We start from the raw sequence: 112,424 nt of genomic DNA, 5'->3' as shown, positions 1-112,424 counted from the left end.
AGAAGAGGGCCCTTCTTGCTGTGACTGATACATTGAAACCCTGTCCAAGCTTCCTCCTCTCATGTATGCCAGGGGCTGGAAACAATCTTTGGCACACCTCTCCCATCCCATGGCCACCTCTGCACTTACCCAGTCAGCCTGTGATAGCTCAGGCTCCCGGGAAGTGGCCATGTGGATTATTATGGCCAGTACCATTGGGGCAGGAGGGGCTTCAGCCAGAGCATCAGTTCTATTGGATGTGACATTTGCATTTGGAGGACTGAGGCAGGACGAGAGGGTTTCACTGGGGCCCCTTTCTTTCCAACTCTCTTTTTTGTAGGAGATGTCTGATTGCCCCTGACAACAGACTAGACTGGACAGAGAGGTCCCCTGACCCGAAAGGCCCTGGAGGCACAAGAGTGCCTAGTCTCCTCATTGTCCACCCTTTGCCCTCCCCCACTCCCACATCACAGGGCTCTGGACTCTGTCTCTCTTGCTTTACATGGCTGTTTTCCCTTTAATTCCAAATTGTTTTGTCTTGCCCTCAGCTTTTATCTAGTGCTTGTAAAAGAAATAGCCATGTTTAATCTGGTTCTGCAATTATTATAAAAATACTATTGAGGACCATGACTGGTACATCTGCAACAAGATGATGAGGGAGATTTATCTGGTGTCCCAGAATTGTGGCTAAGGTCCAAACCAAAGCAGTGGACAAGAGGCACTGAGGAACCTCTTTGGAATTAAAGAGGGCTGTCCAGGAGCAGAGCCAATGCAATATGACAATGTGGTCAGCAATCAGAGGTTTAGGAAACAGCCTGATACTTTCAACCCACCCCTGTTCCTGAGCCCTGTTCCTGCACTCTTGTTTACACAGGGAGAGGACCAGGGAATGTAGAGGGGTGGCGTCACAGCTGCCATCCTTCCAGTGTTCATGGTGACGGGTAATTCCCTTGTCTCCCCATTGGAAGACATGTTATCACAGAGACCATTGGTTACTCCTGGGCTAGAGATTTTTGTAAGAGGCCCGTGGAGGTGGTCCATGCCAGCAGAAGGAGAAGGGGGTGTAGAGGGACTACAGAAGGAGAAGGGGGTGTAGAGGGGCCAGAGGAACCCCCTCCCACTTTCACTCAGCCCTTGGAGAATACAGAGGAAGTCCATGGTATTTCCTGTGGCTACACCTGAAGGAGCATAGAATGAGGAGGGTCAGGAGCTGTGGGCTGCCCAGATGATTGTCATAACAAGTGAGGAGAGCCTTGATCCAGAAAGAGTTGAAGGCTATAGTCCCAACTGAAGGGGTACTTCCTCTCCAAGTGGGTCCTTGTATGAGAGGAGACCCAGCATTAATCCAAACCCCTACCCACCTTCCACATGGAGACCACAGCTTCAGTAGGTCCGCTAGCCTCACATGGGACCAGAACCAGGCCAAGATGGGAGATAGCTTCTCACCACCACCAGCCCTCGGCCATGCTGAGATGCCTCCTGCCTCCCCATGCCCCCTTCCTGCCCCTAAAGCCAAGAAAGCTGGACCCAAAAGAGGGAGGAGAAGGAGCAGAGGTGAAGGAAGACTCTCACGCCATTCATTCCACCTTGGGGTCCCTAGAGCCACAGCCTGCCTAGAGTTTAGGGGGCGGGGGAGGAAGGGCTTTGAATGGTTTTAAACAGACTAGACTGAGTTTTTTAATAACTGAAAGTGACAGAACATTCACTTTATGCCCAAAATATCATTAAGTGATGGGGAAAAGGGATTCGACAGTACACAGCAGAAAGCAGTGACTGGAAAAAATTAACTTGCGTGTTTATACCCCACTGAGTTGAGACTCTTCAATAACCCACTGCACATCATTCCAGTCAGTGCTCCCTGAATTAAGCCCTGCGCAGGGAAATTATTCTCAGAACTTTCGTCAAGGCTGTCCAGGGCACGAGGAAAAGCACACACATAACCTATGAAGTCAAGGTAAAATGGGAAGGTCTTTTGAAGGGGAAGTTTGGCAATAGGTGTCATAAGCTTTGAAAAGAGCATACTTCTGGCCCAGCCATTTTATTCTTCGGGATATATTTACTGATTGTTCAGTAACCTTTTATGGATACCAGTAATGAGCAGGGTGCTGTTCCAGATATGTTGAGCAAGACAGACTGGATCCCCTCCCTCACAGACATTACAACTTGGTGAAAGGGAGAGCTAGGAAACAGGTCTGGCTCCTGCTCTAGCAGAGGGAAGACAGTGGCAGCGGCCACCACAAGAGGGACAGCCAACCCAATCCGTGGTGGTGATGGGGATGGCGGGGTGTTGGGGGAAGTTCATCTGAAGAAGCGATGCCTGAAAGATGAACAGGGATTAGTGAGGCGAGGGCTTGCAGGGGGAGGAAAAATGTTCTAGGGAGTAAGAACGTGCAAGAGGCAGAGAGAGCAGGGGTGCTGAAAACCCAAAGAAGTTCAGTTTGGCCAGAAGAGAAACAGGAACAAGGGGATGATGAGCCCGGGAGGCTGGAAAGGGAGGCGAGGGACTCTAAGGACATAATGCAGGGTGATGACACAGACTCACCGAAGCACCAGCTACGATTATGAGCTCTGAGATCTGAAGCTCGGATGTCAAACAATAGCGCCCCGGCGACACCAGTATCCTAAAAACACTGCACAGCTGTAAAAGGGGTGTGGAGGAATATTTATTGGCATGAAAAGATGTTTATATTGTCAAATAAAATCAGGATGGGGCATGTTGGTGGCTCAGTCAGTTAAGCATCTAACTCTTGGTTTCAGCTCAGGTCATGATCTCGAGGTTCACGAGTTTGAGCCCCGCATCAGGCTCTGCACTGACAGTGTGGAGCCTGCTTGGGATTTATCTCTCCCTCTCTCTCTGCCCTTCCCCCAGCTCTCTCTCTCTCTCTTTCCTTCTCTCTCTAAAAATAAGCAAACATAAAAAAAAAAGTATATAAATTTTGTATAGTATGTGTAATATGGTCTTATTTTTATTTTAAAAATTATACAAACATTCTGTGAAACGTGTATTAACAGTTACTGGGATTGTAGGTGAATTTCATTCTTCTCTTTTTGCTCAATTGTAGTTTCTCCTATAGTTTATCTGTGTGCAGGAACTGCTACGTGGTAAAGAAGTGAAAGTTATAAGACAGAATCACTTATATGTAAGCTTAAAACATTGAGTGCCAGGAAAATCCTAGTCTCCATGTTTAAAGCATGAAGAAATTATTCCCCAGCCATGCGGCCCCTCCGTCTAAAGTAGACCCTTTCCTTTCTGTCCCTTGAATGCAGCCTGCTGTCTCCTTTCCATTGCCTTGTTCAGGTTGGCCCTTTCACCAAGAATTTCTTCTCCATACCACTTGTGGTCTATCCAAATGCTCCAGATCTGTCACAGCGCAGTTCAGGTGTCCCCTTGGCACAGGGCAACATGTGTACAGACTTTATAACATGTATATGGACTTCAGGTACTGCCCATGGAAACTTCAGGTACTGCCCAGTTGTGACTTCACCACTTCCTAGTTAAGTGATCTCAGAAAATTTACTTAACCTTTAAGAAATTAATTTTTCAGTGAGATGTTGTAAGGATTACAAAATATTATAATTCAAGTCCCTTAAATTACCAAGCACTACATGTATTCAGCAAGCAGTTATGAAGAACCAAGCGTGCCGTTGACATTAAATTAGACATTACCCAAATGCTAGTTTTATTATAACACTCAATTATCAATAATAATCTTCCACGGAACTTAGCAAATAACATTCTGCTTTGTGCTTCTCATGTTTCACCTGTGAGTGTCTTGTTAATTCTTTTTTATTCTGTAAGTTAATTCTTTTGCGTTACCAAATATTTATCAAATTCCCACTACAAGCCTGGTGGCGATTAAAATGATGAGCAGGAACCTGACCTCCTACAGTTTGATGGATGCAACGGGGACCTTTTGAAGGCTTTAAGGAAGGCAGTGATTTGATGGGATTTGTGTCTTTAAACATACCATGTTTTTTCCAATTAGTTGAAACTTTCTTCCCTCCTTTACCTCACTGAGTCTTGCCATTCTTTGTCTCGAATTGGATGTCACCTCCTCCAGGGACACTTTCCTGACCTCCAACTCTGGGCTTTGTGCCCTCAACATGCACCCTCTGTGCCCCAACCACTTTCATCACACTGGGTTGTAATTGTCTGGTTTCCGGTCCATATGCCCCTAGACCATGAGCTTCATGAGGCCGACAGAGCCCATCCCCACCTTTTCATACTTATATCCACCATGTCCAGCCAGAGAACAGGGTAAGTGCTGAGTAAGGGTTGGAAACATGGCAACCCTGGAAGAGGGATTCAGGGAGGTCATGGGAACAAGCCAGACTACAGTAGGAGCAATAGTACAAAGCAAGAACAAGGCATGTGTCCTGGAAACAGTAACGAGAGACACTTCCTTAGGGAATCTTACTTGAGAAGAGTAGAACCTAGAAGGGCAATCACTAGAAGAGGACACAGGAGACTGAGGGTTTGTTTTGTTAGATGGGAGAGACTTAAGCGTGTTTAAACACTGATGGAAAGATCCGGAAGGAAGGAGATTAAGATACAGGAGATTGATTTAGTCAAGTATTGCTGCAATCATGCTGCATAATGAACAACCCCCACTCTCCCTGGCTTATGGTGAGAATAAGCATTTGTTTGACTCACTCGTGTCTGCATCCCGTTGTAGGTCTGCATATTCGGGTCCACTCCATGTTCTTCCCATCCTCCTTGGGCCATGAGCCGGCCAGAGCACGTTCTCCTCCTGGTGCTGGCAGAGGCAGAGGTGGGGGGTGGGGTGGGGACATGCATGATCTCTTAAAATCTTGGCTCAGAACAGGCATGTTACCACCTCTGCCCACAGTCCACTGTCCAAAGTCCACATGGCAACCTCGATCTCGCCATCAATAGGGCAGGTATAAACAGTCTATCCATAATGCACAGTGCAGGCTAGATTGTGAAAGGTGACAAGAAAGTGGAGGCTGAGAGGGCGAGTGTGTTGGCAGCCAGAGGTGCTGATGGAGCCAAAGCTGGGAAGGGGCACAGGTGCAGAGATGAGAAGGCCAAGTCTGAGTGAATGTTTGCACAGTGGAGCCGTGCAAGCTGCTGACCAGCCCAGGCTGTGGCAGTGAAGGCTGTGGTTGAGAGGAGGTGACCGACACCAGCTATAGCTGAGCCATCCAAGCTCCGGGAGGCAGGTGATGAGAGCACCCAATGTCACGGGAAAACTAGAGACAGAAGGAACTGTGAGGCAGGATGTCTCAGGGTCCTGGAGAAGACAGGAGGACAATGGCGTGGGGACATGGGCTCCCAGATGACAGGCAGTGTCTGGGAGCATGGAGAATGCCATCCCCAGCTCCAGAGACATTTCTGGGTTGTGGAAGAAACAACAATTCCAAATGGAGGAGCCTGCAGGGAAAGCAGCATTTGGGGAAAGAGCCAAGTTTCTGTTAAGTAGGAAAGAGAAGGGGTGCCTGCGTGGCTCAGTCGGTTAAGTAGGAAAGAGAAGAGCCATTTGGATGACAAGTCTGAGGGAACAGGAAAGTTTGTTTACCATGGTAGCTTCTACAGGAAACTATAGGGATGACTTCGCTGCAGAGGAAGCCCAAGGTAGGGGAGAGGGGAGACCCACCAAGGGCAAAGACAGCATGGAAGTGAGGCATGTCTTTGTCTGTCTGCTGGGGAAAGAAGGTGCCACATGTTTCTGAAAAGAGGGCATCCAAAGCCAAGAGAATTTCTTCCTAGGACTCTCATTGTGTGGGAAAAACAATAGATGTCCCTGGAGGATGAGCAGCCCTAACTCATTAGAAAAGCACAAGGCCCTTAAGAAATGTTTAATAGGGGTGTCTGGGGGACTCAGTCAGTTAAGCATCTGACTTCAGCTCCGGTCGTGATCTCACAGTTCGTGGGTTCGAGCCCCACGTCTGGCTCTGTGCTGACAGGTTGGAGCCTAGAGCCTGCTTCGGATTCTGTGTCTCCCTCTCTCTGTGCCCCTCCCCCACTCATGCTCTTTCTCTCTCTGCCTCTGAAAAATAAATAAAACATTAAAAAAATTAAAAACAAAGAGAAATACTTAATAAAATGAATAAATGTCAAACAAACAAAGAAGCCAATACTGGATTCATAAGACATCTTCTCCTCTATTAGAAAGGGCAATGGCTCTAATCTTCTGCTCCAAGCGACAGAAAGGGTCCATAGCCTTCTGTGCCACAGCAAACTGACCCCTGTTGCTCCCAAAGTTTGGAAATTCTCTGCCCAGAAATGCCAAAACTTTTGGCTATGGGTTTTGATTTCTCATTAACCTTTACAGGGCCTACCTTAATGATTAAATTACACATTTTCTTCACCAGGTCATCTCCAATTAAGACAATAATTAGCTTCCATGTTTTATCAAGTATTTACCAGCCTCTCTATGAAAAAGAACTTAATGAAAACAATCAGGACATGTAATCACATTAACAAGGGGGAGCCCATGGGGAGGATTTGAAATATTTAACAGTAGACCAGAGAGGAATGGGACTTCACGGTAAACACAGACACAGTACTGACTGTCACAGATCCAATGGCACTTGAAGGAGAGTATGGGCCAACTGGGAGTTTTCTAAGACTTTGAGCAAACTGGGCGCTTTTTACCTTGGCCAGTGTGTGCACCAGTATGAGCAGTAGGTCTTGAGAGCATCATGACCAACAACAGTAACAACTTCCACAACTACTACTATTTGTTGGGTGCTTACTGTGTGTAAGGCATTGTACCAGGGGCTCTGTATGCATTATGCTAATTCATACTTCCTGACCCCTTGGAGGTAAGCATAATGCTCAGCTATATTTTACTGATGAAGCAACTGGAGCTCAAAGAGGGGCAGTGACTTGCCTAAGGTCACGTGGCTGGTCAGGAGCAAAGCTGAGACTTGGATCCCCAAGAAGAGGCGTGCTCCTTCACGTGGCAGAGAGGTTCTGGCTACAGGGGCACCTGCCACAAAAATGGCCTGGACCAAAGGCCACAGCTCCACAGCACATATACTGCCTGTCTCTCTCTCCAGTTCTCTCCATGCCAGACCTCTCCGATTTATCATGATACTCTCTCCCATGGAGTGTAGGTGTGGCCTCATCGTCTTCCTTCTCCATAGCACTCCAGGCAGCCACTAAATCAATCCCAAGTGGTAGGTGAGATGGAGTTTCTTTGCCACCCTTGGCATAGATGCTCCGTGAAAACATGAGTGACAAAGCACTGGGCATGGGTTTTGAGGGACCCAGCTTTGAATCCTGGTTCTCTCTATTCCAGCAATTCCAGAGCCCATTTCACCATCTGTGCAATCTGAGGATTGTGAAGATCAAATGAAACGTCAGCGTGTGAACTGCCATGTCTGTAGCGGGGCAAGGCCCCGGGGAAGAGTTTGCTTCCTTCTTTCACAAGTGGTGATTGACACATTTAGACTTGTATCGGGGCAAAGATGGGTACTTAAAGTCTTAGAAAACTCCCTGGTGGAGAAAGACAATGACAGAGTAACATGGATCCCAGGGAACATATGAAGAATCTCAAGGTCTAGAGGCAAGGTAACAAGTGACAGATATGTGGAAGGGCAGCCCAGTCAGGTGTGGAGAGACCCCATGGGATTCAGAGGCAAAGAAGCCAATCCTGGAGGCGACTGAGAGCCCCTGGGCCAGGCCCAGCCTAGATCCTATCCAAACCTATACCAGCCAAGGTGGCCTGAGGTGAGGCTTCAATAACCCTGGGATGAAGCATGTGTGCTAGACAAACAGGATGTGTCTTGCTTGGCCTTTTCATTATTTTCCATTTGGGCTGTGTTTGGTTTTCTTCTAGTTTTTTTAAGTTGCAAAATAGCAACTTACTCTGTATTGATCAGAGGAGAGAGGGGGCTGTCCATGCTGAAAAGGAAGGTAGTGGGCGATGAGTGGCCTGGATGCCAAGAGTCCTGAGGGTGATGACCATCTGGGGGGAGATCAGGGGAAAGCCATGGAGTTGGAGAAGCCAGAGAAGGGGCTGCCTCAAGGATGTGGAGGGGAGGTGATTGGGGAAACAGTGGTAGACTCCAAGGGCTTCTCCTGCCTTTAATTTCAGTCTCCTGTCAGATTTAAGTAGAGTGCTATATGTCCCTCTTGAGTCTCAGTGTCTTGGTATCTCCTTTACTCCCTCCAGGTCAGACCTTGAGTTGATGAAGGTGGAAGAGGTCTAGAACCCCCAGAGGGAGAGGTTGGCAAGGCAAGGATCCCAGCCCAGAGCACCAGAAAGAAGGAAACCGTGGTTCAGAACTAGGTCCCAGTTTAGGGTGAGTGTGTGAGGCTCTTCTGATGGAAAGGATTGGAGGCTTTCTTGGGCTACCTCAAGTCAGGGTGTACATGTGTGTTTGGGTTGAGGGAAGGAGCATTATAAAGAACACAGAAATAAAGCAATTAGAAATCTCAACCACATATCCAAGCCTCATGGATACCAAGGAGGGTGTAACAACCAGGCCTTGCATGAAGAGCAGCAGCTAAAGTCATGCTGGAGTTTGCGGAGCCGAGAATTACAAGACTGGGCCAAACCCAAGCAACTCCAGGGTTTTGGATCCTGCACGTCTGCTTCTTTGTGTTTATCTGCTTCTCAGGCTGTGGACCAACCCCCTCACTCTACTCTTATCTTTGGCTTACTTATAATTTAGTTCACTCATAGATGTCACTTACTCACGGTTGCTCGTGGTCCTTGCCTCTCCCAGTCTGCATCTGCATCAGTTTCTGCCTGCACTGCCAACTGAAAAATTCTCTCTAGACCATGTCCTAGTCTAAATTCCTAATAGAGACAATCTAATTTCTCTAGTGCATCCTAATGGTCTCAGGTGAGAAAGAACTTTTTGTCAGGCGATCTCATGTATTGGCTGCCCTGAGTTGTCCCACTATGAGACGAATAGTTTCCCATTGAAGGCAGCCTGTGACGGTATAACTATGCATCTGGTCTGTGTCCTCTTTGTCCATACTGGAAACTCCCAAAGGGCAAGGCCTGGACACTGAGTAGTGCTCCATCTTGAGACTTTGCTCCTCCCTCCTATGTCAGTAAGGATGGTCCCTGAGGACTGGTGGTGGGAGCTGAGTCTAACAGTGGGTATCCAATGGCCCCATGTATGGAGAACAAAGGGAGATAAAGCCCTAAGGCCAGGAAGTCTCAGGCAGCGCTAGTCAGCTGAGGTCCACTCCAGTCTTTATTTGTATCTAGGTGTCTAGATAGGGAGACTGGGTACTGGATGGCATCTTACCAAATTTCACTTTGTACATTGGCAGAAGGAGACTGTCCCTCATATAAATAATATCCTAGAGCCTTTAGGGAGGCAGGAAGCTTCTTCCCTCCACATTGGGTTATACTGCCTTTCAACTGTGCAACTGGTCTGGGTCTAATTTCTGTCCAGATTGCCATACTCTGGTCACCAAGCAGTGCTCAAGCTAAACCAGAATGGTTCCACGCCTCCAGTGTGCCCATCCAGTTCCCACAAAGTCTCTGTGAAGTCTGAGAGGGCTGGATAGCTGGTAATTGCAATGCTGTACCCTTGGCTTGGGAGGTTAATGCAACCAGAGAAAGTAACTAGGTGGACACACTGGCATGAGCCAGAAGGCACAGTACCTTAGGCTGTGGATTATCTGGGGCTGGTGTTGGAACCTGCAGACCCCTTTTGAGGCCAACCTCACCAAAGCTCAGGCCATCCCCTCTGAGGCCTTTTATGGGGCTCTAGGCCAGTTATGTGTCAGGGTCTTTAGTTGTGGGCAACAGAAACAGATCCTGGCTAGTTTAAACAGATCCTGGCTAGTGAGGAACTGAGTGGAGGAGAATGGGGGGCTCCCAGAACAAAGACTAAACTGAGAAGATGAGTGGTCACCAAGGCAGCTTCAGTGACAGAAAGGAGACACAAGTGTCTTTTAGCAGGAGCTGTCTGACCAAGGCACCCAAACAGCCACTGCAGGGCACACCGGTCACCCCATGAAGGACTCCTAGAGATCTTACACTGTGAAGTCACAACCCCAGGGCCAATGTTGAGATGAGAGCGTCCTGGTCACTTGCTCATGCCCTGCCTGCCAGGGGATGGGGAGAGGAAAGACCCCTCCTTCAGCCTAGGAGTGAGACCCACGGTTGGTTGGTGGTCACATGGGAGATTCTCTTAAAGGGGGAGCAGGATTAGATGGTGGATAGCCAAAAATGGAGCCAAATTCCTGCACTGCCTTGAAGCTATCCACTTGAATCAGTTTGAACTGCTTTTTCGTGTCCCGAGCACTCCAACCCGTGTAGCGTTGTTTGGTCCTCTGGCTGGGCAGGGGGCGGAGGGGTCTGCCCTTGGTTCTCACTCCTAACTATGACTGGGTTCACCTGTCCCATCTTGCTCTCCACAGCCCCTGCCCTGAAACTTGGATTTGTACTTTGGGTGCCCCTCCAGGCTGAGTCTCAGCAGGAGACAGGCTACACACTTGAATGGGTTAATTTGAGAAGAGTTTAGGAAAGGAGACTGTTACAAAAATGGAGGTGGGGCTAGAGAAAACAGGGAGGATAATAGAGCCTCTCAGAACTAGTGATAATGGGACTCCATTACCACTTGGAGGGACTGAAGGTGCCAAGGGAGGGGGCAGTTACCAGGAGGGAGACAGAGGCAGAGAAAGAGAGAGTTGGGTGACAGACCAGAACACAGATAGTTGAGCTGGGCCTGGAAAGAGCGGTGAGGGGGCAGTGCAGGTCTGTGGGTCAGGGAGCAGTGTGGTCATGGCCTTGGACATGAATGTGGGACGTGTGTCTAACGGGCAATTCCAATGTGTGAGGAAGATGCCTCTGCTTGAAAGTAATCAGCGAAAGGGGTTTCTTCAAATCCATCCCTCAGTTTGGTCCTGCAGCCGAAGGACTGACGTCTACGGTTGTTTCTCTTCCCTCTTCCCGTGATGCCTCCTTCTCTGGAAGAAGGGGAAGGGGCCATTTCATCTTTCTCCAGCCTTATCTAAGGGCTTGCCTTGAATCGCTTCCCAGCAACCCAGCTCTCCCCTGGCTTTCCAAATCTTTGGGCAGATCCACCTGCCATCAGATCTGCCAGAGCCCAGGTGACAGACTTGGGGACCCTCTATGAGACCTTAGAGAGGCACCCCAGTCTTTCCCAATAGCCCCTTTCCCTCCCCCCAGGTGGGCCCCCAAATACTTGGTTTCTATAACTGTAATAATAGTCCTCCCTCTGAAAAACTTACCCACTATTTATGCCTAATTATCACGCGGCACAATAATGATATATATAACACTTAATGTGTCAGGTTAACTGTGTTCAAAGTCTTGTTCCATTACAACAGCAAACTTGCTTGCTATATCGTTAGTATTTAACCTCTCTGGGCCTCGGCTCCCACGTATGTAAAATGAGGGCTATTGATTAGATGAGCGCCTCGCCACCCAGCTGGTGCTCAGAACTACTGGTTGGCGGTTTAGAAATACAGAACCCTAACCCCTGCCCCCTGAGTTCTGACCTAGTAGATCAAATCTGTATTTTTCTGTTTCCCAGGTGTTTCTATGGTATCCAATTCAAGGACTGACATTTGGGAAACTCTGAAGCAGATAATCTCTGTGACCCTCTCCAAAACTCATTTATTCATTCATTGCTCATAGACTTCAGAGGGGATGCTAGCAGAGATGAGGCAGGACAGAAGCAAGGGACAGATATGGCAGACTTCTAATCCACTCTAACAGAATTAGAATTCATCTCAGAGATGACGGGAAGGCTTCGAGGGGTCTTAAGCAGGAGTGACACAATCAGATCTATGTGTTAGAAACAGCATCTTTGTGCATTGTGAAAAATGGGCTGAAGGTGGGAGGCTGGGAAAGGGCTTTGGTCATAATCTGCCCGAGATGATGATGGTGACCTGGATCGGAATGGTGGCAGCAAGTGGACAGATTTGGGTGGCATTCAGAACGTGGGATGGACAGGACTCTGCTTTCTTTTTTCCTTCACATCTGGGATGTGGGGATTATTGCCTTTTGGCTCTGCAAGGCTTCGCCCTTTCCTAAGCTAGAGAACTCTTCAACCACACACTCTCATTGTGTGGTTCTTGGTCAGCTCAATGTCAAGCAGATGCCCCAGATTTTGACTCAAGAGCTGGTGACTCAGAGAAGCAGGGAGAGTGAGTGGAGCATCCATTCTAGAGGCTGCACAAGCTGCCACAACTTTCAGTTTCCAGAAGCAGTGTAACAGAGTGCCGGGGGGATGCCGGTGTCTGAGGCCCATAGTGGTGGCTATGCCATCTGGTGCCCTGTGTTTACCTGCAGTAACAGAGTTCTCACTGTACTGCTGTGTGGGCTTGATTTCAGCTAAAGACCTAACAGCATCTAGCTCTTTTGTTCCCACCTGCTTTACACGCCTGGTTCTCTCATCTCCCCCGTGATTCTGTGAGCTATTATAGTATTTTCGATGAACTCCTTTTCTACTTAAACTGCCCGAGTTGTTTGTTTCTTACATCCACGCTCCCTGCCTGGTACCCTAACTGTATCAGGAGCAGGGAGGGCACAAGCAGCTGGGTACAGTCCTCAGCCACAGGGAACATATGCAGAGGAGTGGGCTGTGAGCAAGAGAGTCCCAGATGCTGCTAGTTGGCTTAGAGACTAAAAATACCTCGGCTCCTGATTTGCTCACTCTCAACGCAGAAAGCTTGGATTGAGTTTTTCTTCACTATCGAGAGCTTTCTCTGGACTGCACAACTCCACTCAAAACCCGAGCGGTAGCATGGCCCTTGCATTTGCAAACTACTGGAAAACTATCATCCTGATTTCATTGTCTGCTCCCATCTTCTGGAAGGGAGGAGGCTTTAATGACACTCTCTGGGGGCTCTCCAAAATTAATGATATTCTCAACATCACAAGGTTATTGGAAGGTAAATGAGACTGCTGATGAGAAATATCTACAGAAAAGGCTGAAGAAATCGGAGGCAATACTGATCGTGTTACCCCTATACAACTTCAGAAGTGACACATAGATGGATTGTTTCCTAAGTTCCATCACTTTCCCACCAATCTACCTGGTAATTTCCAAGACGTTTGATTTTGTTTTCACACATATAGCAACTGCAGTAGCTACCGAAACACAAGGTTTCTAGATTTTTTATTGTAGTAAAATATACATCAAATAATTGACCATGTTAATCCTTATGTAGTGTAGTGTGTGTAGGTCAGTGACATTACGTGCATCTATTGTTGTGCAAGCATCTATCCACAGAAACTGTTTCACCTCCCCAGTCTGAAATTCTCTACTTCTTAAACACAAACTCCCTATTCACCTTTCCTTCCAACCCCTGGCAACCACCTTTCCACTCTGACTTCTTTAGGAACCTTATATAAGTGGACTGTGTTGTTTTACTTAGCCTAATGCCCTCAAGTTTCATGTTCTTGTAGCCTGTGCCAGGATTGTTCTTACTCTATTTGCAATGCCTCTGAGAACAATGAGGTGGCAATCCTCCTGAGTCAGAGGAGGGGTGGGGCAAAAAGAGAATCAACACACACTTTTTCTCTCCAAGTGCTGAAAACCTGTACTTTGTAGCCAGGCTTGTAAGTCCAGACCACGTTTTCGTTATCCAATTCCCCATTCAGTGGACACTTGGGTTGCTGTATCTTTTGCCCCCTGTGAATAATGCTATGATGAATATGGGTGTACAAATAAGTGTGTATTTATGACCTCTTCCCATCAAGCAATTAAATATATTTAGAAGATGGATATTTACACTCTAATTTATCTGTTTTGTAATTCTGAAGAATTATACAATAGGCTTTCTTTTTTTAAAATTATTTTTTAATGTTTATTTACTTTCGAGATTGAGAGTGAGTGAGACGGAGACCCATCGGGGGGAGGGGCAGAGAGTGAGGGAGACACAGAATCTGAAGCAGGCCCCAGGTTCTGGGCTGTTAGCCCAGAGCCCGACATGGGGCTCGAACTCATGAACCATGAGATCATGACCCGAGCCAAAGTTAGCCACTTAACTGACTGAGCCACTTGGGTGCCCCATATACAATAGGCTTTCTTAAAGAGGGTTGCACCTGTATTCTTTACTACTCCAAAATAGGAGGAGGCAAAGAATATCTATGAGCGTCCATTTTACGTGGATGTGGAAAAGTCCCATACAGTCTTTGAGTGAGGAGATCATCCTCTGAGGGTGAATACACATACAGATGTCAACACTCTTGAGTAATTCCCTCTGCTCTCCTGCCATGGTCAGAGAGAGTACCCTGAACCCCTGTCTTTTTAAAAGGGTCCTCTCCTGGGGTGCCTGGGTGGCTCAGTCAGTTAAGCACCTAGGTCTTGACTTCAGCTCAGGTTACCATCCCAGGGTCATGGGATCAAGCCTCATGGGATCAAGTTTCACACTGAGTGTGGAACCTGCTTGGGATTCATTCTCTCTCTCTCTGTCTCTCTCTCTCTCTGTCTGTCTCTCTCTCTCTCTCTCTCTCTCTCTCTCTCTCTCCTCCTCCCTGCTTGTGCTCTCTCTGTCTCTCTCTCTCTCAATGAATGAATGAATAAATAAATAAATAAATAAACAAATAAATAAAATTATAAAGAAAATAAAAGGATTGTCTCCTTCTTCACCCCTTCCTCAGAAACCCTGACCTCCCTTCACTAGATCACGCTGATATGGCACTATGGCTCTCTCACCAATATCAGTGACCAAGACTTCTGCACCTCTCTAAGGCTTTCAGCACTTCGAGAGAAATAATAAAGTATAAAAAGGATGTGTTTATTTTCTTTTTGCCCCACACCCCCTCTGACCCAGAGGACTGCCACCTTATTGTCCTCAGAGTCATTTGCAAATGGACTGGGATGTACATGACCAAAGAGGGGAGGATGAGAGAAGAAAAAATTATAGGAACTTGAAACAGGGCTCAGTTTTCATCTGTGAAATAGGTTAAGAAATCTAGAATTGGAACACTGGGTGTCTGCATTTCCTCCGGCGCTTCTCTAGCTGAAGTTTTCTGTAAGAGGAGAAAATGGGAAAATGTATCAAGCCCCAGTGTGAATTGGTTGTTATTCCTACTTAAACTTCATGATAACCCTGCAATACAGATCTCTATCCCCATTTTGCAGCTGAGGACCCTGAAGCTCAGAGATACACAGAACGTTCCCAAGGTTTGGGTGTTTGGACATGAGCCAAGTCCCATGTGACTCCAATTCTGCTTTGCTCCTGACCCCCTTCCTCCCTCCCAGTCCCATGACGGCATTTCCTTTATTTTCTGTGGAATAGTTTTCAGAAGAGGGGCTGTGACAGTCTGTGGGTACATCAGAGTTTGACAGAGACCAGTCAGAGACTATCCTTCTAAGTTCTAGCCATGCCTCATTCTCTACCTCAGAGGTAGCTCTTGGGGCACAGGAGAAAGTTCTAGATTTTCCTTATTCTCTGTCGGCTGGGTCCTTTGTTTCCTCGTTACCATGGGCCAACAAAACCACCACCATCTTCTACCCTAACACCCGTTAGTAACCATTTGCTTACCACTTTCAACAATAAAGAGGTACAAATAAAGGTTTAGGTAGCACATCAAAAAGAACTTCCTGACTCTGAGGCTCTGGGACATATAGATGGGAAAGTCAAAAAGGCTCTTGTGTCCCCCTTTCCAGGAAAGCTTTAAGGAAAAGGGCCACCCTGCCTGGCCTACTTGGGCCGGGTACAGTTCTGCCCGGAGGCAGGGGAGGCTCGCGATGACCTCCAGAGGGCCCTGGCAGCCTGGGAGGCAGGGGCCCACAGTAAGCTGCCTGCCGCTTGGCCGCAGATGTTCGCTGTCATAAATCAGTCAGTGCATCTGTTTGCTGTGCCGCTTGTTTAAAGAGCGAGCCGTTTGCTAATTGAAAACTAAAAGATCCATCCGTGTCACTCACAGCCAGCATGAAATCCACTCAGCCATGCAAGATTGGGGTAAAAGTGGCAGCACAGCACTATGGGGCCCTTGGGTTGGTGCTCCCCGTGGTGGTCATGTTGCTCCCCTTCTGCCTCCTGACTGAGCGAGGCTATTCTCCCCACAGCAGAACAGCCAGGGGGTATCCATATTACAGTTTGTCTCATACTTCCTCATCTATTATCCTCAATGCTGCCCACAAAGAATGGTATTCGTAGCCCCAATTTGAAGATGGAGAATCTGAGGCAAAGAGATAGCAAACTACATAGCCAAAGTCACACAACTGGTATGTGACAGAGGCAGGACACCAGTCTAGGTCCCCTGACTACTCAGGAGAGGGGTGGCTATCCACTGGGCGGCTCTATCCCTGGACCAATAGAGGTGCTGAGCTGGAAGGCACCAAGTCCTTCCTTAAGTGGATTAAACCTTGGAAAGAATGGCCTAGGGGTAGACCAGGGGGAACACTGAGATTTCAACAATATCTGCAATGTCTCGTTGCTTTAAAAGCAAATACAGCAAAATGTGGGGATTCCTGATGGCTAGACTATCTCCCTATGAAGACTGCAAAGGGATGGGGGCCAGACCAGATGCGCAAGGTAGTGCCAATGCCAAAGGCAGGGAGCAGGGGAGGAGGTGCCATGCGCCCACTTATAGCCTCTCCCCTTCCCCAGTTACCTCCAGAGATGGCTGTATTTGAGAAACGTGCTGGTGTGCACCTCTCAGGTGGGGGACTGGCCCAGCCCTGGTTCTCTGTGGTGGAATCTGCAAGGGCACTCCAATTCACTGAGCCTCACTCAGTTCCTCCTAGAGCGATGTAGGTGGGGGTGGGGGTGGGGGTTAGATGAGTGCTCAGGTCCTTCTGCGATCATGTGGGTCATTGGAGGAATACAGACTTAATCTTTGTGTGCCCAGAGTGGCTTGGCTCCAGCAGCAATGGACTCTATGCTATGCACAGTTCTGTACCCATGCTGTTCCTCCTGTGGCGTGCTGTGTGGCCTTCTCCCTGGCTGGAACGGGTATTGCTTCCTCAGTGCCAGTCCCCATGAAGTCTCCCTTGTTTGTGCTCCACGCACCTGGTTAAGCCACCGGTGCTGTAGTGCTATGCTATGTTACAGGTGTTTCCTAGAGGTCTCCACTACCCTGGCAGGATGTGACAACAGGGGCCAGTTTTGATTACTCTTGGAGACCCTGGAATCTGACACAGAGCCTGGCAAACGGAGGACAGTCAAACACTTAATTGCTGAAGACTCCACCTCTGTTTGTATTCAAGGGCAAGCGGAACCCGGAACCCGGAGGCCCCCTTTTGAATTTCCTGTTCAGGTCAACTCCAGGCAGGCTTTCCCCTGAAAGGGTCAAGCAACAGAACTGACTACAGGGCTTCCAAGACCAGAGGTCTGTAAACGGAACCTGGACGGCTTCTCCTTACGCGACTCCCTGGATGGGCTGTGCCTCCTCCAACCTTTATCCTCTGACTTCTCAGAGGGAAATAAGCAGACACTGAAGATGCCTGGTCACCGGCGGCCCTGAATATACAGGGTATCATTCACTTTGGGGGTATGGGGAGACCGCGATGGGCAGTCGATCGCTCAGTTCCCGCCTCAGCAACCACTTGCACCAAAGCCAGGGTGACTGCAACCTCTGCCGGCTCGCTGCTCACAGCAGGCTGGGTCGCACTGAGTCCGCACACCGGCGCGCAGAGTGGCGGGGCGGGGCCTGGCCCAGGGGCGGGGCCCAGGGGCGCCCCGTGGGCCAGGGCGGCCCCGCCCCCCGCCTCCCTCCCGCGCTCCGGTGCTCCCGCGCCGTGAAGCTGTCCAGTCTCAGTGCCGGAACCGGCCGCCTCCCGCGCGCACCGCGCCGCCTCCGCGCCTTGTCCCTGTGCTGCACGCCCGCCCGCGCCCGGCCCCGCCCCGCCCCGCCGCGGCCGGTCCACTGCTCCCCGCGGGCCGGAGCCGGCCAAGCGGCTGCCCGCCGGGGCTCTGAACGGCGCGGCGGGGCCGGGAGCCAGGGACCCGCCGAGGAGAGCGGCGGCCCGGACGGCTGCCGGAGGGGCGGCCGCGCTTGGATGCGGCGGGAGCCGGAAGCCTCGAGCAGCCGGCGCCGTCTCTGCCCCCGGGCGCCCTATGGCTTGAAGGTAAGCGCGCGCACGCTGGAGCGACGGGCGGCCGGGGGCCGAGGCGGGTCGCAGGGAGAGGACGGGGGAGCTCGGAGCGCGGCGCGACTGGGACTAGAAGTTTGTCAGGCCACTCTGGCGCCGTCTGCCTGGGACCGACCCGACTGCGGGCAGGCTCTCCACCGACTCTCCATCGGGCTGCTAGCCCAGGGGGGACAAGAACACAGCGGCTGTCATCCCCTCTGACTCCCTCTTGGCATCCCTTGCACGGCCCGGGCGGGAATCCTCGCTCCGGTCATTAGCGGGCGGTGCGGGGGCAGCCTCCCGCGGAGCGCGGTGAGCCACCCTTGTCGAGCCGGAGCTTCGCAGGGCGGCGGGCTCCCGACGATCTCGGGACGGCACTTTCTGCCCCGCACCCAAGTCCGGGACCCCAGGGCGCGCGGCCAGAGTTTCTGACCTCCAGGGAGAGAGAAGGGTTATTCTTGGCAAGTCTGGATTTGTGCGACCTGAGACTTTTCAGTTTCTAAGGACAAAAGCCAAGGCCGGTTCTGCCCCTCCCCTCCCGCCACCGGTTGTGCCTCTGTCCTTGGTTCTGAATTTACGTTCTTCGCCATCTCTCCGTTTGAGATCCGGTCAAGGAGGGAGGCTGAGCTTTCAGAATCATCTCGACCTGGGAATGGGAGTGACGGTTGGGGCAGTAGTGGAGGGTGACTGTTCGACTCTGGAATGGACCAAGAGCCTCGACAGAGCTGTGTGCGGAGACAAGAGGCAGCTCTAAGAGCCAGACAGAGCAGGTCCCCAACGCTGTCTGCGCGGGCAGCCTGTGAGTGGTTCCTCTTGAAGAGCAGAGGTAAGAGGGTGCGTGTGCGTCTACACAACAGGCTTCGCCATGGATGCAAGTCACAGCACCGCAGCTCTGTAGGGACAAGCCCTTGCTCTCAGCCACAGGGAAGCTGTTTGGGCGAGTGAAGTTTCCCCACCTGGCACCCCACTACTTTATGTGCTGGGGGCTCCCGAAGTTGGTGAGGTACAAGGCACTTTGTGGATCTCTCTCCAGTTCTTTCTGCAGATCCAATCATTTCTGGATTTTGACCAGGATGTAAACCTTTCAGATTAATCCTCACTCTTTCCCAGGAACTAGGTGATCAGTGATTCTTACCCTTCCCCCCCCCCCCCCGCCCCCCACCATGCAAATATTCTGCTTATCCCTGATTCATCCTGCAGCATTAGGACCACTTGAAAAAGAAATCATTCTTTTCATGTTTCTCTCTGTTGGTGCTGTGTTTGATGAGGGTGGGCAGAGAGAGAGAGGCCTTGGTGAATGTGACCAACTGCAAGAGAACTAGTAGGCTGGTTTTCTGGGTCCCAGCCCCCTGCCTTGGACTTCTTTGCTTAGTGTTCAAGATTCCTGGCATATCTGAGGGGGGTGAGTGGAAAGGATGCCACCTCTGAAATCAGACATCGGGTAGGGAAGATATCTGAGAGGGTTACACATAGATCAAGAGCCATGATAACCCCAGCCTTGGTCTCTTGGAGAACACTTTGAGTTCCTTCTACCTTCTTTGCACACCCTGGGGATGAAGGGTGCTTGGAAAATGGGAGATTCTGATTTGTTGTAGAGGTCTGGGGCAGCATTTCTCCAATGGTTGTTCTTTTTTAATGAAGTCCCTGCCTCTGAATCACCTGAAAGCCTAGTTAAAAATGGATTTTTTTTGTTCTTCTCTGAAGGGCTGCTGAATGAGAATCTCAAGCTGAGACCCAAGAATGTATATTTTAACAATATTTCTGGGTGATTCATATGTACGCAGGTTAATAAATCATCTCTCGTAAAAGTTCATACTTCTTTGGCTAGAGGGAGCATGATTAGGTCTTTAATTGACCTCTCTGCCTTCTTCAGTTTATCATGTTAAATTCTTCATGGGTGACACTGCTGATGGAGGGTCCATCCCCCAGATTCAATCCTTTTGCTGAAATAAAGGATGCAGCCCAATCTCCTCTCTGCCAAATCCTCCGGGTTTTTCTTTCTAAAACAGATTTTTGGCCTCTAAAAATCACTGATATGGCTTTAGGTTGACCTGTGTAAACAGTAACTGCCCCCTTCTAAGGGCCAACTCATTATGTTGTTCTTACTCTCCCCTTCTGGGGGAATTATTGTCTTTCATTATGCATGTGCTGTGGTCTGCTAACCCAACTGCTCCTGAAATGCCAAGGAGTGATTAGTTCAGCTTAGTAGCACGTCATGTTCCCCAAGGCTGGTAGCCACTCGTGCCCTGCTGGCAGTGACATATTGGCTCTATTGATTTGGTTCTTGTGCTCTATAAGCTAGCAGGCTTGTAGGGGTGAATAAGGCCAGTAGAGATGCTTGTGGGCTAGTCCATTTTCTACCTTCACCTGAAAGGTTGGATTATTTCTGTCTAGAACATGCAATGATGTAGGGGAATTTGAACTTGAGAGAAACCCTCTGTTCCTCCTCCTACCAGGGGAAACAAAGGGAGCTCATAATCTCATAAAAAAATTTTTTTGGCCTCATATTCACCTGGGATTGATGAAGCTAGACTGGTCTGAGGTCCCTGTTCCGTGGGTAAACATGTATAAGGGGAAAGTCATGTGGACTTGGCCTGGAAAGAGCTGTTTTCGTCTTCCCTGCAAGTGCAAGTCAGATATTGGTGTCGAGGAAGTAGCATGGCTGTGAAAATAACACAGTTTGTGTGGGGTGGGGTGGGGGTTAAGGATAATGAGACTTCCTTGAGCCAATGCTGCCCCTTCTACTGACTCATATTTTCTGACCTTCCAAATCCCATTTCTCCCTTCCTATGAATCTCCAGCAGTGAGGTGTTTTAGCCACTGGTAAAGGAGGGGAGAATCAACACTGAGGTTTTATAATGTCAGAATCCCAAGCCATATCTCCCAGAGTCGGGTTGTCACAGTAACCTGAGATTTGAGGTCTTGAAAATATCTTAGCATGGCTGCCTACTCAGTCCGATTTCTGTGAAGACATAGTTACCAGAACTTTAAACACTTAGGTTATTTGGGCTCCTCAGAGGTCATCCTGGCTGCTCTTGACCCCTAAGCAGGGTAGCTTTTCTCTTAGTCCAGAAGTATGGTGGGCTCTCTCCAGTTACCAAAGTGCTCCCAGAAGGAGTGGCATAAGCTTTCTAGTTCCAAGCCACCAGGACTGGGCTTGGTAACCAGAGCTTCTCCATTCTGCTAGGAGCCTTGCTTAGCAGGAGAGCATCCTGCATCTAGGAGATGCTTGGAAGCCACAGGCAGCAGGAGATGGCACAATGTGGTTCAGATCCTCGGTAGGTACCCTTCCGTGTACATAGCTTCTCTCTCAGCTGAACCCCAGCACCTCATTCCCTCTCACCCCCAGTAGGGACTCTCATGACCCTGAGAGGACTCCAAGATTTGGCTCTGGGGTTCTGTACAAGCTCCAGGATCTCCAGCTCTCCAGGATACTACATGGAACCACCAAAGGTTTGCAGTTTGCTGATTTGCCAGCTCTGGGTGATATTATCTGCAGCCTTTTAAATTACTCTAATAGTGCTAGAATCCAACATGAATACATCCCTGCCTCTCAACTGTCCCTACCACCATTGTCATTGAAGATTTCTTCTTATTTTTTTTTAAACAATAGAATCATATTATTTAAATGCATAGATGTGGAAAATAGCTTGATTATAGTGTCAGTGCATGTGGGTGGAGGAGTAAAACTACGAGATTCACCACTTGGTTTGTTCCCATTTGGGTCCAAAGAAAGGAGCACAACTTGCCCTTCTGGACTGTACATTTCCCCTCTTCTTGTCCTTTTCACCTCAATCTGATAAATGGGTTAAACCAACACCCTTGACAGCTGGGATGCCCCCTGGGAGGGTGCAGCCTCCTCTCTGCCTAGGAGACATGGGAATGTTTCTCTGCAGAGGAGCAGAGGCTCTTGCTGGCTCTGGCTCCAGTGTACAGGGAGGAGCCAGAGATGACGCACTGGGACCTGGGGACTCCCCCCTCCCCTGGGTGGAAGAGGCCATGGTGCTGCAATGTCCCAAATTCAGAGGCCTGGAGGCTGCAGGGGCATCTGAGAGAGTGTGGAGAGGTGTACAGGGATGGGAACCGAGAAGAAGTAAACTCTTCGGGGACCCCCCAGAAAAGGCTGATGTTCAATACGTATGTATTAGACATCAGCTTAGTGTGGTTTGCCCAATTTGTTGTAATCTCATGGCACCTGCAGGGGTTTTCATGTTTTCCAGGAGGAGACAGGGGAATTCTTTGCTGTCTACAGTGATGAGTAGGGGAAGAGGGGAGGACCCCTGGCTTTCCCTGGAGCACTCTGAGTGATGTCAGCCTGCTCCCAGACAGAGAATGATAAGTGAATCCAGGCAGACTCAGCCCCCAGGGGTCCATCAATAGGCCCATAGCCAGCCTGGGCAGACGGGCCTTCCAGGGCGCTGTAGGTCGGCACAGCACAGCAGCCACAGCCCCAAGGACACGCCCCTGCAGATGTCTGGGAGCCAAAATGAGTCCTGGGGCCCATCCATTTGTCACCAGCCTCCTTCAAAACGTGCCTGCCCTTCTCATTTCCACCCCTGCCTTGTTGTCATTGTTTGGATTCTAAGTGGCTCAGCAGGGGAAAGGCATTAGAAATGAAATTATTTTTGTTACACGCTGTATAATTGCCTTCTCTCCTTCCTGTTACCCCAGGCAGCAGCATCACTAGCAATTCCCCGGGAACCCTTGGTCTGGGAAAGTGGCTTACTCACAAGCGTCCTTAAAAGGGCTGCTTTTGACCAGTGGTCCTGCTCGCCAATCTCTCCGTTGCTGGCCCAATCAGCCTAATGGCTAACGTTTATTGTGCACTTGCTGTGTGCAGGGTACTGTGCTGAGCATTTGACATGTGTTTTTTATTTCTTCTCTTCATCTTGCAACAACTCTGGCCACTGTTATGATCCCCCTTTTTACGGAGGAAGAAGTGTGGGCTTAGAGAGATAAGTTGCTTGCACAAGATCACAGGGCTAATAATGTGCAGGGTGGAGATTCAAGGCCAGATTGTTTGATGCTAAAGTAATTGCCCTCTCTGACCTATGGTCATTGGCATACAGAATAAGGAAGGGAAAATAGGTCTAAGAAGGCACTTTCTTTGATAAATTGAAGTGACAGCAAGCTTTGCGTTGGAGACTAGGAAAAGAGGACGTTGCAGAGGGAGAAGAGTGGATAGAATAAGTTCTTGGGATTTTTAAAGTTGAGGACCGTCCAAGAAGTTGTTCTGTGCCTGGGTCTCGCTCCCTTGGGTCAGGTACACTGGGAATGAATCTCAGCAAGCAATGGGAGCAGAGGAGAGGGGGCAGGAGCAGAAAAAGGGAGAGACACCAGAGCCTTCTCACTCAAGGGAGGGCAGGAGAAGGTGTGGACTCATGGAAGGCCTGGCTTCCCTGGAGAAGCTAGGCTGAAACTGGGATGCCATCATTGCTCATCTGTTTGAGGCGTACCAAACTGTTGCCAGAGGATACAACTCAGGCTGCTGCCTCCCTTTAGCCTTTGGTGTTGTTTTCTCACCATATGGGATGAAAACTTGTCATATCTCCAAGACTAAGCTTGAGTTTAGGGCGAGTGGGGAGGAGAGGGATGGCCTGGGGTACTACACTCATGAGCGCTGTCGTAAGGACTAACTGCTCGGTGCTCTTCTGCTGGACAGAGGCCAAAGAGGCCTGGGTGTTCCTGGGCAGGGCAGTTAGTCTGCACATTGGTTTCTTCCCGGACAAAACAAAGGAACTTTTACATGCTGCCTGCTACCTTGGAATGCCTAATTTTCAACAGCACTCCAGGCTCTACTGAAATGACCAGATAATGGGGATCACCTCCCAATAAGCTAGAAGACTTCTAGCCTGTGTAGGTGAACCTCACCATGAATTTTATGAGTGCCACTTAGCAGCGTTTGGTCCTTACTTAAGCCCTTAAAACACAGCATGGTTAAGCCTGTGGGCTTAACCTGTGGATTAAGCCTGTGAGCGAGATTGCCAGAATTTGGATTCCGACTGCAATACTTACTAGCTGTGTTACCTTAGGCAAGTTGGCTGACTGCTGTCAGCTGGGGTTCTCATCTGTACGTGGGGATGTTCATGCTGAGATGGTTGCGTTGCTGTGATTACTTATGGCAGTAGATATAAGACATTGGGAAGAGTCCCTGGCAAAAGTAAGCACAGCGCTCCATAAACGTTAATTGTAATAAGTGTTATTGTAATTATTAAGGAACTGGAAGGGGAGAGTGGCACTGGGTGGCTCAGTTGATGCAGCCTCCAACTTCATTTCAGGTCATGATCTTGCAGTTCGTGGGTTCAAACCCCACGTCAGGCTCTGTGCTAACAGCTCAGAGCCTGGACCCTGCTTCAGATTCTGTGTCTCCCTCTCTCTTTGCCCTTCCCCACTCATGCCCCCCACCCTCTCAAAAATAAAATAAACATTAAAAAAAGTTTTTTAAATAAGAAAATTTAAAATGAAAAAAAGGAACTGGGCGGGGGGAGCATTTTCAGCTGCTTTCCTTTTGCACTCAGTGAGCACCTGGTTTTACATCTCTGAAATTAAGCATATTTCTAAAGCTTTCACAAAATTCAAGCCTATGTTTCTTTCTTACACTCTCCACTTACCTGCCCCACAGTCACTGGCTCTCCTCTGCCAGAAGTTTTTACTCATCTTGAGCAAGAGGAGCTGCACTCACTGGTCCATATGTTATGCTGCGCTCACCACAAGTGCAGCTGTCACCTGTCCTCAGACAACACTGTTACAATACCACTGACCATATTGCCTGTGCTGTACCCTTTGTCCCCACAACTTATTTGTTCCATTACTGGAGGCCTGTGCCTCCCACTCCCCTTCACCCATTCTGCCCATCCCTCCACCCACCTCCCCTCTGGCACCCATCAGTTTATACTTGGTTGGAGCCTTCTTGATTGGTACTGTGACATTGGATGGTGCACTCTGGCAAAGGCCACTTATTATAGAAAATCAAAAATAAGGAGAAAATACTGGTGCACAAGAACACGGAGACTTTTCTTTCTTCTACCCTTGGTTGAGAAGCCCAAAGAACCTCACATTAAGATCCTCAAAGCTACCACAAATACGTGGTGTCCATCTTTTGGGGGTCATTAATGGCAGAGGCAAATGTCACCCACGTTTTGGATGAAGGATGGTCCTGCCTGAGAAAGGGATGTAACTCAATAGCTCTGGCCCTAGGACTCCCTGATCCTGAAAGTTACTCCCTTTCTTTGGCTCTTTTCCTTTTCTGTGAATCCTTCACAGGAGAGGAGTCTTTCCTAATTGATGCATCTATTTCTGGCCAATTAAAAAGGCTTACTATTTAGGGCAGGTAGAGGATTTCAAGGACATCATGGGTGTTCCATTCCCTGGCCATCTTCCTCAGGTCATGGAGTCATTCCTTCTTGGACTCTGAGCTTCCTCAGCTCTTATGTTCATTTATGGCAGGAACAATATGAGAATTGTATTGACAAGCAGGAACTAGCATCTGGGGTCCCAAGCAGAGGATGTCAGGTCCCCTAAAGAAACAATGATATTTCCATACACGTCTTTCCTTGGGGAGTGTATATAACTGAAGGCCTGGATTGCTCTGGATGACTGATGGCACAAAGTCTGCCTTGTCGCCAGTCTTCTTTGGTGAGCTAGAGGGAGGGGGTAGGAAGTGATGAATGCTTTCCATAGATTTGTGTGGTCCTCCATACATTCTGGATCTTTCCTTAGTTACATTCCATCGTGGTCAACCTCCAAGATGGCCCTCAATACTCCCTGTTTTCTGGTATTCATGTTCTTATGTAATCTCCATCTACATTAAATAGGGAAGACCTGTATACCAATAGGATAATGCCTAAATGGCAGATTGTGACTTCTGAGAATATGTCATAATAGGTATTATGACTTCTACCTTATTCTTTCTTGGATCACTCATCCTGGGGAAAACTATCTGCCATGTCATGAGGACACTCAGTAGCCCTATGGAATGTTCTGCATGGCAAGGACCTGAGGCCTCCTACCAAGAGCCATGTGAATGAGCCATCTTGGAAGTAGATCTTTTCTCCCCAGATAAGCCTTCAAATAACTGTGGCCACTTCCAAGGTCTTAACTGCAACCTTCTGAGAGATCTGAGCTAGAACCACTGAATAGAGCTGCCTGAATTCCTGACCCACAGAAACTCATTCAGATAATCAGTTTTTGTTGTGTTAGGTTGCCAAGTTTGGAGATGATTTATTATATAATAGTAGAAAGCTAATAACACACAATGAAATTATTCTCTGTGAAGTTATTCACAATTTTCTTCCGCAGTGACACAGGAGTCCCTTCACTATCCACGTATAAGATGAATTCTTGTGTGGGAGTCAAACGGCTTCTAGTGACCTTCAAGGAGCACCTCTGGTTTTGTTCTGAGATTTCAAAGTCCTCGTGGTTCACACAATACAGTCATGGGCCTCTCAGCCCTCGTCTTACCAGACCAAGCTGTCGATTTCTGTTTTGTCTTCCTGTACTCACTCTTTCCTGAATGTCTTCTGCTGTGGCTGCCATTCCACATGGATTTCAACTTTTCATTCTGTCACTGAACCAAAATTACTGAGCACCTACCGTGTACTAGGCACTCATCTTGGTTGCAAATACATTAATGAAAAAAAAAATGAAAAAGATCCCTGCACTCCTGGAACTTATATTCTAGTGTGAGGAGAAAAATGATACACACTAAATATAAAAAATAAATGAGTGAGTGTGTTAGAAGGCAATAAGTACTTGAGAAAAGAAAAATAAATTGATTAGGGCTCTGGTATATGGCATGTTAAGGGTCTGGAGGAGAGGGAAGTTTGCATGGCCAAATAAGGTGATCGGGATGGATGTCACCGTGAATGTGATACTTGAGGGAAGACTTAAAGAATGTGAGGGAGTGCATTTTGCAGACACCAGAGGGATGAGCATTCAAGGCAGGGATTCATACAGTCTGCATGCATTTTAAAGCCCTTTTAATAGTTGTCTTGTCCCCTATGGAGCAATGGTAATACTTTGGATTTGGAACTCCCTTTTAATTTTCAAAGCCCACGAGGCAATAGTAATATCTTGTATTTGTAAATCACTTTCTCACACCCTATCCCTACTGATCCTTACAACAAGCTACTGAAGTAGCTGTTACAATCTCAATTTTGTAGATGTGGCCCCTGAGGCTCAGAGAGGCTAAGCAAAACGTACTCAGGTTCACAGAGTTAGGAAATACTGGAGTTACCGCCTTCGGAAAACTCTTGTGCTCTGTTCTTATGTTGCTGTCCAAATGCTTAATGCTAATCGTTCCATTGTGCATTTCTTTTTTTAATTTCTTTTTATTATTTATTTTTTGAGGGACAGAGAGAGACAAAGCATGAGCAGGGGAGGGGCAGAGAGAGAGGGAGACACAATCCGAAGCAGGCTTCAGGCCCTGAGCTGTCAGCACAGAGCCCAACACGGGGTTCGAACTCATGAACCGTGAAATGATGACCTGAGCTGAAGTCAGAAGCTCAACTGACTGAGCCACCCAGGCGCCCCTTGATTGTGCATTTCTTGTCTTCCCCACTAGCCTGAGAGCTCCTTGAAGCAGGGTCTGCCTCCTGCTTCTCCAGAACCTGTTATAACCCAAAGGGATGCTGAGCCCTTGGTAGCCACTTACTTAAATCGTGGTATGAGTGAGAGGGTGAGAGATGGCCTACTTCCAGGGCCGCACTTACTGGGAGCCCAGCAAGAGTGTCTGGCAGTGTTAACGGGTCAGCAAGATGCTTCACACCTTCTCTCTTCCGTCCTCAACCTGCATTCTCTGTTTACCTTCAGCCATGAGTACTTTATGCTCTGGCTGGAAATTGTTCAGAGTTGTTGCGGGGCACGGAAGTAGGGGGTTATTGACTGGTCGGAACCTGCTTCAGTCAGACACACACACAGAGAAAAAGGTACTGGGCGAGCTGTCAAGGAAACATGACACATATGTTGGTCCAGGTCTGCCCAGAGACCTGAAGACAAGGGAATGGAATAGTTGTTGAGCTCTGTCTTTGGAGCTCTGGACGGTTTGCTTTGACGCTGAGATTTCGAGTTTGGGGACAAGGTTGGTCCTTAGTTTAATTACCTGAGACCCTTCAAAAGCAGTAATGGTTTGAACATACATTTCCCCAATTCACGTGTAAAACGTGAGATACCCACCGCCTGCCCGTCTAGCTATTCAGTATAATGAAGTGATTCAGAGGTTAAACTTCGAAACCAGAATGATACAGGCTCAGATCTGTGTTCTGCTGGTAGCCAACTCTGTGACCTCAGTCAAGTTACTATAACCCCTTTGAGATTCAGGTTTTTCTTCCATGAAATAGGGGTGACTATGGCACTTCATAGGGTTTGTGGGAAGTAAATAAATCACGCATATAAAGTGCTTAGCCTGGTACCTCACACGTGGTAAGCTCTCAATAAACATTCACTTCATTCTCATTATAATAAGTAGGAGGCATTGAAGGGTCCACAGGATCCTTTCCAGTCCGTGCTCCAAATTTCATCTTCTCTCTTCTGGAAGGAAGAAGGACATCAGTGCAAGAAATCAGACAAGCTGGGACCTGACTCCTGGAATGTTATTTTTGGAAGAACCCTCAGTATCATGTAACAAGGGAGAATGGCACAGAGCCCCAGGGCCCCTTTGGTCACACTCTGTGGTCACGGACTTCAAGTTAGAGCATGCAGTAGTCAAGGAACCCAAAGAAACTATGGCTGAAGAGCTGGAGTTTGAGCTGAGGACAGTACAGGGTGATGCCAGAGGCATTGCAGAGACCAGACTGTGAACTCTGAAGCCTTGTGAAGACTCTGTCCTGAGGGGATGAAGAAGCCCTTGTGAAAGGTTGCCTTTAAGCTGGAGAATAACACAATTGATTCATTTACATTAAAAAAAAAATCAGAGGTTGCATCCTGCCCCCTCCCCCTGCCGCTGATGCTAGAGAAGCAAGATTGAAAGAAGGGTAACTGGGGTGCCTGGTGGCTCAGTCAGCTCAGGTTATGACCTCACAGTTTGTGAGTTTGAGTCCTGCATCAAGCCCTGCTTGGGATTCTCTGTTTCTCTGCCCCTCCCCCACTTGTGCGCATGAGTGTGCACTCCCTCCCTCCCTCCCTCCCTCTTTCTCTCTCTCTCTCTCTCTCTCAAAATAAATAAACTAAAAAAGAAGAAACAAAGAAAGAAATGAAGAAACAAAGAAAGAAAGGTAGCTAGCAGAGTTTTTGGCTGTCCAGGACAGCAATGCTGAAAGCCAAGGTGGGGCAGTGGAGACAAAGACAGGAGTGGTTTGCAAAGTTATTTAAATTTTAACGGAGCTTGGTGATTAACGGGCTATGGAGGATGAGGGGAAGGGAGTAGCCAAGGATGATTTAAAGACAATGAAGCAAGGCAGTTAAGGATATTGGTAAAATGTCTGAATATTGGGACAGAAATCTGAGCCAGGTAGAAAAGTAAGTGCAGACTGGAGGTGGATATGGGGGGGAGGAAGGGGAGGAGGGATTAAAATCAGCGAATTGGTGGTGTTGATGAGGTCAGAGAACTGGCATAGTTGGAGGAATTGAGTGCACGAGCTGGGTCACAGAGGGAGATAACTCAGTTTCTGATTAGAAAGAGGAACAGAGCAGTCCTGGGTGAGGAGAAAGACCAGGATGCAATCAGGGGAACGGGTGATTGAAGTGGTGAGTGTACTTGGGGATGCGGGCATCACGGAGCTGAGAGGCCAAGGTGCCAGAAGCTGATTCTACCCAGGTTAATGTCAGGACTGGGGCTGGAGTGCAGGATGGGGAGCTAGGTGCCAGAGTCTTCGTGAAGTAGGGAAGTGGCCAGAATTCCATCCATCCATGGATGGCCCTGACAGAGACAGGTGGAGGGGTTATAGGTGGGTGGCATGTACCTTAAAGGAGCAGGGTCTTCACAGCAGGGCAGAGTGGGGCTAAGGAGACAGGGAGGGGTCATGCTCTCCGTGGAGGCTGACACAGAACCAACTTTCCCATATCATCACACTGGTATTCTCTTCTGTTACCTCACTAGCTCTGAACTCACTAGATGACATTCCTCTCCTCATCTTCAGAGAATGGAAGAGAAAGAGGAGAAGAAAGGAGAACAGAGGGTGGCGAGTAGGTGTTAAGCTGTGGATAAGAGATGAAAAAGGTGGCCGTTAGGAGGAAGAGAAAAGAAAATGGATCTGTTGACATCTGTTCCTCTGTGCTCACTATACCCTATCCAGCCTTTGAGTATGTTTTCTCTGCCTGAATGCTCCAGCCCTTGACCTTAAATGCTAACTGCTAGTCAATCTTTAAAACTGAGCGCAGGCATCACTTCTTCCAGGGAGCCTTCCATGGTTTCCCCCCCCCAGAGTGTCCCATCAGCCTGAGCTAGGGACCCCTCTATATTTACATAGCAGGAAGTGTAAGGTTTATTACACCATATTGTAATGTTTATAATTGTCTGTTTACTGATCTGTTTCCCCGTTAGATGGTAAATTCCTTGAAGGGGGCAGCGAAGTCCTTACCTCTCCAGGCTTAGGTACCAGCCCATTGAACATAGTGGTACTGTGATCAGGGGAATCTCCTGCCCCTCCACCTACACACAGTAATAAGGCAGGAGACACACTGTCTTCTGCTCATCCTTGAAATCCCCTGTATTATTAACTCAGGCTAGACAGTTTCTCCAGCAATTGACATGGACTGGAGAGATCCCAGCATGCCAAGGCTGCCAAGAACATTGGGAGAGATCCCAGCATGCCAAGAACATTAGGGACCCAGACTAACTCTTGGTGTGTGGAGGAGAAAACTGTGCCCAGAGAGGTAAGCAGTGCAATCAGAGTCTGATGGTTGCTTAGCAGCAGACCAGACCAGACCCCGGGTCTGCCAATGACCCAGCCGATTGCCTGCCATAGCAAGCCACTGCCCTGCGCCGTGCCCAATAGCCAGAGATGATGTCTTCTGCTTTTCGTCCCTTGTCCTTTCCTCTCATTTCTGGGTCCCAAATGGCTGATTTGGTGGCCCTTAGTACTCAGCTCTACTCCATTGCCTGAGAAAAACAGATAAATGAATTGTAAAGCGGGACTGAGTTGGTACTTATATATTTTGAGGGGCTCACAGCTTTGAGGGATGGGGCTGCAGATCCATTAATGTTCCCGTTTCTCATGGAGAAGCAGATTGTAGGCAGGTGGGTTCTCAGTGTATCAAATGACATGCAAAAGCTTTTTGAATGCTATGTTATTGTCATTAAAAATAACAGAATAGGGTGGACGGATGGCTCCTTTGTCATCAGCGAGATCTTAGACTGGGCAGCAAGGAGGGGCTGGAGAAGGGGTAGTGTCCGTGCTCCACACTGAGCAGGTGCTTGGCAGGTGGTAAGCTGTCAGGAAATACAGGTTGCATGTGTGGATGCACGCATGCATGAACGAACGAATACTGCCCTCTTGCAGGGCAAGCTGTGATTTGCTCACATCACATCCCGCAGGAACTGGAGGAAAACCAGGCGGACAGCCTGGAGAAGCCAAATGTCCACAGCTTTTCTTTCTAAGCACTTTTGCTTGGCTCCCAAATGTGATAAGAAACGCGTGTGGTGGACGATGGCTGTAAGCCTGTGCAGGTTCCCTGAGCCCCAGGGCATGGAGAAGGTCTCCAGAGGGTGGTGGAAGGTGGGGAGAGAGCTCACAGCCTTGTGCCTTAAATATCATGGAGCCCAGGGGGGCCTGAAGAATGCATTCACTTCCTCAGTAACAAAGTACCACAAACTGGGTGTCCCAAACAACAGAGATTTATTCTTTTGTAGTCCTGGAGCCTGGAAGTCCCAGATCAAGATGCCGGCAGGGCCATGCTCCCTGTGAAGGCTCTTGGCTCTTCCTGGCCTCTTCCAGCTTCTAGTATTCCTGGTGTTTTGGCTTGTGGAAGCAGAATTCCAATCCCTTCCTCTTGTCTTCACATCATCCTTGTCTCCCCATGTCTCTCTGTGTCCTTGCCTCTTCTTGTAAGGACACAAGCTTTTGGATTTAGGGCCCCCCTATTCTGATATAATTCCATCGAGATCCTTAATTAGTTACCTTTGCAAAGACCCTGTTTCCAAATTAGGTCAGATTCTGGAGCGCTGGGTGGATGTGGATTTGGGGGGGACACTGTCCAGCTTGCTATGGGGAGCCTCCTGACCCGTGGGTCCATGGAGACATTCTTTGCCTCTTCTAGGCCAAGACCATTTCCCTTCCAGTCACCTGCTATTGGAACAGCTGCCTAACTGAAGCCTCATCTCCTGAGTTAGAAGGCAAGTAAGGACAAGAAAGAAAGCAATTAGTATGACTGGGATTTCAGGATTAACTGGGATTCGCTGGCCTCCTGGCACCATGGGTAGTAAGGGGGAAGCTAAGGGGAGTTTGGAGGAAGAGAAGGGAGGAAGGGGGCCGCTTCAGGGTTCTAGAAAGGGGAGGCCTGCAGCCTTGGGCTCAGGCCACAGAAGGAGGTGGCTGGGTGCGAATACAAGGTGCCTCGTATAGGGGCACCTGGGTGGCTCAGTCAGTTAAGCATGTGACTCTTAATTTCAGCTCAGGTCATGATCCCAGTGTTGTGAGATTGAACCCCATGTTGGGGCTGCGCTGGGCATGAAGCCTGCTTAAGATTCTTTCTCTCTCTCTCTCTCTGTCCCTCTGTCCCTCTCTCTTGTTTGTGTCCCCTCTCTCTAAAAAAAGAAAAAATAAATAATAAAATGAATAAAATAAAATAATATAAAAACAACAAAGTGCCATGTATGGTCGTAAGGAGCTCAGGGATTTGGAGTTGTTCACTCAACATTCGTCCCTCGAGCATTTATTAAATGCCTCCTATGTGCTAATGCTCTCATTTCACAAGTGAGAATACAGAGACTCCAGGAGGCCAAGTACTTTCTTCAAGGTTTCTTCGGGGCAGAGCAGGACCGAAATCCAAGTCTTCTCTCGCTCAGTGTACCTCCCACAAAATGGTGTTCTTTAGTCATTACATTCCCGTCCGCTACGGGGGTCCCATGTGAGTAGGAATAAAGTCAGCATCCTGTGTCTGGCCAGGACATCACCATGCACAGGGTGTGTCCCCAGAAGCTTCCTGATGGGTGGAGATGAAGCCCCTGAGTCCAGCTTTGCTGGGGGTGGAGGGAGGGAGGGAGCTCCCCGCAGAGAAGGAGAAGAGCTGGGGTCTCACAGAGCCTAGTGGAGACCTGCTCTGCATTACAAGCCAGAGCATCCCAGGGAACCCCATCACTGGATTTGCCCAGCTGGCCAGTCCTTAAGGACATGGAGATGATAATGGTGCTAGGGAACTTTCTGGGCCCTTCGTAAGGATTACAGGTCTGCAAATATGGAACCTGAAGCCTTGCAGATTCACCTTCTTGTGGTGAACTCACCTTCCTTCCATAGAAGCCAGTGTGACAACATCAGGAACTGCTTTACCATCTTCCAGTGGGACTGAGACACCTGAGCCTGCCCTTCTGGGCTTTCCAGTGTGGGTGTTGGTCTGTAATGATCTGATCCCCACTAGTCGCTCAGCAATTATGTAAGCCCTGAGAGGAAAGTGAACCCCTGCACTGTGACAGGTTGGGGTGGGGGTCAGGGAAGGAAGTACAGAGGATTTCCAAGGATCTGCTCTCAGCCTAGCTTTGGAACTCAATGCAGGGTTTGGCTTGGGGCCTGCTCCAGCTCCTTGGGCGCCTCGCATGCCAGTGCCTCCCAGCTTGTCTGGCTTTTGTCCGCCCTCCAGGGCATGTCTGTCTCCATGGTGATGTCATAGCCCCAGGAGTCCATGGTCCTGGTGGGGGAGAAGGGACAAGGGGAAGGACAGGAACACATGTGGCCCGCCACACATGCCTCTTCTGAGAAGCACAGCTCTGAAAGGCCAGGGAGAGTGCCCCCACCAAAGGCTGGCAGTGAGGAGGGGCCAGGGATGCAGGTCCCTAGACATTCTTTCATTTGGAGAAGGAGCCAGGAGCTCTGGCCTTGGAATATCTGTCTTCAGGGGGCTACTGGAGGCTGGCAGCTTGGGGGTCTCCTTAGGTGGAAACCACAGATAGCCCAGCTCGGGGCAGAGCCCAGGTACTCCATGGCCTGGAGAATCCCACCCAGATGGATGTCCCCTCAGTGCTCTCCTTCCTGTTTCAATAGACAGCAGACAGAGGACCTCTCTCCTCCCACTCAGGTGGTGGGAGATCTGACTCAGCCTTGGGGGGTAGGGTGGGGGGAGGCACCAGTGCCAGCTGGGTGTGGCAGGGTTCTCAGCAAATAGTACCAGCTGCTTCAGATGAGCCGGAATAATGGTCTGTCTTTGCATGCTCACAGTTGAGAGGATCTCTCTCCTCTGTTGGGACAGTCTATCACAACAATCCTGAATGAAGATGGTTAGTTTGAGCTGCCTGTGAGCAGAGTCTTTGAGTGTCGGTCCACCAGATACAGAGACCCAGGAAGACCAAGTAGAAGGGACACAAAAAAGCCAAGAAATAAAAGGCTGAGCCAGAATCCCATGTACTTTTGCCAGACCATGGCAACTGCTCCTTGGGCGTCTTGGAGATTTGGCTACCTGACAATTTTCTGGGCTTTTTTTTTTTCTTCCCCTTAGCAAACTAGACCCACACAGGCCTTTAGAGGGGCCGAGAGAGTCAGGAGTCCTAAGTTCTAGTCTCAGTACCATCACTCTGTGAAGGAAAAACATTATTTTGCCATTTGTTACAACAGTAAAGAAGACTTCGTTCAGGACTGTTGTGATAGACTATCCCAGTGGGGAAGAGAGATCTGTCTCATCTCCGAGGGTGCAAAGACAGCTGGGGGTTTATAACCCATGAGCAGGATGAGGGGTCAGTGGATGGAAAATTACAAGAGGAGACATCAAGGATGGGGGTTCTTGTTAAATCTACTTAATGGGATTCTTGCTGAGGGCAAACCACTGGATCAGGTGTCAAGGGCGGGTGATTCTTTATGACTCCGCAGAATTCCTCCTCAAACTGGGCAAGGCAGGTCCAAGACAGGCCCCAGGACGAGGTCTTATTGAAAGAAGGACTCACAGGAGCCTGACTACAGTTTGGTCAAGTCTAATGGGAGGCCTAGGGATAAGTGACTTCTCTTGCCCTCTGGCTCCTATCTCTAGAATACGGGGTTGGGTTAGGGGCACCTGGGTGGCTCAGTTGATTAAGCATCTGACTCTAGATCTCGGCCTCAGGTCATGATCTCATGGTTCTTGAGTTCGAGCCCTGCGTTGGGTTCTGAGCTGACAGGGCAGAGCCTGCTTGGGATCCTCTGTCTCCCTGTCTCTCTGCACCTCCCCCATGCTCTCTCTGTCTCCCTCTCTCAAAATAAATAAATAAACTTAAAAAAATATATGGGGTTGGGTTGGATGAAACCCCTTCTAGTGTGGACAGACCATGACTACCAACTGCCTGTCTAATCTAACTCCTTCACTCAGAACTTCTTTTGACAGTCACACGGGTTGCTTTCAAACACTTTACAATGAGATGTATTCTTGCAGTAATCCATTTACTCAAGTGAACAATACCTACCATTTAAAAATACTGGCAACACCTAGGGCCTCACATGTATCATCTTTAACGCTTGTGACAGCCATAAAAGGTAGGAATTATTTATTATTCGCATTTTACAGACGAGAAAACTGAGGATCAGAGAGGTTAGGTAAATGCACGCAGGGCCACACAGGTGGTAAGAACGGAAGCTGATATTTGAGCCCAGATGTGTCTGGTAAAACTACCCCCTCGCTGCCTCTGATCCTCATGAAACTCTCCTCCAGGCCGGGTTTACCGCCTTCCCCTTCATCACAGGTGTTAGGAGACAAAGTTCAACTGAGTATATTTTAAACATCTTATCGGCTTCATTCAGTGATTCATGAATGGGGCAGCGTCCCATCCAGCAGAGGAAAGGGGCTGGCTTTAAGGAGCTGTACAAAAATGAAAGACTTCTATAGGCGGAGGGGGCTAGACAAGGACGTTCTACTAGCAAAGAGCAGATCGGTTTTGGCAAGGTCACTTGTCTGTAGGGATGGCAAGGGTCTATCAGGCAGATACCTCGCTAGTGCTAATGAGGTGGTACCTGATTGAGTGCTTTCAGAGTCTATTTCTGGGAGAAGCCAAAACTGTAGTTGAGTCTAGATTTTATGACATGGGGCTTAGCATAAGTGACTCTTTTGGGACCTATTGTCTTTTAACACAGTGCATGCCACAGTGTGTGCTAATGACTTCCTCTTTTTCTCCTCCCACCCCACCCCATCCCTGTCCCCAGCATGAGAGGTCAATTAGGGCATCTTCCTGTCTGAGGTCTTTAAGTACACAGGAGACCCTGGACATCTGTGGAGTGAATGTACAAATGAAGGAATACGTATATGCCAAAAATTTGGCACTTGGGAAAATTAGAGATTCTATATATGGTCTACTGTGCTATGTACAATAATGGGCTTTCAGTTAATGCTAATTCAGATGCACGTGGACATACACACACACACATACAGATCATCAGTGCTTGTTTGTGGTGGTGTAAAACACAACACAGGTTGTGATGGACCAGCATTTTTTTTTTTTTTTTTTTTTTTTTTTTGCAGATCATAACTTATACATGTCCTTTCAAATTAGTGCGTTAATTTGGCTGGCACTTTTGAAGGGAACAGTAAAGCTGCATGCCAGTGCAAGGGTGATCCCTGCGGCATCTCCATCAAAACCCATAAAGGGCCGTGTTTCCATATTAATGAACACCGAGAAGCAGTAAACACAACCTTTTCCTCGTTTTTTTTTTCCTGGTGATATTCGGAGGCCTACACCTGGCATTCTGTGTCACCCGCGTGGGCCTGAGATTACACTTGATCTTAGCCAAAAGGCCGAGAAGCGATGGGCCTGAGATTACAGACTCGGGAAGGAGATCAAGATGTGGAATAAGGGAATTGGTGAGGGAAGCATATATCAAAATCGAAGGCCTGGAAAATCATTTTATAATGTAAGAAATAACACTCTGCGTGTGTTTCACAGGGATTTGTGTGTTTATGCACAAAGATTGCTAAATACTCAGGTTCAACACCATTTAACTAGCTGAGCCTTGGCTTCAAGCAGTTGTTTTTCTCATTGCAGGGCTGGGCTGTATCACCACCCAGCCAGGAGTCCCAAGGGGAGCTAAGAAAGTCTTGCTCTGCCCTTTTGATCCCTGTTAGGCGGTCCTGCCTTCCTCACTACCAGCCACCGCTGCCACTACTGGGCGTAGGAGGGCTCGCAGCTTGGGCGCCCCTCCCCAGCCAAAGCTGGTCCTGGCCCGCACGCCCCAGTGAGCAGCGCCCAGAACAAGAGGCTGCTGTTGGGTTCAGCTTCCAGGGCTGGGCAGTAATTGGCGCTGGCTCTAATGAGCGGGACCAAGGTGACTAAGCCTATCAGCAGCTTGGAACTGCTACCTTCAGAGGGACCAGGAGCAGCCTCAAACCAGCAGCCTGGAAAGCTGCTGCAGGGCCAGCACATAATTCCCAAATTAGGTGTTTCCGAGGTTTGGCTTTTATAGTGCAGACTGAGCTCAGAGGGGGATCTGGCAGAGGCTGCAGAAAGCAGCAAAAATCCAAGACTTACAGGGTAATTTCATTCCTAGTCAACACCCCTAGCTTCCCTCTTCCCCCTTTTCATTAAGATGTAAATGGCGCTTTTGACTGGGGAAAGGCCCCCTGTTGTTGTGATCCCGGTTCTGCGGGTGGTGGTGAGGAGTTGGGGGGTGGGCAGAGCAGCCTTGAGGACCCGCTTACTGAGTCTGGAGAAGGGGCTGGAGGCCTTGGAGCCAGGGAAGACACAGCTGGTGGAGGCAGGTAGGCTCTACTGTGTGCACGGGGCGACTCGGTAGAAGCAGAAATGCCATCAGTCCTGTAGATTAATCCTCAAGCCTCCTGCCTAGAAATATACAGAAACTCCCAGTCCACTAGACCACGGTCATTGTTTTTACTGCCGAGAACTCCCCTTCTTTCTGTGGCCCGGTAGCTTTTGATGATCAAATGAATGCTGATCGAATAAAGCAACCCACTGTGGCCGGCACACGTCCTTCAATCACCCAGACCCATGGGGGGAAGACACACCATCTCCACTTCTCCGACGTGGTGGCTGAGCCTCACAGAGGTGGAGGGAGTGGGCCAAGCAAGTGGCACAGTCAGGACGCAGAAGCAGCTCTGTCTCTTCTTTCCACAGCCCCCTGTTGCTGCCTGCCTCTCCCACTCACATAGAAGCTTCTCAGGAGGGAGCGTGTCCTCCTCACATCACCCCGCAGGGCCTGGCAAAGTGCTGGGCACACAGTAGTTACAGGTGTGTATTTGTTCATTAAAATGAATGCATTTGGGGTAGCTGGGTGGCTCAGTCCGTCAAGCCTCTGACTTGGGCTCAGGTCATGATCTCGGGGTTCATGAGTTCGAGCCCCGTGTCGGGCACTGTGCTGACAGCTCGCAGCCTGGAGCCTGCTTCGGATTCTGTGTCTCCCTCTCTCTCTCTGCCCCTCCCCTGCTCACACTCTCTCTCTCCTTCAAAAATAAATAAACATTTAAAAAAAATTTTTTTTAACTGGAAACGTCTCTGAAACATTCAACAAGTTAAACTGTACCTCAACCCAAAAAATATGTTGGGGTAGTCAGGTATTGGGGGGGAACAATCCTATATCAAATTCACTGTTTTAATAAAATCTCACCTGGGGCGCCTGGGTGGCTCAGTGGGTTAGGTGTTGGACTTAGACTCAGGTCATGATCTTGAGGTTCATGAGTTCGAGCCCTGTGTTGGGCACTGTGCTGACAGCTCGGAGCCTGGAGCCTGCTTCAGATTCTGTGTCTCCCTCTCTCTCTGCCCCTCCCCTGCTCACGCTCTCTCTCTCTCTCTCTCTCTCAAAAATAAACACTAAAAAAAATGAATGCATTCATTTTTAGAGTTCTTACAAAGCTAGTTACCTCCTGTCCTAATTAGCTATGGGTCTCAGTTTCCTCTTGAAAGAATCTTAGATGATGTTCACCTCCAGAGCTGGTTGGATCACATGAGGTCATCCTCTGAGCCAGTGGCTGCTATGGAGGTGGCAGCCTCTTAGGTGATCCTCGTGAAGGTCCATGGTGAGCCCTGTTGCTGTTTCATTCTTTTGTTGAGATGGGAAAGGTGAATTCCATTTGGAACTTCCATTAATTTCTTTTCCTTTTTTTTTTTATCGTGGTAAGAAACAACATAAAAGTTAGCATCTTAACCATTTTTAAGTGTACAGTTCAGTAATGTGAAGTATATTCACACTGCTGTGTAACACATTCCAGAACTTTCTCATTTTGCAACACTGAAGCTCCGTACTGATTACACACTGGTTCCCCATTTCCCCAGCGCCTGGCAAATTTCCGGTTCCACTTCCTGTTTCTATGAGTTTGACTACTTGTTATACCTCATGTAAGTGAATCATACAGTGCGTTTCTTTTTGTGCCTGGCTTATTTCACTTAAGGTTCATCCACGTTGTAGCATGGGTCAGAACTTCCTGCCTTTTTGAGGCTGAGTAATATTCCATTGTAATTATAGGTCATGTTTCAAAAATCCACTCATCTGCTGATGGACACCTCAGTTGCTTTCACCTCTTGGCTGTTGTGAATAATGTTGCTTATGAATATGAGCATGCAAATATCTCTGAGATCTGCTTTTTATTTTTATATTTTTAGAGAGAGAGAGAGAGAGAGAGAGAGAGCAAGGAAGGAGAGGGGTAGGGGAAGAGAGAGAATCTCAAGCAGGCTCCATGCTCAGTGCAGAGTCCAGTGCGGGGCTCGATCCCACGGCCCTGGGATCATGACTTGAGTCGAAATCAAGAGTCAGATGCTCAAGTGACTGAGCCACCCAGGCGCCCCTCTGAGCTCTGCTTTTAATTCTTCTGGATATAGACCCAAAGTAGGACTGCTGGATCATATGCTAGTTCTATTTTTAATTTTTTGAGGAACCTCCATACTGTTTTCCCACAGTGGTCCCACCCGCCCAGTATTGGGGATGTGTCATGTTCTCTGGTAATATTAGTTCCCTTCCTCTCCTCACCCCACCAAAGGGACTCGAGGTGATCTGGGTAATAAGAATGTTTACTCAATTCTCCATGTTTATTGAACGAATATATATTGAAATTCTATTAGACACAAAACACTGACCTGGCAACAGAGTATAAGGGCATGGAAGAGGGGGGCGGATTCCATGGGAATCCAGGGAGGGGATTTTTTTTTTAAGTTTATTTATTTATTTTGAGAGAGAGAGCATACTAGCAGGGGAGGGGCAGTGAGAGAGAGAGAGAGAGAGAGAGAGAGAGAGAGACAGAGAGAGAAGAGACTCCCAAGCAGTCTCCACACTGTTAGCACAGAGCCCATCTAGGGCCTTGAACTAATGAACTGTGAGATCATGACCTGAGCCAAAATCAAGAGCCAGACACTTAACTGACTGAGGCATCCAGGTGCCCCAGGGAGGGGATTTTTTTAGAGAGTGTGACCTAGCCTTGCCTCTAGAGACTCCAGCTTGGTTGGGTGACCCTCTCTTGTGCTGTTAATTCTAACGTGTGACATTTTAATCACCTTTGTACCTGTCTCTCCCACTGCTCTGTGATCTCCGTGAAGATAATGACTGTGTCTTATTTTGGTATCCATGTGGCCTAACACTTGGAAGGTATTCAGTAAATATTTGTTAAATGATTTCAGGAGCTTGAAATCTATCTGAGGAGGCAAAAGTAACGCACCTAAAATATTCAGAAAATAATATAATAATAGTCCATCATAATTACAAAACTTCTCATTTGAGGAGAATCCTGTAGCTGAAGACATGTTCAGTTACAAGTTAGCATTTATTGCGTGCTTCTGTTGTGCCAGTTTCTGTTAATTTTTGCAACAACCCAGTAGGGTAGATGCTGTTATTAGCATCATCCCCATTTCAAATGGGAGTAGAATGAGAATGGGTGTTAAGTAGGGTTCTGAATATGTTCTATTGATGATATAGTATGTGCAAGCCAGGACACAAACCTGAGACTTGATCCTCACTGTCCATAATGTAGCGAAAGCAGTTATTATTCATATCTTATAGGTGAGAAAACTAGCTGAGAGAGAGGTGGGGGGGTTAGGTGATGCCCAAAGTCACATAGCTAACAGGATGCAGAGTCAGAATGAAGACCCAGGACTTCTAATTCCTAATATAGTAACTAGCATTATAAGGTATAGTGTGTGGTACTACGCACAGCAAAGGCTCGTTCAGAAAAGGGCAGGTCCTGGGATGCCATGTAGTGGTGAGGGAACCTTCCAGAAGAAGTGTGGCTTGAGTTGATCCCTTGGGGAACCAGGATTGACCTGAATCAGCAGATGTCACACCCCCAATCTTGTCTTCCAACACACACACACACACACACACACACACACACACCCCAGTGGCTCTGCCCCCTGCTCCCCCACACGGATAGCAAGGGATGGCTTTTGGACAAACTCACCTCACCTCATGGAGACCACAGGAGAGTCACCTGGCATCAGCCCCTGTTTCTCCTATATATTTGTTAAGCTATTCACATAAAGGATCCACTGGACCCTGGGCTGCCCAGAAGGCATCAGCGTTTCCTCTGGGCTCCCTCTCTGACTCCTAGAGGGAATGTCCTGCCTCCCATCACTTGGAAGGTGCTGATCTCCCATGTAGAGTCTGGAGTCAGCTGCCTCGCACACTGAGGTTAGCGGTGCAGCCACAAGCAGCCAAGCCCGGAGCCGTGAATCACCATTAGAGGAGGAAGCACCTAGACGCTCCTCTAGGCAGGCTGGCCAGGAGCCAAGTGTGCTGGGCCAGCGGGGAGCTGGATGAGGGGAGAAGCAATGAGACAGCAGAGTTCACTCAGCCTCTTGACCCTTTCCCCTGCTGCTGAATTTTCCTGGGAGGGTTTATTTTTTGAGTCATGTACACCGTTAAGGTAATAATTTTCAAAAGGTTAAAAACATCGTTCTCAAACCATGACATGTCAAAGATTTATTTAAGTCATTAGTGAGGGAACCGGTGGGATGACAAAACCAGGTTCAAAAGAGAAAGGCAAGAAATAGGTAGATTATCGGTGGAAGGAAGAAAGCAGCTAGAATGATTGCTAAACTAGATACAAAGCTTATTCATGTCTTACAGGGCAATGAAGTCGTAAAGTTTGGGACTATCTTCCTTACTGGATGGAAGTCATTGTGTATTCTCAATTTTCTCCCCGTGACATCTCTCTCACAGGGCTGGCTCCCTTACGGACAGTAAACAGTAAATAAAATACACTCCCCTAGAGATTCAGCTGAGCCTTAGATGGCTTTGTGCCTTATTTCCAGGTTTGGGATATATTTTCTTAATAGCTCAAAGGAATCCAGCTCGTCCTGTGCTGTGGGGGTTTTGCCAGGTGCTGAGTATATCTACTCCAATCACACATTAGCCACAGGAGGGGTTCGGGGGACCCATCGGACCCTTTATGAGAAGGACGTGAGCTCAAAACCCCATTGGTCATCTGACTTCCACAGGCCCCTGCTAGGCCTGGTGGGGGCCACAGTAATGTGATGGGGCCCCTGGAACTGTGTCAGGTCAGAGCCCACGTCTGCTAATCCCTGAAAAATCTGATTATTTCCCTTACTTCAGTGCAGAGTCACCCTGGTAAAAGGCTGTAGATCCCTTTGGGGAAGGCTGGGAGAAAAGATTAACAGTATAAAATGTTGGCAGTGTAGCAAGGTTCTTCCCCAAGGGGACACAGCCTCCCCTTCCTTCAAGGCATCTGGGTCTGTAAATTGACTCAAGCCTTAGAACTAAGTGAGGGGTTATGACTCCATTTAAAAAATTTTTTTTTTTTTATTTTATTTTTGAGAGAGAGAGAGAGCGAGTCCATGAGCAGAAGCGCAGAGAGAGAGGGAGACAGAGAATCCCAAGCAGGCGCCAAGCCCAACACAGAGATCAAACTCATGAACTGTGAGATCATGACCTGAGCCGAAGTCAAGAGTCGGATGTTTAACTGATTGAGCCACCCAGGCACCCCGTGACTCTCCATTTTAATGTTTCAAGTTAGACTTCTGTTCACCTACCTAGAACAACTCTTCCATTTGTACAGATCAAGGAACAATCTGGTTGATGCCTGTGTATTTCTCTTCTAGCGGCACTGTGACCTGATGCCAAGGTCTGTGTGTCACATTTTTCTGACTGCTCCTTTCATTCCGCTGCCCATTAGGGCCGGGAGACATTGTGGGGTTTGAGGAAAGAACCTGTGAGAAAGTGTTGAGACATGAGTTCTGATCCTTCCTTGGCTACTAACTAGCTGAGGGACCTTGGGAAAATTGATAAAGCTCTCTGGGCCTGGGGAGTAATAACCCCACCTTGCTTGGTCAGAGGGCTGTCGGGAGGCCTTTTGAAAACTCTTTGAACTGTGGCTGTTTGTTTCACTTGGTGTCTTAGATGATGTGAGTGCAGGACACTAGCGGGGGCTGACTCACTGATGTGTTTCGGCTCAAACAGTGATGAATTGATTGCCTGCATTTTAAAATAAAGGGACTTCAAGTGAAAATTCAGATTTTAGTCTTGTTTTCAAACACTGGAAGTTCTGGGACATTCTGCACTGGCAACAATAGACTGGGGGGCTCCCTTAAGTGGGGCACGTTCTCCCCAGTGTACTAGCCCTGGACACCCCATCACCCATAAGCATTGCATTTATTGAGGGTGCCCCCGGGTGCTGGGGATACATGCATACATAGAAATGTGAACCATTCATTAACCACATAGTGTGAAGAGTGTACCGAGCAGGGCCAGTGACAGTCTAAGCCGTAGCTCCAGGAACACCTGATTCTCCCCACACTGGGATGTGCCTCTGCTCACTAACACTGACCCCAGATCCCTTCCTGGGCTCTCAGCTGTCTCCCTCTGACTGTGAGGTAACTTCACTTCTCTCTGGGTCTCTCCGGCTTCCGTGTTTGGAAGCTTAATGTGGCTTGTCTTAGTATATTCTCTTGCCAGATATTAAGGCTGGTCCTGCTTTCTTCAGCTACTCCTCCAGCTTAAAATCTCAACCTAACCTTCCCCTAGCTCACCCTGCAGACACCATCTTGGTGGGAACCATGCCATGTCCCAATGTCACTCTGCTAGCACAGTGTTTATTCATTCGGCCGGTGTTGCAGAGCACTGACTATGGATGTGCGTTCAGTGGGAGAAACATTATGCTTTTGAAACCCACCTTTGGCCCACTGTGATCTGTTCCTCTTGGAGGGACACCTGCAGTGTCCAGCTTATTTGCACAGCATAGATGCCCACACCCAGTGAGTGCTGAAAACTTCTGGTCTCACCTGTCTGCCTTCCCCAGGGATCTCCGACACTCCCTGCTCTATAATAAAAATGAGTTACGGATGTCATCTTGTCAGACTCTGTGGGAGTGCCAAGGAAAGAGGGCCCACAATCTCATGCAGTCAGGGACAGCCTCTTTTGGGAGGTAGACTGGCCCCATGCAGGGTTGGTAGGATGTGGACAGCAGGAAATGAGGGCAGGTGGAGAAATGGCGACATTCAAGGATGAGGGAATAGGGATGATAACATATGGTGGGAAGCTGGGGAAGTCCACAGGACAGATCAACTCCAGCTAGAGTGTAGCCTCCCCGTAGAAGAGTAGCAGGCGTGGTTTAAGAAGGTCAAAGGTAAAGGGCAAAGAGCCTAGGATTTATTCTTAAGGAAAGTCATTGAAGGAATCCTGAGCAAGGCCATGAGAGGAGCCTCAAGCCCTGGCTTTGGGGGATGGGCTTGGAAAGCAGGTGCAGATTGGTTAGGAAGGGGAGGAGAGAAGCCTGGGTTCCAGCTTCCCCCTGTCTCCTCCATCCAGGCTCTGGGCCCGTGGGCCTGTCTCTTTACACAGGGCGAGCTCAGCACAGTTCCCCTGTTGTGGCCAAAGGGAGCTACAGCCCCTGGTCAACGCTCCTCACTCAGGGACAACTCAAATGAAGTCCAAACCCAGGCATATCCAGGAAGCATGACTGGGCTTGAGGAAGGCACAGGACAGGCAGCTTTGCCTTTGCCCTTGGGTGGGGATATTTAGCAACACCAGGCCCCTCTGGTTCTGCCTGCCCACCCTGTTCCTTCTCTCTTGGCTGGGGCTGGTGCTGGAGGGGTGATTAATACTGCTGCAAGGGACATCACGTTACAATTACAGAGACACCAGTGCCTTCTGAGGGGAAGGTGTCGTGGCAGGGACTCCGGGGCTTATTAGAGAAGGGAGCAGCACTGAGGAGGTGCCAGGAGTCTCTGCATTTCCAAGAACAGCCAGGGAGCTCCCGCAGCACGTGGGGCACGGTTTCCAGCCCCAGCTCTTCTGGGCTGGGGTCGGGGCTGGAAACACAGTCACTAGCCAGTGGCCTCCAAGGCTGGGCTGCCCCAGGGTGAAGCTAGACCCCTTACCCATGGCTCTGGGCTACCCTCGGGGCCTGGGTGCATGACCGGTCTCATTAGGGCTTGGGAAGGGTGTCAGAAGACATCTGAGTGTTCCTGTCTCAAAGCTCATTATCCCTGGTGACTCACCCACAGCTGTGTCTCCGGGCTCCATCTCAGAGCAACGACATCTTCCCAGCCTGGAGGTCCTCGGATCATGTTCTCTGTCTCTAGTCTCCACCTCCAGAGACCCCTTGGGATCCTTCTGGGAGGTCTTACCGTCATCTCGACCATAGACATCTGCTTCAACATGCAGTAGCCATAGCAGATGATTGTCCCCAGCCTGACGCGGGGAGGACTCCCTGTGCTGTCCAAGCAAACTCCTTCCACCACTGGCCCCTCAGCATGGGCAGAACTGGAGATCACATCATCCGGGGTGGGGAGGGCAAAGCCTTGGTGGTCCTCTAGGGCGGCCATACGTATTTATCAGGAAAAGAAACCAAGGCCCAGAGGTGGGAAGTGACTTGCTTGAGGTTACACAGCTGTGAATGCGGGCAGAGCTGGGGACAGAGCTCCTTCCCTACAGGCCCTTGTGTGGTGGGTCACACTCAACCCCAGAGCTCTGCTTCATCCCTGTTGCCCACGGAGCCTGGAGCCCACGTGCTGGAAAGCAAGGTGGACGGTGAGGTCCCTGGCTGACTGGCTCACATGCTCTGAGTGCTGGGAACAGGCAACACCGTCTTTGCTTTGCTTTAATTCTTAGAGGATGGAATGGAAGCATGGAAAAGCAGTAAAGTTTTCTCCCTCTTGTTCTCACAGCTGCTTCCATCCCCCCATGCCGGGCACTCTGTGCAATGGGGATGTGCCAGAAATCGCGAAGTCAATAGGGAACCTGAGGGCACAGGGATGGGAAGGGATTTCATGATTAAAAAACAAAAAACAAAAAACAAAAAAAACACCCCAGCATCACAGTGCCTGTGGGATTGCCAGCGAGGCAGTGGTGGGACCATGGGGAGCAGAACAGGGAGGGGCGAGGTGGTGGGTCCCCTACCCTCAGCCCAAGCATTGGCCCAGGCACAGGTGGGCGGGGCCTGCTATCTTTGGAGGGTGGAGCACAATTGGGAGGGTTTGGACTTCCTTGGGCTCTGGAATACAGCAGGGTGTCCTGGGGACTCCTCCACAGATCTGTATTTGCTCAGCATTTGCACCTCGGTTTCTTGGGCCAGACCCAGCCTTGCTCCAGTCAAGGCTCCAGTCGAGAGTGGAGGTGGCCACTTAGGGCTTCTGTGATGCCAGCTGGTCTGCAAGTAGCAGGCAGGCAGGCAGGCAGATGGGGACATGCAGATGGTTCCCTGCGAACCCCTTTTACCTTGGAAACAGAGAAAATGCCTTCCTTCTGGAGACAGTGCCATTGTCATTGCCACAGACACCTGGTTCCTGAAAGGTGCAAGTGCGACTCCATATCCCAGTAGGGCTTCCTCCAGACTGTGCATTACCAGTGGGTGAGGCCAGCAGCACCTGCCTTTGGGGATGGCAGAAAGAGCGAGGGCTTTGGAAAGCCAGAGAGGCCTGGGTTCGAACCCCAGATCCTCCGTTGACTAGCTGTGTGGTCATGGGGTTTTCCAGCGGAATTACAGGAATTACAGCAACAGGCGGCCCTTTGTTCCAGGAGACGCAGCACAATGTCCGCACGCATTTGCATGATAGGCGCTAGGATTCTTCCTGTGTTCACAACTACCCGCATCTGCCTGCATTGTAAGTGGGGTCCCTGTGCCGTCACAAGGCTCGGCAGTGATGTGGGCAGTGGTGTGGGTCAAACGTCTAAGGGTGTCGTGAACGCGGGGGCCTCACAGCCCCGTGGGGAAGAGTGGCTCCGTGAGTAGACACAGCCAGGCTCGTGCCTGCTGTGCCACAGCCCCACTGGGTAATGAACCGCCCTCAGCCTCACCCATTCCATCTGCAGTGCAAGCATTAGTAATATTCACTGTTCACGGTTGTTCTAAGAATTAGAAGAAAGGTGTGTGAAGTGCACAACAGTATCCGGTACGCAGTGAACGGTCAATAAACAGCAATACCATTACTGTGAATGACGTTGTCATTGCTGCGGCTGTGAATGAGAGCAGTTCTCTCTGGCACTGGAAGGGGAGGACACAGGGGTGGGATCCAGGGCCCTTCAGCTCAGGAAGCAGCTCTGGGGTCTGCAGTCGGATCTGTCATCAGGGACACCTGGAAAGGGGCGAGTGGGCAGGTGGAGCCCAAGACCCCGCCCTTGCTGCCCACGCATGAAACGGAGTCTGTGTGTCCCAGCAGGACTCATGCAGAACCCCGTGGAGAGTAGGTCGGACACAGAAGAAAACTTGCTAGACCCGGAGAGTGGGCAGCTCACTGGAATCACAGACTCAGGCCTCTGGAGGTGCCTCCATGGCTGGCTTTTGCAGCACCTCCGTATCCAGCGCTGGCTCTGGGGAAGGGCTGCCCTTGCTTGGAGTCCTGCTTTGCCACCTACTAGCTGGGCCCCTTTCTGGGCCTCAGAGGAATGGGGATGGTATGCAAATTAAGGAACACAGTGGGTGACTAGGATACCAGAAGTAAACACTAATCGCTGAGCAGATACTAACCTGCCTCTCTTTCTCTGGTGCCTCCTGCCCCTTGCACCAGAAGCTTGAAACATACTGATGCTCTTTCACGCTCCATCCCTGGGTGAGTGGCCAGGGGAGCCTCCTCTTCACCTGGGAGGAGTTCCAGCATCCTTGCCTGCAGAGGGGAGCCGTGGCCCAGCCCCTTCGCACAGACACCTGGGTACCCTAGGGGCCTCCCACCTGACCATACGGGATGCCTATTTCCCTGGAGATCATTTTCAACTTACAGAAGATGTGCTAAATTAGCTCAGAGAGTCCTGTCTGCCCTTTGCCTGGCTTCCCCTGATGTTAACATCTCAGCTAACCAGAGTACAACTATCAACACTCAGGAAGTAACATTGCTCCAATACTATTAATTAAATAATAGGATTGATTTGCATTTTGCCAGTTCTCCTACTGATGTCCTTTATTTTGGGTCCAGGATCTAATCCAGGATTCCATGTTGAATTTAGTTAATCCTGTGTCCTTAGTCCCTTCCATTCCGGGGTACTTCCTTGCCTTTCTTGGCCTGGAGATTTTTGAAGGCTACTGGTCATGTATTTGTGGAATGCGTGACCCCTGTTTTAAACATTTGTGATGGAGTGGGAGCACAGGGTTCTATAGCTTTGCCTTCAAATGCTTTCACTTTCTTATGTTTCTCCAGACTGCCAGAGCCTTGCTTTTGCCAAAAATTCTGCTGAATTCAATGAAAGATCCCATTCAGCTACAAAAGTGGGAGGCAGTTAACTTGTTTCGTGTGTCACATTAGCCATGTCACCTCCCCTCTGCAAAAGTGTGTCCTCTTTCTGACTCCCACTGTCCAGCTTGTGCTCACCTCTGAGCCTCAGTTGTCGAGCCAGGTGCTTGATGGAGCTGGTCAACTGCACGAGAACTAGGGGCTTGCCCAGTGCCTGTCCCCAGGAACATGTCCTCAGTTCCTGATGGGTGCTGTGTATAAAAGGAGCTCAGCAAACATGCTGATAAGGGAGCAATCCCCATGAGCCCCCATTTGCAGGTGTCCCATGGAGTGCAAAGGGCAGCCGAGCACTTTATGGAAGGCCAAGGTGGGGCCACGTAGCCCTCCTGGTAGGATGACTAAAAACAGACAGGGGCACCTGGGTGGCTTCGTGGTTAAGCATCCGGCTTTGGCTCAGGTCACGATCTCACAGTTCGTGAGTTCCAGCCCTGCGTCAGGCTCTGTGCTGACAGCTCGGAACCTGGAGCCTGCTTAGGATTCTGTGTCTTCCTCTCTCTCTCTGTCCCTCCCCTGCTCGTGCACTGTCTCTCTCTCTTTCTCAAAAATAAATAAACATTAAAAAAATTAAAAAATAAAAACAGGCAGACAGAGCTAAGGTACTCACCAGACAATACAGTGGAGACCCTCTTGTCTGGTAGGGGTGGGTGACCAGTTGAAGAAATCCATTAAAGACAAGATTCATTTTAACAGTGATACTTCGAACGTTTCATTTCTTTAGAACATTCATATGCATTAATTTAACAAACGTTTGTGTGTATCTTGGGTCTTTTCTCTGCGTAGAATCCACCGATTACAGTCTGGCTGCTTCTTATTTGTCTAAGTATTGCCTTAACGTTTTATCCACAACTTCTAGTATTTTCACTTTTGCTTTTGAATGCAAAGATTTAACCTGTGAAACGATAGAAATGTAGACTTCTAGATTTTCAGAATTTTTAGAGTTATCTCATGCACATAGAACTAGTGAGGATTTTTTTTTTTCTAGTGATTTGTCTTTAGCAAAAAATTTCCCCAGTGCATTCCACTTAGTATGGAATCACTACTTTGGTTTTGTATTCATAGTTGCTGTTTGTGAAAGGGTGAGCCAGATGAACGACAATGAGAAGAGGTAGCACGAGCAGGTTTGGGAACAGATCTAACTGCCTGCTGGACATGTGGCTCCCCGGGTGTGCCGGGAGGATAGGCAGAGCCCAGCTCCTTGGACTGAGTGTGCTGTGTGCCATGGGCATCGGCAACATCCCTTCCTGAGAAGAGGATTAGACAGTGATGACTACTTCAGTGTCCCCCAGAGTGGGGGACATTGGAGAGCCTTTAGAGTGTGTGATCTTCCATTCCCTCCTACTTACCACTGGTTGAGCTCCTACTCATCCTACTTGCTCCTACTAGCTGCTGGAGGAGCAAAAGAGGAGTAAGACACACACCTTGCCCTAAAAGAGCACAGGGGAGGGGAAGAGACAGACACACCACAAGCACCAAGAAGAACGCATAGTGTGCTGTGAGACTGAAGAGGGATAAACAAGCAAGTCTCCCTGGAGGAAATCATGGGAGACTTCTTGGAGGACGTGGCCTCAGAGATCATAAGCAAGAAAGGAATTTGGAAGCAGAGACCACTGAGCATCATTCTCTTAAAGAAATCAAGATGTTGTTTTCTGAAATGGGAGCTGAAGTTACCAGAGGCAGCGGGGTCCACCTGTCTCCTGTCATCTCCATCCACTGTGGATGGGACAGGATCCTTGGGCCTCCCCTCCATCAATTCCAGTAAATCCCAGAATATTGTTAGAATCATAGATAAGGAAGGAGGGTGGGGATCTGGTCTTCCCCAGGGAGTCTGTCATCTGAAGAGTAAGGAAGGCAGCCAAGACCAGCAGGACACCTCTCCCAGATCCTCAGCAGCCCTGCCTACCAGGTTGGTGCATGCAGAAAATTCCAGACCTCGCTTTTTACGGGATGTTTTGTTTCATCCTGTGTTGTACGCTCTGGTTACTGAAGAGATTAGCACTTCCTGGGCCACAAATATAATTAGGAGATCAGTCATAGAAAGGCTGGAGCAAAGGCAACCTTTGGGGAGAGAGATTTGTTTTTATTTTATCACTTTAAACATCAGCTGGCAGAAAGGACCCCAAGGGAGGCTGTGCTTCAGAAACAGTATGACAGGGGCCTCCATAGAGAGGGCTGAAGTCTCCAGGCAGGGCTGGCGAGGGTTAGGAAAGAACTCTGCTTTGCTCAAAAGTTACCTGTGTCTCCAGAAGCCTCCCCAACCTTGATAGTGCCCATCTTCCCGCCACCACCAGCCTGGATGGTGAGAATCAAGTAAGAGGACACTGGAGCATCTTTCAGACACAGCCTTTGTAGTTCAGCAATATATTAGCAGCTTTGTTACCCTGGGAACTGTTATAAAACAGGTGACTCAAACTTAAATATATTCTGAGGCTTGGCAGGTAAATATAAATGGACTGAAACTAGCTGAGTGTGGGGCTATAAGGATTGGCGGGGACTGGGGCAAACTTGAGGGCACTGTGCCCCAGCTGGCTGGGGATGGACACAGTGATAGGAGGCAGGGGCCTCTGCCAGTGACTTGGGGCTTTGCCCCGTTCGTGCTGGAGCACTTGGGGTGCCCTCGGGGGTGGGAAAGCACAGGGTGGAGATGTAGCTTCCGTTCTTGGAGTACAGACACAGCCCCTTCCCCATGAGCCGAGCCCTCCTCTGATTGGGGAGGGCCTCTTCCTTCTTCAATCAGTGTGTGCCCCATGTAAAGAGAACTGCCTCCACTTGACCCCAGGCTTTTATTGCCTTGCAAGAATGCTAACTCAGTATTTCCAAAATCTTGTGATTCTTTTTTAAAGAGAAGCTAGAGACCTATTTTATTATAAAATCTCCAAATTTTAAATACTGGCAGTAGACTACAGTTTTTCAATAATGCTCTCTCCATGAGCCCAATGAAACCTATTTGCAGGCTAAATGTGGCCCACAGGCTGCCAGTTTGCAACTTCTGGTATGGAAGGGATTAGCTAACTAGTGCTGAGTCTTTGTTGCTGGGCCAGTGGGGACTTTAGCTAAGTAGCAGGCAGCCTTGCAAATGAGGATTTGCACCAGCCTGCCTTTCCCCCATGCAACAAAATGGATTGATTGCATGTTCTGACCCACCCCAAGCTGTTAACTGGCTTGGGGCTTATGGCATGTGGCTCCTTGTAGGAAGGTAGCGAACTCTGTTTCTCAGACACACGCTGGCTTACACTTCTTGGATGGTGACTCTGTGTGTGAGAGCACACGATGTGCGGGGGAAAGCCGAGGTGCCTTGGCATCGGCGGGTTATTTGCACGAACCTGGCAGCTCGAGCTGATCCTTGAGAAGAGCTCCCCCCCACCCCCCGCCCTCCTGCCTCAGTCATCAAAGCTCCCCGTCAGCCTGTGCCTCGGGAGCTGTCACAGCCTCATTACTGCTAATTCATCTTCACTTAGTGCATCAAAAGGCTGATTTATCAAATTGGGTGGGCGCACAGGAAGTTTGATTAGCGACATTATGTTGTTTGCCATGACGGGCTCAGAAAACTTAGCTCATCTGTGTCCCAGGAGTCCCAAGATAAGACTGAAGTGTTTATGTTCTGCCTCAGAAATTCTCAGGATTGGAAGCCAGGGTGGCGGCTCCAGCCAGAGGTATTCCCTTCGTTCCCAACGGCAACTCCTCCTTCCACAGGTGGGTGTCTGGGTCAGAGTTATCCAGAGACCATCTGGGGTGAGCAGGTGCTAGGCTCACCCATCAGTCCTCTGGCTGAGCAGTCCCCCTCTGCCGTCTTCGGGATGGGGGGAGCACTACTGAATTAGGGCCACTTGCCTCTGCTGTTGTCTCCATCGCTGCCCCCGTCAGGCTGCTGAGGCACAAATCCAGAGGATCGGACCTTTCCCACATTCCTGGAGAAGAATGGGACAGGAAGCCTCCCGAAAACATTGTTTCAGGAAGCAGCAGCCCCATAAAGAAAACTAACGGGTGCTTGGCTGCCTCCTGCATATCGCGCACCATCCGTGAGCACCTAGGTAACACGCGGTGTGCATGGCCTCACCGATATCCAGAGGACAGCAGGCGTCGGGCTGTGAAGGCAGCCCCTAGAAGGACAGGTTGAGAGAGAAGGGTTGAGTGGAGATTGCACGCGTACGTCTCTGCTGAGGACACAGATGGGAGAGATGTGCGCACACAAGTTGGGTGACTTCAGGTGAGACGCACATAAGTTGGGTGACTTCAGGTGAGACTCAGGGGAGATACCCTGAGGGCCCCTAGAATCACTCTCCTCCTCCAGCTGACTTCCTATCTTTGAAGATGCAGCTGCAGGTGATGGGGGAAGCTAGTACCTGCCTTTGTTGAGCGGGTTCCACGAAACAGACGGAGAGCCGCGTAAAGCAGGGGGCCTGTCTAGCGACCTTGAGGGTCTTGGCCATCTTGGTGAACTGGAGAACTAGCCCTGTGAACTTGCATGGGTCTTTTCACTTTTCTTAGTTTTTTATTCTGTGAAATAGATTAGATTTAAGGTTCCTTACAGGAGTAAAATTCAATTCTGTACATTTTTCCAGGTTGGCCAGCAAGAGAATAGGAACAACTGAGTGCCTCCTCTGGGCCAGAGGGTATGCTTGATGTATCTCACTTAACGTTCAAATAAGCCCACGGGAAAGGTAGTGTCGCCCTGTTTAGAGCTGTTCGCTGCTGCTCTCGGTGCCCACCTGCACCACAGACACTCCTTAACACCGATCAGGCCGGTAGGCTTCCCAGTAGAGGCTAAGGACATACTCAGGACTAAGACAACTTCTTCCCAGCAGGCCTCACGGACACATCAGAGAGATGGGGCAGACACAGAGCAAAGTAAGTACCAAGAACGCCTGCGAATAACAATCAAATGGTACCAACCACCATGGCTTTTTAATGAGATTGTAGGTGTGATCCATTTACAGATGGCCGGGGAAAGGTCTCCACTGATGTGATAATAACACACTAACATTTCTGTAGGACTCTAGAGTTTGCAAGACGCTTTGAAACATATCATTTTATTTGGTTCTTCCACCACTGGCTGAAATTAGCTACGACTGCCCTCGTGATTAAATTATTGCTGGTGATTAAATTGAGGATCAGAGAAGTGACTCATCGGAGGGAACTAGATTATCCTTCCGAATGCCAGATTAGACGAGAGGGTGCAGTGCTGATGGTTGCTCTGCAGTCTACCAGTTCTTATTGTAGGCTGGCCGACCCCCGCCTGCGAGAACAGAGGTGTCTGGTAGCTATTGTAGCCTTAGAATTTACCAGGAAGGTCAAGTAGGCATTGTCTTCTCAGAGGTTCAGAGGGGAGGGTCAAAGTTGCTGTAAACCCACATGGCACATGCTGAGAAGACTTTACCCAAAGTTGCCTGCCAGGCACCCCCGACATTTTATCTCAGGGCTGGTGGGTGGGTACTTCATGTTGGGTATGGCTGGAGTCTCCAGATTTTCAGAGTGTCGGGGGCCACAGAGAAATTGGGGTCTTTTCCCCCTGGGGCCCCTCATCACTGCCCTGGTGTGTGGTCTGGACCTTCACGTAGCTCAGCCCTCCCTCTTTGGCAACTGCAGCTGAATCCTAATGCTGCAGTCTATTTAAAAAAAAATTTTTTTTGGGGCGCCTGGGTGGCGCAGTCGGTTAAGCGTCCGACTTCAGCCAGGTCACGATCTCGCGGTCCGTGAGTTTGAGCCCCGCGTCAGGCTCTGGGCTGATGGCTCGGAGCCTGGAGCCTGTTTCCGATTCTGTGTCTCCCTCTCTCTGCACCTCCCCTGTTCATGCTCTGTCTCTCTCTGTCCCAAAAATAAATAAAAAACGTTGAAAAAAAATTTTTTTAAAAAAAAATTTTTTTTTAATGTTTAATTATTTTTGAGAGAGAGAGAGAGAGAGTGAGTGGGGTAGAGGCAGAGAGAGAGGGAGACACAGAATATAAAGCAGGCTCCTGGCTCTGAGCTGTCAGCACAGGGCCCAATGCAGGGCTCAAACTCATGAGCTGTGAGATCGTGACCTGGGCTGAAGTCGGATGCTTAACCAACTGAGCCACCGAAGCGCCCTGCCTAAGGCTGCAGTCTTAATGATATTAGCTGCCATTTATTAAGCATCTACCACTTACTGGCCCCTTCATTTGCATTTTCTTAATTAATTTCCCAGCCACTCTAGTGAGGCAGCAGTCATTGTGTCCATTTTGCAGGTGAGAAGACAAAGGTTCAGAATGATTGCATTATCAAGGCCACACTGCTAGCAAGTGTTGGGGGGGTCAGACTGAAAGCCAGATTTGTCTGCCTGTCTGATTAAAAAAAAAAATAGCAGGCTGCATTTGCTCCTTTTCTTTAATCCTGAGAGAGAAGGAAGCTATTCCTCCTTGTATTCTGGTCATTGCTGCTTGGAAAAGGCTCCAATGTGGGGATGGGGATGGGATGGGGGAAGGGTAGGCAGTGCCCACCGCTGTGGCTGTCCTTCCCGCCTACTTCCGTCGTGTGGGAGAGGAAGTTAGGGCCTCTGTCTGGGACAGCAGCCTGTCACTGTGGCAGGGAAGGTGCCTCTCTGCTCCTTTCTGTGTCTCTGCCCATGGTGCCCTTCCTCTGAGTGAGACGCCAGGAGTCCAAGCAGGGCAGGATGCTGTCCCCGTTGGTGGCTCCACACCCCATGGAATGAAAGGAAACACGAGCCGGAGGGGTGGGGTTGGACCGGCCTGAAGGCGTGAACCCAGAGGCAGCCCCTGAGCTGACCCCTGTTCTCAGCCACACTGCTCTGCTCTACCTGGAGTTTAGCACGTCCTGTCCCCCCTCAGGGCTCACTTCACTGAGCAGGCTGATGCCCTGGAGACTCACTCCCAGAGTGTCATTTTCTGGACGACGTCATTGACTGAGGGCACTCAGGACTCTGAGGAAACTTGCGTGTGGCCTGGACCTCCACCTCCCTGTTTATCAGGCTGTGAGTGGTTCGTGTGGGGCCCTGCAGACCCCAGTCTGAGACCTGACAGCCGGCTGGGGTGCGACCCTGGACATGCCCTTGAAGGAACCCTGTGTGCAGCTAAGATGAAGGTCCCCGTCCTATAGGTGCATCCGGGATCTCGAGCTGAAGATCTCCCCCCACCCCACTCTCAGGGCCACGCTGCTCCAGACTCAACTCATAGAAGGAAGAGTCTGGGTTCTGGAGTCTGTGTTCATGACCCACTTGCGTGAACTTGGGTCAGTTACTCACCCTCTCTGTGCCTGTTTCTTCATCCGAGACACGGAAATAATATCGAATCTCATGGGCTGTTGTGCAGATGAAGTGAAATGATAACGTGCACAGCGCTTCACACAGTGACTAGCATGGAATAATAGCTGTTCCATTTGTCATTCCCTCTTCTTTTCACATCAATCGTGGACATCATACACTTTCATCGGCGAATGTTTCAGTGTGTATCCCTATAGGATAAGGACTCTACAAAAACTAAGCAGAATGCTACTGCCACGCCTAGAAAGTGTTAGCAGTAATTCCCAAATAGCGTCCAAATCTACTCTTCAAATTTTCAATTGTCTCCTGAATGTCAAGGATCTTTAACAATTGGTTTCTTTGAATCAGGATGCACGTAAGTTCCCCACATTATAATTGGCCGATCCGGCTTTCGAGTTTCTTTTATCACATTTTCCACAAGCTGGATTTTGCTAATTGCATCCCTTCAATTTGCCTTTGAGGTACAGACACGAAGTAGGTATTTGTGCAAGTGAAATCTTGCTGCCCCCGCTCCTTCGCCCCCCATTTAGGAAAGGGCTCCTTTCTCCTTTGTGGAAAAGAAGTGTCCCCACTGTCCCCAGGGCCAGCCTGCTGTGGAAGGATGGGGGACACGGGGAGAGGGGCTTCCCCAGGCTTCCCAGCAGCGTGATGGTGGAGGTCAGCTGCTATTGGGATGCACCCACTCTTTGTTTTCATGAACAGGGGTGTCTTTTCATAAAGCAAAGCAATTTTCTGCCAAAGAGCAAGGACTGTTTTTCCTTCTTCCAGAGCAATAAGGGCCAGGATTTGTCTCCCTCTTGGCTTTCAAGAGCATGTTTTCTCAATTCTTTCCTGAAATTAAAGTAAAGGTCAAGAAGGCTGGTCTGAGACCTGCCCTCCCTCCTCTCAGGCTCCTGCTGGTGAGTCTGGCTAAGCGCGTACCTGCCCCCTGGGCTCTGTGACCCAGCCCTCAGGGCAAGCTCAACTTCCCAATTTGTGTCGTCTGGTGTTGGGGGCGGGGGCAGGAGGACTTGCAAAGGGAGGAAGAGAGAAAGAAGGGAAAAAAAAAAAAAAACCACAGTGCCAGCCTGTGGGCTCCCTTCTGAATTTAGATCTGAACAATTTCTAGAGGCTTCCTTCTCCACACTGTGTTCCCTCCCTCGGGGAGGGGGCCCCGGGCCCCATGCCCTCTGCCCTGCTTCCCACCTGCCAGTTTTCTGCTCGGCACGTGCGCGGCCCCAGTGAGCCGCCCCGGCCCTGGCGCAGCGTTGAGCTGCGAGGATTTTTAATCAAAAGGCAGGACACGCACGCACGCAGAGAACAGTACCACCACCACCCGCTTAGCATTACTGGAGTGTTCTCTCCCCACCCTCTCCCCACACTGAGTCACTCCCAGCTAACAGTTAATTAATTTGTGACACTTTGACAGTTTTTGAGGAGACATTTTTACGGAGCCTTCAAAATGCACAGGGATGGGACTGTCAGGCAGAAGCCCTTCCTGCATGCACTGGGTCTTTCTAGACCTTTGCCTGCCTCACCCTACCATAGACCTCGGGGCCCTGGGCCCAGCCCTGAGTGAACCTGGGAGAGGTCTCAAAGCCCTGATGTCCTCCTCTGTCCCAGCCTCTCAGGGCATTCCACACTCCCAGTGACCCTTGGGCAGACCCGGGGCACCTGGCCACCTTGGGAGGAAGAAGAAATGCAGAGTGGACATCCAGGATGAGAGCATGAGGGGTAGGGAGGCCCCAGTCGCGCTCAGCGCTGGTCTCTTTCTACTGTTGGAGAAGGTTCCCACGCGGGGGCCCCTTCCCACAGCTGAGGAGCTGTGTGTGCTCCAGCCTCTCCCTGGGACCCCCCTACAGCTCCTTGGGTGAGCTGTGAATCTCAGCTACACACAACGTGCTCTCTAGGGATGTTTTGTGGCCTCTGGTTAGTGCTGTGTGAGAAATGGCTCCGGTCACCTTGGCCTGCTGGGACTTCACCCCCACCGTGGGGTGCTAATATAGACACTGCAAACCCCTGCCCCGCCTCCCGCCAGGCCTTCTGGGAGCCCAGAAGTCACCCCACCAGCTGTGTGCATCCCTTCCCACAGAATTCGCGTTATCTCCCCACCTCCCTACACACCTACACTTGCCTTTACACACGTGCATTCTCTTTTTCTTTCAATGGCTTGTAACCCTCTGTGCCCCAGTGATGGCACACCTGGAGGATTCCCTGAACGGACCCCAGCCAGCTGGGCAACCAATGCCAGCTACCGCCGTGACCCAGACCCAAAGGGCCAGAGAAGGAGTCTAGGGGAGGCTACTGGTACTCCTCGAGAAGGATCCAGGGGAGAAACAACCATCAGGGACTAGAAAAAACTGGCTCCTTCACACTGGGGTGAGGTACCAGATCCCACGGATGCCTCTCAAACATTTACCGAGTGCTCAGTATGGCTGCCACCATGCTGGAAAGTGAGAAGACCGTGAAGAGACAAGATAAGTGTGATCCTTACACTGGTGGAGCTCACAGGCTGGCAAGAACAGACATTAAACAAATAATTAGATAAGTGACTTAATTATATGGTGATGAGTGCCACCAAGGAACACGTGTGCTGTGAGCGTCGTGTGCGAGAGGATGGCTCTGAGCTGGAGCCTCAGAGACGCTTCCCTGGAGAAGGGATTGTCCTGAAGGGGGAGGGGGAGGAGGGGGCCGGCTGGGACTCTGGGGTCTTGAGCCTCTGTGGAAGGACTGGGCCTGGTTAGGGGTTGGGACACTGAAAGCCGGGAGCGGGGAGCAGGTGGTACCTATGCTGCTGGTGGCTTTGTGGCCTTGGTGACGAGAAGTTGAGTGAGCACCAGAGACCAGCTTCTCTTTGCTGTGAGGTAGGAGGCAACAGGCTGCCTGGCCAGGTTCAGCTCTAGGGAGCAGTGGGGAGGTTCCTGGGTGCTGCTGGGACTTCACTCCCACTGATGATTCTTAGGACTGTGCCCCCCGCCTGGCTCCTGTGAGGCAGTTCCAGACACAGCCAGAGAACAAGAATGAAGAGATTCATCCAAGCTGTTGCACACTTTCTAAGGAGACCTGGGCAATTTTTTCCACAGATGAACAGATCGAAGCCCTATTGCCGAGTGGCTGCTTGGCCCATGCTTTGCTCCCTCACTGTCCCTGCAGAATTCTGGGTTGGACTAGGGAAGTTTCCAGATCTGGAGGGGGAACAGAGTGGGTGGTGTCAGTGTGTGGCCTACTCACCCTCTCAGGCCCCTGGAGGGCTGGTTTCCCAGATAATCTAGGTCACTTTGTCCAAACCTGGTCCCCTACAGCTGCCCCCAGGTCCTGAGCAGTGGAGGGAGTCCAGGAGGGAATAGGTACTCCGCCCCAGGCCTGAACCCTAGGAATTTATAGGTACAGGACCTTACCTGGGCCCAGGAGGGGAGGATGGGGCAAAACAATGGGCATTTCTTCCCTTGAGAATGACTCTTGGCAGCTGAGCCAGACCCAGCTCTCCCTTCAGATCTGGGCCTGCCTGGAGGTGACAGCATCCATCACTTTGCTGGCCCTCCCTCCTCATGCCTGGCCGTGGAAGGCCAGAGCCCAGAAGGCTCTCCTTGGGGCTGCCTGGCCTAGGGCCCTGGGAATCCAAGGCCCTGGTTCCTCTGCCGCCTGCTGAGACTGCCCTCCTGGGCCCAGTAAGTGAGGGCATTAGTTAAAGACTGTTCTGGTTTCCCTTTGGAGTAGGAGGAGCTGCAGGAGGCCCAGGGGACGTGCCCACCCCCAAGTCTTGGTCTGGACCTTCCTGCAGAGGAGCAGGGGGTGGCTGGAACTGCATCTGGAGGAGGAGGAACCCCTTACCCACTCACTCCCAATTCCCCTCCAGTTCCAGTCGCTCAGGCAAGCTGCTTTTGAAATGCAAATGCAAAGTACCCCCCCCCCCACCCCTCCTTTTTCATTGAAATGCTTCAAGTTTCAGAAAAGAGGGAAAATGATGTGTTTAAGACAGCAGTGTCTCACCCGCCATGGAGCCTGATAAGGGATTGTTAAATTTTAATTAGACAATTTGACGCCTTCAAATGCCAAACTTTCTGGGGAGGCAGCGCCCTGGAACCGGGTTGCTTGAGTTTATTCTGCACCAAAGTTTCCTTAGGCCTCATTTCTGGGCCCAGAGCCCCCAGGTTTTGCTGGTGAAAGGACTCAATCTAGAGAGAGGACAGAACCCTCTCCTCTCTCCTCCCAGACCAATCAACTTGCCCCCAGGGTCCCGGGTTACCCCACCAGGCTGAGGACCAAGGGCAACTGTAAGCCCCCAAGTTTTTCCTCAGACAAAAGGTCAGTTTGGGGGGTCAGCCTTGAACTGTGGAATTTTAAAGCAGTTTTCTTCTTCCAAAACGTACTTGCGAGAAGCAGTTTGTATCTGCAGGCTGTGGAGCCTCCCTTCCACAGCCTCCACTCTCTACTCTACTCCCCTGCCCCAGTGCAGCAGATGGTGGGAGTCCGTGGACTGCCAGGGGCAGACTCTTGGGCCAGCTCGGCCCCACCTTTCTGGGCTGTAACTACATTCCTCAACCAGACAGCTAGCTAATTTTCAAATGAAGGCACAAACAGACAATGGTAACATATGTAAAGCCCAAAGGGTAAGTGGCGGAGGCCCCGGAGGCTGGAAATGACCGCTTCATGGTCCTCTTGCCCTGATAACCCCATACACCTCGATTCACTCCAGATATCTCGTTAGGAAGGTCTGCTGTATAGGCTCTGAAGACAGTAACCATCACAGCAGTCTGGATGCTAAGGAGAACTGACCACCAGGGTGGGCGAATCTGGAAGATCTTCCAGTAGACCGTTGCCCTTCTGAGCTGAGGCAGGGCAATGGGGGCTAGAGACAGATGTGGGTCAGGCGTGGCCCGAGGCCTGCGGGCCGCCCACACTGTGGACTCCCCCATGCTCCGGGCTCCCTCCTCTTTCCCACACACCAGGGCAGCTGAGAACAGAAAGCCTAGGAGGCCCCAGAGCACACGGGCGCCTCGTCTGCCAGCATCTGCTGGGGAGGGCAGGGAGCTGCGGTCGTCCCCCCTTGCCGCACAGGGAAGATGAGGGTCACTCTCTGGGGGAGTGGCAGCCTCTCCTTCTGCAGGTGTCTTTGTCAGCTCAGGCTGCCTTAGCAAAGTACCGAAGACTGGGGCGTTTAAACAGCAGAAATTAATTTCCTCATAGTTCTGGAGCCTGGGAGCCTGAGATCAAGATGCCAGCTTGGGTTGGGTTCTGGTGAGAGCTCTCTTCCCGGCTTTACAGATGGCTGCCTTCTCGCTGAGTGTTCACACGGCATGAGGAGGGGCAGCCTGGGGTGTCTCTTCCGATAAGGACCCTATCCTCATGGTATTTAGACCCCATCTCCAAACACCAAGGCCCCATCTGCAAATGCCATCACCTTGGGGATTATGGCGTCCACATAGGCATCTGAGAGGCACACAACTCAGTCCGTAGCAGTAGGGTTAAGTCATCCATCCCTGCTCCAGGAGACAGGACTAAGTAGCTAAGTATTGACAGTGACCATGTATGTATTTGGTGCTCACTAAATGCTCCTTGATTGGGGACTGGTTTGGAGATCTTACACATGAGGCAGGAGCCTCCCAGAGGAGGATGGAGGCGGCGTTTGGAGGTTGGTGAGCGAGGTGATCATATTTTCATGACTCCAAATCGATATTCTTTTTCTGACAACAGAAAGTTTTAAACATAATATGGAACTTATTTACCTGGAAAGTCTTACAAGAATAATTTTCCTGGGGTTATACCTTTAGCCATCCCCTTTTTATTATTTTATTTTGTTTTATTTATTTTTTTATTAAAATTTTTTTCTTGTTTATTTATTTTTGAGAGAGAGAGACAGAACACAAGTTGGGGAGGGGCAGACACACACACACACACACACACACACACACACACACACAGAATCCAAGGCAGGCTCCAGGCTGTGAGCTGTCAGGACAGAACCCAACATGGGGCTCACACTCACAAACTGTGAGATCATGACCTGAGCTGAAGTCCTATGTTCAACCGACTGAGCCACCCAGGTGCTCCTGTTTTATTTTTATTTTTATTTTTATTTTTATTTTATTTTATTTTATTTTATTTTATTTTATTTTATTTTATTTTTTTATTTTGAGAGAGAGAGAGAGCATGAATGGGGGAGAAGGGCAAAGAGAGAGAGAGAAAAAGAGAATCTTAAACACATTCAGTGCAGAGCTAATGCATGGGGCTTGATCTTACAACCCCAGGATCATGACCTGAGCCGAAATTAAGAGTTGGACACTTGGGGCACCTGGATGGCTCAGTAGGTTAAGCACCTGACTTCACTCAGGTCATGATCTCACAGTGTGTGATTTTGAGCTCTGCATTGGGCTCCATGCTGACAGCTCGGAGCCTGGAACCTGCTTCAGATTCTGTGTCTCCCTGTCTCTCTGCCCCTCACCCGCTCACACACATTCTCTCTCTCTCTCTCTCTCTCTCTCTCTCTCTCTCTCTCAAAGATAAATAGATATTAAAAAAATTGTATATATATATATATATATATATATAAAAGAGTTGGACATTCAACCGATTAAGCCACCCAGGCATCCCCATCCCTTTTTTAAAGAAGAACAAGAAATTTGGACCACCCTGGAAAATCCTAGATGCCAACTGATATTGAGCTTGGCATTTCCCACCTCTGGGAGCCACAGAGTGGGCACAGACCTCACCTGGCTTCTCCGGAGCCAGGACCAGTCCAGAATACCTGGAGCCTCTTCTCCCCACAAAAGCAAAAACTCTGACTTGGATGGAGAGGCTTGAGCACAGGGCAAGGGCAGGCATTTGAGGTGCGCTCTGGGGGCCCCTGGAGTGAGAGAGACCACAGTCTAGCTCTTTGTGCCTTCCTCTGGGACACCACTTGAGCCCTGGGCAGAAGGAAAAGGACAAGGGAAGGGATGGGGCTGGCGCTGCTGCAGGCAGGCTGCCTGGGGACTGACGGGTTTCCGCAGGCATCCTGAGAATGTGCCAGCAGAGAGATGCCAGGGGGACCCTGTATTTTAACCTTGCTAAGATGCACACCTCCCACCTTCACTTACACCCATTTTAATGTTTCTGAACTCAGCATGCATTTTGCAGTTGGCCCTGTCTTAGAGCTGTATTGGAGTTTGATGGTATTTTTTTTCTTTCCTAGTGGTACGTAAAACAATGGCGCATGTTACATTCAATTCTATCTTAGAGCCTAGGAAATATGGCAGGTGGAATATCACGGGCGATAGCAGGTGGGCTGGGAGACCTGGATCTTCCAGGCCAGCTGCTATGTCATCCCCAGGCTTGCTCAGATTTGTCCTGCAACCGTGGCTCAGGAATACTTTGACTTTATTTTCCTTTACTCCCTTCCAGGGGTTGTTTGCTGCACCTTGGAACGCCTCTCCCTTCATCTAGACCCCCCACTTTGCAAGGAGGAGCCATAGGAGGCAGCACTGTGTAACAGCAGGAGCCCAGGGCATCCCCTGACCCTAATGGGCTGCATTTGGACAGTACGGTTGCTTCACCCCCAGGAGCCTCAGGCTCGTTGTCTGAGTGCTTGTTTCTTTTAATTCCTTTGGTTGGTTTGATTTATTTTTAATTATTGTTAATTTTTAATTTATTTGTTTTTAATTTACATCCAAGTTAGTTAGCATATAGTGCAGCAATGATTTCAGGAGTAGATTCCTTAATGCCCCTTACCCGTTTAGCCCATCCCTCCTCCCACAACCCCTCCAGCAACCCTCAGTTTGTTCTCTATATTTAAGAGTCTCTTGTATTTTGTCCTCCTCCCTGTTTTCATATTATTTTTGCTTCCCTTCCCTTGTGTTCATCTGTTTTGCATCTTAAATTTCTCATATGATTCAAGTCATATGATATTTGTCTTTCTCTGACTGACGAATTTCACTTAGCATAAGACCCTCCAGTTCCATCCACGTAGTTGCAAATGGCAAGATTTCATTCTTTTTGATTGTCAAATAATACTCCATTGTGTGTGTGTGTGTGTGTGTGTGTGTGTGTATACACACACCATATCTTCTTTATCCATTCATCCATCAATGGACATTTGGGCTCTTTCCATACTTTGGCTATTGTCTATAGGGCTGCTATAAACATGGGGGTGCACAAGCCCCTTAAAAACAGCATACCTGTATCCCTTGGATAAATACCTAGTAGTGCAATTGCTGGGTCATAAGGTAGTTCAATTTTCAATTTTTTGTGGAACCTCCATACTGTTTTCCAGAGAGGCTGTACCAGTTTGCATTCCCACCAGCAGTGCCAGAGAGATCCTCTTTCTCTACATCCCCGCCAACATCTGTTGTTGCCTGAGTTGTTCATGTTAGCCATTCTGACAGGTTTGAGGTGGTATCTCATTGTGGTTTTGATTTGTATTTCCCTGATGATGGGAGCATTTTTTCATGTGTTGGTTGGCCATCTGGATGTTGTCTTTGGAGAAGTGTCTATTCATGTCTTTTTGCCCATTTCTTCACTGGATTATTTGTTTTTTGGGTGTTGAGTTTGATAAATTCTTTATAGATTTTGGATACTAACCCTTTATCTGATATGTCATTTGCAAATATCTTCTCCCACTCTGTTGGTTGCCTTTTAGTTTTGCTGATTGTTTCCTTCACTGTGCAGAAGCTTTTTATTTTGATGATGTTCCCCAATAGTTCGTTTTGCTTTTGTTTCCCTTGCCTCCAGAGATGTGTTGAATAAGAAGTTGCTGTGACCAAGGTCAAAGAGCTTTTTCTTGCTTTCTCCTTGAGGATTTTGATGGCTTCCTGTCTCACATTTAGGTCTTTCATCCATTTTGAGTCTACTTTTGTGAATGGTGTAAGAAAGTGGTCCAGGTTCATTCTTCTGCACGTCGTTGTCGAGTTTTCCCAGCACCACTTGCTGAAGACACTGTCTTTATTCCATCGGATATTCTTTCCAGCTTTTGTCAAAGATTAGTTGGTCATGTATTTGTGGGTCCATTATTGCGTTCTCTATCCTGTACCATTGATCTGAGTGTTTTTGTGCCAGTACCATACTGTTTGATGATTACAGCTTTGTAATATGTCTTGAAGTCCAGGATTGTGATGCCTCCAGCTTAGTTTTCTTTTTCAAGATTGCTTTGGCTATTTGGGGTCTTTTCTGGTTCCATACAATTTTACGATTGTTTGTTCTAGCTCTGTGAAGAATGTTGGTGTTATTCTGATAGGGATTGCTCTTGGTTTGATTTTTAAAGCTCACATTCCTTGAGAGTTTACCTGTGCAGGCCACTTATGTATCATAGTACTTAATCCTCACAACAGTAATTGCTAATCCCCAGTTTGCAGATGGGAAAACTGAGGCTCAGGAGAGCCACGTAATCTGGCCGACACCTTGAAGCAAATAAAGGTGGAGTTGGGATTTGAACCCAGGTGTTTTGGTCCTCAGCCCTATCTTCTGCTAGTATCTCTCATGGTAGAGTGCATCATCAAAAGGGCTAGACTTGCTGATGTCTGAATTTCTGCTCTGCGTGGTGTGGTGTGAGAGTGATTCAGACAGCCCCTGCTTGTGAGAGATGTCGGTCCCAGGCAGGAAGGGTGCTGAGGACACGGCAGGGATGGAACTGGCTCCGGGGGTTGGAAGAAAATCCTGCTCCAAGATATTAATAGGGTCTACAGGCATCTAGGTATTTTCCAGGCTTTCCCATTCTTTCTGTAATGCACTTGTTTCAGCAAAAAAACAAGATATAGAATAAATGCTTGATTAGAAAATTAAATGCATGAAGCCTTCCCAGCTGTAGGTGAAGGGACTCACTCCTGTCCTGCAGAGTAACCAGCACACAGAGGAATGAGTGCTCACCTCCGACCCTGCCCTGACTGGAAATGCTCACGTTTGCCATCTTACTTGTTCTCATGATTTTGAGTCCTGAATGAAAGTCTTCCCCCTCCAGGAAGCCCTCCAGGAGCACCCCAGCCAGGCCCATGTACATATCCTCTGTGATTTCTGAGCATCCACTACAGCGCCTGGTGGTAGAGTGGGCCCCAGCACCTGTGCACGACCAACTCACTCCCCCAACTACTGGGCCTGCTGACAACGGACAGTTCCAGCTGGGTCCGCCCTCTTAGCAGATGCTCACTTGAAGAGAGATATCTCTCTCCAGGTCACACCTTCTCCCTGGGACAGTCCACGCCCTAGGACATTATGAGAGAGACAGCTCTGCAGGCTTCCTGAGGGCTCTCTGAGGTCACCTGAGACCTTTGATGTGACTGCAAGGCAGCCCAGCTTCTCTCCAGTCCAGCCCTGCCTCCTCCCTTCTCTGCAAGCCTCCATTCTGAGAACATTCCCCAGTAAATTTCCTGCACGCCAATGTCCTCCTCAGGGTCTTATTTCTTGGGATCCAACATGCAACACCCGTGGACCTCTTGGGTTGCCTCTCTCTTTTGTCACTTGTTAATGTGGTGGCCTCTCTTTATAGCTACATCTCAAGGGTGGAGGGCTTTTCTTCCCGGCTGGACTCATAGAGCCTTCGACTGAGTTCAGCAACCCAACGTATGACCTGCAGATCCCAGAGAACAAGAGAGTATGCTCTTTTATTTGTTTATTCCACGAAGATGAGGCATGACCAAGATGTGATGTAATGCTTAAGATGCTTACACTCCAGTGGGAGGCATTGGGGGGGAACAGATACACAGAGAGGGTGTGTTCCAGAATAGAACTCAGGAATGATGCTGTGGAACCCCCAAGGGTAAGTGGTCCAGCAGAGAGCAGGAAGCGGGAAGATTCTGAGCTAGCCTTTCTTTGGAGGCCGTGTCAGGTCTGGGCAAGCAGCGGGAGGGGAAGGGAAGTTTTCCAAAGACTTTTCTCATTTGTCAAGGGGGGATAATAGCTGCAGGCCTCGGAGGTTGTTTTGAGGACAAAACTATCAAACAAAACTATCAAATCCTCTACAAGCATATGAAGCCACATCACAGGCTTCATACAGGATTGTACAGAAACAGAAGTCTGGTTGGGTATAGAGAAGGGGTGGGGTGGGATAGAAGGGAAGCCGTACAGTCTCCATCAGAGGCCACTGGCCCTACAGAGAGGGACCAGGGAAGTAAGAGGTGGGGCAGAGAGAACCTTCAGGAGCCCTGGGGGAAGTGAGTGGATCTCCACATCTCCAGGCCCCCGAAAGTGCTTGGCACATTGCTTTATGCCTGACAAGCTCAACAGACTCCCAATCTTGTGTGAAAACAAGAGGCAGGAGCAGTTGCCGTTCCTGATGGATACGTGCATATAGCTGTCCCGGGGTGTGCTCCAAATGGGAAGAGGGGCCGATGCCTTTGCAGAGGGCAGCGTCAGTGTGACACAGGGCCTCGGCGCCTCTGAGTTGGAAGATTTTTGCACTGGTGTCATGTCATGTCCCCCTACATGGAATTAGGCATTTTGGCTTCCCCAGAGACTCCAGGCTGGTGTGGTGGTGCTGGGGCGGGGGGGGGGGGGGGGGGGGGGAGGGGTGGGAACATCATCCACACTCCTCTGCTGGGGGCCGGCAGAGCAAGTGTGTCAGATAAGGTTGAGGGGGTAGAGGGGGGCAGACCCTTCTCCAAAGTCCCTCCTGACCTGTTGTGGCTGGCGTGCCCTCCTCCCTGATCTGGACATGGTACCCCACTCAACCCAAGTGGCATAAACTAGTAGACTTCAAATCCCTTTGGGTAGCCCAGCAACTGGATGTCGTGGCACCTTGGGCAGAGTGCTTTGAGGTACTGATAAGCTTGATTCCATCGCGTAAAACAGGAACACTTCTGTTAGCAGGAGAGTCAGCTATATCATATGTGCATTATGTTCTAATCATGACCAAAACACAGGCTGTCAAGCTCGTCAATGCCTGATGCGTCTCGGGTCTGCCTCTCAGGCTCTCTGCTTCCTGCTCTCAGTGAGCAGCTCCTCAGCCTCCCCAAGCCCAAGGCAGAAATGCTGTTCCCTCTACCCCTTCTCTCTCTGCTTGTCCCGGCCCCTCTCCCATCCCACATCTATCCATTGGATACCGATGCACAGGTCAGCCACTGATTCTGAACACTTCTCTTCTCATCCCTGCCACCTTCATTCAGACAACCACCCTCCCTTCTCCAAATGACAGCCATAGCCTGGCCTCCTCCAAGGCCTCCCGATGCTGCAGCAGCCACTTTACTAAAACACCAGCCCGTGGTCCTTCCTCTGCACCCAACCCCTCAGGGGCTCCCAGTCTTATGAGACAGAATCTGGCCCATGACTGGCCCCCCGGTTTCATTGGCCCCTGCTTCACACCCTACGTTTTTAGCCAAACAGAACTGTTTGTTGTCTGGCACTGTGTTGTGTTCTCTCTAGCTGCAGGGTCTCCCAAACTCTGTTGCCTGGCTATTTCCTCCTTTGATCGCATCTCGGATGACACCTCCTTCAGGAAGTTCTCAGGCTCTTAGGGCAGGAATGCAGAAACTCCTCATCTCTTCCTCGGGTTCCTACAGCCTCCCAGCTGGTGTGCCGCCACCTGCTTGGCCACACACTTCCATCCTCTGAACAGCGGTTGGAACCTTCTCGCCGGAAGGCGCATCTGATCACGTGGTTCCCACTGCCCTTAGGCTCAAATGTAGCGTGACTTGGAAGGCCTTCTAGGATCTTGCTCTGGCCCCCTCCCCAGTTCAACTCACGGGCTTCAGCTGCCCCGAATGAATCTCTTCCAGCCCTCCACCGGGTGTCTGCTGTCTCGCTCTGTCATTTGCTTATGCTGTTTCTTGTGTCTAGACACTTCCCTGGGCTCCCAGCTCTTCACCTAATGACTTAGCACTTCCTCTGGAAAGTCTTATTTCAATGCTTAAACTAGCTTTTGTGGCCCGCCTGCATTCCATTTCCTAGTGCCCACTGCTTATACATTTAAGTGCTTGATTCATGGGCTGTTGTTTCTTTTAGAATGTGAGCTCGGTAAGGGCGCCCGGGTGGCTCAGTCGGTTAAGCTTCTGACTTCGGCTCAGGTCATGATCTCACGGTTCTTGAGTTCGAGCCCTGTGTCGGGCTTTGTACTGACAGCCCGGGGCCTGGAGCAAGGGCTTTAGATTCTGTGTCTCCCTTTCTCTCTCTGCTGCTCCCCGACTCATGCTCTGACTCTCTCTCTCTCTCTCTCTCTCTCAAAAACAAACATTAAATTTTTTTTAATTTAGAATGTGAGCTGGAGAACCATGTATATTTTGTTCCAGCCCATATTTCTAGCACCACATAGAACAATGCTCAATAAATATTTATAGAATCAAGAAGGAATGAATGTGTATTCCTGTTCCTGCCCCTAGAAGCTGGAACTCCTCACTAACTTGTCTCCAGGAGGTGGTACATGGGATGTGCTTACTAAGTGTTTGTTGAATAAATAGATGAATGAATGATCAGCTCTTTTCAAGTTCATTTATTTTATTATACTTTTTTAAAAAAAATTATAATTGCTCATTTGTCTTGCCATCTGCAAGAACTTGCCAGCAGAAGAGTGGCAGCAGGCCCCAGCGTTTTAAGAAAATCGTTAAAATACAGAACTGAAAATCCCGAGGCTGGAGAATTCTACTAACTGCCAGTGGTTGGCTGTAGCTTCGGAGCTTTCCGTGGGAGGCAGCACGCTCTGGGAGGTCCTCCTGCTCACCCGCCGTGTCCGTTTTTCCTGGCCAGAGCCTGGCCACCCAGTGGCCCTGTTGCCCCGATGGATCCACTGAACCTGTCCTGGTACGATGATGATCTGGAGAGCCAGAACTGGAGCCGGCCCTTCAACGGGTCCGAAGGAAGGACCGGAAAGCCTCACTACAACTACTACGCCACGCTTCTCACCTTGCTCATCTTCGTCATCGTCTTCGGCAACGTGCTGGTCTGCATGGCCGTGTCCCGCGAGAAGGCGCTGCAGACCACCACCAACTACCTGATCGTCAGCCTCGCCGTGGCCGACCTCCTGGTGGCCACGCTCGTCATGCCCTGGGTTGTCTACCTGGAGGTAGGTCTGCCCTCCCCTCCGCTGCAGGGGAGCCTGGAGTCCAGGCACTTCCCGACGAATTGCCTGGTGCCTTCTCAGCAGGCCTGGCCTCTCCCTCCACTCCGGGCTCAGTTTTTCCCTCTATGAAATGGGCTTAATGCCTCTTTCACAGTCCCAACTGCCCGTTGGAGAGTGCTTATTAAGGATCGAGTCCTCTATCCATGGCGTTTTCCCGTGTAGCCCTCAGGCCAGCCCTGCGAGGTCACCCCACGACTACCACCATCTCACAGGTGGTGAGCCAGGTGGTCAGAGAAATTCGGTGACTTCTCCAGCATCATGCAGCTGGCAGGTCCCAAGTGGAACTCGGCTTGGCCCCAGGTTGGTTGGTTAGATCATGCTGCAAATGGGAGTGATGGAGGAAGATCCTCAAGGAAGGGAGATGTTCATGCGTCCAGACCCGAAGCTTCCCATTCTTTCTTGTCACTTCGAAAGTGGGGGCTGCTACTCCGTGTGCTCCTTATGCCTCCCCTCTTCCCAGTTCGGTCTAGCACCAATGTCTGGGACCTCCAGGCAGGGTCTGCTGTGGGCTGGGCCACAGCCCCTTGGCTCAGGAAGGACCACATGGTCACCCAGGGCTCGGCCCAGGATGGGGCCCAGCTCTGCACTTCTGAATAGAGAGTGGGCAGCCCCTGCCGTGGTCCAGGCACCTCGCCAGGCATTTCTCAGACACAGACTCTGCAAACAGTCATGCTAATCCTGGGAGTTGATACTTTTCTTCTCAGTTTACAGAAGAGGAAACAGAAGCTTTGAGAAGCTGTCTGTCCTCAGATCGCACAGCAAGGGGAGTAATCAGGGAGCCACTTCCAACAGGCAGACGTGGGAGGGTCTAGGGGCTTGCGTCCTGGATCCTGCCCCTCTCTCGGCCTAGGATTCTGGGGTGGAGTCTGGGAACTGAGCAGCCAGTCAGGAAAGAGCCAACACTAAGGTCACTGCGATCATTGGGCACTTACCTTCCCATCCTGGGCAAGGTAGGGGGGATACACCTGTGCTATGGAGGCAAGTCCCTGGCTGGGAGGGTGGGCTTCCACTTTTAAAGGAAAACGTGACATTTTGTAGGCTTGAGCTGAGGTGACACCCAGAAGAGGGAGCTGAGGTGGGGGAGAGGAGGCTGGCCCAGCGTGGCCCCTCTCCTGGTCTCCGCACCCGGGGGCTCCCTGGGCTTCCTCATCATGCTCACAGGATCACACACCCCTGGTTTTCTGTAGCACAGCCCCAACAGGCTGGGACGTCCAAAATGAATGTTAAGGAAAAACCCCGAAGGAAACAAGCAAAATAACATGAAATCTACAGGTGCCACAGGCCAGGGGTCCACTTCCTCCACTACTCACACATCCGTGAGTCTGTCCAAGCACGTCTTGTCTGAGGGGCCTCTCCCTGAGGAACGCTTCTCAATCCTAAGGCCTCTTCCCTTCCTGCTCCCTCTCAAAGGAGGGTCCCAGGCCTCAGACCATCAGGGGAGAATGAGGGGCGAGTGGCAGAGCAAAGAACCTCTCTGTGCCTCACTTTCTTTATCCATATAAAGGAGATAATCACAGTATCTACCTCGTGGCATTGCTTTAGAATCTAATGAGTTAGTTAATGTATGTAAAGGGCTCAGAATGGTACGGCACACTGTAATGAGCAAGATGTAGAAATCAGCTGTGACAGTGGTGCTGAAGACGAACGTGACGGTGGTAGACATCCAGCCCCTGTCCTCATAGCGAGAGCCCTCCCCACGCCCAGGCAGCAAGGCGCCCTCTACCCATAGTGAAGCATGCTCTGCCCGCGGCTCCTCGCAAGGCTTCTGGGCTTCCAGATCTACAGCCTTTCCCCCGACACTCTAGGATAGAGCCACATCTATACACAGGCTGTACTGGGGGTTTCTGAGAATCGGTAAGTCCTGTGAACAGATATATTCAACATAACCAGTTCACCATTATTTTAAGGGGGAAGCGCAGTGGTTTGGGGGGCAGGGTGGAGAACGGTATCACGGAGGGTAGTGCTCTAACTTTCTCATTATTTCCCTTTAAAACAAGAGCTGGACAGTGAGCTCGACTTACAGGTTATTGTCCCAGCCATTTTTTGTCCTTAGAGACTGTCCCGAGGGGAGTCTCAGCCTATCCCAACATCCTGTCAGAGTGTTCTTGCAACCCATATGCTCTATCCTTTCTTTTTTTTTTTTTTTTTTTTTTTTTTTTTTTTTTTTTTTTTTTTTTTTTCAACGTTTTTTATTTATTTCTGGGACAGAGAGAGACAGAGCATGAACAGGGGAGGGGCAGAGAGAGAGGGAGACACAGAGTCGGAAACAGGCTCCAGGCTCCGAGCCATCAGCCCAGAGCCTGACGCGGGGCTCGAACTCACGGACCGCGAGATCGTGACCTGGCTGAAGTCGGACGCTTAACCGACTGCGCCACCCAGGCGCCCCTATGCTCTATCCTTTCTAAGAGATGCTCTTGTTGTCCAGAATTTTCCACCCTGTTCCCTTCCCAGCAATACTAGTGCCTCTCATAGCCTGCCGTGTCAGCACGTGTCTAGCATGCTAGATTGGATTGGATGTGCTTTACTCTTTTTAAAAAAAAATTTTTTTAATGTTTATTTATTTTTGAGAGAGACAGAGACAGAATGCGAGTGGGTTAGGGGCAGAGAAAGAGGGAGACACAGAAGCAGAAGCAGAAGCAGAAGCAGGCTCCAGGCTCTGAGCTGTCAGCACAGAGCTCCACACGGGGCTCGAACTCACGAGCTGTGAGATCATGACCTGAGCTGAAGTCGGACGCCCAACCAACTGAGCCACCCACTCACCCCCCGTCAATGTACATGGCTGCCAAAAATTTCTCTCGAGTCTTTGAGTCAGCTGCCCCCAGGCCTGTGGAGGAAAGCCCTCCCTTCTTCTGTGCTCCAGACAGGCCTTTAGGGGTAGGGATTGAGAGCTCCCTAAAGGCAAGGACTATGCCAATACTGTTTACCACTGTACCCCAGAGTCTAGGACAGAGTCTGGCCCATAGTAAGTTGCTCTTAAGTGTCTGTGGGAAAGATGGAAGGCAGGGGAGAGGGAAGGAGGGAGAGGAAGAGGGCCCTAGTAGCTCAGACCTGGATCCCTAGGGACATAGAAACAGCTCTGAAGTACTTGTCTGGGGTGGGCGGGCCTCAAGGTGGAGGGTGGACCAGGTGGGTCTGGGACCCTCCTAGCAGTGCCCTACAGGTAGACTCTATATACCCGGAGCTCCTCACCCCCCAATCCAGACCTGACCTGCCATCTTGGGGAGTCCTGTGCTGTGATGTGGGCTCACGTGAGCCTAGAGAAGGCAGCTTCCTTCCTGTCTTCTGGGACCAGCTGCTGTTTCTTCACATCCAACATCAGTGGCTATAGCTCCTGTCACCGAGCTTAGGTGCCAGCATTTGGTGTCATGCCTGAGAGCAGAAAAAAGGGGCAGCACTGGGAATGAGCATGTTCCAATTAGCCTGACGACTGACAGTGCTATGACAGCAGGATGGGAACTGCCCTGCCCCAGGCCCTGGGAGGGGGGGCTTTCCTGCTCCTTTTTCTCCTATTGGTAGAGGCCTAGGATGTGTCTCAGGGTCAGGGTCAGGGTGTTCCACACTTCCAAATTTGCCTGGGCCAGCTCGCTGCATGAGTGTGTGTGCCTGTGCGTTTAAGTGGGTGGTATGGATGTGCATGGGCGTACGGGAAAGTGAGTGTGTGTGCGTGTGTGTCTGTGTGTGTAAGGGGGAGGGGGTGCAGGAGCGGGCCTCCTCAGTTCCATCATACAAGGATATATGGGTACAGTCGCCCCTCCCCACCCCCTCCTGGTGTTTCCAGAGCTTGAGCCCAGGTTTTCCGTCCTGAATTCTCCAGGTGCGACAAAGAGCAGAACTGTCTTCTTTGTCTCAGAGCCATGGTCCTCACCGTTGTCCTTAACGGACACTCGCTGGGCCCCGACTGGGCCACACACCATGCTGGTCCCGAAGGAGCTGCCTGGCTCCCCCAGAAACCTGGGATCAGGGCAGGATCAGAAGCTGAGCGGAATGGCCTTGGGCAAGTCACTGCCCATTTTTGAGGCTCAGTTTCTCCATTGGCAGAATGGGATGCAAGTAGATCACACGGATGTTTTACAGACGAAGGCTCAAAGTTGAGGCACTAGGTGTAAATTGGTCATCATTCTTCTAGTCCGGTTTTTGGCACATAATGGCCCTATGTGTCTAGCAGGGGAGGGGAGCAGGGACAAGTGCCTCAGACAGCCAGGGGCACGGCTTCCCTTTGCTGCCCCACTTCTCTCCCGGGCCCCAACTGGAGACCCGCAAGACCCCCACAGCTGCCCTCTGGGCCTGTGGCCCAGTCTGCCCCAGGAGAGTCAAACTATGCGGCCTGAGCTCATCGTCCCTCTTCCGTCCCCCCTTATGGTGCTTTGTCCCCAGGTGGTGGGCGAGTGGAAATTCAGCAGGATTCACTGTGACATCTTTGTCACTCTGGACGTCATGATGTGCACAGCAAGCATCCTGAACCTATGTGCCATCAGCATCGACAGGTGAGCCCAGCCAAGGTGGGAGAGGGGACCCAAGCCATTGGCCTTTCGGGCTGAAGAGGCAGGCTGTGTGTCTGTGAGTCCATGTGTGTGTGCACATGTGTACGTGCACATGCATGTAGGTGCACGTGCATCTGGCTGGGAGAGTCCAGACCACCTCATGAGAGGCCATCGTACAGATGGAGATGCTACCAAGGATACCCAGCAGAGACTGGTAAAGAGGAGAAAGTTCCCAATGTTGACGGCAGCCCTAGGTCTATCGCTTCCTACTTAAGTGACCTTGGGCAGAATGTGCACATTCTCAGAACCCTACCTTGTCTAGAAATCAAGGATGATGACCCCTGTCCAGGTGGGGCCACAGTGTCCGGTTGTGCATTTCCTGTCCAGCACAGGGCAGGCACACGGCCAAGGGGGTCTGGGTTGTGCTCACTTTGTTAAACTATACCCTCGGAGCCTTTCGCTGATTTGCACACGCAGGCCACGCAGGCTCCCCTGGCTGGGCTCCCCTGGCAGGATTCTTGGAAGGTGAAATGAGCTACTATATGAGAAGTGCTGGGTCAAGGAGGCGAATGATTTCCACCGTTATTATTTTCTGCTGAATGGGGCTGAATTCTTTCTCTGAGGAGCCTGGCTACCAATCCGTCAACAAACGCTTCCACTTTCTGTGAGCACAGCATGGGTGCAGTTTCAAAGGTGCAAAGACCCAGACCCTGGTCCCTCAAAAACCTTAAAATCCAAGTAGGGACACTGGAGTAATAGATATGGCCCAGGATTACATGATAGCCGGTCAGTCACTAAAGTATCACCAACTACCCTTGCTGTCTGAGCTGGGGCAGGAGAAAGGAGTGATTTAGGGTAGACAGGGAGCCTTCAGGGAATTTCAGACAACTGGAACTCCCCAAGGTGTGGGGTGTCTCTGGTGTGTGCCTACTGTGGAATGAGTTCCTGGGCCTGCACCCCAGACTCAGGGTCCCCTGCCCCGTGACCTTGCAGGTACACAGCCGTGGCCATGCCCATGCTCTACAACACCCGCTACAGCTCCAAGCGCCGAGTCACTGTCATGATCGCCATCGTCTGGGTCCTGTCCTTTACCATCTCCTGCCCACTGCTCTTCGGACTCAACAACACAGGTGAGTCCTGTCTCTGTCTGCCTGGGGTTCTGCTGCCCCCCTTCGCTGCACGGGACCCCGAGAGAGCTGAGCCCCTGGTGCAGACTTAGGGGGATGACCTGTTTGACAGCCTAGGCTGAGACCAGGCTGGGTCTCCCCGGCCAAGCCTGACTCTCAGTTGTACCTGGATGGGCCGGAGAGGAACCATTATGCTTGAGGCATAATGGGGTTGCGTGAAGAGTGGGGGTAATGATTCAGGAGGATGTCTGGCCATTTTCAACTTTGTTTATTTAACCGAAACAGGCCAGACAGCCCCACCAACTGCATGTGTTTGTGTGTGTGTGTGCGTGTGCATATGCACACATGGGGGGGGGGTGACTACGGGGTCCCATCCCCACCCCACGGTGATGCTGTTTGTGGTGATGAGGCTGCAGTCCAAGCTGGCCCAGCTCTGCACAGACCTGAGTCCTTTGGAGCAAGAGAGGTAGAAATAATAGAAGCTAGCCCACTGCACCTGTCCTGTGTGTCCGACGTAGAGGAAATAGGTGTTGGCCTGCCTGCCTGCCGGCGTGGGCAGAGAGCTTTCTCTCATCAGGCAGGCTCCAGTGAGGCAGGTGCACCTCTGGAGACCCTTACAGGGCAGGACACCAAGAAGCCTTGCAAAGTACCTCTTGTAGGAATTCCAAGAAGTGGGGAATAGGCTTATTCCCTGAGCATATGCTCAGATCAATCTGGAAAGGCCCTGAGATAGAAGTCAGACATCTTCTAGACCAGGAAAGGAACTTGGAAACACATCAGAACACAGGGTTGAGCAAATAGGACCAAGTCACCTTGTCCCTAAAATTGAAAGGTGGTAGACCGCCCCCATGTATACAGCAAGGGTTAAAATAAGGGTTTACTCTTTGACAATAATTCCCTTCTGTTATTTTTTCCAAGCACACTGGCCCCACTCATGTGTTCACAGGCAATAAAACTAATAATGAAATAAGGAGGGAATGTTAATGGGAAAACTCAGAAATAGTCCATGAGAGCTTAGCTTTTTGCTGACAGTTGTGATTTGAAATCTCTGGTTTACGGTGCACGTTCATTTACATCTAGCATTTCCGGGTGGCCTTAGACACCTAGGCGTGCTCTCTGTGACCTCGCTGCTGGAGTCTGGCAGAGAAGGGAAAGGTCTCTTGTGGCGCTGTGGCCCCGTGGGATGCTGACGTCCCCTCTGGGCTCTCCTTCCCCCCACAGACCAGAACGAGTGCATAATCGCCAACCCCGCGTTCGTGGTGTACTCCTCCATCGTCTCCTTCTACGTGCCCTTCATCGTCACCCTGCTGGTCTACATCAAGATCTACATCGTCCTCCGCAGGCGCCGCAAACGGGTCAACACGAAGCGCAGCAGCCGGGCTTTTAGGGCCAACCTGAAGGCCCCGCTCAAGGTCCCCAGATCCCCCACCCCCTCCAATGCCCACACCTCACCATTATCAAGGGAGCTTGCCCAGGCGCAGGTGGAGGCCCAGGGCAGTGCAGTGGGGCGGGGCTTAGGCTGGAGGGGGCTCCACGGACCTGGACCTGGGCAGGGCACAGTGTGAAGGCGTGGACCTCCGTGGGATGACCGAATCTCCAGGAGCCGGATGGAGGCAGGGCAGGTGGTGGACACCATCTGGGAGAAGTCTTTGCTTGGAGATCCTTGTCTGAATGCACCCTCTCCTCTCCTTCCTTTCCCATCACTTGTCCTTCTTTGCTGTGGCCCCTCTCTCTGCCTTTCCTCCCTCTGTTCTTCCCTCCCTCCCCTGTACCTTCCATGCTCCCTGTGCTCCCCTCTGTGTGCACCTCCTCCTTCCTCCCCGCTCTTTCCTCCTCCTCTCCTCCACCTTGCTTCCACTGCCTCCCCCTTATGTCTTGTGAATTCTCCCCTCTGCTCAGCCCTCCCCGTATGGGAAGACAGTATGTGGGCCTGGAAGGAGCCAGGATCTTGGGGTTAGACACATCAGGTTCAAGGCCTGGCACTGCCACCTTTTTTGCTGAGTGACCTTGGGCAGGTTGCTTAACTTCTCTGAGCCTCGGTTTCCTCATCTGTTAAATGGGAATCATAATGCCAGCCTCTCAGCGTGGTCTTGAGGATTCAATGTGAGAGGGATAGGAATATGTCTAGCATGTGCCAGACCCTTAACAGGTACCCCATTAAAGTCAGGGTCCGTTTGTCCCTCGTCCTGCCCACCTTTTCCCCTCACAGGACCAACTCCTCCTCTGCCCTTCTCTGAGCCCCGGTGCCCAGCCTGACCACCCCACGTCGGGTGTCTGTCCCCAGCCGCCTGCCCGTCATGACCAGTGTACTGGCTCACTCCACAGGGCACCTGCACTCACCCCGAGGATATGAAACTCTGCACCGTTATCATCAAGTCCAATGGGAGTTTCCCAGTGAACAGGAGGAGAGTGGTAAGTGCTCAGGTCAGGGACCAGAGCCAGGTCCTTCCGCCCCTAGGGAAACCCAGCTGCCGTGATTCTCAGAAACCCCACCGGCAGCGCACATCCCAGCCTCCCCCACTTTGCCTCTGAGGCCAGACTCACCATGCACACCTCACAAGCAGGCATGCAGCAAGACGGCTCGATTCTGCAAGGCACAGATAGGCACCCCTAGCGCAAGAAAATGGTTGGGAGAGAGGACTTGGCCGTAATAACATAATTCAAATAAGAAGAGTGGCTGTTACCATTCACTGAACACCCACCGTGTTCCTACTGTCTCATCAAATCCTCACAGCGACCCTGAGAGGTAAGTTTTATTGAGCTTATTGATTTTAACGTTATGGAAGAGGAAACAGAGGCTCAGAGAGGGTAGGTAACTCACCCGAGGCGAAACAGTGAGATTGCGCATGTTTGAGCCCAAACCCACATGACTCCGAAGTCCACGCCTCTGCTGCTCTTCCCTCTTGCATGTGCTTCCTTACTACAGGCAGGTTCTGGGGCTGGAGGCTGGGCATGGAGGGGGTGAGTAGGGGAGCGAGCAGAGCAGCCTTGGGGCTGGTGGGGCAGTGCAGCCCGAAAGTAGAGCCTGGAGACGTGGAAGCACAGCAGACCCCAGGCTCTGCCCAGAGGAAGTAGCAGCAGGATCCCAGCAGCAGATGCCGCAGCCCCAGCTGAGCCAGGGAACCCACCCAGAGCCGCACATGAAGTTCAGGTCAGGTGTCCACAGGAAGCGGGGTCCCCACTGTTCACTTGCACGGCAAGGGTAGGACTCCCTTTATGAGATGGGTGCCAAACGGGCATTCAGGACTGGGATGGGGGCAGCAGCTGAGTTATATCACCACCCACCCCCCCCACCCCCCCACCCCCCCCACCCCCCCACCCCCACCGGGTGCAGAGCAAGGCTGCATTTGAGAAGTTCAAGCTGATACTCCACGGTCTGGGGAACCTGGGAGGCCATGAGTGGATCCCCCACCAAGGCCGCCAGGTCAGCTTGGCAGGAAGGATTGGGGGGAGACCTGGGGTTAGCCCTTTGGCACGGGGATCAGTCTACAAGGAGAATGTGGTGGGGTGTCTCAGGTCTGCCTTGCGGCCCCTCGATTCAGCCCAGCAGGAAGAACAGGGGTACCCTCTATGCAGTTAGAACATGAGCTCCTGCAGGCAGGCACTGAATGCCAAACCAGTAATGTATTCCCAGCAGCCAGCTCGGTGCCTGGCGCTCACTGGTACTCAGTAAGTGTTGCTCAGTCAATAAGAGAGAAATGCTGGGGGTAATAAGCCCTCACAGATGGTTGTGGGGTTATTGAGGCTGCATAAGTATTGCTCGGGGCCAAGTGCTGGGGATGACCCCACAGGCAGGGACTGCCCTGCAGCCCAGACCGTCCCGACCTCCCCATGTTCGGCAGAGTGACCCTGTGGTGTTTGCAGGAGTCTCTAAAGGAGGAGAGGGCAGGGCCGGGTGGGGCCAGGTGAGGCTGCGTGGCTAATGCCTGTGAACTGGCCTGGCTTTACCCAGAGTTCTCTGCCCCTGTGCAGGAGGCTGCCCGCCGAGCCCAGGAACTAGAGATGGAGATGCTGTCCAGCACCAGCCCCCCCGAGAGGACCCGGTACAGCCCCATACCGCCCAGCCACCACCAGCTGACCCTCCCCGACCCATCCCACCACGGCCTCCACAGCACGGCCGACAGCCCCGCCAAACCAGAGAAGAATGGGCATGCCAAAGACCACCCCAAGATTGCCAAGATCTTTGAGATCCAGTCCATGCCCAATGGCAAAACCCGGACCTCTCTCAAGACCATGAGCCGCAGGAAGCTCTCCCAGCAGAAGGAGAAGAAAGCCACCCAGATGCTCGCCATTGTTCTCGGTGAGTCAGGCTGGCCGACGGCCGCAGCCCGGCTCTGTCCAGCCATCACCGAGGAAAGGACCCATCACCATCACCATGGGTCCGCCCACCAGGATGGGTCCTGTTACCTGCCATCCCCTTCCTAACAACCATGGCTGGCGGGCCAGGGGACCAGCACTTTCTCAGGTGCAGGCCACTCCCACTGATGTACCCCATTAGGTAGATTCTATAATTATGCTCCTTTTACACATGGGGAAACTGAGGTCTGGAGTGGGTATATAACATGCCCAAGGAAGACCTATGATTTAAACTCAGGGAGTCTGACTTCAGAGTCAGTGAGCTTGGCCAGTCGACCATGGTGACCTCCAGAGCATCATGGTCCTGGGCCAGTCACCATCTCTCTCTGGAGTCCCCTCAGCAGGAGATTGCTTCTCGGGGCTGTTGTGGTGGTCAGATGGTACACAAAGGTGAAAGCATTTTGTAAAGTGCAAAGCAGTATACACAGGGATGTGTTATCAGTATGGTTTGGGTAATGTTGCTATTGTTGAGGAATTGGAAATTCAGTTCACTTCAGCTCAACCAAGACCCTGTGGGACCAGAGCTGTGAACAAGGAAAGGGGCCTGGAGGGGGGAGCCATCTGAATGAGGGCATGGCTCTGTCAGCCAGGCAAGGCTTTCAAATAAAAGTTTCCTAGAAAACCCCAGATGGCGAGTCAAAACACAAGACTGGACATGATGTGATGTGGCTGGTTGGGAACAGGAGGGGCCAATGTGACTGTGCCTTCCCTGCAGCACCCAGGCTATCACGGGGCACCCTTCCAGACCCACCATCCCCTCTGACCTCCGGCCAGTCCTGTGGCGTGAGCGGGACCAGAGTTACTACCCTGCTTTTATGAACGCATGCACAGGGTCACCGCAGGTTAAGGGACAGAGCCTTGATCATGTGGCTGGGGGTGACAGAGGAGGGTTGTCGCTGTGCCCTCTGCTCTGGTCCGTGGGGTCTCTCTTCAGTCCTGGGGACTCCCGGGGTGCTTGTGGGGCATTCTGGGCTCATGATGCCACCATGCCGAGAGTCCCGCCAGAGCACGAGGTCCTGAGTCAGATGGACAAAGCAGGCGGGAGGGAGGTTGGTCTAGGTCAGAGCGTCCCAAAGCAGCAGTTAGGAAGAGGTACCCCCCAAGGGCTGGGGAAGGCATAGGGAGAGGCTGGCCACTGGTGGGACAGACCTCAATAGACTGGAACTCAGCGGGTCTTGGCTTCATCCCTCATGAACGGGGTGGCCTTGTGTACATCACAGGGCCTGTGGGAGCCTCAGTTTCCCGTCCACCTCACAGGGATGCCAGGAGCCTAAGTGAGATGGGTATCTAGCTCTCCCTTTTGTCCCTCGGGCCCAAACGGTGCATCCCCAACCTGCAGTGACCAAATGTTCCACTTCCGGCCAGTAAGGAAGATGTGTTTCTCAGAGATGACCAGAAAGTAGAGTACATATCTCCGTCTGTACTGACTTGTGTCAGAATGTTAACCTCGTGGATTTGCCTTCAAGCCCACTATCCTTCCCTGTGGGGTAGGTGTTATTATACCCATTTGACAGGTGAGGAAAATGAGGCCGAGGGAAGGAAAGTGGCCTTCATTGCAAACGGGTGTCAGAGACGGCTCTAGAATCTGAGGCTGAGCCTCCTCCTGCAGGGCTCCTGGGCCGGGGTCTGTCTTCGTGTGGGCCTTCCCAGCCCAGCCTCTGCCTGCCTGATTGCCACCCTCTCCCCCAGGCGTGTTCATCATCTGCTGGCTGCCCTTCTTCATCACCCACATCCTGAATATACACTGTGATTGCAACATCCCGCCCGTCCTGTACAGCGCCTTCACGTGGCTGGGCTATGTCAACAGTGCCGTGAACCCCATCATCTACACGACCTTCAACATTGAGTTCCGCAAGGCCTTCATGAAGATCCTGCATTGCTGACCCGCTTCCCGCCTCCCTGCACAGGCCAGCCGGGTCTCCGTTTCTGGGAGCCGTGGATGGGGGTGGTGCAGGGCGGACTTGGCCTTCTCTTTGTCCCCGGCAGGCTCTAGCTTGACTCCACGCCCCTCAGAGCTCGCACACCCTCACTCCTCCAGGGTAGTGCTGGGGAGCCAGGCACGGTGCCAGCCGAAGGGCTGGACCCCTGGCTCAGGGGCGGCTCACAGAGCCCCCCTCCCACCTCTAGGCCATCTCCCCTTGGCACCAAAGACACACCCGCCTTCTCTGACCTTTCTCTGGGCTTCTGGGGTCACCAGGAACAGGGGCAGGGCTCAGAGGCCGTGCTTTCTGTGGGGTTTGGCCTGGTCTTCGTAGGCCTGTGCTGAAGCGGGCAGTGTGGAGGGATGGACGGTTCCCACCCCACAAGGCCCATGCCTGGGAAGCCAGAGCTCTTGCCAAGGCCCCAGGAAACTCAGTCCTGGGAGACCCATGTAAATACCAGACCACAGGGTGAGCATCAGAGAAGCCCAAGCCAAAAATCTTCATTCACTCCCTTTCCTGCCCGACGGGAGCCTCTGTTTCCACAGCAGTGGCTCCCACCCCACCCCACTGTGCCTCCAGCAACCCATGTGATTTCCACACCTGCTGAGGGCAGGAACCCTGGGCTTGAAAGGCCCCAGGAAGGTCTGCGGGGAGCGGAACGTCCCCCAAGCCCACGCTGCTGCCTCCTAACTGACTCGGTGCGTCCCTTCTCTAGCGACTGTTGGGCCAACCTGTGAGAGGGCAGGGAAGGTGGGCTTGTGGCCGCATCCGGGGTCCGGGGTGGATGTTGGTTCTCTGGGGGACTTCCTCCTGCCACACTCTGCCGCAAAACCACTCTCCTTTGCCTTTTGCCTCTCCTCTCTCCTGCCCCCTTCCCCTTCCACTTTCTCCGCCTTAGAGGAGCCCATGGTGAGGGGGCTGCTGAATACCACTTAGCCTGGGCTGGCCCTGCCCTGAGGGAGGAGGGAGGTTGCAGTTTGTGGGCGGGGCCCTGGGTCCCAGACTCTGTAACATCACTACACATGCTCCAAACTAATAAAACTTTGACAAGAGTCATATGCGAGGCCCCTCGGGTGGAAGGGAACCGGTACCGAACTTTGTCCTCCGCAGCAGGTGTCTGTGCTGGGATCAGAGTTGGGGGAGCCTTCCACAGCCCCCTCCACAAAGGGATGACCCTGGCCACAGCCACCAGGGTGGACGCCCGGTGGGGGGGGGGGTGCGGGGGGGAAAGGAGGTGCTCCAGGAGGACCGGGGAGAGGATATGTGCGCCTGTGTTTTCCCCTTCCCTGTCCCTTGAGCCCAGGAGACCTGAACGCTCTCAGCCCTGCTACTGGCTGGCCCTGAGCCTCAACTGTCAACCAAGATGGGACGGGAGAAAGTTCCCAGTGGGAATCCCAGAGCACACCCAGGGCTCTCCTGATCCCTCTTGTAGGAAGGCCAGGCTGTCCCCACTTCCCACCTCCTCCTTTCCAGGTCCTGGCACCTCTGAAGGACCTCAGCTCTTATGACCAACCACGCAGAGAAGCCTCCATGGAAAAGGTGCCCTTTGAGCTGCTGGCTGTGTCCGTGTTTGTGTCAGCCCCTTGCCCTGACTTCTGGCTCACATCAGGACCCCCTTCCTCTGCAGCAAGTTGGGGAGGCAGGGAGGGCCTGTGTGATATGACCTAGGTGGTCCCCCTCCTCTTGGCCTCCAGATCAGTCACAGCTCCAAGCTCTCTGGGGCCACAAATTGGCATTGCCCTGAAAACAGAAATTTGGCTTTAAGAAATGAAATATAAATCAACCTGGCAAAGGAGGAATATTCTTACTACCTTGAGAATAACAGCGATGATGACAAACAACGTGCCGGCTCCCACGGGCTCAGGCTCCGGGGAGCTGTCAGGGCATAATTTGCATGCTAAATACAATATTTTTAGCACCAAACTTTGGAGCACTTAACTTGCCCTGAACATTTAATTATGGACTTTGATCTTTTCCCTGAACCTGCTAAGCCCCAGGGGAGGCTCCTGTACCCGGGAGCACCCAGGTCCCAGAAGCTGGGCAAAATGGGCCCCTAGTCCAGCTCAGAGGGTGTCAGTAACCCAGTGACCACCTCCTGGGGAAGGCGTCGGACCCTCAGTGGGGTTAGAGACCCTAGAGACTTCTCTGCTGCCGATGCACACACAGGTATGCACACAGACACAGTGCACACTCAGCCTATGAAAGATCTTGCCCTGGACGGAAGCTTCAAATCTCATTGCATCATTAGAAACTGTAAGGTCACACAGGTTTCTCAGCTGTGGGAATTGGAAGAGATGACAGAGGAGAGAGTAAAAGAGGGTGGAAGGAGGGAGACAGGGAAGGAAGGAAGGAAGGAAGGCAGGGAGGGATGGAGGGAGGAAGGAAGGAAAGAAAGGAAGGAGGGAGGGAGGGAGGGGAGCAGAAGGGAAGGAAGGAAGGAAGGAAGGAAGGGAGGAAGGGAGGAAGAGGGGACAGCAGGTAGCTAGAGAGGGAGGGGAGCCAGGCTCCCAGCAGTCTGGAAAGGGCGCTGATGGGAGGAGAGGGCAAGAGGGCAGGCAGGGGCGGGAGGCGGGGCAGAGGAAAGTTGCCCACAGTTGTCATGAAGCTTCAAGTCTTTCTTCCAGACAGCAGATTGACAGCTGGAGTGGGCAGGGGGAGGGCCGGCTCCGCCCCCTCCCCCCTCCACTCTTCGGGGACAGAGGAATGGGCGTGGGGACCCGAGAGAACTCTGAGGTGGAAGGGGGCGGCCCAGGCTCTGCTTCTCTCCCAGGAGTCCCTGACTACTGCTGCAGTGCTCTGATTTCTCTCCTCCGCCTTCCCTGGGCTTCTGTCTCTATGACTGTCTTTCTCCGAAGCATGACTTTCAACCAAGGGGTCATTTATCTGCCTTTACAGCAGGTGGAGTCTGACCGCCCCCCCCCCCCCCCACCCCCGACACCCAGCACCGGGTCAGGCACAGCCGGGCACTTTGCGTGTATGTTCCCTCAGATGTCCCCGTGTGACTGCAAGTTTTCAAAGTTTCGGGCCCTCTCCCCTTACTCTTCCCCTAGTGGGTTCCGGAGGAGTCCCAGGTGGCCCCTGGCTGGGGAGATGGAAATTGGGAAGGCCGGTAGTGCAAGAGAAACTGCATTTCATCCATCCATCCATCCACCCAGCCGGTGACTTCCTCCGTGGATCTTTCTCGAGCAACCATTGTGCTCCAGGCCCTGAGCAAGGTGCTAGGTGTGCAACAGGAAAAAGGTGGATGTGACCCCTGTTCTTGCAGAGTCTGTGGCCCACAATCACGCAACAGCTGTTTAAGCTGTGTGTCACCCATGACAGAGCCCTGGCTGGGTGTGGAGGCACAGGTCCCATAGATGACAATGATGTGGGGTGCAGCAGCCCTGGTGAGAGTAGGAGGGCTGAGGGCATAGAGCACTGCCTGAATGGTGGGGCAAGAGGCCCTCGAAAGAAGTGACCATCTGTCCTGCTTCCCTGGTGGGCTCAGAACACGGGCAGTCAGTCATCTGCAACCAGGGACACTGATGACCAGCCCGCCTTGGGGGCAGTATGTCTACCTGCCCGGGATCCCTTCCCTGGCCTAGCCCTGTGCCCCACTGCCTCCCTGCCCTCCTGGGCCCCAGGACCCAGGCTATGTTTGTGGCCATTAGCCCCCATCCTATGCAGGGGCCGTGTGGGCTTTGTCCCACGTGCTCCTGTCTTCCTAACCCTGGGCCCCCACCCATGGGATCCCCTGTTAGGCCGCCTCTCTTAAGGAGACTCGTTGCCTTGATGACAGGCTGACTTTTGAATTCAGGGTTCCAAATTTATGTCTGACACTGTCCATTCTGCCTGTTTCCTGACCAGCCCTGAGCAAAGCTGGAGGAAGCTAGTGTGGGACGATTAAAAAAAAAAAAATTTAATGTTTATTTATTTTTGAAGGAGAGAGAGACAGAGTGTGAGTGGGGGAGGGGCAGAGAGAGAGACACAGAATCGGAAGCAGGCTCCAGGCTCGGAGCTGTCAGCACAGAGCCCGACGTGGGGCTCAAACTCACAAACCCTTGAGATCATGACCTGAGCCGAAGTCAGATGCTCAACCTACTAAGCCACCCAGGCACCCCGAGATGATTTTTTTTTTTAATTTTTTTTTTTAACGTTTATTTATTTTTAAGACAGAGAGAGACAGAGCATGAACGGGGGAGGGTCAGAGAGAGAGGGAGACACAGAATCGGAAGCAGGCTCCAGGCTCTGAGCCATCAGCCCAGAGCCCGACGCGGGGCTCGAACTCACGGACCGCGAGCTCGTGACCTGAGCCGAAGTCGGACGCTTAACCGACTGAGCCACCCAGGCGCCCCACCGAGATGATTTTTAAAAAGGTGGGGAGAGAGGGAAAGAAAAAGTATCTGGGCCCCTGTCTTTTAGGAGGTTGCCCTCCGGTGCCTGTGAACAGCCTGGTAGCCTTTTGGGCTGCAGAGCTAATGAGTGGGGCGGGGGTGGGAGGTGTGTGTGTGCAGGGCAAGGGAGTAGTTTTTATTTATTTTATTTATTTCTTAAAATCTTTATTTTTTTAATGTTTATTTATTTATTTTGAGGGAGGAAGAGAATCCCATGCGAGCTCCACACTTAACCCAGAACCCAATGTGGGGCTCAATCTCATGACAGTGAGATAATGACCTGAGGTGAAATCAAGAGTCAGATGCTTAACCACGTAACGGACTAAACCACCCAGGCACCCCAGGGAAGTAGTTTTTAGGGGGGCTGCAGGTCAGAGTCTTGTCATGCATGTGCCTGAGGGTCCTCTCCTGCCAACCCAGTGCCCCTGGCCCTGGGTCTGGAGAGTCCAGGGGAGCGGAAAGCTGGTGGGGACAGAGCAGACCATCTCTGGAAGAGGTGGCTTCCACCCTGGCTTTGTGGGGTTATGCGGTGCAGGGAGAAGAGGTACCTGGTAAGGACAGCTTCCCACCCCCTCTCCCACCCCAGCTCTGCTACTTGCCAAATAAAGCAGGGCTGCTGGGGGGAATCCCCATGCGGAGGCATCTGGAGAGGCCTTTTACTCCTGGTTGGAGCTATGGCAGCTCCAGATCCGCAGGAAGTGCCACACGGCCACTGCACTTGCTTGTGGCTTTCTTGCCTCCACCCCTGACTTCTGTCCTGAGACCCAGAGCCTCCCTGCTGCCTTGGATGCACAGTGGAAGTCAGATGCTGCAGGTGAATGAAGGATAGAGGTCAGGCAGGGAGGGAGGTAGACCACTCTGGGCATGGGGAGCGGTGGGGGACTTTGCAGGAGCAAAGTGCATGCACACCTCCCAGATTTTCCTGAGCAGGCCTGACAACACTGTCCTCTTGATCCCATGAGAGCAGTTTTCCCCCACCAGAGTGTCCCTTCCCCAACCCTATGCACGGCCAAAGGGTCTTTGGAATGCACAGTGCATTGTGATTTTATTCTTCTGCTCAGAAAGGGAGAGCATCTCCCAGCTGCCCCAAGGTCCAAGCTCCGGAATCAGGGTGGGCGTCAGGGTCTCACCACCCCATCTGCTCTTGGGCTGTCTGCACCCCTAGCTTGTTTGCTCGTTCACATTCCCCAGCCTCTGGCGCCCCGGCTCCTTCCACCTCATCTAGGCACTGCCCCGTCTCTGCTGTGTCCTCCCACATATGTGTCTTCTAGAAAGTCCCACTTGGCTTGGTAACTGACTGGATGAGGGACAGGGCCAGATTATAGACTGTGTTGTCTACTAGGCACATGTGGGGCTACTTAAGTTTATTGAACTCAAATGTCTGGTCCCTCGGCTGCACTGGCCACATTTTAAGCGCTCAGAAGCACAGAGGGGAAGGACCTATCCTAACAACCGGTTGCAGATATGGGTTTCCCACCTCCCAGGGCGTGCTGTTGGACAGCACCAGTCTAGAAGGACTCCCAGGTTAAAAGTTCAGGCAAAAACTGACATGGGAAGAGAGTGAAGAATGGACTCGTGGAGGGGAGGGAACGTCCCAGTTTGGGACTTGAAGGGGTCTGTAGGACCTCCAAGTAGAGATGCCCAGTAGGAAACTAGGGAGTTCCTATCCTTGGCCACCCCCCAAACTCCCCCAAACAGGATTTGAAATCCAGCTGGAGACTCTCTCCTTGGAAATTTCAAGGGCCTCACTAAAATCCAATTCTAAACATCCCACGAAAACCTCTAGAAGGCAGCTGTGTGGCAGTGGGACTCACCACAGACACTGTGTGATGTGTCTGGCTTGGGTTGACTTGAAAAGCAAGCAGGTGCCGGTAGGCAATGTGAGGGCTGTGGGCCAGAGCTGGCCTGAACCCGCTACGTCTGTTACCTCCTGGAGGCAGGTTGTAGACCAAGCAGGGGTCTGAGAATCTCAGCCTGGACCCCGGGACCATCAGGTTGGTGAGCTGCAATGACTCCCAGGGGTAGTCCTGACCGCATGTCCACGGAATCCCTGCCATTATAGGACAGCAGATGCAAAGGCATCAATTATCTGTTCTAACTCTTTCTTCAGGATCTTTCAAGTTGTTTCCAACAGGAGAGCCCCAACACTGCTGTCCCCCTGTGGCTCACTCCTGGACATTCCCAGGGATTGATCTGAGCTCACCTGGCTTTGAACAGGTAGCCCCCCCACCTTCTCTGGCTCGTGCAGAATCCTAGCGTGGGAGCCAGACAGACCTCAGTGCACAGGGAAGGCAAACAGCATAGAGTCCTCTCCCCTTCCCCCTTCCTGCTCTAGCATGTTCTGGAAAGACAGAACTCCCAGGGGGCATTTTCAGCTACAAGTCTTGCCTAAGGCTCAACCTCAGGAAGAACAAGGAGAATGGACCAGGTGGCTGAGCAGGGAGGAGGAAGATGAACGTTCGAGTGATGCCTACAGTAGTCCTCAGGAGTCCCCACTCCTCCAACTAGCCCAGAAAAGCCCACCACCAGGGGGCTGCCGGCAGATTACTGTCATCATGGTGGTGCTAAGGAGAGGGCACAGGGAGAAATGAGACACCCCCTGGTGTTTGTTCTCAGCCCTGGCTGCTCTCCAGCTTAACCCAGGAGATTCTTGTTTAACCGGGTAGGGCCAGTGTTTAAATAGCTCTTCTACCCCCACACACCTCACCCAGGAGGTTCTAATGCGTAGGTTTGATTTATAGCTACTGTTCTGGGGCACATCCCAGCTCCGTGCTACTCTCAGGGCTCTCCGTGGCGGCCACGGCCTGTGACGTGATGGGGTGAAGCATCTAGGGCCCAGGAGGTGGGCCACAGCCCAGAGACACAACACTGCCAGCATGTATGTGGGGTAAGAGGTCTCCTCTGCTCTGCCTCTCACCCTATGCTGACGGCAGGCTGCTGACTGATGGCCCCGCATGCACCCGGCCCCGCACAGAGGTGAACCTGCCCAGGGGCTGGGGGTTGGAGCTGGCCAGTGGTTGGGGCAGAAGATTCCTTTTCTCTGACAATTACAAAACATCCTTAAATCAAAATTGGAGGGACTACTCCAGCAGTGCGGAGAGGTGGAGAGGAGTGGGATAGGACTTTAGGGCACCCATTCTTACCCACTCAAGTCCCCCCACCTTTCTGAGGCCGGCCATTCCCAGCAGAGCCAGAGAGGAAGCAGAGGCTGGGCCCAGTCAACACAAGGGTAGTGTGAGCAGCCCCCGCTCTGCCCCGAAACCTGCCCCACAATGTGTAGGGCAGGCCAGGCCAGCACATGGGTGGCCAGGGTATGGTCACAGGGGACAGTTGTCTGAGCTGCTGTGGCTGGGAGGGAAGTCCCTGCCCCAGTAACCCACCCCTCACCATCACCACCTCCTCCAACTCCACACTTCGGGCCCCTCCCTCCTCCCACTGGGTGAGCTTATACACACACCACGCCCCATACGCACACAACTGGCCCCACGGGTCAGCCCGTCTCCAAAGGGGAGACTCAGATCCACAGCTTTATCGACTTCAGGGTTTGCAATCTGGCCATATAACTAGACAGGGCAAAGGGGAGGTAGGGGGGGCCAGGGACCCACAGAGGATCACACTCATGGGCAGCTGGAGCTGCCCTTCTTCATCCCCGAGACCACGTGGGAGACCCAGGAGCCAGAAGCAGGGCCACCAGGAAGGTGTGGTCTGTGTGGCAACAGGGGGCTGGCTGGGGCTGTAAAGGGCAGGCAGAGATTTCCTCCTGGCTTTTAGCTACAGCCCCTTTTGAAAAGCACGTGCCTGGCTCTCCTGGTCTTGCCAGAGACAGGGGCCAAGTAGACAGATACTAGCGAGGAGGGAGCACGCCCCTCTTCTCTTGCGTCCCTTCACCGTCAGAGAGGGTTCCCAGGATGCAGGGGCCCCTGGGAGCTCAGGGGCAAGTGGCAAAAGATGGCAGGAATCTGGGGAAGGAAGAGGGAATTCACTTTGGGGGCTTGAGTCCAGGTTCGGGAGGAGGAAGAGGTGGCCAGGGCCAACTCCCAGCTACGACCCCAGTGTACTTCCCTTCCCTCTGGGGGGGAGACCAGCCTCCTGTTCCCTCTCAAGGCCCCAGGGGCAGGTGGCAAGGACAGGGAAGGGGCCGTGCCAGAAGCCCAGCTTCACCTCCACCAACCCTTCTTCCTCATGGGTAAGGAGGCCCCGCGTTGTCTACATTTCTGACTGGGCTCCAGGCCCAGCACTGCCCAGGACGGCCAGTGAGGGCTCCTTGCCCTCCAGGAAGGCAGCGATGTTCTGCTTTTGGTTCCGGAGGGCCAGCTGCAGGGGTGTGCAGCCCACCCCGTCCTGGACGTCCAGCTGGGCGCCGGCTTTGACCAGTACTTTGAGGATGGCCATGTTGCCCTTGAGGGCGGCCAGGTGGGCGGGAGTCCAGCCCACCTCGTTGCGGGCATGGACGTCGGCGTTGTGCTCCAGGAGGTTGACGACGCTCAGGAAGGAGCCCCGCTGGACAGCCAGGTGGAGGGGTGTCCAGCCCGACTGCTCGGGGGCATTGGGGTCAGCCCCGCACCGCAGCAGTGCTAACACCACCCCCTCCTCCCCGTGGCGGGCGGCCAGGTGCAGGGGCGTCCACTTCATGCCCCCAGGAGCCCCCAGGTCTGCATGGCTCTCAGCCAGCAGGTGGATGACCTCCAAGTGGCCCTTGTAGGCTGCTAGATGGAGGGGCGTCCAGCCCTGCTGGGTGGGCAGCTGGAGGCTGGCCCCGTACCTGAGCAGCATCTTGCAGATAAGGTACTTCCCCCTGGCGGCCGCCATGTGCAGTGGGCTGTAGCCACTCCGGTCAAGGGCATCGGGAGCCGCCCCGCTCTTCAGCAGGTGCTGGATGGCCCTCACTTTGCCTCGCTCCACCGCCAGGTGCAGCGGTGTCCTCAGGTTTCTCTGCTGAGCATCCAGCTCAGCCCCCTGGCCTGCCAGCAGCTTGACCAGGCTGACGTGGCCAAAGTAGGCGGCCACGTGGAGAGGGGTCTTGCCCTCGGCCTCATGCAGGTTGGGGTCGGCCTGACGGGAGACCAGAAGCCGTGCCACATTTTCAAAGTTGTTCTGTGCGGCCAGGTGGAGCGGGGTCCAGCCCTCGTGCTCCTGGGCGTCCACATGGGCCCCGTGGTCCAGGAGCAGGCGGGCGGTGCGGTCGTCCCCATTCTGGGCTGCGAAGTGCAGCGGGGCCCAGCCATCTTCATCCACCAGGTTGGCATCGGCCCCGTGCTCCAGGAGCAGGGTGCAGAGTTCGGGCTGCTGGTCCTGGGTGGCGATGAGGAGGGGCGTGTAGCCGCAGGCCGTCTGGCAGTCCACGTCGACCTCGTGGGCCAGCAGCAGCCTCACCTGCTCCACGCTGCCCTGCACCACCAGGAAGTGGAGGGGGGAGACTTTGTTCTCGTATGTGCACAGCTCCTCACCGCTTGGGACGGGGTTCTCGCCGTCCGAGAGCCGCAGAACCCGCTTCAGGTAGTCTCCCCAGTCTGCCGGGAGGAAGATAGGGTTGAAAAATGGGCCCCTGACCTGTCCAGAGGTCATCTCATGCAGCCCCCTGCCTCCTGGAAGTGCCATCCAGGCACAGAGACTCCGGGAGGGAGGGCAGTCTTTCCTGCTATCACAGATCTCTACGCAGTGTTCTCATCCCAGCGAACAGACTCTGGCTGGCCTTCCTGTGAGGACGGGGCAGAGGGAGGCCTGGGGGCAAACCTTGGGTCCACCCTTAGCACCGCCTGACTTTTGCCAATTCCCTGCCACCTCGGGTCTCCAGATCCGGATCCGTAAAGGCGACACAAACTACCATTGTGGGGACAACGTGGGTGGGTAAGAACCTTCAGAGGAGGGCTTGGCACAAAGTAAGTCAATGCAAGTTGAAAGCAGGCTCTATGATCTGGACTCCTCCTGAAGCCACTAAGGCTTCCTCCTGCTCCACCCAGAATGTGTTAGGATTAAAAGCAACAATTTTGGGGGCACCCGGGTGGCTCAGTTGGTTAAGCATCTGACTCCTGATTTCAACTTAGGTCATGATCTCACGGTTCAAGGGACTGAGCCCCGAGTGGGGCTGCATGCTGACAGTGCAGAGCCTGCTTGGGATTCTCTCTCCCTCTCTCTCTACCCCTCCCCTCTTATTCTCTCTCTCTCCCTCTCTCTGCCCCTGTCTCTCTCTCTCTCTCAAAATAAATAAAGAAAGAAAAAACTTTAAGAAAAGCAACAATTTCCCAAACAAGCAAACAACAATAACAGTAACAAAAATCCCTTCCCACGGCCCCCACACCCGAGGTTCTGATTTAATCAGTCTAGGTGGCCCAGGCATCAGGGTTTCATGCCCCAGCTAATTCTAACGCGCAGTCAGGGATGAAAACCGATGTTCTACCTCCAAGCCAGGAAGGGAGGAGTCCGGCTTTGTAAGAACACAGACCTGAAGGGAAGCATAGCCTAAGCCCTGGGGGCAAGTGCATTTCTGGAACACGGAGCCGGGTGCCAAGAAAGGGACACACCAACTCCTGATTTGTGACAATCGGGGTGGAGGGGCAGGGGCAGGCGGGATGGGGAAAGGTTGTAGTTAGATTCCACTTTCCTCTCGGCTGTGAATTTTCTGGGTCCAGTGTGGTACTCTGGACTCACCGTTGTCCGTTAGCTCCTGGCTGACCTCTTCACTGACCTGGAGACAGGGAATCAGAAGACAGGGGGGCAGACGAGGTGAGTGGGGTGGTGCTGGTCTGTACCCTCCTCCGCCCCTCCCCTCTCTCTGACCCTCTCCAGCACCCGTGGGGACTCCCATCCCACTCTGTCCTCGGAAGCCCCCCTATGCCATTCCTACCAATAGCTGGACGAACGTCCTGAGCAGGGGAGACCCTGCCAGAAAGAGACCCTGGTCCAGGGTCTTGACTTCCTCTTGGGGCACATGGAGTGCAGGGTGGCTGGCCCTGTGGTTCAGCCAGGAGCCCCCTGCTAGCTCCTGGCTGGTCCCCACGGTAGGGAAGGCACAGGAGAACAGAGTGAGGACACTGAGGCTGTGATGTGAAAGCGGGCAGGGCTCGGATGAACCCACACATGCGAGAGACCGTATGTCCTTCTCAGGGGCTCGGAGCTACAGCCACCACTGTGCAAAGTAGGAAAATCTGTCCCCAGGTGGGCTGCCTGGCGTGGCCAGCAGTGTGGGCTGCGTCTCAGTCCCCATTTGCTCCCACGCTCACATCCCAGGACCTGCCAGAGACACGCCCAGCACTCACGTCCCCGGGCCGTTGCAGAGCCAGCTTGCCCGACACCTTCCTGGCCAGGGCCTCACTCTCCGGGTCTGCCACGGGACTCTGCAGCAGGAACAGCAGCATGTCTGTCTCAACTGTGATTTCTGCTCCATGAAGGAGAGAGACACAAAAAGCAACGGGCTGGCCAGCCGTCCCTTCTCCATTTTAGACACCCTAACATTCCCGGTGCCCACCCCCCCATCCATTCCTGGACTCATGCAAATTCACACATGCGCACCGGGAGGCAGGAAAGCTGGGTCCCAGCGGAGGCTCCGTGGGGCCACATTTAGCACGTCACGTCACTGACCCTCTGAGGGTCGGTCCTTTTCCATAAAACAAGCAGGCAGGGCTCGGTGATGTCTAAGGTGCTCACAGTTACACACGCGTGTGTTTGCACAGTCGCTAAAGGGCTGGGTATCCTCACAGGTCATCCGGGCCCATGATCTCACGGTCTGGAACACTTTACAAATGGGGATGCTGTACCCTGGAAGGACCAGGCTAACCGGGAAACTCAGAAGCAGCACAGTGAGGCCCAGACCCTCCAGCATGGGTTTTCTTGTCTACCTCCCACGGGGGTGCACGGTCACCCTAAGACTCGGGGCGGCCATCCTCAGCTGCCCTCCTCCTTCCCGGCTCTGTGAGAAAGACTGTGCCCTAGGGCCAAGTACAGCCCTCAGGAGTGGCCCAGGCTCCAGCCATCTCCTCTCCTGCCCCCTCCAGCCTCAGCCCTGGCCCCCTCAAGCTCCAGCCCTGCCCGGCTCCCTAGTCCCTTGAGCAGTTTGGGCTGGACGAGAACCTGGAAAGGAGGGCCTCTTCTTGGGGTCCTGATCCCAACAGCGCCTCATCAGGTTCACCATCTGCTGGGCCTCGCTCGGCCATGTATCAGAGACAGACTGCAGGGAGGGCCGCATGCCTGCGGCCACTTGGACGACAATGGTCACCATGTGGAAGCCTGTGAGAGGAAGCCCAGGCTGTGTGAAGGCCGAGAGGTGGGGCTGGACTGGCTGGGCAGGGTATGGGGATGGGGGGGCTCCCAGGATCCCCACAGAGTAGTGCACACAGCAAGGGCAACATAAATGCACTGTGAGTCAACAGCTAGGTTGCAGGCCAACTTGAGGTTCCAGTTTGAGCTACTGGGTCTCTGGTCCAGCTGTGGCCACCTCCCAGGCCAAGACGGGACAGGCCTCTGATGTCCAGAGGCCTGGTTACAGGCTTTCACTTTTCATTCTGTGAGTTTGCTTGGGTTTCCTGACAGTCTATGTACCTGGCATTAGGTGGCAGCGGTGGGGGCAGGAGAGACAGGAAAGAATACTTTGGAAGCAAAGGAATTAGAGCCAGAAGTGTGGTCTGGGCTGACGTATGCCCTCTTTGTACTCTTACGTGAGCTCTGGAAAGTAGGGCAGGAAGGTAGGTGGGTAAGAGCGAGAATCCATAAAGAGCACGTGGTTCCCCAACACCAAGCTGCCACCTGCCCTCCCCTGTGAGCCCTCGGCCTCTCCCAGCCCCTTCCAGGACCCCACCCGAGGGTGCCGGCACCGCCTGCTACCTGAATACGGCTTCTTCTGAGTGAGGAGCTCCCAGACGACAATCCCGAAGCTGCAGACAGGGCAAAGCGTGCCCTCAGTGACCTTCTCAGACACCCGTGGTCGCCCTACATGGTGGGCCCCACACGCTCCCATCCAGAATGCCCCTCCATCCTTCCTCCCCCTTGCCCTGTCATTGTGCCCTTGGGACTGGGGGGACGGGTCAGGCAGGGTGGTGATAAGCAGTTACCCACCCCCCACCCCCAGAGTGAGCCCAGCCCCCTCTCACCTGTACACATCGTACTTGGGCCCTGCGGCCTTGTTACTTTCCAAGAACATCTCAGGGGGGATGTAGCTGAGGGTGCCCCGCAGAGCTGACCTCTCGATGTACTGCATCTGGGTCGACTGTTCCATCCACTTGGATAGGCCGAAGTCCGAAATCTGGGGGCAAACCACAGGCAGGGATAACGGAGCCACAGCCTCGCCTCCAGAAAACTGCCTTGATCTCTCCCCCTCCTGCAGCCTGCCCTTTCCAGGATGGGGCAGTGGTCAAGAACCCGGGCACCTCTCCCACGTATGACCTGGATGGCCTCAGACAAGTTCCTTACCTTCTCAGAGCCTCAGTTTCCTCATCTATGAACTGGAAATGGTAAGGACACTTAAGTGACAGTGCTCTGACAAGCATTAGATGGAGAAATGTGCCAAGAGCACTTAGAACAGTATCTGGCACACAGCAAGTACTTAGTAGGGGTGGCTGTGATCCAGACGGACTGTGGACAAAGTTGCCGTCTTTGGTAAGCTTCCGTTCGCCCACTTCCAAGGGCCCGGAAGTATATACACCACGTATATTTATCCCCAGCATGGATTTTATCCACTGGTCCATTCGTATGCCAACTGACTACTCACTGATCACTCAGCCTGCGAATTAAGGATCAGGCAGCAGGTAAGAAAGCTGAGACCCCCACGCCTATTACTCCTCTAAGTCCTTACTCAAATAGGGAGGTATAGTCACTAATGAAACAGTTTCACAAATGACTATATACGTACCATTGGGGATAGCACTATGAAGAGACAGAGGTACCATGAGGGTATATAGTAACAGGGGCCTGTTGGGATCCATCAGGGAAAACTTGAGGAGGTAATGTTTAAGCAGAAGGCTGAAAGATGAGCATGGCCTGCTAAATAAAGAAGGGAGGAGGGGAACACTGGTCCTGGCAATAGGGACAGAGTGTGCAAAGGTCCTGGGGCAGAAGAAGGTGGCACATTTTAGGAAGTGAAGGCCATCATAACCTTTCTTAGGAATCATCTCATTTACATACATTCCCACCCAAAGCAAAGAATAGGAGGGACAGGGAATATTCTACCCACAGTAGAAACAGAAGACTGAGGTCCAAAGAGGGTTATTGCAGGCATCCTGATACCCAGATCCACGCACCAAACTCTACTGCCCATCCATCGTTTTAGGTGTCATCCCTGGCTTCAGTATTTGCGCATGAATGGAGCCACTTGAAACTCTCGGCAGGCTAGTCAAGCTGGTAGATAATCTTGCTCACCTGCGGGAGACTCTGGAGTGAAAAGGGGGCAGGGAGGTTGACTGGGGCCTTTACCTTGACATGCATGTTGCTGTCCAGGAGGATGTTGCCTGGTTTGAGGTCCAGGTGGAGTAGAGGTGGCTTAAGGCTGTGGAGAAAGTTCATGGCCAGACTGGTCTCATGGATGATGCGGAACTTGAGCAGCCAGGAGAGGCTGTGCGTGGGCACCATCTTCTCCAGGGAGCCGTTGGCCATGAACTCCATCACAATGCCCAGGGGCTGCCTGCACACCCCGTAGATGGACACGATATGCTGAAACTTGATCTTCTCCATTTTGGCTGCTTCTTCAACGAGGCAGTCCACATCGTGGCTGCGGACATGCGGGGCATGAGGGATGCAAGGAGATGACCCGTTAATTCCAAGAGCAACGAGTACAGCAACAAACTAGGCTTAGTGCCAGGCTCTGGAGACCCGGAAAAGCCTCGGGAGTTTGCAAGGTAGTGCAGGAGGAAGGTGAGTTCTAGAAGGATGCCTAGCGAGATGCACAGAGTGGGGCCCAGATGGCCGGCAGCAACGGGGCAGGAAAGCGAAGGAGTCTGCAAGCTTAGGGGCAAGTCCGTTCTACAGGGGCGGCCACAAAAAGCCGGCCGGTTACTCTGCCACTTGTCTATATGTTTGTCTCCCCCGGTAGGTCACAAGCCCCTGGAGGACCAACATCACGCCTCATGCTTCTGTTTCAAAATATCATTTGCTGCCATTTTGATTATGAAAATAATACATATCCTCGCAGGAAACCAAGGGAATACAGAGAACTAGGAAGAAGAAAATTAAATCATCAGTAATCCAAGCTTGCAGAGTTGGCCTGTGTTCATATTTTAACATATACATGTTCAAGGTGTCTCTCTCCTTTTCTCCCTCCCTTTCGCTCCTTCCCCCCCTCCCCTGTCCGCCTCTCCATCACACCATGTGGGGTGCTTTGTGATCCGCTTTTCCAGCTAGCACGCGCGCACAGTGCCTCCTCCCATAGCCATTCTCCTGAAGCGGGGTCTGCACTGGCTGCTCTGGACTCCGTCTAATGGGTGGACTGCAATTATTCATCTTGCTTCCCCCCCACAGCACATCGCCACGCATAGCACAATATGTCTTTGTCGAACTGGTAGTCAAGACTTAAGGGAAAGGCCTTACAAAATAAGCATTTGCCGGACCCTCTCGCTCCTCTCGCCCACAGAGTGGTAACTATGCAAATTGTTGGGGATTGTCTGGGGATTGCAGGGATGAGGTTTAGGGAGAAATGACATTTTTAAAAGCCCGGTATTTGCAAAGCCGCGTGGGCACTGCAGGCGGAGGCTGCTGGGAATGTGCGTGCAGGGCGGCCCCGGGAAGCCAGCCAGAGACTGCTGCCCTCCAGGAAACCTACCTGCTCCTCCTCACATCTGGACAGGGTGGCTGGTCCAGGTTTCCTCTGTTCTCGCCTCCACCTCTGCTCTGTTCCAGAGACCTCCCCTCCACCTCTGCTGTACTTATCATCTGTCTCCTCTTGTCCTTTTGAGTTCCCAGAAACTGAGATACTGGTCGTGGAAAGGAGCAAGCAAGGGATCCGGGGATCTCGCTGCACTGGTTTCAAATCCCAGCTTTACTGCTTATTCTCTGCATGACCCTGAGCAAGTAAACTCTCTGGGCCTCAGTTTCTTAACTATGGAATGGGAACAACAGCTTGCACAATTGCCCCGACAGCCCAGACACACAGTCCACGTGTGCTGTGTCTGAGGTTCATCCCCCACCAGCCCCTGTCGCTGGGCGTCTGGTCTCGATTCTTCTTTTTTGAAGCAGGGCTTGAACTCACAACCCTGGGATCAAGACCTGAGCTGAGAACGAGAGTCGGATGCTTAACCAGCAGAGTCACCCAGACGACCCAGGTCTTGATACTTCTCTGAGCAGCTGATGCCAAGGTGTCTGAGCCCAACCTCTGCCCAGTGCTACAGCCTGTGCAGAGTTTCCGGGTCTCGGTTTACCAGCCAGGTCTCTCCCTCTTTTTTTCTCGAAGTATTCACTTCCTTGGCCGTGTGCCAGCATTGTCCCAGATCCCTCCCCCTTCCCCTGTCCAGTCTCCGACCAGCCCTTCCCTTCTCACTCCCAGCCTCGGGATCTCCTGTGGTAGAGGACACAGGGTGTCTGAAGCAGAACCCTGGTTCTCCCGGGCCACCCACCTCTCCCTCTGCCTTCCCTTCAGTGAACGGGGCCTCCAGCCTCCCACCCTCAAAGATCCGACGTCCTCCTCTACCCCTCTTCATCCCTTCCCACGACCATCCCCTCAACACATCCTGTCAGCTCTACCCTCGAAACAGAGCAACATTCTGACTACTTCTCACCACCTCTACCCAGTGACATCTTGGCCCAAGACTCCTAATTGGCCTCCCTGCTTCTTTCTTTTCCTCTGTCATCCACTCTCAACCCAGTAGCCAGAGTAATACTCATAAAATGTCAGTCAGAGCATGTCACCTCTATGCTCAAGACCCTCCATTGGCTTTCTTCTCATTCACAGTAAAGCCAAAGTTCTCACAACGGTCTAGGAAGCTTTGCAAGATCTCCCCGGGGCATAGCTTGCTGACTCTCCCCACCTCTGTTTCTGCCATCAGGGCCTCTTGCTCCTCCTCCACCATGTAAGCATGTTCCCACCTCAGGACCTTTGCACTTCCTGTTCCCTCTGCTCTAAGACAGCCACATGGCTTGCTACTTCTTTGCTTCAAATCTCTACTCAAATGATACCTAATGAGTAAGGATTTCAAGTCTATATTAAACAGCAATCCACAGGGCGCCTGCGTGGGCTCAGTCAGATAAGCAACTGACTCCTGGTTTCAGCTCCGGGCATGGTCTCACAGTCTGTGAGTTCAAGCCCCGCGACCAGCTCTGCATTGGCATGGAGCCTGTTTGGGATTCTCTCTCTCCCTCTGTCTCTCTGCCCCTCCCCTGCTTGCTCTCTCTCTCTCTCTCTTGCTCGCTTTCAAAATAAATAAATAAAAATTAATTAATTAAGTAATTAACTAACAGCAATACTACTCCAACTCCGGCAATCCTCATGCCTCCACCTCCATACACAGCCCACAAATTAATATTTTTAGATCAAATGTTTTCTTGGGAGATCAGATTATTCAAGCCTCTTTAGGCATTTTAATCAAGAAAATATCAGGTGGTTGTAAGTGCTATAGAAAAAAATTATTTGTTTATGTATTATTTACTTACTTATTTTCCATCTTCCCCTAGTTTCCTTTCTTCCTTAGTTTATAAACTCCATGAGGGCAGGGACTTTGTTTTGCTCACTTAGTGCTTAGAGCGAATGAATATCATTCACGCCCCAGCTTCAGTTACAACCTATCATAATGAATGACGCACAAATTTTCATATTGTTAGGTCAGCCCTTCACTTTGAAGTCCACTTGACAATTCTTGTTGGCTGTTTAAAGGCACCTTAAACTCAACCTGTATACAAAACTGAACTCATGAATTTTTTCTGCAAACCTGGGCCTCGTTTCATGTTCCCTTTATTAATTGTCAACCTCATTCAACAGACACCAACCATGTACCAGGCTCCGGGGATAGAGCAGTGAGCAGACACAGACTCAGCTCTCAGGGACCAGACATTCTACTGGACCCTTTGTTCCTCTGGGCAAGCCAGACATCAGATTAGCCTTGACATTCCTCTTCCCCATCCTGCCTCCCATACACAACCCAGCACCAAGTCAAGTGGATGTTTACTTCCTAAATACTGCATAATCCATTCCTGTCTTTCCCTCTGTCACTATGCACAGGGCTGGTCTCCAGTCGCCTCTTGCCTGAATGGTGACAACTAACTGGACCAGCATCCACTCTACCCCTCCAATCCATTCTCCATACTGCAAATTTTTATTAGCTCCTTTCTGTCACACACCCCCGACCTGGCGGCAAACCCTTCAGTGGCTTTCCGCTGCTCCCTCTCTCTCAACTCCAGCCACCAACAGCGTTTCTCCCCACCTTCACTTACTATGCCCCGCCTGCCACAGGCCCTTTGCACACTCTGCTGCCTCTTCCTGGAAAGTTTTTTCCTCTTCAACTACTTAACTCACACTCATCCCTCACTCTTCCATTCAACTGTAATTTCCTCAGGGAAGCCTTTTCTGATCCCAAACTCTTCTAATAAGCTCTCACACAACAATAAATCTTTGTTGCTTTTCTCACAACAGCACACTCTACCTGTAGAGTTATTTGGTTAATGTCTCTGTCCCCCCCAGGCTCTAAGCTCCAGGAGAACAAGGCCCTATCTGTTGCACTCATCATTGTATCTCAGGGTCTGGCACAGTGCCTGACACATAGTAGGAGAGCAAGAAACATTTGTCAAGGGAAGGAATGAATGAAGTGGTGTAAAAAGTATCCAGTGACTCCACATGAATCTCCTAGGACAGTACTCCACACACAGCAGGCATGAGTCGTCATTAAATCCCTTAGCCCTTTCCCCCAGAGAGTTCCCAGAACTTGGAAAGGGAATGTTATTGACCATGCCTAACAACGCAGTCTTAGGAATGCCATCTCTCTCCTTTTGCCCTTCACTTCAAAGCCCGTAGATGATGTGGACACACCCTAGAAAAATCTGACTGTACTCCAAAGCCAGCAAGAGGGTGTTGAAGGAGGAAGAGGGTCGAGTTGTGGGCTGTCTCACTTTGCCCACATTCGCGAAGCAGGTGGAAAGCCCAGGAATTAGAGAAGGGGCTGGCTTGAGTGGGTGCAACCTGAGGATGTGTCTTGGGGGCTTGCCTGGTGACCACAGAGAACACAACATCCAAATTAGGAGACGCCCCTCCCCAGGCCTTCTAACTGGTGGCCCAGGAGCCCTGGGAGGACAACAGGATTCTCACACTCAGACCTCACATCCTAAGCGTCTCCTTCATGGCTGCACAGGGGACCAGCACACAGCCAGTCCAAGCAAATGTGGTGGGCAGGAGACTGGGATGGGTGGAAGCAGAGAGAAAGAGGAAGGAGAAAAAAGGAGGCATGTGCAGGTGTGGCCACAGTGCGCACAATGAGTCAAGGAGAAGCCAGAAACAAAAGCAAGGTCAGAGACTGCCGCCTTCCCTGCCTGACTCGCCAACAAGTGGCCTGGACAGGCTCTCAGGCCAGAAGGCTGGGCCGTGTCCAGTCCCCACGCCTCCTTGCCTGCACTGGCTGGGCAGAGGCCACACTGACGGCCAGGGGAAGGGAGAGCGTGCATCTCCACGGGTCACTGAGCATCGATCCCTGGGCCAAGTGCCACAGACTGACTGTCAGCAGGCCCAGCCCTGCCTGCTGGGAGAATTCGGGGGTGGATCCACGCATGGCAGAGGGCCATCAAGAGTCGTCATCACCACCCTGACACCCAGGAGGAAGGAGGCCCACCAGTTTGGGAGGTCTGATGGGACAAAGGTGTCTTTGGAGGGCAGTTGTGGCTCACCTTTGACCTCTGTGGATTCCACAGATGGGGTTGGCCGTCCAGGCGGTTCAGGTATGGAAACAAAGTGGCTGTGCCTGGGTGGCTCAGCCCACTGGGCAGAGTTTAGAAACGCAGAGGGCGGCGAGCCTCAGCCCCAAGCCCCGCCACCCCTCCCTGGGGAGCCCGCGGGGCCTCCGTTGACCCCCTTTAAGAAGAGGGGCGGGGCCGGCAGGTACCTGGAGGCCTCGGGCTGGAGGCAGGGGGCACACTTGACGGCGAACTCCGTCCTCCAGCGCCTGTGCCGCACCCGGAACACCTGGCTGAAGCCGCCGCTGGCCACCCGGCGCCAGTCGCCCTCGAAGTCGTCGCGGGTGAAGACGGCGAGGCTGCCCAGACGCTGCTCCACGCCCGCGGCCATGGGGTCTGCGGCGCCGGGCTCCCCCCCAGGCCGCGCGCTCTCCGCACCGAGGAGGCTCAGCGCCCGGCCTCCCGCCGCTCGGCCCGGGGGGGGGGGGGGGGGGGGGGGGGGGGGGGGGGGGGGGAACGGATGGGGAGGCGCCGGCGCCAGGAGGGGCCGGTCCGGCCCTGCGAGGGCGGGGACACCCGAACCCGAGCCCTGAGGCCCCAGGCAGCCACGGGCCTGGGCTTGGGAAGAGGGTCCCTCCCCGGGGACACCCCGCCCCCCGCCAGCCCCTCCCCACCCCGGCACCGTTCCTCAGTCTCAGCCTTCCGTTTGGACCCCAGCTCCCGCATGGGGCTGGGGGGGAGGTGCGGGGGGAGGAAGATGTCGGGGAAGCCAGGGAAGAGGGCCCCACTTGATTTCTACCCAGCCCTAAGTGGGAGGTGATTTACTTACTCCTGCTCACCCGTGCCAAGGATTTATGAAGGGTTGAAAACTGTGCCAGGGGTCTCTGTGGATGGGTGTGGGGGCCTGGAACTCACCCCTCCACAGCAAGAATGGAGAAAAAAAGGTCGTAGTGGGGATTTTTCTGGTCTGAGTCTTTCGGCTTGACTGGCTTCATGCAGCCTTTATTGTTGGGTTGTTTTGTTTTGTCTGTCAACCAGTCACGGTGTGCTAAACGTCACCAAAGAGGGGTCAGCAGGAACAGTGGGGTGAGAGGGCGGGTGTCTGTCTGCAGGGAGCTCCCCTTCCTGGCACTGTATCCGCACCTGCCTTCAGAGGGATTGGCATTTGATTTAGGGTTGACCATGGGGAGGTGGACGCGTTGGCCGAGCTACTGGGGTGGCTTGTTGCCAGGGACCAGGGGTGAGGCTCAGGGAACAGCTGGAGCATGACCCCGGCCCCATCCCTGAGGTGGGACCAGCTCAGAGCGGTGTCAGGGCTGTGGAGAAATCTGGCCCCAGGGCTCAGTGCAGAGACCAGAGGAAGGAGGGGAGAAAATGCACCGGCAGAGGCAAACCTGGCTGGCTGGGAAGATGGGGAGCTTTCCCTGTAGGCAGAGTTACCTTGGTCCGTGTTTAGGGAATACAAGCCAAGAGGCAGGACAGCTTCCCGGGACTGAGCCTGGCGGTTCCTCTGGGTCCTCTGTCCATGGAGTTGTCCCCTCACTTGGGAGACCCACAGAGCAGGGAACATTATAAGTGCTTGAACAGACAAGCAGGTGCATTCCAGGGGCATCCCAGGGCAGGTGCTTCTGGGGGAACTGTCATGGGACAGTGCAGGGTAGGTCACTCTTCCCCTGCGGCTGGGCCACAGGGAACCCCCTGAGTGACCAACCTCAAGTTCAAGGAACCCACCTACCACAGGAGGAAATGCTTTCCTTCTGGCCCAAATCTGTAGAGCCTCTCACCCACGACCATTATGAGACTCCCAGGGAACAGTGGGGATGTGATGGGTGAGTAGAGACACTAGAGGAAGCTTTGCATAACAGTTTCTGTGCAAACCCCACACTGAGTTCTGGCAAGCAGGGTAAGGACAGGAGATGGGCCCAGGGACAGCTGTCAAACAGACCAATGATAGCCACTATTGAGCATTAACTTTGTTCCAGGATCAGCATCAATTTTGGCTACTGTCCATACTTCATAGGTATGATCTTGTTTGAGCCCACAACGTTTGGAGAGGGATAATCCACATAGCCCACAAGGTTATGAGAGCAATGTCTTCCTGCTTACAGATGAAGAAACTATGCTTGAAGACAGTAAGTAGTCAATGGCCATGTAGCTACTAAGTGGAAGTTGACATTCAGAGCCAGGTTTCGCTAGGAGAAGCAGTGGCCACAGGAAGAGTAGGAGGGTAGCCCTTTAAGAATACAGGGGGACATAGGGGAATAGAATTGTAGTCTGGAAGAGTGTGCATGGGATGGAATCTGCATCCTGATTAGGACATGGATCCCAAAGATGTCACAGGAAGGCTTGTGACTTGCTTTGGGCTGGAGCAGGGCAGGGCACAACTGAACTTACTGCCTCTTGGTTAGCTCTGCCTGCCCCTGACAAGACTCGGAATGTCCCACGGGGAAGCTTGGAGGGTGATGGAGGTCATTATTGTCAGGGAGGTCGGGGAGATCTTCTGGGTGGGTGAGAATGGAGATTGGGAGGGTGAAAAGCCCGCTGGCCTTGAGAAAGGTCGACTCGGCCCCACATTTCTGCCCTTCAACACCATCTGCTGAGGCCACCAGAGGAAGTACCAGGGTCAAATGGCCTGAACCAGTCGGGGAAATTCCCCCTGGCCCAGGGAGAGCAAGAAACCAGAAGCTGCCAACCTGTGGGTTCAAGCAACCCTGAGACTTCTGAAGAATCTGGCAAAATAAATATATGCACCTACTCATAGCAACTGGAGTCATTAGACTGGCTTGTGCCTCTCCCTTTATCTTGCTCACAAGGGCCGGGACGAAAGCCCAACACAAAGTCATAAGGGGAGAGGACTTTCCTGAGACTAAGGTCATAGAAGCAAAGAACTTCTAGATCCCTCATTAAGTGGGTTGATGCTTAGGGAGTTGGAAAGGGGCAAAGGAGATCTGGAAGCTGCTTATTTCTTTCTAGAGGTCTGAGTGCAGAAGTCGTGGGGGCCAGCCTGGCTGGGAAGTCTGCAACCAGCAGGTAGAGAAGAGAGAGCTGGAGGGAGAGCGCCACCTTCAACTGCCTGTTCCTACCGTGAATGGGAATGAACAAGATGGGTATGGTCCGACCATGACACGGACCCCCCAGATGGAGCGGGAAGTATGCTCTAGCCACAAGAATTTTGCCCCCAGATGTTGAGAGTCCTTTCTATTGCCTTCTATCAATGTATTTTATTTTGGCAGATGGGGGACAGAAATTCTCTGGACTTGGAGTTATTATATGAAAAGTGTGTATGAGTGTGTGTGTTTGAGTGTGTGTGTTTGAGTGTGTGTGTGTGTGTGTGTGTGTGTGTGTTAGGGGGCCTAAAAATTTTCAGCCTACCACCCCCAGACCGGCGAGCTGATCGAGCAGTTCTGCAATCCTCTGGAAGATGCTGAAATCCAACGTGAGCCTTTCCCCAAACCAGAATGACAAGCCCTTTGCATACAGGGAAGTTCCCCAGTCTGTCCCCATTCTCCACCCTGCAAACATGTCACAGGACACCTGGACAGGTTCTGGCAGGCTCTGAACTCTGTGAGCCTATGTACTGAGGTGAGCGCCAGGCTGGTCAAGATGAAGGAATGTATGTCGGAAGCTGGAACACCCAGCCCAGGAAGCTAGGCTGTCCCAGAAAGGAAGGGATAGAATCCAGCAGTGGGGGCAGGGGTTAAATGCAAGAACTTGTGAGTCACTTAGACCTGCGTTCAAAACCTGGCTTTTTCCCCATCGCTTACCGGCCACTGGCCGTTGGTCAACATTACCAACTCTCTGTGGGTTTCTCCGTCTGTGAAATAGGATGATAATACCTACTTCAAAAGGTCACAGTAAGGATTAACCTTTAAAAACACACCTAAGCGAACACCTGTAGGCAAAAAACAAAAATAACAAAATAACAAAACAAAACAAAAAATCAAACCCAACGCCAAATCCCAAACTTCACACATTATCCAAAAATTAACTCAGAGTGAATCGTGGACTTAACTCTAAAATGTAAAACTATAACATTTTCAGAAAAAAAAAATAGATGAAAATCTTCTGGACCTAGGGCTAGGCAGAGAGTTATTAGCCTGAACACCAAAAGCACAATCCATGAAGGAAATGTTGATAAATTGGATTTACACAAAATTAAACACTTTCACTCTGTGAAAGATCCTGTGAAGAGGGTAAAAAGTCAAGGTATGGGAGAGAAAACATTTACAAACCAGACATTTGACAAAGTGGTAGCTTTCTAGAATGCGTAAAGAATGCCCCCCCCCTCCCAAACTCAACAGAAATAAAATGACAAGCTATAGAATTAAAAATGAAGGAAAGACATGAACAGACACTTCACTGAAGAGGATAAACAGGTGGCAAACACGTGCATGGAAAGATGTTAGCCTTAAGGAAATGCCAACTGAAACCACAATGAGGTATCACTGCACACCCATGAGATTGGCTAATTTCTTTTTATTAGAGAGAGAGAGAGAGACCCTGGGATCATAACCTGAGGTGAGTCAAGAGTTGGGCATTCAATCAACTGGGCCACCCAAGAGCCCCAATTTATTTTTATTTTTTCTTTTCTTTTTCTTTTTTTTTTGGTTTTCTTTTATTTATTTATATTTTCATTTACATCCAAGATAGTTAGCATTTGGTGTAACAATGATTTCAGGAGTAGATTCCTTAATGGCCCTTACCATTTAGCACAACCCCCGCCCACAACCCCTCCAGTAACCCTGTGTTTGTTCTCCATAGTTAAGAGTCTCTTATGTTTTGTCCCCCTTCCTGTTTTTATATTATTTTTGCTTCCCTTCCCTTGTGTTCATCTGTTCTGTGTCTTAAAATCCTCATACGAGTGAAGTCATATAATATTTGTCTTTCTCTGACTGACTAATTTCGTTTAGCATAATACCCACTAGTTCCATCCACATACTTGCAAATGGCAAGATTTCATTCTTTTTGATTGCCAAATAGACGCCCTTGTGTGTGTGTGTGTGTGTGTGTGTGTGTGTGTGTGTGTATGTGTGTGTGTGTATATATACATATATATTATATATATATTATGTTATTATTACATATATTATATATGTAATATATGTTATATATTATGTATATATATGTATATGTATATGTATGTATATGTATATATACATATGTCTATGTCTACATATGCATATGTATATGTATGTATATGTATATATATGTATATATATATTATATATGTAATATATGTTATATATTATGTTATTACATTATATTATGTATATAATATATATATATACACACACACACACAGCATCTTCTTTATCCATTCATCTGTCAATGGACATTTGAACTCTTTCCATACTTTGCTATTGTCAGTAGTGTTGCTATAAACATTGGGGTGCACGTGCCCCTTTGAAACAGCATACTTGTAGCCCTTGGATAAATACCTAGTAGTGCAATTGCTGGGTCATAGGGTAGTTCTATTTTTAATTTTTTGAGGAACCTCCATACTGTTTTCCAGAGAGGCTGCACCAGTTTGCATTCCCACCAGCAGTGCCAGAGAGATCCTCTTTCTCCACATCCTCGCCAACATCTGTTGTTGCCTGAGTTGTTGATGTTAGCCATGCTGACAGGTGTGAGGTGGTATCTCATTGTGGTTTTGATTTGTATTTCCCTGATGATGAGTGATGTTGAGCATATTTTCATGTGTCACTTGGCCATCTGGATGTCTTCTTTGGAGAAGTGTCTATTCATGTCTTTTGCCTATTTCTTCACTGGATTATTTGTTTTTTGGGTGTTGAGTTTTATAAGTTCCTTATAGATTTTGGATACTAACCCTTTATCTGATATGTTGTTTGCAAATATCTTCTCCCATTCTGTCAGTTGCCTTTTAGTTCTGCTGATTGCTTCCTTTGCTGTGCAGAAGCTTTTTATTTTGATGAGTTCTCAATAGTTCATTTTTGCTTTTGTTTCCCTTGCCTCTGAAGATGCGTTGAGTAAGAAGTTGCTGCAACCAAGATCTTCTGGGACCCCTATGATTCTGATGTTGTTCCTTTTTAGTGAGTCACTGATTTCTCTAACTGTTAAATTGTGCTCTTTTGCCTTAGTCTCCCTCTTTCCTGCTTCATTTTTCTCCTTAAGTTTGTCCGCTATATCGCTGATTCTCTGTTCTGCCTCATCCATCTTTGCCGCCACGGCATCCATTCTAGATTGCAGCTCAGTTTCAGTATTTTTCATTTCATCCTCACTAGCTTTTACTTCTTTTATCTCTACAGAAAGAGATTCTACTATTTTTTACTCCAGCTAGTATTCTGATTATCAGGATTCTAAATTCTGGTTCAGAGATCTTGCTTGTATCTGTGGTGGTTAAGTCCCTGGCTGTCATTTCTTCTTGCTCTTTCTTTTGGGGTGAATTCCTTCATTTCATCATTTTGAAGGGAGAAAAGGAATTAATGAGGTAAAAAAAGAAATTAAAATAAAAAGTTAAATTAAAAAATTAAAATAAAAAAATTAAAAACAACACACACACAAAAGTCAAATAAATGATGCTAGATCCTAGGTGTGTTTTGGTCTGGGTGTTGAAAGGGGCTTGATAGATTAGAGAAAAAAAAGGGAAAGAAAAAAAAGGAAATCGTTTGAAATTTTGAAAAAATGAATACACTGAAATAGAATAAAATGAAATGATGGAAGTAAAATAGAATTTGAAAAAATTACACAAAAGTAAAATATATAGTATAAAAAAGTAAAGAGAAGTATTTTTAATAAAATTGAAAATAAAAATAAATTTTTTCTCTTTCTGTATTCAAAAATTAGAAACAAAATGAAAAAGACAAAAAAAAAGAAAAGTGGAAAGATGGACCAGTGAACAGACTGAAATACGATTGAAATTTCTTCGTTTTCCCCTAGAAGTCAAACTAGGAAGCGATTTATAGTCCATAAACTAAGCAGGCGGAGAGACTTGTGTTCCTGAAGAGCGAGGTTGGCCCAGTTGGGCGGGGCTTAGTGTAACGGCTCCTTCTCCACTAGATGGCGCTGCTTAGATTACTGAGTCGGATTGTTGTGGCGCTTGTAGGTGCGTATGCGCATGCGCGGGAGCGGTTAAATGGCGTCACCCAGCCGCCCGGTCTGTAGTATCTCAATTCTGTTCTCCCCGGTCAGCAATCGCACATCCATCCTTTGTCTCCGGCTTCCATTCACTCCCTGTTTTTACACTGTCTGTGACCAAGCGCCAGGCAGCACTTCCCTCCTGAGTTCTGTATCAGATGCGGCTGTTTTTCCCGACCCCTCACTTCTGAGGGACTGTGGCTTTGACCCGTTCTGCTCCTCACCTGGAGGGTCTCACCCAGCACTGGCCGGTGCCGGCCGCACCCAGGATCGTTCACAGGACCGGGCTGCTGCCGATGCCCAGAGACTGCAACCGGGTGCCAGCTCCCCCAGAAAAAGTTCCCGAGATCGTGTAGCAGCAGCGTTTCCGGGATTTTTGAAAACCACAACACACACCTGGTGCCAGGCTTCACCCTTAACGACCTCGTTCCAGCACCAGCGAACGTGGTTGTTCTCCCGGGTCCGCTGGGGCCTTGCCTTTGGGGGACCCACACAGCCCCTACCTGATGTCCTCCCAGCAGGGGAACTGCCTCTCTCCATGTGGCCCGAAGAACCCTGGACTCCGTTCTGCTCCTGGGGATTCGCCCTTCCCACCAGAGCACCACCAGGTATGGAGCCGCGCCGTTTCAGCCTCTGCGCTCCCTGTTTTTAGTCCTAATGGAATTTAAACCCTCTCCCTTCTCCCTTTTTGGTTCAGTCCCTGCAGCTGTTTCCACTTTCCCTCCAGCTGCTTTTGTGGGGGTGCTTTTCCTGTATACCGCTCCCCCCCCCCCCACCCCCAGTCTCCGTCCTCTCTCTGCAAACAGAAACAGCTCCCTGCCCTCTGTGGCTTCTGTTCTCCCCCAGTTCAACTCTCCGCGCTGCGTACCTGCTGGGTTCTGTGGTTCAGGTTGTGCAGATTGTTGTGTCCTTCCTCAAACCAGTTTTCTAGGTGTGCAGGATGGTTTAGTGTTGATCTGATTGTATTTCATGGATATGAGACACAAAAAACACTTCTATGCTATTCCACTATCTTGGCTCCTCACCCCCAATTTTTTTTTAAAGTGACACTACCAAATGCTGGTGAGGATACAGAGAAACTGGGCCATTCATATTTTGGAGGTGGGAATGTAAAATGGTGCAGCCACTTTAGAAAGCAGTTTGGCATTGTTTTATAAAACTAAACATACAACTTAGCATACAACCTAGCAATGGTATTCTTGGGCATCCATCCCAGAGGAATGAAAACATGTTCCCACAAAAACCATAACATGAATATTTATAGCAGATTTATTTGTCATAGCTAGAACTTGGAAACAGCCTGGATGTCCTTTAGCAAGCGAATGTTAAGCTGTGGTGTATGTATCGCTACCATGGAGTGGGGAGGCTAGAAAGGGAGCAGGACAACTCAATGCCAATTACAGGAAGAATTGTCAACTGCAGACCCCAAAAGGAGGATCATCAACAGGAAAGAATCATCCATTACAGGTCCCAACAGGGAAAAGATGGACACTGCATCTCCTAAAAGAAATGGACCATCCCAGCAGCTCAGCCAATGAGAGGCCGTCATCACCCTGTCTTGCTTTCCTCCAGTGGACTTTCATTCAAAACAACCCTCCCCTACCTCTTCCTTCTTCTCCTTAAAATAGTGTTTCCCTCCTTTGTTTGTTGGAGTTGCCTATGACTTTGCAAGTCTTGAATTGTAATTCTCTGCTATACTCAGTTAAACCCATTTTTTGCTGGTAAAATCACTGACGTTTATTTTTAAGGTTACTGGTATACTACAGAACGCTACTCAGCAATCAAAGGATGCAATTCTCGATTCACATAACTACTTGGATGACTCTCCCAAGAAAAAAGCCAGTCTCAAAAGGTTACATATTATATGAGTCCACTTACATTGCAGTCTCGGAAGGGCAAGTTTACGGAGCTAAAGGACAGATTTGTGGTGGTCAGAAGTGGAGGGCGGGCTGGTTGTGGCCATCTAGGGCAGCACAAGGAATCCTTTAAGGAATCCGCTCTAGAGCTTGATGGTGGGCACATGAATTTACACATTTGATAAAATGTGTAGAATGAAACACACACACACACACACACACACACACACACACACAAGTGCCTGTAAAACTGGGGAAATGAGAATAAGGTTCACAGATGGTATGTCAATTTCCAAATTGTGATAGTAAGCTGTAGTTACATAAAACGTTACTACTGGGGGAAACTGGGAAAAGGGTATTGGGATCTCAACATTACATGTTACAATTGCATGCTTATCTGTAACTATTTCAAAATAAAAAGTTAAAAAAATTTTTTTAAATTTACTTATTTATTTTGAGAGAGAGAGAGCAAGCGGGGTAGGGGCAGAGAGAGAGAATCCCAAGCAGGTTCTGTACTACCCAATGTGGGGCTCAAACCCACCAACAGTGAGATCATGACTTGAGCCGAAGTCAAGAGCTAGACACTTAACCAACTGAGCCACCCAGGTGCCCCAAAATAAAAAGCTTTTAAAATGCATGTAAAGACCTCTTCCTTCCTTCCTCCTAATTCTCCTTCTCCTTTTTCTCCTGCTTCTTCCCCAGCCCCCTTCTCTTCCCTCCCCTCCTTCCCCCATCTTTCTTCTCCTCTCCCCCATCCCCCCGCTTCTCCTCGTTCTTTATTTCCAGGCAATATTATATTCTCAGAAGCAAAATCTTTCCAAAACAGGAGAAAGGGACTAATCCAACATTTACCACTGAAAGCCTGACCCCCACAGACATGTAGAAACCCTAAGGAGGGAGAGAAAAGTCCACTGTGTTTCCATGTCTTTGGCAGGAGAGGATCGTGGGAGGAAGCCGACCAGTTCTCTCTAAGACTTGTGGACCAAGAAGAAGCGGCTGTGAAGGGAGAGGGCAAGAACTCCCTTTAGTGAGGACCAGAGAGGGAAAATACGCCCCCAGGCGTCAAACTTGAGAATGGTCAGGGCCCTGTTGTTTATCGAAGGACAGCCAGCCACCTCCTCCTGAGCTAGAGGGCTGGGCTGGGAGCAACCCCCCCACCCCAAGCAGCTTTCTCAGTGTGGGCACCGGGGAGCTCAGCACACTCCCCCCAGCTGTGTAGGAAGAGGAAAGGCCAAAGACCAGACTGATTTCATGTTCCTTGTATTTTGTTTGTTTTTTCTATTTTCCCTACTACTTAGTAAAGTGTTTCTTTTTTTCTTTTTGTCTGGGGGTGGGGAACTGTCACACTACTTTGCGCACACTGAAAGGAACCAAGAAAAAAGTTTGTTCATCATCTGCTTTAGGTAGTTGTGAAGAATGCAACTTTTAAAAGTAAAAAAAAAAAAAAAATCCAACCCAAATAGACTGAGCGCCTGGACAGGAACTGCAGTCTGTCTCCTCAGAGCTGGGC

General features: G+C 51.1%; 2 protein-coding genes and 1 long non-coding RNA gene across 4 annotated transcripts; 1 reads left to right on the top strand and 2 right to left on the bottom strand.

Annotated features, from left to right (window-relative positions):
* Positions 1-14,443: 14,443 nt before the first annotated feature.
* Positions 14,444-25,800, bottom strand: LOC131486811 (uncharacterized). Its single transcript, XR_009249459.1, has 3 exons — positions 25,292-25,800; positions 24,001-24,124; positions 14,444-14,924 (listed from the first exon to the last, which is right to left on the bottom strand). It is a non-coding gene; the product is annotated as an uncharacterized LOC131486811 (long non-coding RNA).
* Positions 17,839-82,859, top strand: DRD2 (dopamine receptor D2). Of its 2 annotated transcripts, XM_058686750.1 has the most exons (8): positions 17,839-17,970; positions 69,543-69,858; positions 74,290-74,399; positions 75,390-75,526; positions 76,745-76,935; positions 77,849-77,935; positions 79,496-79,823; positions 81,569-82,859. In XM_058686750.1, the coding sequence occupies exons 2-8, from the start codon at positions 69,574-69,576 to the stop codon at positions 81,760-81,762; spliced, it is 1,332 nt and encodes a 443-aa protein (XP_058542733.1). In that variant the 5' UTR covers positions 17,839-17,970; positions 69,543-69,573; the 3' UTR covers positions 81,763-82,859. The 2 variants fall into 2 exon arrangements, with proteins under 2 accessions (XP_058542733.1, XP_058542734.1); XM_058686751.1 differs by lacking the exon at positions 77,849-77,935.
* Positions 82,860-87,202: 4,343 nt separating this feature from the next.
* On the bottom strand, positions 87,203-102,422 carry ANKK1 (ankyrin repeat and kinase domain containing 1). Its single transcript, XM_058686749.1, has 8 exons — positions 102,173-102,422; positions 96,576-96,870; positions 95,258-95,409; positions 94,992-95,041; positions 94,242-94,397; positions 93,431-93,549; positions 92,823-92,859; positions 87,203-91,684 (listed from the first exon to the last, which is right to left on the bottom strand). The coding sequence occupies exons 1-8, from the start codon at positions 102,352-102,354 to the stop codon at positions 90,381-90,383; spliced, it is 2,295 nt and encodes a 764-aa protein (XP_058542732.1). The 5' UTR covers positions 102,355-102,422; the 3' UTR covers positions 87,203-90,380.
* Between the last annotated feature and the right edge of the window lie 10,002 nt (positions 102,423-112,424).

Source organism: Neofelis nebulosa, chromosome 10 (genome assembly GCF_028018385.1).
Source record: "Neofelis nebulosa isolate mNeoNeb1 chromosome 10, mNeoNeb1.pri, whole genome shotgun sequence".
NCBI classification, from domain to species: domain Eukaryota; kingdom Metazoa; phylum Chordata; class Mammalia; order Carnivora; family Felidae; genus Neofelis; species Neofelis nebulosa.
The sequence above is the reverse complement of the archived record's forward strand: the minus strand, read 5'-3'. Positions and strand labels throughout refer to the sequence as shown.

Excerpts from the sequence above, each read along its gene's own strand:
- DRD2 (XM_058686750.1), top strand. The coding sequence starts at position 69,574 with ATGGATCCACTGAACCTGTCCTGGTACGATGATGATCTGGAGAGCCAG. Across the intron at positions 74,400-75,389 it reads TGTGCCATCAGCATCGACAG|GTACACAGCCGTGGCCATGC; the intron begins GTGAGCCCAGCC and ends GTGACCTTGCAG. Across the intron at positions 75,527-76,744 it reads CTTCGGACTCAACAACACAG|ACCAGAACGAGTGCATAATC; the intron begins GTGAGTCCTGTC and ends TTCCCCCCACAG.
- ANKK1 (XM_058686749.1), bottom strand. The coding sequence starts at position 102,354 with ATGGCCGCGGGCGTGGAGCAGCGTCTGGGCAGCCTCGCCGTCTTCACC. Across the intron at positions 95,410-96,575 it reads ACAGCAACATGCATGTCAAG|ATTTCGGACTTCGGCCTATC; the intron begins GTAAAGGCCCCA and ends GTTTGCCCCCAG. Across the intron at positions 92,860-93,430 it reads CTCTGCAACGGCCCGGGGAC|GTCAGTGAAGAGGTCAGCCA; the intron begins GTGAGTGCTGGG and ends CCCTGTCTCCAG.